Source organism: Hemibagrus wyckioides, linkage group LG13, assembly GCF_019097595.1.
Source record: "Hemibagrus wyckioides isolate EC202008001 linkage group LG13, SWU_Hwy_1.0, whole genome shotgun sequence".
NCBI classification, from domain to species: Eukaryota; Metazoa; Chordata; class Actinopteri; order Siluriformes; family Bagridae; genus Hemibagrus; species Hemibagrus wyckioides.
In genome coordinates this window covers 18681532-18789590 of record NC_080722.1, presented here as the reverse complement: position 1 = coordinate 18789590, position 108059 = coordinate 18681532, and the positions used below count along the sequence as shown (strand labels likewise).

At 38.9% G+C, this 108059-nt stretch overlaps 6 protein-coding genes across 17 annotated transcripts; 4 read left to right on the top strand and 2 right to left on the bottom strand.

Annotated features, from left to right (window-relative positions):
- Window positions 1–6370: 6370 nt before the first annotated feature.
- On the bottom strand, window positions 6371–8782 carry LOC131363952 (gastrin/cholecystokinin type B receptor). The gene has a single exon (XM_058406954.1). The coding sequence runs from the start codon at window positions 8311–8313 to the stop codon at window positions 7024–7026; it is 1290 nt and encodes a 429-aa protein (XP_058262937.1). The 5' UTR covers window positions 8314–8782; the 3' UTR covers window positions 6371–7023.
- Window positions 8783–17056: 8274 nt separating this feature from the next.
- Window positions 17057–29246, top strand: tubgcp2 (tubulin gamma complex component 2). Of its 2 annotated transcripts, XM_058407206.1 has the most exons (18): window positions 17057–17167; window positions 17634–17804; window positions 18768–18896; window positions 19246–19422; window positions 20104–20263; window positions 21406–21613; window positions 21709–21908; window positions 22825–23014; window positions 23125–23270; window positions 23372–23552; window positions 24175–24355; window positions 24590–24762; window positions 24858–24986; window positions 25202–25322; window positions 25448–25591; window positions 26902–27030; window positions 27504–27667; window positions 27857–29246. In XM_058407206.1, the coding sequence occupies exons 2-18, from the start codon at window positions 17655–17657 to the stop codon at window positions 27930–27932; spliced, it is 2658 nt and encodes an 885-aa protein (XP_058263189.1). In that variant the 5' UTR covers window positions 17057–17167; window positions 17634–17654; the 3' UTR covers window positions 27933–29246. The 2 variants fall into 2 exon arrangements, with proteins under 2 accessions (XP_058263189.1, XP_058263188.1); XM_058407205.1 differs by lacking the exon at window positions 17057–17167 and having other exon boundaries at window positions 17309–17804.
- Window positions 29247–29532: 286 nt separating this feature from the next.
- myof (myoferlin) lies at window positions 29533–63940 on the top strand. 4 transcript variants are annotated; one of them, XM_058406253.1, is made up of 55 exons: window positions 29533–29747; window positions 33539–33594; window positions 33811–33902; window positions 40781–40889; window positions 40980–41073; window positions 44123–44250; window positions 44403–44531; window positions 44666–44728; window positions 44976–45026; window positions 45113–45143; window positions 45248–45363; window positions 45527–45653; window positions 46583–46686; window positions 46774–46842; window positions 46938–46981; window positions 47335–47417; window positions 47571–47606; window positions 48322–48446; window positions 48703–48816; window positions 48925–49102; window positions 50077–50201; window positions 50341–50450; window positions 50572–50764; window positions 50930–51085; window positions 51425–51556; window positions 51657–51820; window positions 51935–52049; window positions 52176–52278; window positions 52407–52546; window positions 52688–52858; window positions 52988–53087; window positions 53208–53285; window positions 53406–53587; window positions 54999–55157; window positions 55248–55349; window positions 55544–55705; window positions 55799–55964; window positions 56079–56149; window positions 56266–56322; window positions 56691–56699; window positions 56812–56910; window positions 57337–57465; window positions 57588–57743; window positions 57840–57931; window positions 58023–58193; window positions 59638–59786; window positions 59884–60023; window positions 61115–61203; window positions 61286–61381; window positions 61497–61638; window positions 62432–62531; window positions 62619–62809; window positions 62909–63018; window positions 63103–63250; window positions 63366–63940. In XM_058406253.1, exons 1-55 carry the CDS (start codon window positions 29660–29662, stop codon window positions 63402–63404), a joined length of 6183 nt encoding a protein of 2060 aa, XP_058262236.1. In that variant the 5' UTR covers window positions 29533–29659; the 3' UTR covers window positions 63405–63940. The 4 variants fall into 4 exon arrangements, with proteins under 4 accessions (XP_058262236.1, XP_058262238.1, XP_058262235.1 ...); XM_058406255.1 differs by having other exon boundaries at window positions 44120–44250; XM_058406251.1 differs by lacking the exon at window positions 56266–56322 and having other exon boundaries at window positions 29534–29747.
- Window positions 63941–68487: 4547 nt separating this feature from the next.
- On the top strand, window positions 68488–96378 carry sun1a (Sad1 and UNC84 domain containing 1a). Of its 8 annotated transcripts, none has more exons than XM_058406015.1 (24): window positions 68488–68791; window positions 69342–69490; window positions 76384–76572; window positions 78792–78991; window positions 79085–79111; window positions 80354–80638; window positions 80989–81108; window positions 82076–82207; window positions 82794–82874; window positions 83432–83539; window positions 83687–83785; window positions 84565–84658; window positions 85185–85243; window positions 85353–85522; window positions 85600–85869; window positions 85981–86079; window positions 86164–86207; window positions 86913–87057; window positions 87195–87458; window positions 87559–87643; window positions 89353–89468; window positions 89591–89758; window positions 91751–91843; window positions 95631–96378. In XM_058406015.1, the coding sequence occupies exons 2-24, from the start codon at window positions 69414–69416 to the stop codon at window positions 95745–95747; spliced, it is 3042 nt and encodes a 1013-aa protein (XP_058261998.1). In that variant the 5' UTR covers window positions 68488–68791; window positions 69342–69413; the 3' UTR covers window positions 95748–96378. The 8 variants fall into 8 exon arrangements, with proteins under 8 accessions (XP_058261998.1, XP_058261996.1, XP_058262000.1 ...); XM_058406013.1 differs by having other exon boundaries at window positions 80965–81108; XM_058406014.1 differs by having other exon boundaries at window positions 68489–68791; window positions 80965–81108; window positions 85603–85869.
- Window positions 96379–97606: 1228 nt separating this feature from the next.
- Window positions 97607–103302, top strand: rac1a (Rac family small GTPase 1a). Its single transcript, XM_058405973.1, has 6 exons — window positions 97607–97839; window positions 99823–99894; window positions 100057–100174; window positions 100539–100601; window positions 101659–101818; window positions 102049–103302. The coding sequence occupies exons 1-6, from the start codon at window positions 97805–97807 to the stop codon at window positions 102177–102179; spliced, it is 579 nt and encodes a 192-aa protein (XP_058261956.1). The 5' UTR covers window positions 97607–97804; the 3' UTR covers window positions 102180–103302.
- On the bottom strand, window positions 103075–107381 carry crym (crystallin, mu). Its single transcript, XM_058405972.1, has 8 exons — window positions 107098–107381; window positions 106870–107020; window positions 105349–105411; window positions 105161–105262; window positions 104390–104573; window positions 104170–104291; window positions 103824–103908; window positions 103075–103445 (listed from the first exon to the last, which is right to left on the bottom strand). The coding sequence occupies exons 1-8, from the start codon at window positions 107262–107264 to the stop codon at window positions 103381–103383; spliced, it is 939 nt and encodes a 312-aa protein (XP_058261955.1). The 5' UTR covers window positions 107265–107381; the 3' UTR covers window positions 103075–103380.
- Window positions 107382–108059: the final 678 nt, after the last annotated feature.

Genomic DNA, 108059 nt, shown 5'->3' with positions numbered 1-108059 from the left:
CGAACAAGAGAGTCAAGAGACATGTACAACATGGTAGTTCTATTGAATGTACTGAGTTTATCGGAAATGCTTTTTATATGTTTCCCCATGTAAATTTCCCTAAAGTAGTGTGTCATTTTGCCAACAAGCGTTTTGCCTATGTGGAATCTTTAATATGACTTGGCTTCTTCATGAAAGAAACGCAAAGCTTCATAGGTCATGGGTCATGGGGATGTTTTGCTGCATAATTTCCAAATAAATAATATGAACTTCACAAATGAATAAAACATACTATTTGGCCAAAAGTATATGACCCGCTGACTGTCATACTCGTCCTAGGTCAAAGTCATGGGCATTGATTATTACCTTTTTGCTCTTAAAGCTGCTTCCAGTCTTCAGGTAAGGCTGTCAACTAGATTTTGGACTGTGTCTGTGGTGATTTGAAGAGTATTAGTAAGATCAGGCACTGATGTTAGGAGAGGAGGATTAGAGGATGAGGATGCAGTAGACATTCAAGTTCTTCCACTCTTCCAACATTGGCAAAGCATGTCATGGTGCTCGCTTTGTGCACAGGGTCATTATGCTGGTTTTAACTTTTAAGTCCCAGTGTGGAGTCTTAATGCTACATAATGCAGACAAGACACCCTATAGAACTGTGTACTGAAAGATTTGTGGCTGGATTTTGAGGAAGGAACCCAAAGGGACCAAAATTGTACCCTTGGGCAGATTCTTAAACACCTTTTTAAACCCCCATTGAGTCAAACAATTTACTTTCATAAGACAATTAGCATAGTAGATTATGTAAATTTGTGCAGTGTCACAGTTGCTATCTTTCTAAATAGCTTATTATGAAAATGGTATCTCTGTAGATTACAGGTTTCAGTTATTTTGTCCTCTTGTACATATACAAGCAAAAGCATTAAATAGAAAGCCATCTGCTCTGCTGATGGGACCTCATGAGTCAAGAGAAGGTGAAGTGACACTTGGCTGTAATTGAAATGTAATTGAAATGTAAGATCGTCATGCACTGAGTAAGTGTAATGAGAATATTTTTGTCCCATGCACTAGATCCTCTCTAACCCTAATAAACTGGGGGGACTGTCACAGTTCAGTGGAAGTGTGCTCATCTTCATTTCCTGTAATAGGGTTTATCTCTTTACTGTCATTCATAATTACTGAATTACAAGGAGTTACACCGAAGAGCAAATATCTTAAAGGTCATTTCAATGCTCTTTTAAATCGATTCTGAGTTTTGCTTTGCATAATGGCTTGAATTATGATGCCTGAAATCTCGTGGCATGTTGGCACCAATTCTGTCTCAAAGCGATTGGAAAGATATTATTGTAAAATATTACATGTTACATCTGAGGCATGAGCATATTTATACACAATGTCACTGCTAAACCTTTTACAGCGTGCTAGTCACTGGCTTTTATCCCAAACAATAATTTTTCACATTTTTTTTTTTTTTAGATTTATATCCTTATTTGGGTTTTAATAATATTAAATAGATTTGAACTGCTTTTAAACCACACTCATTTAATAGCCATTGGAAAACGCTGGCACTTAACGGAAAGGAGGAAAAAAGAAGGAAGTCTGGAAGCATTTGTACAATGACACAGTTTTTGGAGTCTAGTATTTTACCGAAAGCAACTGAACAATTTCAATACCATTCCAAACTATAATGGCTTTCAGTTCCCGTTTTCTCCTGCTGTTGTAGGCTTTTACTCTGTCTTCATTTCTTCAGACAGTAAAATGTAGCTCAGCGGAGATCAGTTTATGTGACAGTTTAAATGACTGGATCAGTCAAAGGCAATTTTTCCTTGTAGCTTGAAAAACTCCTTGCATGCAATCATAAAATGTTTGTGGTTATTGCCTTGCTGCAAGGTGAAGCTCAATCCACTGGCGTAGCATCCATGCCTATGGCATTGCACACAGATGAACAGGTATGTTTTTTGTCAATATAGATACGCTATATGGCCAAATGTTTCTAGACACGTGACCATTATACTTCTATGTGCTTGTTGTTGAACATCTCATTCCAGATTTGGTCTGCCTTTTGCTGTAATAACCTTCAGTCTTCTGGGATGGCTTTCCACAGTGGAGATTTGTGATGATTCATTGGTGATGTCTGGGGTGCAATTGGTGTTCCAGTTCATCCTAAAGGTGTTGAGTGCTCTGTTCAGGACAGTCAATTTCTTCCACTCCAACTTTTCTCAAACCATGTACAATTTTGATATCCTAGAATATGTGGTAGCAGTAGGGGAAGGCTCACTTTGGATGTGATTAGCAAGTTGCCACATATGTTTGTCCATATAGTGAATATATGCAAAAAAAGGTGTAAAAAAAAAAAAATATATATATATATATGCGCTATCCACATTATTAGGAACACCAAATAAAGACATTCATCCAGTTATCCAATCTACCAATCATGTGGCAACAGCACAAAACATAAATTTGGCATAAAAGTGCCCACTGTGACTTTGATTGTGGCATGGATATTGGTACCAGATGGGCAGTATTTCAGAAACTGAAATCGCTGATCCTTTTGTGATTTCTCCTGGGATTCTCTCTCTCTCCCTCTCTCTCTCTTTCTCTGTACATACTATACTGATACACCACTAAGACATGCTTTTCAGTTATTCTTATCACCTGAAAAGCAAAAGCATAGTACCACCTGGACAGCATAAAGATACATGTGACTGTGAATGGTGCCACATATCCCTAAGACTGCAGTTGTGACAAAAGTCTCCATCACTGAACAGCTGATAACAAAACAGACTTTCAAATTAAAACTATAATAATTTCCGAAATTACTCTGAATCTCATATTCATAAGTAGTTCATAGGCTCATAAATTCCTGGTAACACAATTGCATGTTTGACTATATATATATATACATAGTAATAGAAATTATTTATAATTGCATCTGGTGTCAATCAGATGAGTCTAGATTCTAGTTTGGTTCTTCTCAAGGTTTCTTACACATATTCCCTTGCCTTCTTCCCCTCTAAATTTCTAAATTTCATTTAATATTTCTACATAATCTGTAAAACTGGTTTGTGACGATGTCTGTTGCTTTGAATTGAATTGAATTGAATTGAATTGGGATTTTCATGCAAAATAGTTTACACAGAATGGTGTAAAAAAAACAAAAACACTGAGTGAGCAACAGTTCTGTGGGAGGAAAGAGATGATAAGAGAGGTCAGAGGAAAATAGCCTGATGGGATCGAGCCACCAAGAAGGATACAGTAACTCAAATAATCCCTCTTTACAACTGTAGAGAGCAGAAAAACATCTTAGCATGCACAAAAGAGGGTGGATGAGCTACAGCAGCAGTGGACCACATCAGGTTGCTCGCCTGCCAGAGAGGAACAGGAACATGAAGCTACTGACTTCCTGTCATTTTCTTCTGAACTTACTCATCAAGTTGTTTCAGCTTGCAGACCTTCCACACACAGGATGTTTGGGTTTTTTTTTGTTTTTTCGCTTCATTCTGTGTAATCTCTGGAGGTTTTGTGTGAAAATCCCAGGAAATCAGTAGTTCCTGAAATATTCAAACCAGAGATCTCATATCAACAACCATGCCACAGTTAAAGTCACAGAGATCAGACTTTTTCTTCATTCTGATGTTTGAATGCCGAAGCTCTTGACCGGTATCTGCATGAATTTATGTGTTGTACTTCTGCCACATGATTGGCTGATTGGATTAGTGAGCCAGAGAGCAGGTTTTCCGGTGTTTGTGTTAAAGTAGATGGTGAGTACAGTTAAAAAATCATTTTAATGTTATTTTTAGGTGATTTATGTTCAATACATTTGCACATTCAGTATGTTCTGTTCAGATAAATCCTAATTGTTGTTTTATTAGTCAGTAAAATTCTTTTGGTTTAAATTCATCTTCCACTGATTTAAGTGTGATGTGGTCCAAAGCATACAACACATTAGCTTTACAAAAACCCTTGCTTTAGTTCATGAGCTGATGCTCAGTATGTTTCCTTCCTGCATTCTGTTTATATCGACCCATGACATTTTCTGACACCATACTTCTGTTTGTGCAACATCCTACAATAATCTTAGTTTGTTCAACAGTTATTCCAGACTTCCAGTAAAGTAAGAAATCTATTTGGTGAAATTGCTAATGCAAACACTGGCATGTATTAGTGCTGTATCCTTGAGACAACAAATGCATGATAGGAAATGTTCACAATGTCAAAACCATCAATATTTTTGTTGCTTAACTAACTGAACACGTATAATAATGTAATAAAAGTAAAAAAAGAGCAAATGTTATCCATTCACTCTTCATTCTAACCTCTCCAGCTCTGTCAGGAAAAGTTACCTTGTACCCATAGATCACTGGTGACACTGACAGATAAGTACTCACACAGAGACAGAGAACAGAGACATGTGACTCTGGTACCCTTTTACCTTCTATTTCTACCTCCTAATTTTCTCATGATCTGTACTTTTCCATCCCATAGAGTAGTCAGGAAAGTTTTCTGAATTGCAGGTTTGACAGAGATGGAAAGGAGAGAAAATTGGTGCTGATGTGCAACAGTGGGAGATTTATTTGTACTGAGCGACTCACATTTCTGCCACTGAGGAATTGGTGGGCAGCAGCATTAAACCACACATCACAACTGACGTGCCCTCAGCAGCAACGTTAATCCCCGTCTTCACCACTATCTTCTCTGCCAGCTGGCTTCAGGTTTTCTGACCATTTTGCTCCAGATATGCCAGCGAATGTAGAGTTTACTATCCCAGCTTCATTTAATGTGATCAAAACCATTTGATAGAGAAATCATTTGAATTTCAACCAAAAACTATTTTTCTGCACACAAAACTAGTGTCTTTTTTAGAATTTACCCTTAAACGGATGTACAGGTGTTACTGGTTTAACTGGTTTGCATGCGTTCCCAGGTTTGTAGCTTCTGCATTAACAGTTAGATGAGTTGGATACTGGCATAAAAGAGCATACACGGCCAAAGGCATAAAATGTATGCATAAAACCATGGAAAGCACTCAACCATGTAACACAATCTTAATTAATAAAAAAATGTTTACTGCTTGGTTGAAAATCCTTTCTGATAAACGACTAGCTGGGTTATAAAAGTCACATACTGGGTAATTTTTCTTTATGATTATCTACCTCTAGCCTCCATTTTTTTTTTGTCTTAGCATCAGTTTTAACATTTCTGTTAACATATACTTAAATGCATTAGTTAAAATGAACAAAGACTGAAATCCAGAAGCCAAAAAGTGAATTTCCTGTTGTTTTGGGTTTTTAATTTCTTTGTTCTGTCACACTCTAAAGTGGTAGTTAATGGCTCACATGAAAGCAGGCACTCAGGGCTTTAAGAATTTGCAGTTTTTACCTAACCTCCTAGGGGGCAGTAAATGGTGATATCAAACCAATTTCTGATCTCTGAAATGCTCCTAGTGCTTGTTCATAAGTATCTAAAATCTTCTAAAAAAAATTCTGTGTACGGTTATTTAAACCGAGGTAAAAAAAATAAAAATAAAAAATGTCTCACTCCAAATGCCAACAGTGTCCTGACTAATTTTCTATCAGACTTGTGGTGATGAAATAATGAATTTGTTTTATACTGATTGAAAATCAGGTTCTGTCATTTTAATTACATGATATATTAATCAATTGATTATAAATAATAAATATCTGACGACAACAACAACAACAACAAACATCAATATCGCAAGTGTTGGGAACTTTCTAAACATTATTTATGGTTTATTAATGCTGTAGTTTATGTTTTTTGTTTTTTTAATATTAAATAACATTAGATCAGGGAGGCTTGGCATATGTAAAGCATTACCGTCTCGCAGATCAGTATGTATATCTGGAACAGCCGGTCAAGAACAATTTACTTGGTAGAGAAGAAAAACTCCATAGCTGCTTTAGTAGATGCAGTCTAAACAGTATGTGATATAAGATACAAGTCAATGGCAATTCAACTTAATACAGTTTTGAAGAAGACAGCGTCCTCGATGATGCACGTTTTACTGCAGAATAGATAGTGGAAGGCATTCAATATGATATCTTTCTTTTTTCTTTTGTATATTGTTAGGACTGTAGGACTGTTCAGAAGCTGGAGCCACAGTGTGGCATACATCTGGTGGTCTTCATGATTATAGCCGCGTGTCCCTAGAAACTGCTTGGCTTATACAAAGTATTTCAATTTAATATGCATGTTTACTTCTACCTTGAGTATGCAGATGTCTGTGTGCGGTTTTGAAGATTGGCTATTCTCTGTGAGTAATTCATAATTGGAAGATCCATAAAGAATTCATTTTGCTGTGTACAATGCAGTCATTTCGTGTTCTGTACAGTAATGAATTTTAATGAACATTCATAGATAATCACCAGTAGCTAAAATGAATTCATGAATGTGCCTTAAACAACCTTTGAGTCACGCTATTCAAGCTGAAAAAAATGTAGAAAGATGAGAAAACAACCGAAGGACTGAAAAGCTGCTTTTCACAGCCACAATATTCAAGCCAGTAGCAATTTACAATCCATTTAGGTACACAGTTACATCTGTTTCACGACAAAACAACAAAAAAAAGCATTGACACTGATACAATTTTTTTCTTTTTTCTATTATGTTATCCTATATGCACCATCCTGTGTGTTTATTGTATTGTTTGTACTCAGCTCACAGTGTCATAAATTTGCACTTTGTGTAATGAAGTCCTGGTTTCTGTGCCACTGTGTTGCATCACGTTCTTCAGGAACATTCTGTCCTGATGTATATACACCTTATAGAGACATGACAATAAAATTCACAAGACTTGATTTGACTCCCTTACAACTTAACATGAACAGCAACATTTCAAAATTGCATGATATTTTTTATATTAATCAAATGAATTGCAGTTCGTTACAGTGCTCATTCATACACTTCTGAAAAAACAACACTGCCGTAACAGTTAAAGAAAGTTCAGTGCTCTAAAACTGAATTCAATACTGAGAGTCTTATTTGAACACTGCAGGCTTTGTTGTGTATTCATGTGCATATCCATCAACCAAATACAGTCTCGCACACACTCATGGTAGACATGCTCCGGCTTCTGTTTAATCTGTTACTGAAAATGTAGCATCCTGTCCAGCTCTGCTTTCCTGTGCTGTATTTAGTGGATGATGTACAAGACTGAAGTGTGAGGGCAGAGTTCACAGAGGATGACTGTCTCTGAGACGTATTAAAAACAGACGCCATTTTTTCTCTGTAGCTCTTCCTGAACCTTTTTGCAGACCTGTACAAGTCACCCACAAAGCAATAGCAAAGAGGGTTGAGTGCGGAGTTGGTGAGGCCAAGCCACTGCGCGAAAGGTCGGCTCTGCAACACCCAACTGTGCTCTACGTGGCCGGGAACTTCTCTGTCCAGAGAGCCTGGCATGTTGAAGTCGATCCAGATATCCACTACATAGAGAGGAAGCCAGGAGAGGGTAAAAAGCACCACCAGGGCTAGCACCATCTTGGCTATTTTCTTGCGTGACTTCAGCCGCGCTGCTGACCGCGTTGAGCTTGACATGGCAACTGCACTAAACTGGTCATCTACACTCCACAATTTCCAGGTAGTTAGAAAACATATGATGAGGTTGAAGAGAACTGGAAAGCCATACAGGGAGCAGAAAAGTAAAAAGTTGTAGCCTAGGCGCAGTCGTGCTTTAGACCAGGCTTCGACACAGACTGTTATCACGTGTGAGCCATCCATTGTCAAGGAAAGCATCTTGGTCTCGTTCATAAAGACCAACGGGGCACACAGGCCGGACGACACCATCCACACCATGGCTATCATCGCACCAATCTTCCTTCCGGTGAAGAAGGATCGTGCACGTAGAGGGTTGTGAACATTGTAGTATCGGTTCAAGCTTATAACAGCAAGGCTTAAGACACTCGCAGACACAGACACGGCCTGAACGAACGGCACGGCACGACACAACAAGTCCCCAAACACCCAAGCATTGTATACCTGGTGACCCAAATTCACAGGCATGCACACACACACCACCATCATGTCACACACAGCCAAGTTTATCAGCAGCTTTCTGGTAGTGGAGGCACCAGCTAGCCTGTTCCTTCTTCGAGTCAGGACCAAGAGTGCCATAATGTTTCCCACAAATCCTGTCAGAAAGGACACCATATAAACGAGCATCAGGACAATTGTGCCAGGTTCGTGTCCTGCAAAAAGAAAGTCTGCAGCAAAAGGCACTGTATCATGAATGATAGTCCCATTATGGTCCTGCCTTAGGAAAGAAAAGTTGGTCGGCAGAAGGTGTCCAAATTTGGCGTAAATGCTTGAAAAATTCATGATTTGTCTATTTTTGTTCTAATTTGCTCATCGTCTCGTCGCGAAAATTCCGCACGCGTCAAAGAAAATGCCTGATCTCAATGAAACATTCAGGTGATCAGGACGCTTCTCTCAGCCAAACAAATAAAAACGCGAGATGTCATTTCATCATCATGCAAAACACAAGCGCGTAATTAATAATCAATGATTACAAGGTATCGCCGATCGCCATCATACGGAGCTCCAGCTGCACCAGTAAAAAGCGCTGGCAAAGAAAAATAAACGCGCGGCGCCTCGCGCCTTCACTGATGATGCCCCCAAAGTTGATCAGTCCTTATATCCACAGCCGGAATGTCTGCCTGCATTGGGAATAAAAGTTAGACCTGGGGGAGAAACAGGTGACTGTTCGCTGTCATCAAACTGCCGCTGTCAAAAAAGGTGAGAAAAAGTTGGCGCACGCGGAGAGGAGGCGTGCGCACGCGCTGACAATCCCTCTGGCACTGCGTAGGCTATACGCTGCACATCTGCGCACGTGAAACCTTGCTGATGCTGATGATAATGATGCTGATGATGTTCCTAAAGACTAACCTGTGAAGTCCTTTCGCTTCAATTAAAAGCAGAAAGCTTTTCTTTTTTTTAAAGCCTCTGTTCTCAGTTAAAATGCCATGTGACTCACACTCAATTAAAAATTATTTAAAAAAAATATTTATCTCAATCTATCAAACTGTTCTGTCGTCTTTTTGTGCTATTTTTATCCTGTTTTGTCTAATTTACTACTGTGATCTGCTCAGAAAATGTCTGTAATGGAAACAGTTTGATGGTGCAGATGATTTATCCACTAATTGTCCACTTTATTAGGAAAACCTGTGTACCTGCACATGCGTCATCATGACTGATGTGAGCATCAGATGAACCCAAGCTCTTGATCTGTATCTGCAAAATTATTTGCATATCTTGTTATTGCATTATTATGTTTTCTAGATACTTTTCCCCTTCGCTTATACAGATAATTCTATTTCTATTATTTATTGTAACTATTTATTACATTTTTAATTCTATTTAATTCTACTTCTATGTCGCCAAAAGACATTTCACTAGACACTGTGTATAGTTAAGTATGTGAGAAATAAAATTTGATATGTATATATAGTTATATACGTACACTGTATACATAGTGGGCATGCACATGTATGTGAAATAATCAAATGGAAGCTCTACTTACATTCATATATTCACATTGTATTTGCAGTAATACATGCACATGCAGCAAAAGCTGATTTTTAAAACCCCAGTAGTCCAGGGGCTTTACATAGTTTATATCTGCTTATTTTGAGAAAAGCTGGACTGGTTTCACACCACAGATGTTTTGAAATCATGATAAGTTGTCTAACTGTGCTGTCTGGTCCAGAATGGAATTATTATTTATATAGATATTTATATATCCAGTGTTTTCACCTTTTTTAGCCTATCACTGAAACAGCTACTAAGATATTTTTTTCTATTCTGCAAAGGCTCACGCGAGGCTATAACAAGAAGATTACGTCAAACATGAGTCAAACAATGAGTCCCTGTGTCTGAGATGTGTAAAGACAAGGCGCTCAGGATGAAGACCATCTGCTCAGCTCCTTTAAGGTGAATTAAGATAGAGGAAAGCACCTGGTGTTCTTGACCTCTCAAGCTTTAAAAAAGCGCCAAACTTGCTAGATACAAAACCCTGCTGTCAGCTCCAGGAAGAAAAAAGAAATGAAAAGAGATTTAATGCTGACTGAACGTTTAGAAGTAGATGACAAATTATACTATGAAATTCTACTCAGAAAATAACAGATCCTCCAGAAAAAAGAGTGTGAATTTGAACTGATGGGGCCTTTTTACATACAACCACTCCAGAAAATCAGTGCAGATCATCTGAGCACCAAAAGGAAGTGAGGTGAATGTCACAGAATTCAATAGAAATCTAAACCAGCCATGTAAACCAAGTGAACTTTTTAATAACAAAATACCTGCACTCTAAATGTACACCTATGAAGACACTGACATTTCGGTGAAACCTTATCACTAGTGAAAATAAGTGCATTTGCATGCCCTGACTTAATGTCTGGAGGTGCAACTATTCATCTAAAAAAGGCAGTTCAAATTTTCCTTTCACAAGGCAAAAAAAATGGATTTAATGCACCAGACACATAGAGGAAAACTTAGCAGCTGTTTAGTTACAGTCAACTTGGGAATTATTGGCATCCTTTTAAAAAATGAGCAAAAATTAATAAATTAAACGAATAATATATTCACAGATTGACATTCTAGATTAAACCGGTCTCTTTTTTGTTGAAAGCTGTTTAGTTTTCCACATAAAGATGATAATGAGAGTTTTATAAGGTATGTATAAAAGGATGAAAATCTATTTGTATTTATTTTTAAACATCAATTTTGAGAAAAGATATCGTTATTTTTAGTATTTATCTTTTTTTTTCTTTGAAGAAAGCTAACTTACTTTTTATGTTTAAATAAATACTATGTAATACTATCATTTTTTTTTCTATTTTCTTGAAGGTGTATATAATTCTAGAGCCCAGACTCTATGGATTTCCTGCTGCAGCTAGTTTTTCAATAACATTTTCAACTACACCTCTAGACTCTCCCACTAGACAACTCTCTCTCTCTCTTATTTTCCTACAGAGAGAAAAAAACACAATCTTTCCAAATGAAGATGGATTGTGAGCTTGATGGATTTCCTCTACATGGGACCAGAAAAGAATCCCTCAGAAAGGAAACTCCGTTGAGACTAGAACTCCTGTTAACTCTTGTTAACACTAAAACACTTCTGTTCGAATTCTAAATATTATTCTTAGATAGGAAGTTTTAACATCTTTCTCGTGAACCTCTTTACTGAATTAACAGAGAAAAACCTTCTGAACAATTTACTTAACTTACTGTTTATTATATCCACACTGTTTCTCTGACTGATTGATGACATTTTTTTGTCACTGCTTCATGCACACTTGAAGAGATCCAGCTGTTCATTTCTTCTTTCTACCATCCAACCTTCTTTCCATCCAAGGTACCGACATGACATTAGGGTTTTTCAATGGACACTCAGGTACTAAGACTGTAAGGACTGCCATTGTATACTCTATTTCTACACTGACTGTGACTTGTGTTGCAAAGATGTGTTCATTTCTGGACAATGTTTTCACATTCAGTATTAGCAATGAAAAATAAATCACTTCCTCCAGAGAACTAAATATGAGAACTATAGAAGTCATTGGCATGGCCTGGGAGAATTCCTTTGGTGCTCACTTATCATCCTACTAATTAAATATTGGCTGAAATTTACCTCCAGCGTGACAAAGAGAGCGCTTTCCTTTTTAACAATCCTTCACCAATCTTGAACGGATGGGACAAATACGTGAGAGACATACTCATCAGGAGTGAAATTAATGAGCTGCCAAATAATATTTAATAGTGCTGTTAACAACAACATGTGCTACATACAAACCCTCAGGCATCCATTTTTATTACTTCACACTCCTCTGAGCTGTTTATTGCGTCTCCTGCGCGAAAGAGAAAGCAATTATGTGCATTAGTGAAATTATTAACAACAATAGATGTTAATTTGCAACAGTTGTTGCTATGGCAGTAAAGAAATCAAGAAAGTTTGAGATAAAGAAGTCATCTGCATACTCTTGAAAGCCATGTAATGTTATACTTTAATAAAACATCAGCTGGTTTCACCTTCTAGATTTTTATTTCACATTTTACTACTTCCCTCCTATCTATCTGGAGTATAATATGTACATATAGACATAAAATACTCTATAGTATCAGTAACATTTCACAACAGAACATGACTAATCCTGCACTAATACTTGAATTAATGCTTATTTAACTACAAACTAATGATTTTATGGCCTGTATTCATTTATGTTGTTTTCGCATACGATGAAACTTTTTCTCTTATATCTTTCATTGTTTTCATGTGTAGCCCAATCATGTAGCACTTATACACTATATTGCCAAAAGTATTCGCTCACCCATCCAAATAATCAGAATCAGGTGTTCCAATCACTTCCATGGTCACAGGTGTATAAAATCAAGCACCTAGGCATGCAGACTGTTTTTACAAACATTTGTGAAAGAATGGGTCGCTCTCAGGAGCTCAGTGAATTCCAGCGTGGAACTGTGATAGGATGCCACCTGTACAACAAATCCAGTCGTGAAATTTCCTCTCTCCTAAATATTCCACATTCAGCTGTCAGCTGTATTATAAGAACGTGGAAGTGTTTGGGAACGACAGCAACTCAGCCACGAAGTGGTAGGCCACGTAAACTGACGGAGCGGGGTCAGCGTATGCTGAGGCGCATAGTGCGAAGAGGTCGCCAACTTTCTGCAGAGTCAATCGCTACAGACCTCCAAACTTCATGTGGCCTTCAGATTAGCTCAAGAACAGTGCGCAGAGAGCTTCATGGAATGGGTTTCCATGGCCGAGCAGCTGCATCCAAGCCATACATCACCAAGTGCAATGCAAAGCGTCGGATGCAGTGGTGTAAAGCACGCCGCCACTGGACTCTAGAGCAGTGGAGACGCGTTCTCTGGAGTGACGAATCACGCTTCTCCATCTGGCAATCTGATGGACGAGTCTGGGTTTGGCGGTTGCCAGGAGAACGGTACTTGTCTGACTGCATTGTGCCAAGTGTAAAGTTTGGTGGAGGGGGGATTATGGTGTGGGGTTGTTTTTCAGGAGCTGGGCTTGGCCCCTTAGTTCCAGTGAAAGGAACTCTGAATGCTTCAGCATACCAAGACATTTTGGACAATTCCATGCTCCCAACATTGTGGGAACAGTTTGGAGCTGGCCCCTTCCTCTTCCAACATGACTGTGCACCAGTGGACAAAGCAAGGTCCATAAAGACATGGATGACAGAGTCTGGTGTGGATGAACTTGACTGGCCTGCACAGAGTCCTGACCTCAACCCGATAGAACACCTTTGGGATGAATTAGAGCGGAGACTGAGAGCCAGGCCTTCTCGTCCAACATCAGTGTGTGACCTCACAAATGCGCTTCTGGAAGAATGGTCAAAAATTCCCATAAACACACTCCTAAACCTTGTGGACAGCCTTCCCAGAAGAGTTGAAGCTGTTATAGCTGCAAAGGGTGGACCGACGTCATATTGAACCCCATGGATTAGGAATGGGATGTCACTTAAGTTCATATGCGAGTCAAGGCAGGTGAGCGAATACTTTTGGCAATATAGTGTATGTATATCTTATGTTCCTTATCAGTGTCTAAGCTCAAATGCATACTATAATAACATGTTACAATAACAGTACATTAATAGTCACGCACTAATCCCTGGATTTATTCTGACTCAATCATGAGCTACGACGTGAGTCTTATGAATTCAACCTCCTTGAGTTCATGTGAAATAAATATAGCCATATGGAGCTGCGCATACAAACATGACTGGATTACTTTCATAATTCCTCCTTATAGAATAAAGACGCACTAATAATAAACACCAGTCATTTCATCTCAATCTGTTTTGCGTCATTCTCCGTCCATTTCTCTTCCAATCCCATTTAATCCCACTCTCGCTTTTTATGAAAAAAAATGGCCATAGCAGGATAGGTAAAAACATAAAAAAAATTAGTGTTAATGTTAATTCAGGGATTAGTGCATGAATATTGATACTGTTATTGTAAAGTGTTATCAAAGTACGATCTTGAGTGCTACATATGAGTTTAGACACTGATGAGGAACATTTTAGCTCTAATTTCTTATCATTCATAACGTTCCCCATAAATGCTTCACAAAAACCTCGGGGAATGTTACAGGAACTTGGTGCAGGAAGGAAGCACTAAATTACCTAGCATGAACAGGTTCAGGACCTATGAAAAGAAAAACATCCCACATCATATGCTATATAAAATGTTCAACAAGATATAATACTGTATAAGGCAAATATTAAAGTCAGTCTGAACGTAAGGATATCAGAGGCAGCAAATATAGGAAGCATTAGTGTTATCAGTTTACATATGATCGGCCAACATCACATTTACATGCAACTGACAGTCCCTCTACGATTTTGTGATTTTTGCAAACACAAAATCAAGCAAACTCAACGATATTCTGAGGATCTTGGAATTATTAAGAAGTCAGAAAGAACTTTATTACCAAGTATGTTTATATACACAAGGAATTTGACTTGGTGACAGGAGCTCCAGTGCAGAAGAAAGTAGGGACCTAGTGCAAACATACATGGGTGGAATATAACACAAATATAAGAAAAATTAAATAATGCACTATATACAGAAGTAGAAATATACATTGCTTAAATGAATGTACAGATCAGTTATTTACAAGTGTGTAGTTTACAAATGTAAAATTTAAGGAATTCTATGTATAAATGAGTCATTTGAGATGGACAGTGTATAGTTATGAATGTTTTTATTGTTCGGGCTCAATATAGTCTGTGGGGAAAAAACTGTTCTTGTGCCTGGCTGTTCTGGTGGTCGGTGCCCTGCAGCCCCAACCAGAAGGCAACAGTTCGAAGAGAGAGTGGGCTGGGTGTGTGAAGTGGGGCAGCAGTCCTCTCAGCAGTCCTGACAGTTATGGATGGACACAGGACAGACTTTCAACACAAATTTCCTGTAGATTTGGGGCAACACATATTGTGTGCCATCACCACAACACACATTCAGCCAAATCCCTCTTGGTTCCACATGCACTGATATAGACAATTCACAGTGGCGTCTGAGAAGATGATCACATTTGCTGGAGTCACATGGGATCTGGACTGAATCTGTGACATGACACTTCATTTTCTTCTCGTTGACTGTGAGTCATTAATCCAGGAATAAGGTGTTTCTCTGGTGGCAGCTGGAAAGAGATATTATAATATATTCTACTCGCAGCCTACTGAGCAGAGCTTATACACCCTCAGCAAACTTAACACATTTAATCGTTTTTTTTTGTGTGTGTGTGAGAGAGAGAGAGAACTTCCCAAATCCCATGTGAGATTTGAAGACAACCAGGTTTTTATCTAGCGTCTTGATTATGATAAATCAGTGTCTTTAAATCACGCACTGGATTTCCATTCATCCATCTAGGTCAGATTACCCAGATGTTACACTAATACATTAATACATCTGGCTTTGTTTTTGACGGATGTGTGATCAGAATTCCAGGTTTAAATTTTCACAGAAAGAGTTTAAAGCATTTTTATTTGTCCCACCATATTCAACTCATCACCAACAAACCCTTACCTAGTGCATAAAAATCAGATCTAGATAGCTTTTATTTTGTTTTTTGTACTAATGGGCTGCAATTTAAATGAAATAAATATGAATTGTAAAGGTAGCCAAAATGACATTTTAATAACTCCTTACTCCTTTTTAAATCAGATTTTGTTCTACTTCTTGAGCCCCAGGGTTCTACCCACACTATAATGGTTATACTGTATGTTTTGAAACTGAATTTGACCCTGAGCCACTAGAGGGCCTTTAATAAGCATAGATTTGATTAGACTGTTATGCTGTTACACAACATGATACACCAGCTAATGGAGAAACTCACAGAATCTAAGAGAAATTTGTAAAAGTTATTGGTGTCTAAATTTGTAATTAGTGAGCGGTCAGTTAGGTCCTAGTTGTTTTTAAGAGGAGTTGGATATGTAGATTAAAAATAATCCCACAGATAACTATAAACTCTTACTAAGTGGATTTAAAAAAGAAAAGGGAATTTTTTTAAAAAAGGAACGAGAAGCCAATTAAAATAGAGAAGCCAGCGGTTGGGCTCGGCCCCTTAGTTCCAGTGAAAGGAACTGCTTCAGCATACCAAGACATTTTGGACAATTTCATGCTCCCAACTTTGTGTGAACAGTTTGGAGATGACCCCTTCCTGTTCCAACATGACTGCACACCAGGGCACAAAGCAAGTTTCATAAAGACATGGATGAGTGTATTGTTCCTGTCTTGTGGAGAGTGAGGTTTATTAAGTTCCTGCTCAGGGGTAGAGGATTGACCAGTCAATTCCTGACTTGACCAACATCTGTATGGTGACAAAAAAATCTTTGAGAGTAAAACAATACAAAAAAAAAAACAATGCAAAGAATATTCCAAGCAATAAGTCCTCGATTGGTCCATTGGATTGAAGTAAAACTTTTCATCAATATTGTTTGGAAAGACTTTGTTTCTCTCCGTGACATCCTCCTTCACAGTCTTCAGCACTTCAGCACAGGTCAGCAGAAACTGGTGTTGTTTTCCATCTGAATAAAAGAAACATCAGATGATAAATAAAGCACCATGAACACAAATCATCTTCTGTTCAGCAGCACGCTATTATCACACACTGATGGTAGATAAATCACCATCCCAAATATATCATCACCAATTTGTAGACTTTAAGTGAAGATGTGTATGACTGATAAAGCTCAGCATCATTAATCTTAATGCAACTGAATGTTGCTGATAAAATAAGCACGTTTCTTTTTCTGATTTGTGTAAATATTACAAGGACGCTTTATTCACTTACTGTCACTTTTGAAAGGAAATATTATGAGAAATATTGGGGGGGCTTTGATTATGTAGTATACGACTTAATTACATTACCGCTGAACTGCAAATGTAATTATTTAACTATTTTTATATCCTCATTTCTTCCTGGTTTTTTCTCTCTCTTTTTTCTTGTTTCTCGTCATTTTCCCCGGCTATATTGGACAGAATTTCTTTTGTTTATTAGCACGCGAATGAAGTTGAACTTTTATTTTGTAACGCTGGTTATTTTGGCGGGTCCGTCTGAAAAAGAAGAAAAAAATCGACCTGTTTGTTTCTAACTTCACATTAGCTACGTTAATAAATTAGCCGGAAAACGCCTGCTATTGTGGTAACGTTACTTTGGCGTATTTTTAACTGTATATTTTTGCTAAAAAATGACAAACTGCTAGAGTGCCCGTGTTATAGCATAGACCTGCTTTAGTTTACTGTTGGTGGTTGGTGGCCATGAAACACTGCTGGGTTGCGATCAATTCCAAATGCATGTCTAATGGATATAGAGTGCACTAGATAGGATGTAGGCGCTATGCTTGTGTAGTGCACAAACAAAGGGAGGAGGGAGCCGTTTAGATACAGCCTCCCTAACGTTCGAACTGGCTAGCGGGGTATATTCCCCAATGTAGGCTAGCTTGCTGATGTGGGGGGAAAATTAGTATATTAAATTTGATTGATCCTGTAGTTTACTGTTTACTGATGTTCTAATGTAGTTCATGTGTTCATTCGACTATCCAGCGAGCTAGCCACCTATAGTTTCTGAAAACAGAAGGCGGATCTTGTTTATTTTTGTGTCACTCCAGGATAAAGGATAAAGTGAAGCCATGAGCGAGTTCAGGATACACCACGATGTGAACGAGCTGCTCAGCCTCCTTCATGTCAGAGGAGTTGATGGGGCCGAGGTGTACATCGACTTACTGCAGAAGAACAGGACTCCTCATGTTACCACAACAGTGTCTGCACACAGTGCTAAGGTAGGCACTGGGGGTAACATGTCTCTCTGCGGTGGGGGGTTTCCTCTGGGTACTCCAGTTTCTTCCTCCAAATGCTTTATAGGCATAAATTGTCCTGTGTGTGTGTGTGTGTGTGTGTGATAGTACCCTGTAATGGTTTGGCATCCCATCCAGGGTGTCTTCTGCCTTGTGCCCCAAGTGCCCTGGGCAGGGCCCCATGTTACCTGTGACCCTGTGTAGAATAAGAGGTGCAGAAGATGAAGTGCAACATGTTCTGTTTTTCTAGATCAAAACTTAAAGGAGCTTAATGGCACCTTGGATACTCATTCATTATTTCTTTAATAAGTTTTATCCAGAGTGGATCCAGAGTAAATCCTGGGAATACCGGGCACGAGCTAGGAAACCATACACACACACACGCACGAACACACACTAGATCTCCTGACAGCATGTTTTTTGACCTGAGCTCAGGATCGGACCACGGACCCTGGAACTTCAAGATTGGCAACTCTACCTGCCGTGACTTTTAGTTTGACTTCTTTCTCCTCTGTTTTCACTCAGATTTTCTACATTACCGACAACGACATTTGACCACCTGCTGAATCACTGAGTCTGGGTTGTAGCTCGATTCACTGTTGAAGATTGTAGATACTCTTCAGAAGATATACCCCAATGTGCGCACTAATATCTATACTGGATTTCTTTTTGGTTTTTAGGAGCCAACATTGAAGCCTGACTGTTTGAGATCTGTTTAAGATCTCACTAAAGATGGCACATAACCATTCCTTCTCAGGAGAATAATAAACTTACAATATTGGCCAACAAATTAGGACCCCGATTGCTATAAGCAGCACCAATATTCAGTGTGTTTCAGGGTGACGTTTCATGTGTTTAAGTCCTCAAGTGTGATTGGTTTTCTGACTGTGATGAGCAGTTTAACTCTGCCACACATAGTGGAACTACTAAACCAACACATTTTTGCAGGTGAAGCTTACAGAGCACTCTAAAACCCCTGAGGACTTCTTGAGGAAATATGAAGAGCTGAAGTCCAAAAATGCACGCAACTTGGATCCTCTGGTTTATCTCCTCTCAAAGCTCACTGAAGATAAAGAGGTATGTTTGAAGGCTGATCTGATCAGACAAATCCTGTTGAGCAGCACTGCAATGTGATGCATTTTCTAAACAATTACAAACCCATTTGTTGCTTTATAGTTTTTACTCCATCTCTATTCCATCCGTCAGAGGACTATTTCTAACCCAGTGATGACACTGATCAGATAATGTGAGTCTAAAAGTCTACAGCATCATTGCTAGGGTGAGAACAGTCCACCAACCATCCAGTGGCAGTACTGTGGTTAGAAATGGACTGTTGCTGACAGGATGAGGATGGATAACACAGACCCTGGACTAAATGAGTTATAATCAATAAACTGCTCTAATAAATTTGGTTGTTTTTCCCCAGACTCTCAAATTTCTGCAGCAGAATGCTAAAGAGAGATCAGACATGTCAGCGAACACGACATCGAGTAGTACAACGTCCTTCAGTATTCCCCCAACCAGTAGCAAGATGTCAATGCAGGAGCTGGAGGAACTGCGCAAAAAGCTCGGGAATGTCACAGCCAGCTCCAACGTTCCACAGGTGTGACCTTATTTATTTCTGGAAAGTTTATTTGATAAATATGAATGTTTCAGTTTCTAAACACTGAAAAAACTGACATCATTTGTTAGGGATATGCCAATAATCATTTTCACGGTTTACTGTGATATTCAACTCTGTTTATTTTGATATATAAGGTAGATCTACACTATATGGCCAAAAGTTTTTGGACACCAGGTGACCAATGAAAATTACATTTTATCTTCCCTTTGCTCTTATTATAAGCTCCACTCTTGTGGGAAGGCTTTCCAGTAGATTTCAGAGAGTGGCTGTGGAGATTTGTGTTCATTCAGGTGATAGATGTGGTTCAGTCAGTGTTCCAGTTCATCCTAAAGGTGTTTAGTGGGGTTGAGGTCAGGGCTCAGTTCTGGACACTTGAGGTCTTCTCTCCAACCTTTCTTTGTCTAACTTTATGGTAATAGTTTGTAGAAGCTAAGCATACTGTATACACATGATGATCAGGTGTCCACAAAGTTCTGGCCATGTAGTGTGATATGAGGATATAACAGACACCTGTCTATCAATGATTATTTGCCACAGTCTTGATATAACATGATAATTCAGTTTTTCTTTGTGCTTCTAATGAACAGACAGTCTTGTTTATTGCTGATTAAAAAGTCTTGAAGTTAAGGTGATGTGAAAAATGAAATATTCTATGTGCAGTCTGCTGAGGCCACCCGCAAGCTACTAAGAGACAGACACAACAAGAAGAACCCCACACAACCTATTCCCGTCTTCCCAAACTGGGTGTATGACAGACCTTCGCTGATCGGAGATTTCATCACTAGTTCTGCACCAACAGGAGATCCAGTCGTGGCTATCGGTAAGAATTGTTATCTCCTAAAGCTCTCCTTGAAAGATCTATGCTACATTTTACAGCCAGGGTTACAAAGTCTGATTGTACAGATTCTCTGAAATGCAACACTAAATGCAGGATTTTCTGTGTTTTGTTTTCCTTGAGATTATTGCAAGGTACAAGAAAGCGCCAGTCAGAATACTTTTTCCTTCTGAGACAGATTAGTGAAAAAATCTGTCCTTTGCTGTTCAACAGGAATGCAAGATCTAACTTTAGATTATTTCAGCATTTCCCAGCAGCAGTGTCAGTCAGCAGAGTTGATGGAGGCCTTTATCTCCATTCATTACCTTTTGCTGGGTTCAGATGAACACTGCCTATCAAAAATGTTGCCTCTGGTTTGAAACTATGTATGCCTTCCTTGGGGGTCTGCTTTTAGGGAAGAGTCAAGCAGCTTTTATATGGCACATACACCAATCATAACATTATGACCACCTGTCTAATATTGTGTTGCTGCCAAAACAGCCCTGACCTGTGATGCACTGTGTATTCTGACACCTTTCTATCTGAACCAGCATTAACTTCTTCAGTAATGTAAGCAACAGTAGCCCATCTGTTGGATCAGACGACACGGTACAGCCTTAACTCCCTAAGTTCATCAATTAGCCTTGGCCACTCATGACCCTGTCGCCGGTTCACCACTGTTCCTTCCTTGGACCACTTTTGATAGACACTGACCACTGCAGACCGGGAACACCCCACAAGAGCTGCAGTTTTGGAGATGCTCTGATCCAGTCGTCTAGCCATCACAATTTCGTCCTTGTCAAGCTACCTCAAATCCTTACGCTTGTCCATTTTTCCTGCTTCTAACACATCAACTTTGAGGACAAAATGTTTACTTGCTGCCTAATATATCCCACCCACTAACAGGTGCCATGATGAGGAGATACAGCCCCCTTGAGTAAAGGGGGTTAAGGGCATTTCTCAAGGGCCAAACAATGGCAGGTTGGCAGTGCTGGGTGGCCGAATACATAGTACAGATCTTACTCTCTGACATTCCTAAGCTTTAAACTTATAACCTTCTAGTCACTGACTCTCAGAGTTATCATTGCATTGTTTTTACTGACTGTGTTATATGAATGTGTAAATGTGCTGTCTTCATGTGTTTCCAGGTACAATGCCGCTGACTGTGCAGGAGCAAGCTCTGGTTGAGGATCTGCTGTATGTACTGATTGGAGTGGATGGGAGAGACATCACAGCACAGCCTGTGCTCGGCAGACAGAGTCGTTCTTTTATAGTAGACCCTTCTCTAGACATGTCCATTAAAGAGCTTGTGAACCGAATATTACCAGTGGCATCCTGTTACTCTACTGTCACACGGTGAGTGAAAATATCAGTCTAACTCATGAAACAGTTTGGGTTATAATAACTTGATCTGCACTGTGTCTGACTGAATTCTTTGGATGGCCCTGCAGCTTCACAGAGGAGAAGTGTTCCTTTGAGTATGGTCAGGTGAACCACGCACTTACTGCAGCCATGAGGACACTAATGAAGGAGTACCTCATCCTGGTGACCCAGCTAGAGCATCTTCACAGGCAGGGCATGCTCTCGCTACAGAAACTCTGGTTCTACATCCAGCCCACCATGCGCACCATCGAGGTTCTGGCCTCCATCGGTAAAGATGTGGTTGAGTTTTTCAATGTTTCTAAAATGTAAATGTGATTCTAATTAACTTGGCTAAAATGTTATTTACAACTCTGAGACCTTAGTCCTGGACATGTATCTCAAATACAGCACTTTTTAGTTCCATTTCAAGATGAAAAATGTGTAGAAATTATAGTCAATATGGCTTTTATCATAGTGTTATTTTTAAGCTACCATCTGGTGACTATAATTATTAGATTTCGTCTCTGAAAACACATTTTAATCTCCGTTGTTTTCATGCTGTCTTCTTAATGGGGTGGACTTTTTCAGCAGCACAAAAAATGTTGCACAGAAATACTGCCTGCTCAGCAAGCTACCTCTCAAATATAATGTTTATTATTACAATATCTGCATGCTGAGTTTTGTGTAAATACCAGGGTGTCAGTATCCATAAAAAGCACCCTGCTGGTTGTATCTTCATCAGTGGATCTTTGTGGACGTTCAGTTCTCAGTTGGTCATCAACACTTCCAGTCTTTTTTAATTTGTGAAGATTTGGCAACAGAGTCGTGTATGATGTGCTTTCTATGGTTCCTTTTAAAGACCATTATAACATTATGATCCCAATCCAGCTATGTATGAAAACATTTTGTTAAAAAATTTTAATTTCTACTTTTGGGACATCCTGAAGTATTATTATTATTATTATTATTATTATTATTATTATTATTATTATTATTATTATTATTGTTACAACTACATGTTCAGGTCCAACACATTCAGTAGTCATGTGGATGAATGCCTAGATTAGCTCTGAAGCATGATGGCCATACTATTAGACTTGCATTGGTTTATAATACTTGACTAATTACTGCTTGTGTGAAAGCTGATGTGTGTCTAGAGAGTCAGCTAAAAGCTACTATTTCTTTTTTTGTGTGTGTGTGTGCAGCCACCTCAGTGGACAAAGGAGAGTGTATGGGTGGCTCAACGTTAAGTCTGCTTCATGACCGCACCTTCAACTATACTGGGGACAGCCAGGCTCAAGAGTTGTGTCTCTATCTGACCAAAGCAGCCAGTGTCCCCTACTTTGAGATGCTGGAGAAATGGATCTACCGGGGAATCATCAAGGATCCATACGGGTACAGAAATTAAGAACAGTGGATCACTGTTTTTGATCCAGTATTGCTAATCATGGACAGTTTAAAGTAGTATTTGATTGAGTACTAAACCTGATATGATGTTTTGAAAGTGAGTTCATGGTTGAGGAACACGAGCTTCAGAAAGAGAAGATCCAAGAGGACTATAACGACAAATATTGGGATCAGCGATACACCATTGTGCAGCACAAAATCCCATCTTTCCTTCAAAAAATGGCAGATAAAATACTAAGTACAGGTGAGAGACATCACTGTATGTTTAATTACACAACATATAGACGCTGAGACGTTGATCACCTCATTATTAACATGGTCTTCTTTTCCCGTCTCTTCTCTCAGGGAAGTACCTGAACGTGGTGAGGGAGTGTGGGCGAGACGTGACCTGTCCAGATGCAAAGGAAGTTCTCTACACTCTAAAAGAGAGAGCATATGTGGAACAAATTGAAAAAGCCTACAACTATGCCAGTAAGGTTCTCCTGGACTTTCTTATGGAGGAGAAGGAGCTGGTGTCACGGCTGAGGTAAACATTCAGTGTGTTGCTGAGCTTTATATATTTTAATTATGTTTCAGTTTAGTTCAAAAAGCAGATGTGAACATATAGTGCTAAGTCTATAAGTAACTCAGAAACTACACTGACCTATTAGTTCCCAAACAGCTCTTGGTTGTTGTTGTAGAAAGGACATTATCAGCAGTTACATTATTTACTGTCCAGTTTCACCCAAATGAGGAAGAGGTTCTCTTCTGAGCCTGGTTCCTCTCAAGGTTTCTTACTCTCATCATCTCAGGGAGTTTTTCCTTCCCAACATCACCTCAGGCTTGCTCATTAGGGATAAATTTTGGGGATAAATTGTAACTTTGCATTGTTAAAAGTACTATACAAATAAATGAAATTGAACATGCTCTTTTATTTATGTGATAATTTCAGCTACTGTGGTTTAAGAGAAGTAAAACACTACAGATCATGTGGAAGATGATCAACTCCAGGCTGTGAACACATTGTGTTTAGAAATATTATTATATTGTATTATGTAGTATATTTTTAAATTATATTATATTATTATAAAATTTGAACTTGTAGCTGTGACGTTATGATGCTATGAAAAAGGACTAAATCAACATAACAAATTTGTGTGTGTGTTTAGGTCCATCAAGCACTACTTTCTGATGGACAAGGGAGACTTCTTTGTGCACTTCATGGACCTTACTGAAGAGGAGCTGAAGAAACCTGTTGATGACATTATCCCTTCTCGCTTAGAAGCACTGCTGGAGCTGGCTCTGAGAACGAGCACGGCCAACACGGATCCCTTCAAAGATGATCTAAAGGTCTTTTATTTAAGAATATTTATCACTGCCTAAAGCTCTACCTAAACCCAATTTAAGTAATTTAATATTCTTCGCAATAGCATTAACTATTAGACATCAACATGACTGCAGGGCTTTTATATACCATGGAAACAGTGTGTGAAATTCACAAACTGTCAGGTTAATTGGCCATTTTCCTACCTGTATGGAGTTATAATGGATTAAAATGTTCATGTGCTTCCTGTTGTTTTCCAGATTGACCTGATGCCCCATGATGTCATTACTCAGCTACTGCGCGTCCTGGCCATAGAAACCAAGCAGGAAAAAGCCATCATCAACGCTGACCCCACTGAGGTGGCTCTCAGTGGCCTCGAGGCGTTCTCTTTCGACTACATTGTCAAATGGCCGCTGTCACTTATAATCAACCGGTAAACAGCTCCGTGTATGACATGTGATGTGTAGTCTTGTGGTATTTGCTATGATCTGGAGCAGCGAGGAACCAACACTCTATTTGATCTTGCAGGAAAGCACTGACAAGATATCAGATGCTGTTCAGACATATGTTTTATTGCAAGCATGTCGAGAGGCTCCTCTGCAACGTTTGGATCACCAACAAGTCGGCCAAGCAGTACTCCCTACACTCTGCTAAATGGTGAGATTAAAACCTGCTGACTTTTTTTCGTTTCTATTTCAAGCACCAAGACATTTAGTGCATTTTTTTTTTATAAATGATAAATGTCAAAAAGAATGTTCATCTCGAATACACAATAAATGTAGAGTTTTTAAAATGTTCATTCGTGATTATATTATAAAACTAATTAAACTTTGTAATCTCAAAAAGAATCTTTTGCTGTCCTCGAACTCTAGGTTTGCTGGAGCATTTGCTCTCAGGCAGCGCATGCTAAACTTTGTACAGAACATCCAGTACTACATGATGTTTGAGGTCATGGAGCCCACATGGCACATCATGGAGAACAACCTGAAATCGGTGATGAGAAGACGTTTCAATTTTTATCGAAGGAGCACTGTGACCTTTTTTTTTTTTCTGCAATATTGTTCTGAAATATACCCTAGAGACTAAAGCCATTCATCTACCTTTCTTTGTCTTTGCAGGCGTCTAATATCGACGACGTTCTCTGCCATCATACCAGTTTCTTGGATAACTGTCTGAAAGACTGCATGCTGACCAACCCTGAACTGCTGAGGATCTTCTCCAAGCTTATGTCTGTGTGCGTCATGTACACCAACTGCATGCAGGTACAAAGCACAGAATACACAGTGACAGTTTTAGGAATGTTAAGATGTTATAATAGTTTAATACTAGAGTCAAGTTTTGTTCTTGTTATTGTGGCATTCATCTTTGAGCTTAGTCATTCAGTAGCATAGTAATTTATGGTAGTGTTTTTGGTTGACTAAATAAGTGATAAACTGGAGATTTGTGTCATTTTGAAGTAACAAGTTAAGTTAACTTAATACAAAAAGTTAATACAAATAAATTGACATGTTTATTCAAGCCATAACTAAAATGATCAAACATTTTTTGTAAATGCTCCTAACTTTAAGAAACTCAGCTTCAGTTCAGAGTTTTGCCCCTTAAAAACCATAAAGGTGTTTATTAAAATGTTTATTAAAGTAGAATTTTAATACTTCTTAGCAGCGGTGTGAAGATTTATTCAGTTGTTTTTAATTTTATTCAGAAGGTTTATTCAGTTATATTTTTGGCTAATTTGATAGTTAAATTTGTTAAAGTTACTGTGTATTGATGCTAAAGTTCATGGTTTATTCATGTTTACTGATGTATTAAATAATTTAATTTAAAGGAGCCATAATGTAAGTGATAATAGAAACAAGGGCTACAAATAGATAATATAAATCCAGCTTATGAATAACAATTACACTCTACAATTTTTAAGATAGCTTTAAAGATAAGCTCTAGAGATAGCTCTGTCATTGTAACAAAGTGATTATGCCCTAATGTAATTACGCTGAAGGTTGTCCCATGTCCGGTGCACATGGTAAGCAAATGCCTTTCTTTTGGATTCTGAACAAATCTTAGATTGAACCTAGTAGTAGGTGCATTAATCAACTGCATAAGATCTAAAGAGTCACATAATTCCTTAAACCAGTCAGATGCAAAAGAGCGTGAATTATTAGAAAGACAGAATAGGGAGGTAGAAATCAGCCACATAACACTCAAGTACACCAAGGATCAATACATCCAGGCTGTACTCAACTGTACATGCTGAAGACCCCTCCAGCTCACATGGAGCCAGCAGTGATAACGTCACCCACTTTTGGAATGACCTGTTTAAGAGCGGTGCATAGTGGATTATCCAGTTGTTCAATATTTCAAATGTTTACTTGGGTACAAATCAACATCTGTTGTTTTTATTTTTTTCCTAAGTGAATGACTTTGTGTGTTTCTCTGAAGAGAGAGCTCCCTCAATAATAGTCATGCTTAAATCGATCTCACGGTAATTAGTGATTTTAGTACTTGGTAAAAGACATAGCCAAGTGCAGGTTGTGTCATTTGTCATGTCTGACCCCAGGCAATCATTCTGTTCTAGCGATTCACCCAGAGCTTGAGGATGGACAGTGAGATAAACCGATTAAGCCTGGAACATGGCACCATGGAGGGTCCTCCAACACCGAGTGAGCGCACTGAGGAGGCTGAGAAGAAAAGACTGGCCTCCAAGGTAACAGAATTTTAATGCTGTGTACAGTGTTGTCTATAGGGTTTATAATCACTTAATCATATTAAATATTGTTTTTTCTGGGGGGCGGGGTTAACGTGTTTTTTTTTTTTTTTTTTACATTTTGTTGTGTAGTGTAGGCATTTATTGATATTCCACTCATATTTCAATATTTCCATCAGTTCCTTAAATCATTGGTTATTTCTGACTGCCATCCAGTCTGTCTTTAACACACTTTTCTGACTATAACTGGAAAATAAAACTCTCTCCTCTTCGGTCCAAATTATGTTATCTGTCACCATTTGATTTTTTTTCCTCCTGCAGTTATAGAAACTACAAAAACATGGGATTTCTGTAACTGCGTCTTTTCACACTGAACACTGCAACAAAGCACTGATGACTCTGCTTCAGAGCAGGGCTTCATAACCCCAGCTACAAAAAAAGCACTGCTCACTCCTCTTTCTGTCCATTTGCAGTTTTTAGCTGAGCATGTCGATTCCCTGCAGTCAGACTCAGGCTTTGAAGGCACCATCAGTAAGTTTGACAGTAACTTTAGCACGCTGTTGTTGGACCTGTTGGACAAGCTGAGCATTTACAGCACCAATGACTGTGAACACAGCATGATCAACATCATCTACAGGTGAGTGATCAATATCATCTACTGGTAAGAGTGATGGATATGATCTATAGGTCAGTTACAGCGGCTTGGGAAAACCTGGGATATGGCAAAAGATGAAAAATCAGGCTATTGTATTTATTTAACTCTAGGTTGAGATGTATGCAAAGGAGAAATGTAGTTCATGACGTTTTTTTTTTTGCTTTCATGCAGGCTCGACTTTAATGGGTTCTATACCGAGCGTCTGGAGAAAATGGCCATCGAGAGGGGTCAGAAGGCTGCCACGTAACACTCTGCTACACAAGGACCTTTATAAAGTCCACATCAGGCAGCAATAAGGGGCTTAATGGCATGTTCTGCCCCTTGTTTTAAAACGAACACACTGTACCCATCACATCAACTTAATAGTCTATTCAGAAGAGTTGTACTTTTCAATAACAGCTCAGCCAGGGCTGACCAGTGGTGTGTCTTTATTCTTCCACAGGACATGTAGCAGTGTTGTGCTATAATATAAGCAATTCTTTTAAGAAATACTGGATTCTAACATAATGAGCAGTGTTTGTGGTGTTTGTATTTATATCTGATTTCTTTTTCTTCCCTTTTAACTCTCAGCCCAATAAACTCCAGTGTTAGTGTTATCATGTCCATACACTTATGGTTCATCTGATGGCAACGTTTGCACACTTTATTGCTAGAAATGTTGCTGTGACCCTAAGCTTTATTTTTGAAGAAATGTTCTCAAAGTATGGCTTGCTAAAGTAAGACAGGGCCTGTGATTTACAGTGTAAGGTTTACAGTGTAAAAACACAATCATTTATTACCTGATGCTCAAACTGAATAAAACCTAGGGTTAAAATAGGTACAGTAAAAAAATTATAATGAAATAAATACAATAGAACGATATAATTACAAAACTATGTGGCATATAAATTCTATTAGAGAAAGTGTGCCGATAAGCCTGAGGTTCGGTCAGTGTTACAGTTCATCCCAAAGGTGTTCAGTGGGGTTGAGGTCAGGGTTCTGTGGAGTTCTTCTACTCTGTCCTTGGCAAACCAAGGCTTCATAGAGTTGGCTTTGTACCCTTGGGCATCGTCATGTTGGAACAGGTTTGGGCCTCTTAATTCCAGGGAAGGGAAATTGTAAAGCTACAGCATACAAAGACATCCTGTACGATTGTGTGCTTCCAACTTTCAGAAGAACCATGTATGGGTGTGATGATCATGTATCTAAAATCGTTTGATCTTGTAGTGTTTTAATGCAATAGACATACTCAATAGCATGAAGAAAGAAATAGATGTGTGTTAATAATAAACTCTCAACTTAGGGCAAATCTTTAAATGAATTCATTTTCTGCTTGTTGTAAATTATTAATAAGATTCAGGAGGGGGAAATGCAGCAACCAGGAAACAGGTTCGAAGTACGCTAGATCTCGTGTTATTTACATGCACAGCTCTGGGTGGTGTTTAACCTATGTCATGTATATTTCTTTCCCTTATTCCGAATGACAAAAAAATGTATTGTATTGTACATGTTACCTATTTTTGGAAAACGACCTTTATCTGTAAAGGATGGTGTTCAATAAAGCTGTTTGTATTGACCTTGATCATGGTATGTGAGAGATGATGTTCATGATGTTCACCACTAGGAGGCTACAGAGAGCCGTTCACTGGTTAAGTCGCCTTTATAAACGTGATGCTCGTGGAGGTTTTCTTCACCTTCTTCTAGTTTAAACGTTTTGTTAAAAACCAGCAGATTAAGCTCATAAAAAGAAAAACAACTAAGTGCTTTTACCATTCCCTGATCAGGTTTCCTCCTCAGGTTCATTATAAGAGCAGGCAGGTATGGTGTTGGGTTTGAGTAAATCCACACCCTCCTCCCTGTGTCCAGCCCTTACAGATCATTTGCTTTAACTTCAGTAAAGAAACCAAACTGAGGACTACAGCTAAAACTCTCAGGCATCATGACAAGATAAAAAAAAAAACATTTTTTGGGATTGTTTTTTGACGTGTATCAGTCATGTTGCGTGTTGTGGTTGAGTCTGCTTCGGGTCTTCCTAAAAAGAAGCTCGGCAGCCCGGACCCCATCGCATCTGTGGTGTTTAAAGGTAAATACTCATGGACCAGAGTGTGTGAACTTTTCACACAGGACAAAATCTGGGAAATACTAACTGCTCAATAATATATCTGAAGGATAAAAGCTTGTGTGGAGCTGGATGTGATTGTTATACTTGGAAGCAGTCTGTTTATTCAGTTTTGTCTGCTCTTGAATGTAATAAAATGCAGACAGTTAAAGGAGCAGTGTCCAGATAACTCTCTCAGTCTTCATTATCTTCACAGGTTACTTTTACTTTTAGTATTAAACCAACTCCTGCACTCCAATCTGCTCTAAGAACGCTTGCATGTTTACGTTTTTGCTATTAGAGCTGTGTTTAATGAAAATCTAAGCTAAATTAACTCTTCATTGTTTTAACTGCTTAATGAGTACTTCCAGGGTTAAATGAACTTGTAGTATTGGATTAACATCTGCAATTGTTTAAAGACTTATCTCTAACTACATAAAGACCATCTGCAGAGTTACATTACCTTGTAGCATTGAACTGAGTCTTTAACCACCTAAATACTGCTTACAGAGTTAAATTAACTTTCAGTATTGAAATAACTAAATATAACTTATAAAATATACTAATAAAATAAATCCTAGCATTGAATTGCCGTTAACTGCTTAATGAACTGCTTAACTACTTCCAGGGTTAAATGAACTTGTAGTATTGGATTAACATCTGCAATTGTTTAAAGACTTATCTCTAACTACATTAAGACCATCTGCAGAGTTACATTACCTTGTAGCATTGAATTAAGTCTTTACCCAACTAAATACTGCTTACGGAGTTAAATTAACTTTCAGTATTAAAATAACTCTGAAATAAATTAACTTATAGCGTTGAATTGTCTTTAACTGCTTAGTGAATACTTAGTGTTAAATTGTGTAACTTCTAGTATTGAATATTATAACTGTTGTCTGTAATTGTTTAAAGACTGCAGAGTAAAATTAATTTTAGTGTTGAGTCATTTCTAACTGCATTAGTTTGTATTTCTAATTCTGAGTATTGAGCCTTTAACCACTTAAATATTGCTTACTGTTATCAGTATTGAAATAACTCTTTAAACACCTAAACGCTCAAATGAACTTGAGCATTGAATTGTTTTTAACTGCTTGATGAATACTTACAGAGTTTTTGTTGTCTGTAATTGTTTAAAGACCGCCTGCAGAGTTTATTTTTAGTGTTGAATTATCTCTAACTGCATAAAGCCCATCTGCAGAGTTCAATCACCTTTTAGTACTGAAATGAGTCTTTAACTGCTCACCTCCAAAGTTCAGTTAACCTTCAGTACTGAATAAACTGCTTAAAAACATCTACACGGTGAAATGAACTTTTAGTACTGAACAAACTCCTAAGGGATTACACCTTAGCTGCTTAAAGAATTCAATTAAGCTTTAGTATTGAATTGAATTCATCTTGAGCTTGTATACATGACTAAATGAAATTTTAGTATTGAATTAACCCTTTAACTGCTTAAAGAACACCTATAGAATGAAACTTACTCTTATTGACAAATAAATTCCTGAAGTGTTTAACTGATACTTGCAGGCCTACATTAGTTCTTAGACGTTAATTTATTCTTGAAGTGTTTAATGAATACATAAAGGGTTAAATTAGCTGTTATTGTTGAACCAGGTTTTTAAAGAATTAACGTTTGATCTGATTTATAAACACCAACAGTCCTGAGTTCTTAATATCTACAGTGTTAAAAGAACTCATGGTCAGCACTTCTGTTGAATTAATTTTTTGCTGTTTAATGAACACTTACAGAATAAAATGAACTGCTAGAGCTTAAATAATTCTTTAAATGTCCTTATGAGCCCTTACAGAGCTAAATTGAAACCTCTTTATGTGATTCATAGAGACCCACTGTACTGAACTGTCCTGCATGTTTAATACTTGGAGTGTTATTAACTCTTACAGCTCTGTGTTGAAATAACTCGTACAGTGTTCAGCAGTACATAGCGATGTGTAAACACTACGGTTGTTGTGTCAGCACTGGGGTTTAGCTGTGTGATGTCACAACATGCTTTTCTTATACACACCTTTGTAAAATGTGACAGATTTAGTACAACAACTGATGGCCTTCATCATCATCATCATCGTTGTCATCAGACAGATCTTGGGAAAAGTTTTACACACCACTATGTATTCTTTGAAAGTCTTGTCTTGTGTTGTTTATCTTAGGACTAGAGGAGCAGTAGTATGTTAAGAAAATGACAGTTTTTGGTGTGTCCCTGTTATAGGGTTTTAGTTATGGATTCTGTTGGATTAGTGTTAATACAGATTTGAGAATTCCATTCCAACATTTAAGCAAAACTGTGTAGAAATAGTGATGCTAAGAACAAATGAATTTGCTAAAGAGTGTTTGTGCATGGTGCCCTGTGATGGACCATCCAAGGTGTATTTCTAACCCAGGATAGGTTCCAGATCTACCACCACCTTGACCAGGATGAAGAGCATCTAAAAATATCAAGAAATAAATGAATAACTTGACCAGTCTCATAAATGTCATTAGAACACCACCATTTTGAGTCACATTATCGAACACAAGTCCATGTCCCGTTGTGGTCATCTTTAGTCTGTCCACCAATGTCCTGTGTTTATCTTCTTATTCTGATGCCTTGTTTTGTTTTGTTTGTTTTTTGTATTGTTGGCTAGACATCCTAATAATACCTAACAACGTACTACTCCTTGATATTTGCAATAGTAAAAAGATGATCATTTTTCTCACTTGTTGCTAATGTCCCAAAACTTTGACATCTCAGATACAATTAAATAGTTGGATAATATGGTCTCCTTTTCTCAAAAGGCTATTAAGCAGTAAATCATTGGATGTTTCACTATATATAATTCATTATTGATTGATTGATTTTCACCTCTTTGGTTAGACTGGTCCTGTTTTTTCTTGGCTTATGTAAGTTTGAGAAAACAGGTCTTTCAGGGATAGGTGTGATTTATTTTAACTCTTTATACCAGAAGCCAAAAAATGGAATTTGTGCCTGTATTGTTGTGTTAAATGTTTTTGTTCATGTCACACTACACAGTGATGGTTAGTGGCTCATAGGACAATGAGACAATGACTTATGAGTTTTTAATAAGTAATTTTGTTTATATCTAGCTGACTAGGGGCAATATAATCATAGAAAAGATCCAAAAAAGACCCCAAAATAGTTCATTTGTTTGTTTTTCATACACGATTTACACAAAGAAATTATAAATCATTATGAACAAGTGCTTGGTTATAAGCTTCTAAAATGTGAAGGTGTTTTCTTCAACCCCTGAAAGTCTGTGTAAGGTTATCCAACAGAGGGAAAAACAAAGGTCTCACATTGAAAGCCAGCAGTGTCCTGATTCATTTTATATCAGACTCACAGCCATAAAATAACTCATTTGTTAATACTGATCAAATATGTCCCATAAGTCGATTTCCATTCCACCTACAAAATGAAATACCAGCGTATTAGTAACAAGGGTTAAAAAGTGTGCTGCATTCTGGGAACACAATGATTTAGAACTTTCTGTTCCTATAATTATTAGTTATATTATTAGAATAATGACATGGTACTGTTTCTTCATCAAAGCTTGTTGTGGACATTAGAAGACCATTCCCCGCCCTACTATAATAAATACTGTTTCTATTTTAACTTTGTGCCAGAACCTTCTTACGCATTTCACGTTTTTTTGCTCAATAAAATACTTAAATACAAAAGACCTGCATACGCACTGCATACACATAATTTGGTATTTACACTTTTTTTTATTGAACAACTTCATTGTTCTTTTATTTTCAGGTGAAACAAAGAAAACTCGGTCCATCAGCAATGAAATTAATCCTGTCTGGAAAGAGGTAAGGCTTCACTGATGCACGCTTTAAAACATTAGGCTCCAACACCAATAATGTATAATAGATTATTAATTATTTTAAACCTTCATTTGGTTTCTCAGTGAGATTTATCTGCAGCTTTGTGTATTAACTTAAAATACTAAACACTTCTTTCTCTATAGATGAATAAACACAATTCAGACTGAACTGCAGATGCGCTCTTTTCTTTTATTCTTTCAGACACTCGAGTTTGATTTAAAAGGTTCTCCACTTGATTCCTCCTCCTTCATTGATGTGATTGTAAAAGATTTTGAGACCCTTGGAAAGGACAAGTAAGTCGTCTACTTCACTGGACACGCATTTAGTTTTTGTAACTAGTTTACTTTTTTAAAGATGTTATAATTTAGTTGCCTTTTTATACACAAATCCATGTACCTTTAGATTTTTATTTCACACCTCCAGCGTCCTGGGTTCGAGTCTCACTCCCGCTCACTGTGTGTGTGGAGTTTGCATGTTCTCCCCGTGCTTGGTGGGTTTCTTCCGGGTGCTCCGGTTTCCTCCCACAGTCCAAAGACATGCTTCTAGGCTGATTGGAGTCTCTAAATTGCCCATAGTGTGTGATTGCATGAGTGAATGAGTGTGTGTGTGTGCCCTGCGATGGGTTGGCACTCCGTCCAGGGTGTATCCTGCCTTGATGGAAAAAATTGAAATGAATTGAAGCAACATTCATTCATTCATTCATTGTCTATACCCGCTTATTCCTAGGACTCCTAGGGTCACGGGGGTCTGCTGGAGCCTATCCCAGCGCACATAGGGCGAAAGGCAGGGGTACACCCTGGACAGGTCTTGAAGCAACATAAACCTCCTAAACTTGTCATTATCAACTATTACCAAAAAAGGACAGACAACCAGTGTGTAAAAATAATTCATATTCATTTTTATACCTATACTGATGTGTAGGCTAGCAGTGTGATTTGCCTGTAACTTCATTATCGTCATTTGCATTTATGTTACATCGATCGAGGCTATTACATCAAATTGTATCATACTGTAACAGAATCAGTGGTATTGTCACATATTGCCTTAAGAGTCAAAATAATATGTATTTGGAGCCTGAGGTGTGCACCCCAACACCGTTACACCGTTAATATCCTCCTTTTATCTCCTGAGTGACCATTGCTCCAGTGAAACGTTGCAAATATGACTGGACTTGATTTGGTTTTGAACCATTTTCACACAGAGATGCAGCCAAACTTCAAGGGACGTTAGCGAATAAACACTCAGGGGCAACAGTTTAAGTTGTGATTCTTGAAGCTCTAGAAGCAGGAAAAATGGGCAAGCATAAGGATTTGAGCGAGTTTGTGGTCTGCAGTGGTCAGTATCTATCAAAAGTGGTCCAAGGAAAGAACAGTGGTGACCGGTGACATGGGCGGCCAAGGCTCATTGATGCACGTGGGGAGTGAAGGCTGGCCCGTGTGATCCGATCCAACAGACGAGCTACTGTTGCTCAAATTTCTGAAGAAGTTAATGTTGGTTCTGATAGAAAGGTGTCAGAATACACAGTGCATCACAGTTCAGGGCCGTTTTGGCAGCAAAAGGGGGACCGACACAATGTTAGGCAGGTGGTCATAATCTTATGCCTGATCAGTGTACCTTTAAATAGTAAAAGGGCAAATTTGCTAGCCCTTCTGGTGGTCCAGCGCTCACATTGCCGTGGCCCGGGTTCGATTCCCAGTAGGGAAACTACTGAAGAGTTTAACTCTCTGTGCCGGTCCCAAGCCTGAACACAAATGGGAGGGTCACTTCAGGAAGGACATCCGGTGAAAAACCTGTGCCAAATCGAAACATGTGGACCAAATGATCTGCTGTGGCGACCCCGAACAGGGAGCAGCTGAAAGAACAACAACAACAACAGTAAAAGGGCAAATTTTCCACATAAGATTCAGTAACCTTTGCTACATTGCATTCATATTTTTTCCCTAGATTTTATTTTATAAATATGCATTAAAAAAACTTTTTACACTGACTGTATAATGTGATTCTTTACAAGATATTACTGTAAAGATTATTACAGTAAGAATGACAAGAGTAGCTTCATGATAGGAGGCGAAGACGGATTTAGGTGAAGACTTTTATTGTGCACTGTGCAAAAAGACAACCATACTGTGAGAAGAAACAAAACAGTGTAAACAGGTTACGAGCAAGACTAACGGCAAACACGGCAATTATGCAAACTCTGCATCAACAGAAGCTTGAGAATAAGATGCTGAAACACAGAAACTTATCAGGAGCAGGACACAGATTGACTTATCAGGAACAGGACACAGAGACTGATCGGGACATGTGATGTGTAGTTTATCATAAACTACTGTATACTGGAATCTTTTTCACATACGTCTATGCACATTTGATTTACACTGTGTGTGTGTGTGTGTGTGAGTGGGTGTGTGTGTGTCTGTAAAATTTACTCAGAACAGCAGAATATTAGAACATTAAGGGATTATCCATTTGTCTCTGTGTCTCAGATATGTCTCAAGACCACATTGTTGGTTGCCACACCCACAGAGCCAGGTTGAGGCTTGTTGTGTAATGCCGTTAGACAGGGGGGGGGGCATTCAGGATTTAGGATTTCAATGATTCAGAAATATAGAGACTAAGATATATGAGAATTCACTACATCTGTGAAGCCTCATATTCATGAATCCTCATATATCTTAATCTCTATATTCCTAAATCATCCTATGCAAGGATTAAGATATACAGAGCTTTAGGAATATGAGGATTCGGGAATATAGAGATTAAGATATACAAGGCTTCAGGAATAGGATTCAGGAATTTGATGATTCAGGAATATGATGATTCAGGAATATAAGGATTCAGGAATATGATGATTCAAGTATGTAAGGATTCAGGAATATGAGACCTCTGGAATATGATGATTCAGGAATATAAGGATTCAGGAATATGAGTCTTTGGGAATATTAGGTTTCAGGAATATTAAGATTCGTGAACATAAGGATTCCTTAATATGATGATTCAGGAATATAAGTATTCTGGAATATGATGAATTAGGAATATGGTGATTCAGGAATATGATGATTCAAGAATGTAAGTATTCAGGAATATAAGGATACAGGAATATGAGTATTCATGTATTTGATGATTAAAGATCAAATACAGAAAAACAACACAGAGCTAGGACCAAAGGAATATGATGATTCGGGAATATAAGGATTCTGGAATATGATGAATTTGGAATATAAGGATTATGGAATTTGATTCAGGAATATTAGGATTTAGGAATATGATTCGATGCATTCACTTTAGTTTTGTGATCCTGTTGATTTTGCAGTTGCAGTTGCATTTTTTTACTCACACCTCCAGGGTTGGGAGTTTTCATACATGTCTCCACCCTGTGTACATGCAATTTGCAAGTTCTCCTTGTGCTTCAGTGGTCTCCTCTGGGTACTCTGGTTTCCTTCCCCAGTCAAAAGACATGCCTTGTAGGCTGATTAGCCTCTAAATTGTCTGTCTGTGTCCCCCACCTTGTCCCCTGAGTCACTTGGGATAGGTTCCCTAATCAGTACAGGAAATGGAGGGAGTCTTGCTTTCTATACCTGAATGGATAAGAGCTTGATTTAAATCATTATTCGGTGCTTAATGAAATTTTTAGCTGGTAGTCAGGATTAAAACTGCTGCTATGTTGAATTTAAAGTGTATATACTTATAAGAGTGTTACATTATGAGCGCTTGTTTCTTTGTGCAGTGCGTGTTAAATATCTAGGACGTTTTTTGTTTGCTTTGTGCTCTGTTGAAATAAGATTAGTCACATACAGCGCAGTGTGTAGTCTCAGGGTGGAACAGAGTCATATAAAGTATACAAGAGTGAGAGAGGAAGAGGAGAGAGTCTGCACTGTGCTGATTGTCCAACCAAATGAGATAGAGAGAGAGAGAGAGAGAGAGAGAGAGAGATAATATGGTGTCTAGGTTCCCTGCGCAGTTTATGTATAATAGTAATGCTGTTATGAGGAATTAATTGTTGGAGAACACTGTGCCTGTTTGTAACCCACTGGGAAGAGCTTCCTACATTCTTCATAATGCGCTTCATTATTGTCGGCTGTCCAGTTAGCTGCGTCAGATTCGCAAACAGAAAGAGCTGTTGGAGTCGTAAGCTAGCGAGACTCTCAACAACAGCTCCTCCTACATGCCCAAACATTTCAATCGTTCCTGCAGCTGTAACTGTTTCCCTGCTGTACTGAACCACACTGACTGTGTTAAGGAATAAAACACAACAGGATATGCTGTTACTGGAAAATAATCAGTGACTGGCTGCCTGAAGTTGATTATACTCTTATAACAGCAAGTGCTGAAACAATACCACAGCAATTTTGGGGGTTGTGTATTTTTTTAAATAATTAAAAGATACTTTTTCATCAGTTTAATGTGGAACATTCAAAAACAAGTCCCTGTATTCACCCATCCCCTCACCAGCCTTACTTCTTTCTCTCTTTAAGCAAAAAATGCAGCTGATTATGGTGCAGAAAAATAATTGAAAGCTTATTTACTGTTACAAAGTTCTGACACTGGAGACTCCTTCTATTCATCCAGACATATTCTACACTACTCATCCTACACAGGATTGATCCTAGGAGTCTCGGGAAACAAGACTGGGGGACACCCTGGATAGGTTGCCAGCTCATCACTAGGGAAAAATCACTCACACTCTCACACACACTATTAAGAAATGCCAATCAGCCTAGAGTGTATGTCTTTCGAGTAAACTGGAATACCCAGAGGAAATCACAGGGAGAACATGCACGATTTGTGTACTCACGGGATGGAGACGGCAATCGAACCCCCATCCCCCCGAGACTCCTTTCATGAATATTACATAAGTATTTCCTTACAAAAAGCTTTGCAATATATAAATATATATCAATGCTTACACCTTTTTATTGGTTAATTAATATAATTAATGCTAACACTTTTGAAGATGTTGAGGTTCTCTTTGGGAGTGACACGGTTGGACAGGATTAGGAACGAGTACATCAGAGGGACAGCCCATGTTGGGCGTTTTGGGGGACAAAGTTATGGAGGCCAGATTAAGATGGTTTGGACATGTTCAGAGGAGGGAGAGTGAGTATATCGGTGGGAGAATGTTGGATATGGAGCTGCCAGGCAGGAGGCAAAGAGGAAGGCCAAAGAGGAGGTATATGGATGTAATAAATGAGGATATGAAGCTAGTGGGTGCAAGTGTTGAGGATGCAGAAGATAGGGATAGGTGGAAAGAGATGATTCGCTGTGGAGACCCCTGAAGGGAAAAGCCGAAAGAAGAAGAAGAAGAATGCTAACACCTTTGGTCTTAAATTGTGTGGGGTGTCAAATCTACCATACAAGTCCATGTAAATGAACTGTTGCTATAGCGATAATAAAGTAGTACTATACAGCACAAGAATGAATTTAAAGCTGTTATTTGCTGTATAGATGGCACTATTGGGTGCTGCTGTTACTGAAAATGAAACAACACTTTCTGGTAAAAAATCAGAATCAATACTGTGGTGTAAACATGTTACATTACTGTGTTAGAATAATCGAGATGAACAGGTCGACAGAGCAAGCGAGCAGGAATTGCCTCAGGATCAGCGAGTGAATCATGAGCATGCGACCAGGAAATTAGAGTGATATGGAGTGTTTGTGTTTGAGGGTGCAGTCATGACTTTTGCGTACACTGACATGGAAAAAAGTGCTTGCAGAAGTTTAGACTAGGAGTACGGCAAACTATATGCTTGATTGACCATAATTGTGTGTTTATACCACATTAAAGATCACACTTCTTTTGTACACATGTTTTGTGGGGGTCATTCATTTTGTTTGTACAGTTTGTCTCCACTTGTACCATTAGAGTGAATCAGTACATTGTTGTTCTGATCGATAAGTTTTAACCTGCAGTGAAATGTTTTAATGTGGGAGTGGTCTCTTTCAGGACGACTCCACCCCCAACCACCTCCACAGTGATCATATACTTAGTGAAAATTATATACTATGCCTTTCACAATCACTAGGACTCAACCCAACTGAAGAAACCTACGTGAGATGTTAAAGTGACGCCATCCTCAATACACCATCTGAGGGAATTTCTTTTGAGAGAACAGTATTTGTTACTCCAGTACAGTTTCAGAGACGTGTAAAGTCTCTGCCACGGGAGCTGAAGCTGTTCTGGTGTCTGGTGGTGGCCCAACCTCATAGACGAGACTTCCTTTACATTGCCATGTGTATATTTTTACTTTGACGTATTGCATTGAATTATTTTTTACGATAAATGTTATATAATAATAACATTAGTATTCCAAGAAAAAAAAAATCCAATTTTTTTAAAAAACACTGGAAATGATATTACATTAATGTTACATGTGCTCTAAACATAACATTAAACATGTCAAGTTTCACACGCCAATGAAAGTTTATAAATATTAGCTAAAGCAAGACTAACAATTAATTAAAATGTGTGCTTAAGGCAGGCTATCATGTTAACATCCTCATCACACATGTTTAGAATAAGTCAGTGTTTGTAGATGAAGCACTCCCAGTATGCACATAATAGTCCACTGCAAACATTCTCTGGCCACAGCAAAAACTGGTCGAGCTTCGAAATGCATGTGATGATGGGTTGGCAAAAGCCTGTATGTCTTTAGTGAGCTAGATGAGTGTTTGCATTGGGAGGAGGTTTCCTCTTTGCTGGTCACAAAGCACACAAAGGGTGTTTTTTATTTTTTATTTGAAAGCCAGGCTTCAGGTCAGCTCTGCTTTGCGCTTGTGAAAGTTGTCCTCTACTGCAATTCCTGATTTTTATGGTGTGCAGAGAGTGCAAATCTCAGTTTCCCCGTGTCCGGAGCTTTCAGCAGAATGCTAGGCGTTTCCTCTTCACATCATTATCACAGTGTCTTGGCTCGGACATGGCCTGGTTTTATCCAGCAGTGCAGCCCCAAATTACGAGGATCAAGTCAAATGAAAACCTTAAAACTGTGACAGATTTGAGAAACAAAAATGTTTCTTTAATAAAAATGAATTAATTAGTCGTAAAAGTAAAATATATAAAATGAAGGTTTTCATTTGTCTCACCATCATATCAAAGGTTGTGTATTTTCTGGCTTGATTTTGTTAGTTAGTTTGTTAATCGCTGCAAAATCTGACTCTTGACCCTTTGTTACAGGTTTATTGGCTCTGCAAAAGTCAACTTGACAGACCTTGCAAGTGGTCAAGCGAAGTCTCTTTCTTCGAAAAATTTAGCTTTGGTCAATGACAGTGGGCAAAGTATTGGAGTAAGTGGTCTAATTTATTCATTGATTTAAAAAAATTGTTTAAAACTGTTACGGTTTATCTGACTGATTAACGGTTTATCTGAACTATAGGCCACGATCGATCTGGTAATTGGTTATGAGCCACCTGCTAACTCTCCACCAAACCCAAATGATCAACAAGATGGCGCCGTGGCAGGAAACACAGGTATGTGTTACTGAATACTGAATACGCAGTTATGGGTTACCGAATACTGAATATTCAGGTATGTGTTGCTGAATACTGACTAAGAAGGTATGTGTTACTGAATACTGAATACGCAGGTATGTGTTACTGAATACACCGATATGTGTTACTGAATACTGACTAAGAAGGTATGTGTTACTGAATACTGAATATTCAGGTGTGTGTTACTGAATACTGAATATGCAGGTATGTGTTACTGAATACTGAATACGCAGTTATGGGTTACCGAATACTAAATATGCAGGTATGTGTTTCTGAATACTGACTAAGAAGGTATGTGTTACTGAATACTGAATACGCAGGTATGTGTTACTGAATACTGAATACACCGATATGTGTTACTGAATACTGACTAAGAAGGTATGTGTTACTGAATACTGAATATTCAGGTGTGTGTTACTGAATACTGAATATGCAGGTATGTGTTACTGAATACTGAATATTCAGGTATGTGTTACTGAATACTGAATAGTCTACAGAAGTATCCCATCTTCATGTTTAATGAAATCTTCGCAAGAAGAATTTGGTCTATTGGGAACATTCACACAGGAAACCTCACGATTCCTCACGTGTACACAAATCATCTTTCCCTTATTTCAGCAGTTATTTCACTACAAAAACATGTAGATTACAGATTTTCTTCTCGAATGAAGCAGGCATGACTTTTTTCAACTAAATTTTTGAAAGATTATCGCAAATTACTGACCTGCAACTAATGAGATCAAGGTCAAATGATCCTCAAATGACCCCACGATGGGGTGACTTCCGAATTATAAAAAAAGTGTCTCTTGCTTTGTAATCTTCTCAAGCAGTACACCTTCGTCAGGATTAACATTCGCATTACAGGGAAGTTCCTTAAGCCTGGATTAACTGATAATCCAAAATCCATCCCAGATTTCAGCAACAAGGTGGTTATGAGTTACATTTCCTGTGTAAAGTCAGTGTTAGCGAAGCCTGTTTTGATGAATAGTAAGATATGCTGCTAATGTCACGCAGATTAACAGAAAGATTTTATGTCTATGCAGCGATAATAAAAATCAGCTGAAAAAATAACAAATCTATAAACACTGATTGCTTATACAGATACTTTCTATCCCGCTAATTTCTATAGAAAATGCAGAACTGAAATAAAATGAACATTTCCGTCCATTTATGAATTGCTTCTGGAACACCCAACAGCATCAAAAATGATCCAAGGAAAGAGTAGAATGATGCTGGATCACCTTTTCTTCCAAAGCAGCTTTTATTCTCTGTGGAATGCTGTTGAACTTGTTGTCATACATTTTAGTGATATCATCTATTCACTGGATCAAACCGAATATCAAATTACCTGCATGGGGTTTACTAAGGTCAACATTTTATATTCTGGTCAGTGAAGTGCAGGTACCAATATTAGCTCATGACCCTCATGTGTTTTAGTGACCGTGTAAAATTTAAACTGAATTTAAGTAGATAAGAAATAGAACTTTTTTATCAACACATTGAGGCACTATTTATCTTATTTATGTCCTCATCTAAGGGAGCAGATGTTAAACTATTGTTTTTGCCTCTCAGCTTTTTCTTGTGTAAAAAAAATCAGTTTTTTATTGTTGTTTATATGATTTTTTATGTAACTTTCTCACATACAGCTTAGTTACCTACAGCTTTCTTTCACCTTTTCCACTCAATTCAATTTTATTTGTATAGTGCCTTTAACAACTGACGTCTCAAAGCAGCTTTACAGGAATATAAAAATTCTGAATAAAATTCTGAAGGTTAAATATATATTCCAAATGACCAAGCCAGATGCAGTGATAAGGAAAAACTTCCTGAGGCGATATGAGGAAGAAAACTTGAGAGAAACCAGACTCAAAGGAGAAACCATAGTCCTCTTCTACAGCTGTATATAGTCAAGCAGAATTGTGTAACCAGGAGCTTTTGAGACACTCAAGTACTTTTTTTCATTTTGATACGTGAAAGAAAACAATGGGTGTCCAGTATAAAAATGCACAGGCATAAATCATGCTCATTGGTTAAACAGGGCAGCGGTAGCTCAAGTAGTTAAAGCTCTGGGTTGTTGACCAGAAGCTTGGGGTTCAAGCCCTAGCACCGCCAAGCTGCCACTGTTGGGCCCTTGACCAGGGCCCCTAACCCACCCTGCTCCAGGGGCCCTTCATCATGGCTGAGCCTGTGCTCTGACCCCAAGGATGAGTTATGTGAAGAAAGAATTTCACCGTGCAATAATGTATATATGTGACAAAGACAACTTAACTTTAAACAGTAATTTGTTTAGAACATTTTTAGCAAATCTTGTATTAAAGATATTTTAATATACTGTAAAAAAAAAATGCCTTAAGTGCAAGGGCACACTACAAAAAATTATAATAAAATACATTATGAATACAAACAAGAACAAGCTACTGCAGAGTAAACAGAGGCTGTATACACAGGCTGTGTGTACGCTAAACAGAAAACAGGTGATCTGGTAAATTAAGTCCGTGTGAGTCGAGTTGTGGGAAGGCGGAACGTTGGACACACGCCACTTAGCCCGTGAGTGTCCCAGTAGCGTCACCCAGGCCTCAGTCTGCTGAACGAGTTTTCATTACTTCTGTATCAGCTGATATTATGGAGTTGACATCAGTGCCATGTTGGATTCAGTAGTGCATAGTAGTTTGGATTGTGGTTTGATAAGGTGATGATTAAATGTATCCCGAAGTGTAAAAACATATTCAGTTCAATTCAATTTTATTTGTATAGCTCAATTTTATTTGTATTGTCTCAAAGCAGCTTTACAGAACAAAAAACATAGTGTAAAAAAAGTCCTAGATGTTAAATCACATCACATGATTATGTATATTATAAAATATGATGTGACACAATGAAACTATATTGTGCCAACAATTTCATTTTTTCAGTGTTTGTTTGAGAAGTAACTTGTCATGTGTCCTTCCCTGAGATTGAGGGTATATATAATTCCTGTGTTTAACCTTAAAGTAATGTACAGTATACATGTGTTTTTGCTCTTGAGCAGGTGGGGCTGATGGAGATGAAGATGCCACAGACACGGGGGGTTCACCATCTTCTGCTCAGCCAGGCCAGAAACCTAAGTGGAGGGCCAAAAAACAGCGGCCTTTATCCAACAAACCGCAGGACTTCCAGGTACAGTGGCTTCTACACCATGCCTAAGAAAGGATTTCTAAATTAGTCCCATTTAACATTAGTGTTGCTTCAGTTCAGTTTTTCCAAGGCTGAAATCAAAAGGAACAAGACATGAGATTCGTAAGTGATCTGATTTTGCTTCCATTATCAAGATCCGGGTCCGGATCATCGAGGGTCGCCAGTTGCCTGGAAACAACATAAAGCCTGTTGTGAAAATACATGTTTGTGGAGAAACTCACAGAACTCGCATCAAAAGAGGAAATAACCCTTTCTTCGATGAGGTATGAACATAAATTTTTATTTTAAATGAGGACTGATGTTGCTAGGATGGATATAAACACTCGAGTAAACTTTTCTCCTTTTCAGTGTGCTGGATAAATGAAATAATGTTGTTTTTTATTCTAATTTGTTGCAGATGTTCTTCTACAATGTCCACATGCTGCCATCAGACCTTTTTGATCAGCATGTCAGCATTCGGGTTAGTACAAGCGATTCAGATAGGGATGTGCTGACATGAGAATATCATAACAGGTTTATTGGATGTTTTGTTGTGTTGTTTTTATAACAACGTTTATATATATAGGATATATATGTATATTGTCACAAATTCTGCCATGTTTATGATATTTTTTTGGAACAGAATGTAATTTCTTGACGGTAAGAGCCTAAACATTATTAAAATTATTTGAAGTATTTATTTAGACTAGATTAAACTCTTTCTGCAGGTGTATAACTCTTCATCGCTGAGAGCTGACAGTCTTATGGGAGAATTTAAGGTACACACTATGTCTCTCTCTCTCTCTCTCTCTCATTTGTGTTACACTACAGAGTTAATTGTTCTTATTCTGTTATTATGTCTCAGATTGATGTTGGCTACATTTATGATGAACCAGGTATGTTACTAAAATTCCCCACTGCAGCTTGATTTACGCATTACTACTCATGTTCACGTTAATGAAACAGTGCCATTGTTTGTGCTTTTTCCTGTCAACTGTAGCTCACTGTGTCATGAGGAAATGGCTGCTCCTAAATGACCCTGATGACTCGAGCTCTGGAGCAAAAGGCTACCTGAAAGTCAGCATGTTCATCGTGGGGACTGGGGACGATCCTCCGGTACTTACTTTGTCTGGTTATGTCTGCATATTGTCACTGTTGTTTTAAAGAATAACACAATAATTGATCAAATTATGAAGGAAGCAAATGTAGGTGCATTCCATGATGCTCAGTAGGCCTCCTGAGTGAGTTAAAATGACAGTATTCCTGCCTAATTGGACAGGTGGAGAAGAGGGAGCAGGACAGTGATAATGATGATATTGAGAGTAACCTCCTTCTGCCAGCTGGAATCGCACTGAGATGGGTTACGCTGCAGCTTAAGGTGTTTCGTGGCGAGGATATACCCCAAAGTAAGCCAGAATCTCACAGCATACCATCTCACACCACACCATTTTAAACCAATAACCTTCAATTAGAAAAAAAAGGTTCACTGGGGTTCTACAAGATTTTATTCACCCAGGACACTGGATATTTTTCCACTGAATGTATGTCTTGAAAATGAGTACAAGGCCATCAAGTTCTACACAAACTGACTGAAGTGCCGTTGCCATCAGCCAAACCCCAAACCCCCTATTCCCCACCAATACCCCCAGTCATTCCCCAGTCTTTTATAGCTGTTAAGGACTAAGGACCACTTTACACTAAGCATACTCTTTGCTGCTATACACACTACAGTACACTTTGTATACACTACAGTTCACTTTGTTACTTTATACAATATTCACCATGTTTCTAATGGTTTTATACTATATGCATCACATATTTTTCACTGTGCAATATATACATATCAATATTCATTTTAATAATCAACCTACATGTAGCATACACTTATCTTGTATATTTCATCTTTATAGTATACTCGTATACTTAGTATACTTAGAGTATTATATTTAAAGGTCTCCGTTGCAATATTGTATACAATGACAATAAAATACCCTACCTTACCTACAGAACCCTAGGGTTCTTTACTTAGCTCCAAAGATTGACCAAAAAGTTCTATTGTGACAACAAAGAACCCTTTTGGCACAAAGTGTACTACATGCATGCATTTACATTATTCTGTTAAATTTTCTAATAGTCGTTTATGCTGTTTGGTTGCATTGTGCATATATTGCAATCAATATTTTTTGCTTGGTTATTATTACTATAATTATAACAACAATATACTGTGTATCTTGCGGTGTATAAGAACCGAACCACATTCTTTCCCTCATATCAGTCCTATCAGTGTTTCATAACATCCCTCACACAGTTTACTGATAATCTTCTACGCTTTCAGTGGATGACTCCATTTCTCAGTCATTGAAAGAGGCATTTGGAGGAGAAAGCAATAAAAAGAATCTAGTAGACCCCTTCATGGAGGCATGGTTCGCTGGGAAGAAGGTACAGCATCAGATATTGTACTCTTAAAATGAGAAATCTTTGGGTGTAATGTTTTGGGGGTTTTTTTTTTGTTGTTTTTCTCCATAGTTGTGCACAAAAGTAATTGAGCAGAATGCAAACCCTGAATGGAACCAGCTGCTAAATCTTCAGGTTAAGGTAATAATAATAGGTGGCATTGTGATCTCTGGATATGTAGGATTTTTTGTTTCATATAAATAGCCCAATGTAAATATTTTTTCCCCCTTTTGTAGTTTCCGTCTATGTGTGAACGGATCAAACTGACCATATTCGACTGGTGAGTTCTTTTACTGCATGCTTGCCTTGATTTCTGTGTGCCAAAGCTGTAGAGGAGACGAGTAAATGAAGCATGCTTGTGATGTTGCCTTGGGAGACTGTCGTAAACTAAATACTCCAGGACTCTGTAATGGGAGATTGTGAAAGCTGGGTGGATCCCGGCAGACTGTATGAGTCAGTGCGGTGCTTCCCCTCCTTCTCCCACAGTGCATTCCTCTGCTAAAGCCCACTGATGGGACTGTGGAAAATCTGAGGAGGTCCAGTGCTAGGCTGTGACTGCCACGCATTTCAATTCACATGACATGCTAGCTCACTTTAACTGACTGCGTCTCTCAATCCCTACCCCCTCTTTAGGGATCGCCTCACAAGAAATGATGCCATAGGCACCACGTACTTGAACCTGACCTCAATAGCGTCCTCTGGTGGTGAAGTTGAAGGTATGGCATTTAGGTTGCATCTCAGTGCTACAGCAAAATTCAGCACACAGTGTATGAACTCAGTTGGAGTATTGTAGTGTAATGAATTGGGTTGGTCTGGGGTTTCCTTTTTAAATCTCTTTCCTATTTTTTTTTTTTGCTCTGCTGTACTAGAGGAGGATCCAGGAAATGGGTTTCCAGGATATGCAGGTTAAATAGGTTTACCGCCCGTCAGCTTTTCCATAGCTCCGTGCATGCTGTTCATAATAATCCCACACACAGAGAGGAAAAAAAAGAAAACATATTTATCAGTTTCTTGTTGCTTGCTTGTTTTGTATTTGTCAGTTATGTTTTGTAACTCTGCCAAATAGTGATCTATATAATATTACATCATATAACCTGAAGAAAGGTTTGCAGTTATATTACATATTACTTGCTTATTTATTAAGCAAGTTCCCTGCAGTGCATGGACTCATGTATTTAAACCTGCTTTTTTACTTTATGTTGCTTGTAGTCTTGGAATGTTCTGTTTATTTGGACACACCGTACTATACTCCTTTCGTTGCTTTTCTTCTTCTATAATTCATCTTGATGGATACACAATATCCATGAAGGAGTTGTGAAAATACTGTTATTTACAGTATACGACATTTAAGTAGCTCTGTTTGATATTGTCCATCTAGACACGTCGTCCATAAGCTTTATACACACCTCATTCAACTAACACATCTAACTCTTAAACACCTCTGGGATGGCTTTGGCATTAACAATTTTCTTAAACTTTGTTATACCTACAACAGCATCGTCATCTGTCTAACACCTCAAACCCGACACCCTTCTCTGGAATGCAATAACTCAGCTAACCCTGCATCTGCCATCATTTGAAGAAAGCCATGGATAAATAACAGAGCTGTCATTCTTACAGGAGAAAGTGGAGAAACTGAGGTTGGCTTTCTACCCGCATTTGGCCCAAGCTACATAAACCTTTATGGCAGCCCAAGGGAGTTTACAAGTTTAATAGATCCTTATGAAGACCTTAATTATGGAAAGGCAAGTATGAAGTGGCTGTTAATATTCTCAGCTTTTCAATTTTACAGTTACTATACTCAGTATGACTGGACATTGTGAAATAAATCATTTTGAATGATTTAAAGTTTATGATAATTGTTCAAAAGTTTTTCTATTATTCCTGTTATATTTCTGGAAAGAACTGCTTTGTGATAACCTCCATAAATGTCATGTCAACAAAATTAAATTGAATTGAATTGAGTTTTCACTTAACAACATTCTCAAATGTTTCTCAAAGGGTGAAGGTGCAGCCTATAGAGGACGGATACTTGTTGAACTTTCCACTAAGCTTGAAGGAAAGGCAGAGAAGGACGTGGAGGCCATATCAAACGACGACATCTTGGTTACTCAGGTAGTGACCTCAGTTAAGCCTGACCTTTGGTTTTGCATGTCACATTTGCATGTCATATTTATTTATTCTTTATTTGTGGCTTGTTTGTTTGTTTGTTTTGTTTTACAGAAATACCAGCGAAGGAGGAAGTACTGCCTGTGTGCTGTGTTCCACAGTGCCACCATGATACAAGAGCCTGGAGAGCCTATTCAGTTTGAAGTTAGCATTGGGAACTATGGCAATAAGCTGGACACTACGTGCAAGCCTCTTGCTTCAACCACTCAGTACAGCTGTCCCATGTTTGATGGTAAGGACAGGATAAATCAGAGTATATGGCAGGATCAGGGTGGATTCTGAGTATCCTAAAACGTACTGTGGAATTAAAATGTTTTCTAATATGATATTAACATACTTCATCATGCTTTTGGAGAGCACTGAGATCATTCACTGGCATCAGAGTCATTTCATTTTATACTGAGAGTATACTGTGAATTAAAAGTGAGATACTGAGAGTATACAGTGGAGTCATGGCACATTTGCAGTATAGTGTAGTATATTGGTTTCATAGTGTATAGGGAGCTTACTTTGAAATCACTCTGGTTTCAGAGCAAACTAAGAGCTTACTGTGGAGTCAGTTTGGATTCAGAGTATATTAAGAATATACTTTGGAATCAGCATTGTTTTGGGGGAGTATTTGTGAGTATAGAATGAAATCAAGGCTGTTTTGGGGGTACACTGAGAGCATAGTTTTTAATCTGTTTGTTTTTTAGAGCATATTCTGAGTATACTGTGAAATTAGTTGGGTTTCAGAGTATACTGAGAGTATACTGTGCATTCAGGGTTCTTTTGGAGCCTACTGAGAGTATACTGTGGAAATAGTTTGCTTTTTAGAGTATACTGTGAGTGTAATGTGGAATCAGGGTAGTTTTGGAGTATAGCAAGAGTATACTCTGAATCTGTTTGGTTTTTAGAGTATAGTGAGAGTATACTCTGGAAACCTGGATGTTCTGGGGTCTACTGAGAGCGTACTGTAGAATCATTTTGGTATCAGCGTATTTTGTGAGTATGCAATGTAATCAAGGATGTTTGGGGATATACTGAGATATACTGAGATATATTGAGAGTATACTGTAGAATCAGTTTGGTTTCAGTGTTTGTTGAGAGTATACTGTGCAACCAGGGAGCACAGCGAGTCTACATCAGAATCAGGGTGGTTTTTGGACTATATTATAAAATCAGGTTGGCTCCAGCTTATTCATTCTCTCCATTCTGGCTTTATAGGTAATCATTACTACTACTTGCCCTGGGCTAACACGAAGCCGGTTGTTGCCGTGATGTCATTTTGGGAGGATATCAGTCATCGCTTAGATGCTGTTAACATTATTCTCCACATCACAAACCGTTTGGTATGTACAGTATATTGTTGACTGGTAACACACATTTAAACAATTAATTCTGCACTCTAAAATGTAGGGTAACTTCATTTGCTCTATGGCATTAACTGGAATTGTAAACTGTTCGCCATAACCTGCTCACTAATTTCAGCAAGATAATATTACCGAGCTGAAAACTGCAGTACTGGCTAAAGTCTCTGACACAAAACTGTTCGAGATTTGGACCAAGCTTTTAAGCCAAGTCATGGAGGACATCAGGAGGTGAGGTTAATTACACAACATTACACATTAAGTATTGGGGTTTATTTTTATTTCAGCGTGATATTGATATCAACAAGTTTGCCTTCAGTGTTTTATCAGTGTCCTAAATCAATCCCCTTAGCTTTAAACTGCCGGACCTTGAGGGTAAAGCTAACCTCACAGCCCTGGACATCCAGATCAAGAAGCTAAGAGACAGCACCTTACAGAGCATCCTGACCGCAGCTGAGTACTTGTTACAGGAGGGAGCTAACAGTACAGACACCATCGGCATCGTTGACGGCTGGCTGGAGAAACTTAAACAACTGGCTGAGGAGGTGGTTATTTTTTCAGAATTTGTTAAAAATCTTTAACTTTCTTTTTGTTATGTTACATGTTAGCTTCAGACTACTCACTCCACTGCTCTAATTCTACACGATGTTTAGAATGTGAATTGTATTTTGGTGTTCATATAAATGATGAGTTTTATATGTTCTCTTCAGCCCCAGAACAGCATGCCTGATGTGATTATTTGGATGTTGAGAGGAGAGAAACGGGTGGCTTACAGTCGCATTCCAGCTCATCAAGTTCTCTATTCAGTGTACAGCGAGCAGGCATGTGGACAGTACTGTGGAAAAACCCAGACCATCTTTTTAAAGGTATCATTATACTATTAAATCACTACTGCTAAAGTAATAATGTTGAACATTTGTGCTACTCCTTGCACTATTTATTTTAATTTATTACAAAAATCTCGTTCAAACAAGCTAGATATAGAACGTCAAACAAAGTTCAGAATAACAAGCTACTTACACTTGAAGACAAAGTTGGCTGAGATTCATCTACCATTTTTTTCAAGCTGAGAGGCTCATGAGAGAGACAGCCCTTAAAATAGTCGACTCCCTGATCAGTGCCCTGACTACTGAACTAGGCAGCTGATTGAGACGCACCCTCAGTATATCACTGTGTCCTGTAATGAGAACTGTCTTCTTCTGCAGTACCCAATGGATAAAAACAAAGGTTCCAAGATCCCTGCCCAAATACGGGTGAATATGTGGCTGGGATTAGTCGCAGTCGAGAAAAAGTTTAATGCTTATGCCGAGGGAACGTTTAACGTCTTTGCAGAACTGGTAAATCCATTTATGTTTCTTTTAAATGTATACTTATAGTCACGTACACTTTTCACTGAGGCTGCCTGAGAAATGACAGAAGCATCTTTCTACTCAACAGTATGAGAACCAGGCGAAAATTTTGGGCAAGTGGGGTACTTCGGGTCTGCTGAATCGCCCTAAGTTCTCTGACGTGACTGGAAAAATGAAACTAAAGCAGGAGTATTTTATGCCCCCTCAAGGCTGGCAGTGGGAAAATGACTGGTTTGTGGATCCAGAGAAAAGGTACATAGATTAGTATGATGGTTTGCTAAATTTTAAGGGTACAGTGTATTATACGATATTTAGTGGATTTAATATCCGAACTGTACAGTAATTGTATTGTGATATGTGTGATAGTTTGCTGACGGAGGCTGATGCAGGACACAGTGAGTTTGTGGATGAGGTTTTTGAGAATCAGACCCGTTATCCTGGAGGAGAGTGGGCAGCAGCGTCAGTGCCGTATACAGATGTGGTAAGAACTTAGTCATTGATAGTTTTTAAAATGTGTGCCGAAAGTTTTCAATGGATTGCTTTGATTTAGAAATAACTATAAATGCCCTGACAAGGTTTTTTGAGAATTCTTAGTACATGCTTACAGAATGGAGAGAAGGCTAATCCGCCAGAGGAGACAGAGTGTCCACGTGGATGGGAGTGGATGGATGATTGGACCTTTGATGACAAAAGGGCAGTAGATGAAAGAGGTCCGGCTCCTTACATATAAAGTTGCACTAGTGCTTAACGAAATTAATTATGTTAGACAACTGTCTGGTTTGTCTGTATTGAGATGGTGTTTTTGGATGAGTTAATGAGTGTGAATATTTGGTTGAAGGTTGGGAATATGGAGTCACCATTCCTCCTGATGATAAGCCTAAGTCATGGGTGGCAGCGGAGAAAATGTATCATATCCACCGCCGTAGAAGAAAAATCAGACGGCGCAAAAAAAAGGCCGGTGGTGCCTCAGCCACTGAGGTATGAAATATCAACTATTTAGTAAAATATAATTAAATCAGGTGTTTAATCACATCATCGCAATTATATATTAAATATTGAAATTAAATGTGACATTTTGAGCTCACCTAATCCTTTCTGCATTGCGCCTTTCCATACTAGAAAAAAGACATAGGTGATCCAGAAGGTTGGGAGTTTTCTTCTCTCATTGGATGGAAATTCCACCAAATGGAGCGCTCCTCTGATTCGTTCCGCAGACGCCGCTGGAGAAGGAAGATGGAACCTTCAGACAGCATCGGGGCGTCAGCCATCTTTAAATTAGAAGGAGCACTGGTGAGTAAATTTAGTGAAGCTGTCAGCATTCATTTACAGTGGGTAAGTTCCTGAAATAAATACGTAAATTTAATTCATTGGTATTAAATATTCTATGGCTTAGGGGTTTGCATTTAATTCTTTTTACAGGGAATTGATATGGAAAGAAAGGGGGACGAAAAGGGTTCAAAATCAGACGCTACTAACCTGTTTGGAGCCAATACACCCAATGTGTCATGTACTTTTGAGCGTAAGTATGATGTCATTAAAGGATTACTTTTACTGAAAAAGACTCTTTTAAAAATGAAATTTTTCCACTTTGTATCCACTCTTTGTATTTTAAACTATTTCCATTATTTCTTCTATCCAGGATATTATGAATACCACCTGCGGGTCTATGTGTACCAGGCCAGAAACCTGCTTGCCTTGGACAATGATAGTTTCTCAGGTTAGTGAACCACTTCTTGAATTTTCTTGATGTATTTTCTTGGTTTTATTTTTAAGTCTTAAATATTAAGTCATTTTTTTATAATGGGTCCTTGATATTTTTTTATTGGTTTCATTACAGATCCATATGTGCATGTGTCATTCTTACACATGAGCCAGACCACAGAAACAGTCAAGTCTTCCCTGAACCCAACCTGGGATCAAACGCTTATCTTCAACAAAGTGAACATTTATGGGGATCCCCAAACCGTTGCTCGCAACCCTCCTCAAGTTGTGTTGGAAATATTCGACAATGACCAAGTGGTTTGTCCATATTTTTCTAAACTATTTTAGAAAGTTCTAGGTGACCCAGCATTCAAAAAAGCACATAGTAACGAATAAGTGAGAAGCAGAATTATTCAATACTGCATTAAAAATGTTTTATTTCTCTTATACCCCAGCAGTTTGTAAAGGATTACATTTTTAATTGATTACCAACAGACACGGACATAGACAGGATCCTTCAAGTCATACCAACATTTCTCTCTCTCTCTCTCTCTCTCTCTCTCTCTCTTATTATGTTAATAAGTCAAAAAAGTACAGATTAGCACGGAGGACTATCTGTGACTGAAAATATAATGGAGCACTGACAGTTACATTACAGTTAAAACTAAACCATTAACCAACCATTTTTAATCTATTTCTGTCAAGCATCTGACATACAGGTGTCTGTGTAATTTGTTATTCCACTAACGATATTAGTTGATGATGTCAGAGTTGCTATTTGTACTTTCTGACCAATAAGATTCAAGAATTGAACAGCTTTGAGGTATAAAACGTATGGTTTAATATAATCTTACTGAAAAATACTAAGGGAATTGCAGATACAGATTGCATTCTAATATACTGTATGTGGTATATTTGTGGTGTATATTCTTTGGACATAATGTTCCCTGTATTAGTAGTCACCCTTTAACTTTTCACTGTGCTACATTTCTTGGAAACCCAACACTGCTCATGAGCTCAAGAGCAACATGAGATAGTGAAGCATGGTGTTGGTAGAATAATGTTAATAATGTTACTCATGGCCTAAAGGTTCTTTCTCTGACTGCCCCCTTTACACTGTCACTTGTGGGGCAGCTTCCTTGAGGCAGAATCATGGCTGTATCTTATTCTATACTTTTTAAAAAGTAATTGATTTAATTGTGCTCTGTGGAAGGTTCTATGTTTGAGATATTCTTTACTAACCCAACTCTCAGTGATACTTTAAACAGGACTTGTTTTGATAGCCCCTTCTTTAGGTCTGTTCTCCAACAAACTGTCTATCTTTTGAGGACGTTTATGCATTGACAATTAGCTTGACAATTACCTGACATTAATCCCATGACAAATAAAATGTTTTCAACTGAGTATATGACTTATTTTACATTGCTTATAAATTTTGACTAATTTAGGGGTTTAACAGCTACAGTGTGAAAAGTTGCTTGACAAAATTTGGAAATAAATAAATTCAAATGCTCGTTAAAGGTATTATACTGTAATGTAACACTGACATTATTTGGACATACTTTATTAATGGGGCTGGTGGTAGCTCAGATGGTTAAAGCTCTGGGTTGTTGATTGACCAAGCTGCCGCTGTTGGGCCCTTGAGCAAGGCCCTCAATCCCCCTGCTCCTGCTCTCCAAGGATGGAATAAAGGCTATTTTACAATTAAGATCATGCATATTTGTTCCAGGGCAAGGACGAGCTCCTGGGCAGGAGTAGCTTCCTGCCATTAGTGAAACTCAATCCAGCCATGGACACGTCTCCTAAGCTTCTCTGGTGTCCCGTCATGCACAAGGAAAAGCCTGCTGGACAAATACTGGTTTCTGCAGAACTTATTATAAGGAACAAGGTGCCAATATCTATTTCCTGTGTCAATGACCACGCACTGATTGTAAATCTGTGTAGTAGTAATGTGTGATATTTCTGTTATTTTCTTCAGGGAAGTGAGACTGAACTTCCACTAGTCCCGCCAAAGAGAGGAGACGTACTCTACATGGTTCCTCAGGGGGTTCGTCCTGTAGTGCAGCTCACAATGATAGAGGTATGCTAAATATTCTAAATCCTTTTGAACACAGATATGCAGCAATAGTTGTTAGTATTAGGAAAGATGGTCTTCTTTAATCACTTGGAATCATTTGTAACCACATCTGGATCTGCAGCATGTATTTGATTATGAAAAACGTAATGGTAATTAATAGTCATGTTTTTTTTAATTGCTTGATTTGGTTTGTATAGATTCTGGCATGGGGTTTGCGCAACATGAAGACCTACCAGTTGGCACCTGTGACCTCGCCCAGCTTGGTGGTGGAGTGTGGAGGTGAGAGAGTTCAGTCTGCAGTCATTAAAAACATGAAAAAGAGCCCCAACTTCCCTGGAAATGTTCTTCAGCTGAAAGTGGTAAGATGCTATAAACTGTTGTTTTTTTTTTTTTTTGAGAACAAACCTGTTTGACTGAATAGCATCTAAAGCATCTGTTATCTGATCCTGAAGCTCTTGCCCAAAGAGGAGATGTACACACCTCCAATTGTGTTGAAAGTTATTGATCATAGGCCATTTGGGAGGAAGCCTGTAGTAGGCCAGTGCACCATTGACTCACTGGAAGAATACAGATGTGACCCGTATAGCACCGTGGCTGAAGTGGCAATGGCATCTAAAGGTACAGTCTTGTATAATCAAATCAATTAAACGTCACATAAAGTCTCTATAGGATGTAGTATTGTAAAGAGAAAGTTTCTTTTCTGTGAAGTTATCGCGTACCTTTTTCCTGCAGTGGCTCTGATGGCAGCCGCCCCTCGAGAGCTCCGCATAAACATGGAGGAAAGGCCTCTTCTCGAAACACAGGTGCAGTATTTGACACTTATTACTTGACACTTATTTTGATCTTATTACTTAACATGGATTGTTTTTAGGGCTTGCACTTGTGAGTTTGTTTTCACTGACAGCATTGTGACTTTCAGTTTATGCACGGCCTCTCAACAGCGTTTGACAAAATGGCTCCATCTTTTCCACGCCGTGTATGTATGGAATAAATGATGTAAACAAGTTGGAAGATTAATTGTTTTGGGCTTGAGCTTCAGATGACCACTGTTCAACCCCTCACGGGAATCGAAAAATCACTTAATTTTTCTTCTTTCCAAATTTGAATGCTCTGATCATTTGGAAGTTGGGGAGCAGTCACTAAATCCACTCATTAGCATTAAGTCTGTATCCTTTTGCTCACAGCTCACCTTCCTGTGATTTAGAGCTATGCAGGGTGATTTAGTTTAAACCTGACTAACACTGAGTATCTGCTTTCAACATTATTGCTATTGTTATATATTTTTGTCTTATTTAATATTTAACATTATTTCTTTTTTTCTGTTCTTGGGATCAAACCTGACAGCAAGAGAAGGTGATTTTTTTTGTTGTTGGTGTTAGAACATAATTTTTTTATATATATATATATTAGGTTTTAGAAGAATACTCAGTATTGCAAGTTTTTTTCCCCCCACATTGTATTACAGGAGACAGAAACGATTGATTGGTGGAGTAAGTTTTATGCTTCAGTTGGAGACCATGAGAAATGTGGCCCATACCTCCAGAAAGGATATGACACCCTGAAGGTAAAATTTAACCTTTAGATACTGTGCGTTAAATATTTATCTTTTTCAAATGAATGAAGGCCAGATATTTTATCTAAGTTGGAATTCTTTAGGTGGTGTGTGAAGGTGTTTTACATGCAGCTCAGATGTATAGATACAGTCACTTCCCACTTTACTTAAATAAATATTTGGTTAAAAAATCAAGCTCAGATTAGGGGCATGGTAGTGACTTCGTTGTTTGCCTCTGGGGCTTCCTCCAGGATCTCAACATTCCTTGTAGGCTGATTGACGTCTCTGTATTGTCTGTTGTGTGTGTCCAGTGTGTCTTCTGCCTTGGTATAGACTTCCAGCTCCCTGTGATCTGTGTAGGATAAGCATTAATGGATGAAAATGGATGGATAGATTAAGCACAGATACATAGTTGAAAATGTTGCTGTATTGTTACAGGTGCTCAGCTGCGAACTGGAAAATGTGGATGATTATAAGGGGCTGACTGATTTCTGTAACACCTTCAAACTCTACCGTGGAAAGAGCGACACCGGTGAAGATGATCCTTCTGTAGTAGGAGAATTTAAGGTAAAAAAAAAAAACAAAAAACAAAATATGTGTTGTGTGGAAGATAATCAAATGTATTAAATAGGAAGAATCTTTACCTTTTTTTAAAACGACTATGTGTTTGTACGGCTGTTTGTTTTCAGGGATCCTTCAAGCTCTACCCTCTTTCAGACGATCCGGCCGTACCCTCACCACCACAGCAGTTCAGAGAGCTTCCTGACAGCGGTCCTCAGGAGTGTATCGTCAGGATTTATGTGGTCAGAGCAGTTGACCTGCAACCCAAAGACAACAACGGTTTAGTAAGTGCCATGCTCCTTAACAGATCATTTCATCTTTTTAACAATTTTCCCTTCCATTTTATCTATTTTAAATGTTACGTTCGTTTTTTTATTTAGTGTGATCCGTACATTAAGATCTCTTTGGGAAAGAAGACCATAGATGACAGAGACAATTACATCCCGAATACCACAAACCCAGTGTTTGGAAGGTAGTGTGATGTGTAAAAATTATTACAGTCATTCATGTCTTTATTCGCCATGCCAATATAGTTAACCACATTTTCATTTTCTCCTCGATAGAATGTTCGAGATGTCATGCTTCCTCCCTCAAGATAAAGACCTGAAGATCTCTGTTTATGACTTCGATCTGCTTACCCGTGATGAGAAAGTTGGAGAGACTGTGATTGACCTGGAGAACCGCTTACTTTCTCGTTTCGGGTCCTATTGCGGTCTGCCGCAGACTTACTGCATGTGAGAAACCATCAACTTAAACCTTTAAGTTATTTCAAATAGGGCTGCAGCAATATTGCTAAAAATCAATAAGAAAATCAGTGGCAACAAATTTCATTATGGATTAGTTGGTCCACGTTATAAAGCACACTGTTACATATCACTTAGTGTATACTTTTTTTGTTGTTGTTGTTGATAAGCACGCCTACATTTATGTCAGTTGGAGGTCATAAGTTTACATACGCCTTGAAGATTCTGCGAAATGTTACTAATTAGAAAACATATATAACAGGGATCATTGTTCTGTATTTCGTTCTGCCCTGAATAATTAGTAATTTCACACAACAGATGTTTACATCTAATAAACAAGACACGCTCCTAACTACTGAACTTTTCACAAATGAACCGGTTCAAAAGTTTACACACCCTTGAGTCTTGTTACCTGTTACCTGGATGAGCAATGACTGTTTTTATGGGACTGCTTTTTTTCAGGAATCCCTTATTTGTCCTGAACAGTTAAACTGTCTGTTGTTCTTCACATTCTTTACTTTTTTAGCATCTTCTGCATATCTGACACCTTTCTATCAGAGGCTATATGATTTTGAGATCCATCTGTTCACACCGAGGATACAGGCAACAGAATACATTAAGAGAAAGTCTTGATCAGTCTAAATTATTATTATTATTATTTTGTCCATTGGAATCCATAGAAATATTTTCTGTAGCTTTTGAAGACTAGAAGAATAATATCTTTAAACAAAATAATAACAATTTACAGAGATAATCTTGTTCAGAAGTTTACACCCCCCCGGCTCTTAATGTATCATGTTGCCTACCTGAGCATCAGTGAATGTTTAAACATTTTGTAATAGCTGTGTCACATACAGATTCTGCAAGGCGTATGTAATCATACTAACTGTATTTTGTGTACAGCCTGCATCCTGCTCAAGTTAATTCACCATCCTACTTTTAGTTCAGATCGAAGGTGCTTGGAGTCAGCGTCAAACATGAAGTGATTCACTGACCCCATGTTCTGAAAACTAAGAGTCAATTCCAGAGAATCAGAGTCGATTCAACTCATCAAAAATGATTCAGTTTGTAAAGGCAGATACAGATTTGTCTTATAGATACCTTTTAATTTGAATAGTCAGAAATGAACATATGAAGGTCTGAAATACAGGTACTGTAAAACCTGAGTTAAAAAAGTACACAGAACCACCATTAAACATGTGTTTAATACAGTGACCTGTCTGATTTGAAAACATAAGCATTTAATAATATTCTCATACCATGTCTGATAAATGTAATTGTATATTTTATTGTAATTCATGACCCACTATTTAACTGAGTCTAGTGAAGTGTTTTATTGTAATAATGTTAAAGGATTAATATGCTGGAAAATATTTTTTTTAGAAAAAGGTTTTGAATGAGTTTCTGACCTGCAGTGTTATTTCTGAGAGAACAGATCTGGGCCAAATCAGTGGCGAGATCAGCTGAAGCCGTCGCAGATTCTTCAGCACCATGCGCGTCTGAAGGGATTGTCTCCTCCTACATCTGAGGACAACGGGAACACCTTAAGTTTCAACGGCCGGGAATATCTGCTCTCTGACTTTGGTGACTTTTTCTTTCTTAACTGGTGTGCTAACCTTTCAAAGTACTCAGTTCTCATATACATTTTAATTCATTATGATTTTTCCTTATGTATCTGTAGAGGCTAACAAAGAAATTCACCAGCACCTGGGTCCACCGAGTGAGAGGATCGCACTGCATGTTCTCAGGACACAAGGCCTCGTTCCAGAGCACGTGGAAACTAGAACACTCTACAGCACCTACCAACCCACTCTGTCTCAGGTTTTTACTGCATTATCTTCCCTTAATGCACAACTTTACACTCAATACACCAGGAACAGATCTTGGGATGTTAGTATATAAAGAATAAACCATGACATTGTTTGATGAGATTGAACTGAGGGTAAGATGCCTTTATTATCACCACACATACATTATAGCATAGTGGAATTCTTTTCTTCACTTATCCCAGCTGAGGAAGTTGGGGTCAGAGCACAGGGGCAGCCATGATACAGCGCCCCTGGAGCACAGAGGGTTAAGGGCTTTGCTCAATTGCCAAGCAGTGGAGCTGGGGCTTGAACCCTGATCCTCCGATCAACAACCCAGGGCCTTAACCACTTGATCCACCATTGTATAGGACATACATTTATAAGAAAATTATCAGTGAAGGGGTGGAGTGATGTAGTCTGTTACTACAAGTTGACTTTTTTCCAATATAGACACATCCTCAAGTGTTTCTTTCTTTTATTCCACAATGATGTGTCAAAGATTACAATACTGAATTTATTAATGAACAGCATGTCGTTTAATGTGGTGAAATGTCTGTAAGTCAAATTAGTTCATGTTATAGCCTACGTTATAGCAGATATAAACAGTTGTTCCCTCCCCAGCCTCTTTTTTTCTCTCCATTGAAATTAATAACATGAATAAACATATTTTATTTTAGAGAAAAACCTGAAATTCAAAGGGAATGCTTTAATTCCACAGTTTGTCTTTGTTTAATTGGTTTATTATTAGTTTTAGATTATGTAGTATTAACTCTCATACATGTCCCTGTGAGTGGAGTGTTACTGTACACAGATAATCACATATTAGTGTCAAATAAAGTGTCAAATAAATACATCCTGATCCTGGTTCACTAGGTCATAGACTCGGAATACCATCATTTTAAAAAGCTCTGTTGAGGAGTCACGTAGATTCTATCTTACCAGTAGAGAATAAATTCAAGACCAATTTAAAGCACAGTAATTAATACAAACCTGCTGTTTGAATGACAGCGGGCTCTATTGTCAGAGTTTCTGACCAGTAAGATTTCAGATAAATAAAATACTGAGAATGCAATCCCTAATTTGTATTTGTACTGTCTGTTGTAGGGAAGTCTTCAAATGTGGGTTGATGTTTATCCCAAAAGCCTTGGACTTCCTGGACCTCCTTTTGATATCAGCCCACGCAAGCCTAAAAAGTAAGGAAGTTACCCCTAAGCACTCATTACTTAAAACTCATAACATTTAATAACTAGTTAGTCTTCTATTTATTTCCACCAGGCACATGTTGCGCGTCATCATCTGGAACACCACTAATGTTATTTTGGATGAAACCAGCATCACTGGAGAGAGTATGAGTGACATCTATGTGAAGGGGTACATACAAAAACCTCACATTGCTCAACAGATCCTCAACAGATTATCTATCATGCTTTTTTTTTTAATTCAGAGAAACAGCATGTTATGTTGTTTGACTGTGTAATATTCACAGCTGGATGGCAGGAAAGGAGGAGGACAAGCAAAAGACTGATGTCCATTACAGATCTCTTGATGGGGATGGAAATTTCAACTGGAGATTCGTCTATGAGTTTGATTACCTGCCTGCTGAGCAACTGTGCCTGGTTTCCAAAAAGGTAATGCAGCAACCTACAAGAAAAGGTGACAAGTAGAATAGTGATATGACTACTAAATAAGCCTTATAATCAGAGTACATTTATATTTACAGCATTTAGCAGAAGCCCTTTTCCAGAGAGTGATACTAGCAGAAAGATGGAGATAGTAGTAGTAGTAGAAAGACAGAAGAGATGAGAATGAGAGAGACCGATATTAGATTAGTAAATTAATAGAAATAAATATGGAGAGAGAGAGAGAGAGAGAGAGAGAGAGAGAGAGAGAGAGAGAGATACAGTTGGAGTTCAACAAGGTTCTGAACATTCCATCAGTATAAGTCAAAGGGAATTTTTTGGGATAGTACAATTACCGGTAGTCAAATACAGTAAAATACAGCATAATAAGACAAAACAACCTGAAGTGCCGTGCTACAGTTGGAGAATGTATCTTGAAAGATTTAGAAGTTACACATTTTCTAATGGAAGTCAGTGTTTTAGCCACTTTCAGGAAAGCCGTAATTCCGAACAGTTAGAAAAGTCATAACATAGAGGCTGAAGGTGTGTGTTGAGTTTGGTGCATGTAGCTTGAAAGCTCTTGGATATAGAGTTGGAGATAGAGTTTAGAAAATTATTAATAATAAAATGAATTGAAATAAAATTATTATTATTATTCATAAGAAGAAGAAGAAGAATTGAATGTTGAACTACAGAATGTTGGCTTTTTCAAGCCCACATAAAAATGCACACAAAAGTTAACATATGAAAATGAATTCCAGGAAGTTCTGTAAAAATGCTTAAAGGTCTTTTGTCTTAACAGGAACACTTCTGGAGCCTTGACAAAACAGAATTCCGAATCCCACCTCAGCTGATCATTCAGATATGGGACAATGATAAATTCTCACTGGATGATTACCTCGGTAAGATATCTTATCTTTTCTTTGTATGAGACATCTGAAATTCTCCTACTTGTGTGATAGATGGTGCTAATTTGCCATGTTTACCAGGCACCGTTGAGTTGAATCTACACAATCTCATTCCCCCTGCTAAAACACCTGAGAAATGCAGCCTGCACATGCTGGACAATGTGACTAAAGCACATCAGAAATTTGACCATTCCAAGTCCCTGTTCGCTCAGAAGTCGGTCAGAGGATGGTGGCCCTGCTACATTGAAAAAGATGGAAAAAAGGAGCTTGGGGTATGTATAATTTACGCAATGCCTTATCAATATGATATTTATTAATTTGTTTACTTGTAATTCCATAATTCATCTTAAAAATGATACTCACTTCTTTAGGGGAAAGTGGAGATGACACTGGAGATAGTGAATGAGAAGGAGGCAGATGAGAGGCCAGCAGGAAAAGGCAGAGATGAACCTAACATGAATCCAAAGCTCAACCCACCCAAGTAATCCCTAACAGCCATCACAAAGTATTTATAGTTGAATATAACACTGACGTTTGATAACATATAATTTCTGGATTTGTTTAGCCGACCCGAAACGTCCTTCTTCTGGTTCACCAACCCATGCAAGACCATGAAGTTCATTGTGTGGCGGAGATTCAAGTGGCTGTTTATTGGCTTGATTTTATTGCTATTACTGCTGCTGTTCCTTGGAATACTTGTTTATTCATTACCGGTAAGGACCAGCCTGAATTGAGCTATTAAAGCACTGATAGTGTGTCAGTAGTGAAGACAATGTCTTATATCCCTGATATAGCATTGCATTGATGATTTGTATTTTGCTCTTGCAGAACTACATATCAATGAAAATTGTGAAGCCAGTTAAATGAGATGGACCTCTGCTGTGGAGACACAGGAGCGACATCCTGCAAGAACACACATGATAAACTAACTGTATTAACTCATCCTGAGTATTTTTAAGAGGTGATGCTGGAATACAGAGTTTTACTGTCCTCAATGCAGGTTATTTTATAGGATTTTATATATTTTCATATTGTTTCCCCATGGGATTGATGTGCCTGTGACACCATCATGCTCACAATAATGAGGTGTTTTAGTAGCAGCCATATTCAAATCAACTCTGGCACCTTTTTTTGCAGTCACATAATCTGTGTTATTGATTAAGAGCATTCAAAAGCTGATATGTAAAATGCATAATAAAGAACATGTTAAATAAGCTTTGAACCAATGGTGTGTTCTTAGTCCCCTGATTATGGAGATGAACAGTAATATTATCTGAATTTTAAGGTAAGAAATGGCAGTTTTGGTAGTATCAATCTGTCTATTTGTCTAATGATTTTTTTTTAAATGGCACCTTTATCATCCCGTTATTAAAAACTGTACTAATAAAAATGTCTGCACTCAACTGAAAGTGTAAATTGCACTCTGTCTCCAATGCAGTCTACCACATTACCCAAAATGTCACTTTTTCTGTCCTTTCCAATGACAGTTTTTCTTCCACATTGTGCTTTATAATTCAGAACCAAAAGTCTCATGCTGACCTGCATTACATTACATTACATTAATATCAGATTATTAGTAATTTCTGAAAATATTGATTTTTTTGTTGGGTTTCTGTTAGATTTCATACTGAAACAAAATTTCATTATATATTTTACATAATTTTTACAATATTATTTATATGAAAAAGTAGGTGGTGTTTTCCTAATTAAGAATACACCGATCAGACATAACATTATGACCACCTGCCTAGTATTGTATTGGTCCCCCTTTTGCTGTCAAAACAGCCCTGACCCGTTGAGACCGCACTAGATCCCTGAAGGTGTGCTGTGGTGTCTGGCACCAAGATGTTATCAGCAGATCCTTTATGTCCTGTAAGTTGCGAGTTGGAGCCTCCATTGATCGGACTTGTTCGTCCAGAACATCCCACATATGCTCGATTGGATTTAGATCTGGAGAATTTGGAGGCCAAATCAACACCTCAAACTCGTGGTTGTACTCATCAAAACAATTCCTGAACCACTTTGCCCAAGAACCCAAGGTTTCCCAGCAGAACATTGCCCAAAGCATGACACTGCCTCTGCCGGTTTTGCCTTCTGCCCATATTACATCCTGGTGCCATGTGTTTACCAGGTAAGTGACACACGCACCCGACCATCCACGTGATGTAAAAGAAAATGTGATTCATCAGACCAGGCCACCTTCTTCCATTGCTCCGTGGTCCAGTTCTGATGCTCACATGCTCATTGTTGGCACTTTCGGCAATGCACTGGTGTCAGCATGTGCACGTTGACTGGTCTGCAGCTATGCAGCCCCATACTCAACAAACTGTGATGCACTGTGTATTCTGACACCTTTCTACCAGAACCAGCATTAACTTCTTCAGCAATTTAAGCAACAGTAGCTTGCCTGTTTGGATCAGATCACACGGGCCAGCCTTCACTCCCCACGTACATCAACGAACCTTGGCCGCCCAAGATACTTTTGATAGATACTGACCACTGCAGACCGGGAACACCCCACAAGAGCTGCAGTTTTGGAGATGCTCTGATCCAGTCATCTAGCCATCACAATTTGGCCCTTCACTCAAATCCTTACCCTTGTCCATTTTTCCTGCTTCTAACACATCAACTTTGAGGACAAAATGTTCACTTGCTGCCTAATATATCCCACCCACTAACAGGTGCCATGATGAGGAGATCATCAGTCTTATTCACTTCACCTCTCAGTGGTCATAATGTTATGTATGAGTGATCAAATTCACGATTTTAACGGTGACTAATTTTATGATATCTTAATGATGTTATATCCTTAAGTTAATTCATAAAGCCGTTTAACTCCAGCGTGACGCATCTGATGACGTCAGGAATCAAAGGCAGATGGGTGATAAAGTGGAGATCGAGGTATCTCTGTGAACATTACCACATAATCTCCCCGAATATTTTCCCACTTTCTCTCTCTTTTATTTTTGATTATTCGATTTAGTGCTTGGATTTTTATTCTTATTATTTATATTAGTCTCAACGCAGCTGACGTTTTTGTGGGGTGAAGGTAAGTGTATATCAGGAGCACTGAGTAAAGAAACGGACTAGCATGAAAACAAAAACAAAATAAACCTGCAGCCTTTTAAATGAATGAACAAGTCTAAAGAAAACTAACAGCCTGGCTTATATATGTTAGATAATGTTTTTTGATGGTGTTATTATAAATATTATGTTGTTTTGAGAGCACTTGGACTCAGTTGTATTGTTTCTGCTTTTTTTTCTACCTGGCTAAGTCACCATTTATCACTAGCTAACTAAACTAACTAACCTGTGATTAAGTGGAGCTGATCCTGCCTTAGTTTTAGTTTTCTGCCTTTTTACATATTGTTTTGGATGGAAAGAATAAATCTGATAAAATAATAAACTAGGAAGTCAAACACAACCTGCACAAAGAGACAAAAACAAGGGGTAATGCTTGAGTAAACAAGGTCAGGGTTAACCTGTGGACCTCTGATGCAAGTTTTTTTAAAAAATGTAAGGAATTTCTGTGACATTTTGTCTAGACGTTCATGTCTTGCGTTATATTTAATCTTTAAGGGCAAACTCACTAATCTAATGTCATCCTGCCATGAATTGCTATAGCAGCAAGCCCAGTCGTGTTTTATTCCTTACTTAACAGATGCCTTAAGCTAAACTATTTTAGATTGTGTGGAACCACGCCAACAGCACCAGCAGTAAAAGAAATTCCTCAAGTGGTATAGGGCTGATTTTGTTTTTAACCCAGACTGTAAATCCATGCAGTCTGTCAGCAAGAGTCACCTGTAACTGCTTCATTTAAGCTGATATTTCGACACCGCTTCAGCGACACAGACAAAGCCAGGATTGAGACAGCTTATGTGTCATTTTACCATGTTTGGTATCCGGAGGAAACATGGCATGGACCCAGTAGCATCTCAGACTGGTTATATTGCCAAAGGTTTGGGGGCACCCCTCCAAATCACTGAATTCAGGTGTTGGGCTTGGCCTCTTGGTTCCAGTGAAAGGAACTCTTAATGCTTCAGCATAACAAGACATTTTGGACAATTTCATGCTCCCAATTTTGTGGGAAAAGTTTGGTGATGACCCCTTCCTGTTCCAACATGACTGTACACCAGTGCACAAAGCAAGGTCCATAAAGACATGGATGAATGTAATATGGAGTTGGCCCATCCTTTGCAGCTATAACAACTCTTCTGGGAAGGCTTTCCACAAGGTTTAGGAGTGTGTTTATGGGAATTTTTTATCATTCCACTAGAAGTGCATTTGTGAGGCCAGGCACTGATGCTGGACGAGAAGGTCTGGCTCACAGTCTCCGCTCTAATTCACCCCAAAGGTGTTCTATCAGGTTGAGGTCAGGACTCTGTGAAGTTCCTCCACACCAAACTCGCTCATCCATGTCTTTATGGACCTTGCTTTGTGCACTGGTGTGCAGTCATGTTGGAACAGGAAGGGGTCATCTCCAAACTGTTCCCATAAAGTTGGAAGCATGAAACTGTCCAAAATGTCTTGGTATGCTGAAGCATTAAGAGTTCCTTTCACTGGAACCAAGTGGCCAAGTCCAACCCCTGAATTCAATGATTTGGAGGAGTGTCCCAAAACTTTTGGCAATATAGTGTATCTTTATTTATTTTTTTGCTCTACACTTTAACACATCACACAAAAAAAATACAATAATGGTACAATATGTTTCATGGTGACAATAAACTGTTGTTGTATTTTCTATATAAACTAGGAAGGGTTGACAAATTCTGTGACATGTTTGGCTTTTGTTTCCTAAATAATATCAGCTTTTCTAAAGGACCGGAACTTCTGATAGCCACAGACTTGGTAGTGTGATGGTTGTGTCAGTGTTTACAAGATGGTCTGTCGATAAATATACATTTTTGCTTCACATTATAATCATTTTGCCATCAGTGATAGTTTGTGATCAAATGCAGTTCAAGTTGATGGATATTAGTCTTTGGTCCTCATGCCCATGTATCACTGCTTAACAAGCAGAGAGATGCTTTGCCTGCATGCTGTTCAAGCTGTTTTCACACAAAATGCATGCTGATAGATTTATGATACCAGTCTACATACTTATTAATTGTGTGGGGTTTTTTTTAAAATGGTGCTCATAGTGATATTGGGAATGTGGTCAGACATTGATGTTGATGGACAGGAAGCCTAGGGTTCAAATGGTGTTGAGGTCAGGACTCTAGGACTTCTTGTAATGCAGACATTGGCAAATCATAGTTGTGTCCCAAATTACATACTATTTACTATGCACTAAGAATAGTGCATAAGTATGCAATTTGGGATGAACCTCATGTCTTCATGGATCTCACTCTGTCATGCTGGAAGGGAAACCTTAAAGCTACAGCATGCAAAAACCTTCCCTATAACTGAGTGTAATTGTAATGGTCAAGTGTCCACACACTTCTGGCCATAAATTGTGTAAACTGGTCTCTGGAATCCTGTTATTGTCAAAAATATATATTTATTTTAATCACAAATCCTGTAGTGTGGTTTTAGTCTCCAGCTTTGATAGCATGTGTGTGTGTCATGTCTATTGTGATGAGTAGTGGTGTGATATGTGGGTTATTGTGTGTGTGTGTGTGTGTGTGTGTGTGTGTGTACAGGTTATAATTTTTTTAACTATTTATTTTATCACTAATCCTGCAGTGTGGTGTGTTTGGTCTCCAGCCCTGATAGCAGGTGTGTGTGTGTGTGTGTTTTGAGTAGTGGTGGACACTGAAATGTCATCTGCAGGTGTGTGTGTGTGTGTGTGTGTCATGTCTGTTGGGATGAGTAGTGGTGGACACAGAAATGTGATCTGCGGGTTATTCTGGTTATGTGTGTGTGCGCGCGCAAGTGTGAGAGGGAGAGTGTGTGCTCTGTCTATTTAAGAGCCGGGGCAGGATTCAGTGCTCCTCCTCCTCCTCGTTCTCCTGAACACAGAGGCCATATTGGTGTTGTGTTAGGAATCAGGCGCGTAGCGAGCGGCTAGTTTTTCCCCCCTCACACAGGGTTTGTTCGTTTTATTCACGCCCACAGCGACACACCTAAACGTCGTGTGTGTGTGTACGTGTGTGTGTGTCTTGTGTGTGTGTCGCACACTTCACACAGGTGTCTTCGAGCTGCAGGACGCGCGTTTTCTCCGATTCGGTGCCGCGTTATTATTTGCTGAGAATTACATAATATTGTCGGCGCAGCGGCGCTCATGGCACTGCAGTGAGTCGCGCTATACAAAGGTACGTGTTTCTACACGCCGCATTTATATACATTTATAATCCAGAACAATGCAGATCTTTTAAACCTCTCGGCTTTTATAAGCTGAGTGATCAATAATGTGGTGGGTATTTTTATTTATTTATTTATTTATTTGCTATCGGAATGGAAATGCACTCAGTCCCATCTGCTTGACCTTGTATCGCATCGTTTTTGTTTTATTTGTAATCTCCTTTTCATATGAAAAGATCTCAGTTTGTGGGAAATGCTCGGGATAACCTTTCTGATTTTGTTCCCTCATATTGTTTCGATTTGATTTGGTTCACATTGGTTTAATCTAAGCGTCCTGGCCGGCTCTTCAGGACAGCTTTGGGATTGTAGGGCAGAGCTGAGTTAAGTTGAGCTGCTGGGAGTGTCTTGGCCTCATTCCATGGCTCAGTTCCACATTATCCACATTATCCTGCATGCCAGCTCTTACTACAGAACACATGAAGGCAGTGTAGACGTGTGTTAAGGTGTTATGGTGTAGTGAAGCGAGTTTGCTGAAGGGGCTGTGTTACGCTCTCTGTGCAGAAACACTGCGCTTTGTGCTGAGAGTAAAACTCCACTGCCCTGACTCCTGCAGTCTGAGCTGGACAGGAGACCATGGTGTACTCTAAAGTGCAGACACGCACTGCTCAACAGCAGGATGCAGACAACACCGGCTATACCTACTCTCTCAGGTGAGCGCTTGCTTCGAGCATGCTTTATTTTTGCTATTTTCAATTTCTTTCCCAGTCAAGTCAAGAAGCTTTTATCGCCACTTCAACCACATATAGCCGACGCAGTACATCAGTGAAATTAGTGACAGCATTTTTTTCTGCACGACCCTGGTGCCACATAAGCTTCAGAAATAAAACTACATAGAGCTAAGGACAGAAAGTTTAGAAAGTCCTAGCTACATAAAGTGCAACCAGGTGCAAAAACAACCCACAACCGTACAAAAATGTGCAAATAAGCTAAGTCACTGTTGCAAGACTGAATTGAGATGACTGGAGAATGTCGACCGGTCTAATAAAACTACTTATACTTACGTAGAATTAATATTCCTGCTATAATATTGTTTGTTTTGGACCAAAAAATCTGACCAAATTAGAATGATTTGTTTCTCCTGGACTGAAACAGCTTATGTCCTTTATTATGGCTATTATTTTTATTATTATTATTTCAGATATTAGATTCTCAAATAACACAAATACAACACAATTATTGCGAGTAGTTTCCGTTCATTTCTGTTCCCAGCTTCAGCTCATCATCATGGAAGTGAATTGATTGTGATACTTTATTATTATTATTATTATTATTATTATTCATGGCTTTGTTTACTAACAATGCTTAAGGTGTTTGTAATATATATATTTTTAAAGTAGAATCCATCTAAAATTTTGTTCTAAAAGTTTATTCCTGACTTTTACATGTTGAATTATTTTAATCCACTTTATTATTAGTAACACTGCATATAGCAGTTGCACACTTTGTCTAACTCTAATTAAAAAATTCAGACCTAAAATGTTAACATAAAATTCTTCGAACAATAAAAAAGTTTTTGTCCAAATTTTGAGTGCATCAATAATATTCTCATAATTCATGATTTTTTTATTATTATTTATTTATTTATTTATTTATTTATTTATTTATTTTAAGCTTGGAATTGCTTAAAATTCTGTTTTATTTTGTTATACGTTTTTTTCTGATTTTTTTTTTTGGGCAAGCATTTTTTGTTTAATTCATTCACCAGTTTAACCATGTTTTTTATTTTATTATTTTTTTATTTTATCTTTTGGTTTTGTTTTGATTTTGTTTTATTTTGCCTTTATTCAGTCATGGTGTGAAGGGTTTTTGTTTTCGGTTGGTTGGTTTTGCCGCTTACTCTCATTTCATCTTGATTTACTGCCAACCGCAGGCTTGCACACAGACTCAGTTCTGTATTTGGTTTTCATGTGGTTTTTATACCAGCCAGCATTACAGCACGCCTAATTTGAGTTGCATGTATTCAGCCAGCCTGACCTGTTTTTTTGTTTGTTTGTTTGTTTGTTTGTTTGTTTGTTTTTTCCCTTATTCTTCTTCAAATATCTTGTCTCGGGGGTTAAACCCTGCGGCCAGTGCGGTATCACCCTCCCGATCCCACGCTTGCATGTTGCACAGACCTGACCCTGTGTAATTACAGGGTGTGCTTTCTCTTATGTTGCTTCACTTTCCATGTTTCAGAGCCACTTCACCAGGTGCATGAACAGGCATGGCGGTGTGACTATGGTATTTGTGGCATTCGTTTTAAAAAATCTGAATTTTGGGTGTGGCCCAAGTAAATGGCTTGAAGGTCTGAACAGTTTCTTTTTGTACAGGTATTTTAATAGCCCCCAAAAACCCAGACTGGGGTAGTTAAAGTGTTGGACACTGAGAGTCGAAGAAGTGAAATGAAGAAATGAGCTACACATGTTCTGAAATTGTTCTCTCTAGGGGTGTGTTCTTGTTTCAGGAAGTTATGGAAATAGACTTTGGTGTGTTCTTATGAGTGTGTGTGCGGGGCACTGTTGCTTAGTGAACCGCTGTAGCACGTGTTTGTGACCAGTTGTCCTACTGAAATACATTTTCACGGCCATCTCCGCTTCATTCAGAAGGGCACTAGTATGAAACGCGTTCAAAATAAATCCATTCAAACGCATTATAAATATCGAAAATGAGAACATTTCATTGGAATTGGCTCACACATAGTAAAGTGTGGGTGTGAGAGAAAATAAAACTGGATGATTGACACCGGCTAGGTCTGTCTTGTTCTTCAGGTCTGAGGAATGACCTTTTTATTTTTTTTTTTTCCCTGTTGCATGTTGCACACCCCAACTGTATTAATTTCTTCTCCAGTGAGTCGGAATAGCCTGCAGGCTTCTTGTCTGCTTAAATAACACCAACATTTTTCTTCATGGTATTTTTAGCCTGCTAATGTTTTTGCTGCAGGAGAACAAAACAGCTAAGGGATGCTATTGGTGTGTCCCAAATCATATGCTTTTCTAGTCATACCACTTCGTAGTCTGAATAATGAGTACTGTGTTCACACTAAAACGTTCAATTAGAAGAAGTGCACTTCAAGCACCGGGATGATTCGCAGTTTTTCTTACGCACAGGAAGAGGGTGGGGCTACCAGGCGCTGATGCTATAAATCCAACATGGAAGACTGCACCTTAGTCTTTTAAATTAGCCCACGGCGTGTGATATTTATTTATCAACTCACTGTATTCTGATAGAGCCAACGGCATTCGGTTACGTCAAGCACACCTCATTGTCCGTCAAATGGCTTATACTTTCACTTAAACACAGTTAGTGCTCCATTTGATATTACCCCTTTTATAAAATTCATGCACTAGACACTATGAAGTGTGGAGTGTGTGACACAGCTTTTGCTTTCGGCATCATAAACACCACAGCCTATAAAGAGAATCCTGAACGCAGGATCTTTAGTAACTGCTCACGCTACAGAAGGCTTAAATCTTTATATCATCCCCCTCATCATTATTGCCTTGCCGTTTTGCTTTGTCATTTAAAGCCTGGCTGCGTTCCTCAAGTGCAGCCTGTTAGTGCTGACGTACATTTTTGCTGATTAGGATTTCTGGATTGGGTTGGACGATCTGCTGCTCCACTATCGGCCTGTGGCATATTTGGTCCACACCCATCCTCCAGCATGCACTCTGTCCAAAGCTTTCTCAGTGCTGTGCTCTTCTAATGTGAAGCCCGATCCAGAAATATAGCAGCGTTACACTGATTGATTAGAAACTCACTGCTCACAAAGATTTCTTTTAAAATAAATACACATCACTACACGGTCACTATTCTCTGGTACCTTGCCTTTTGGTTTTCTCTATATAGCTAAACATTTGTGCACCTCTGACCCTCAAACCCGTATATGGTTCCAAAAGGAGTGATGTTTAATACAGCACAAGGGTTTTATTGCAGTCTCACCTGGTATAGAGTTAGGTCTAAATTATATTTTTCCGTGGTTGAAATAATTAATAAGGCCATACTCCGAAATCTTTCCCAATCTTTAAAACTGACTGCTTGAGAGAGCCAGCTTAACTCTGTGACTCCAACCGCCATTTTTAGAAACTTGACCCAGATAGCAAGCAAGCCTGCATGGAGCTTAGCATCAGTCTGATAGCTTTAGGTGTCCCTCAAAAGGTGACTTCAGAGTCTTGTTTTCTGTCTAGCTAACTGTGTTGTGTATGTTATACTGTGTAAGATGGATAACAGATGGGTAACATTTTCAAGTACCAGCAAATCCTCTCTGGTCTTTCCAGCTGTCAGTGATTTTGAAATGGAAAAACCTTTGGCCCAGTCATTTCATCCGTTGTGTTTATATCAAGAACTGGATTGTAGTTGTAGGTTCACTCGGCTCTGAACGTCCTGATCCTGAGCAGCTTCGTGTGTGGAATTTGTTTTAGTTGATCATTACCTAGACGTTTCCTCCCCCCCCCCCCCCCCCCCTTCCATAGCCTGTTTTCCATTGATAACAGTCAGGATGTAAAGGCAGTTAGTCAGAAGGTTGTTTTGTTTTGGTTTTTTAAAGAGAGAACATTTCTTGCAGCAGCTGTGATGTTTTACGAAAACTTGTAAACTTGAAAACTCGGAAAACAACCCTTCAGATCTGAATTCCTCACGCGTGTGATGTAACATGAACTCGGCGTACCAAACAAAGTAGCCCTTCTTTCCATTTTAAATGACTTGTTATATATATATAGTTATATATAGTTATATATAGTTATATGTATATATATATATATATGTATATATATATATGTGTATATATATATATATATATATATATATATATATATATATATATATTTATATATATATATATATATATATATATACACAAGAATTTTGCTTCATAGCAATCGGCAGACAGACGCATTCACTTGTTAAGAGTGTAGCCTTGATTAAATAGGTCGCTGTTTTGAAGAGCAAGATCAACCTCACTCCTCGCAGTCAGCTGGATAGACACACACACACACACTGTGTAGTTTGAACACACAAAGTTCTGAGTTTCAGATTGCCACTAGGGTTAGCAATATATTAGATTAACAAAAGAAAAGTCAGTAGAAGGAGTGTAAAGGAGTACTCTGTGTTGCCTAAGCTGTGGTGTTACACTCTGAGGTTTTTTTGTATAATTTTATGTGTAGATTGTTGTCTAGAAGCAGCTTCAGTTTAGCTTTTAGTGATCAATGGTTCCCTGTATATAGTTTATACTCTGGAAGCACCCAAGTACTTTTTTCCCCTTTGTTCGTAACCAGAATGCAAATTTTATTTGAAATTCTGTTATGGCCTGGGGCAAAGGGGGAAGGACTAAGAGAGAGAGAGAGAGACAGGGAGAGGGAGAGAAAGACAAAGAGAGGGAGAAAGAGAGAATAAAAGAGACGGAGGGAGAGAGAAAGGGAGGGACAGACAGACAGAGACAGTGCGGAAGAGAGAGAATAAAAGAGACGGAGGGAGAGAGGGAGGGAGGGAGAGAGAGAGAGAGAGAGAGTGATACAGCAGAGCAACACTTACACAACAGAAACTCCTCCTGTGACACAGCAGAAAGCTTGAATCCCAACATTTTATGAGTCCAAGAGATCAGTTGTTCTCTCTGAGTGGGAGGGATGCAGTCCTGTCAATCAGCACACTTCTGGCCAATCGTGGACTTCTGTGAGTTTGCTATCTGGAAGACAGTAGATTTCCTCTGATTGTGTGCCATTGCCCTGTGATGCAGCCTGGGAAGCATGTTGAAAAGATTCACTGGTTATTTACAAATGATCAAACTGAGTGAAGATTCAAGGGGAGAAAGCTTGCTCCAGCTTCTCCTCCTCTTCTAATTGTATTCTCAATACTAGTTTGGTTGCAAGGTTATAAGGTTGAAATTCATATTTAAAAAGAAAAATGACTAGAGCTCAGAGAAACACACCCAATAACAACTAGAATCAAGTTAATTACATCTCGTCCACAACCGGTTCCTCCTCTCGGGTTACTCCGAAACCTGTGGGAAACACTTGTATGGATTAGCATTTTTGAATTAGCCTAATTTTTGCATGTTGTCCACTATGCAGTCGAAATGATTTTCATATGACGGCTGCTGCGAGGCTGCTCTGTAGCTCTGTAATGGATGGAAACTTTGGTGAAAATGGGTAAAAACTCCCCTTATTTTAATAGACTTTAAATAATATCGGTTTATCATTCTGAGCACTTTGAATGTTTTATATGACCCTTAGAGCTGATCGATTTTCTTTTTCTTTTTAGAATAAAAATATTACTGAGTGGTTGGAAAGACAGTTCAGTGAATATAATGTGAACTAATGCTTGAGGAGGATTGTCTGCATCCGGAAAATCTAGCTCCATGTTGTTCAGTCTAGTGCAGTGTGAGATCTTGTATTTTTAGAAACGAAGGGGCAAAGTGCCGCTGAGCAATAAAGGACCGCAGAAACGCAGCGCTCTGGATGGAGGGAGGGGATATAGCGTGAGTCATTGAGTGGCTTTAGTGCTTCCAGCAGGAAGTGGAGTAAACCATGATGTCCCTCCCACAGAGTTCACCCCTGATCTGCTGACCCGCTGTACGTTTTGTGCGTGTGAGAGTCCGTGAAGGTGGTAAACGTGTGTCCCCAGGGATTTTTCCATGGCATGAGCGTGAACGACAGGTGCGAGCTGGGGCTGGACTGTGCTGTGTGTATCGCCTTGCTTTCAATTTGTTTCAACTCTCTTCCTCCTTCTCTTTTTAGGGTAATGCGAACTATGTGCGTTTGAGTTCTCCGTTAGCTCCGAGCTTTTGTGTTGCACAACAAAAGACCTCCGAGACAGTGCTAGTCCCGGCGTTAAGGTCATTGCCGCAGCGTTAAGTGAAGTTCATATCAGTGCATGCCAGCTGCCTGGGTTTCAGCTGTCTAGGCAAACGGCACGGGTCTGTTGTAATCAGAACAGCTCCAAAGTTCAGGAGCATGAACGCTGGAATTGTTCCCAGAGAAATGGCAGTTGGTGGTTTATAGATTTTTTTTATTTTTTTTTCTTCTCCCTCTCTGCGTTGGAAACATTTAGTCGACTAGAAGTCGTGGTCAGGCACAGAATGTGGAAACTTCCCACCTCTCTTTTTTTTTTCTTCTGTGTGGCTGAGAGCTGAGATTTGTTTTCGTTCAGTTGTTCGGGTAGGCGGTGCTTCCTTCTGTGTTTAGCGGCCAGTATATTCCCTTGCTGTTTGGTCTTCCTGTGCTTTTTGTTGTCAGTTATTTTGCCCCATGCAACGCTGATCCTGTGCTGGAATACAACCGTAACCTCTTAACCTTTTATTTTAGAGAGGTTTAGTTATTTTTAGCTGCCCACTCCTCATTCCAGTGTTCATGTGTACACATGGCATGGTTCGAATTAATCTGAGGAAGGAAAGTACAATATTTACTATTTCTTCATTCTGTACGAAGAACGAAAAAGGCCGGGACTACAGATAATAACCAGCTAGACCTGGTTTATAGCTTAAACTACTGTCTGATCAGAAGGATTGTATTAAATTGGAAAATCAATAATAATAATAATAATAATAATAATAACGTCCCTGTGTGTCACTCAGCTCCAGCTACTCCTCATCTGCTCTGGAATACGAGAGGGAGCACAAACTCGCTCCGGTGTTCGAGTCGCCCAGGATGACGCGACGCAGCCTACGCCTGCAAACCAACTCCACTCACTATGGAGACAGCCTGCTGGACTCCTCGGTCAATCGCTCCTACACCACTGAAAGCAGGGTTCACCGGGAGAGCAAGTGAGACGGCTTTACTACTAATGAGGATAATCTGTATTTATATCGGCACTGACTGGAGACTAATCAGTTCCAACATGCTGAGACAAATCGAATTTTTTGGTTGTTTTTTTTAATGTGAATATAAAGATTTGAGGTCATAATATGTCGGTTAATACAATAAATAAGAAGTATCTAATTCTGTTAATTGTAACTTGATGGTGGTCTAAGGCCCATACTTTAGTTTTATACACACAGATTAGAATGTTTTTGGTCATTGTTTTTGTATATAAGATTGTAATCCTGAAGGAAATTATAGGAAAAATATAGCGACAGCCTGACGGACCCAGTTTGGATGTTATGGCCCATTTTTATACTGAACTTGGTGATGCAGGCTATATCAGTTTGTGATATGATTTGATACATGAAAATCCTGCTTTTGCACCATACTACAGTCTAAAAATATCACAAAGGTTTATTGATTTTCATTTAATATTTGCTCTTGGTTTTAAAAAAAATGAATCATAAGCTCACTTCTGCTGTGAGAGACAATAATAAATGCAGTTTATAATTTTTATTTTTAAAAATATTTTTTTTAGATTTTTTTAAAAACAGGTGTGTACTGAGTGTGTAATAGTCTCTTATTATAAATTCTCAATATTCTATTATCTCAATTTTATTTCCCTTATTTTATTTCTGACATTTATTTATGTCAGAATTCTGACTTATTTAATATATATTTTTTGTTATAATTCTATCTCAAAAGTTTAACATCATCTCAAACGCATCTTTTGTTATTTAATTTTCCTGGCATCTAAACAATTTGACTTATCTTTAAAAAAAAATTCTGATTTACCTTAAAAATATTATCTAATAATTATTGCACATTAGGTTAAAATGTTTGGATTATTTTTGCATTTCTATTTGGTTAAAAGGAGTTAGCTCCTCTTATATAGAGATTGTATTGAAAATAGTGAACGCTGTTAAGCATACATCATTTGAGCTGCTATTTATTTGGCTTTCAAATGTGCCTACCTATAAAGCTGGCTAATTAGGTTATCTTGTTAAACAGCTTTGAGCTGGGCAGTAGATAAGATTCTCGCTAATTGCAAAGCCCTATTATTAAATGTCAAAATGTTTACGATTAAAATTTGGGGATGGTCAGAACCGTCCGAATTTCTGCTGCTTAAACAAATAAAGAAAACCAAATGTTATGCAATTTTTTTTTTTTAACTTTTCCCTGACAGCTTAAGCTTGAGAATCAGCACATTTGCTGCGTTCCCTCCGCTAGCTTTCTCTAGCTGCCCACATCACATTGATGCACACACTGATGCTTGCCTACAAAGCCAAAAATGGACCAGTGTCCACCTACCTCCAGACACTTCTCACTCCCCACGCTGCACCACGCTCCCTCTGAGCCTCTAGCACAGCTCCACTGAACCCATCATCCCTTAGGGTGCAAGGATGCCTTGCATTAATACCCTCCCTTGTCCTGGTACCCCGGTGGTGGGATGAACTGCCCATGTCTGTCCAAATAGCCAAGACGCCATCGGTTTTCAAACAAAGACTTGAAGATGCGTCATCATGCGCTTACATGAATGACTTGTCACTACTGTTTAAGATACCATCACCATCAAAATAATGAACTGTTTGCATGCTATATAACTGCAGGTCCGACATATTCTCTAAGCTTTAAGTATAAAAATGAGCGATCAAACTATTAGCCTCATTAGAAATACTTCCCAGTAGTTCATTCATGTCGCATGTTGCTTGTCCGACGTTCCTAGTTTCTACACTCTAGACTGACAATAGTTAAGATCTTATGTATGATGAGACCGAGAAATACAAACGTATCGGATGCAGTAGTTTGCTCTTTACACAGCTTTGCCACTGTATCTTCAGCAACTGTTTTATTCTGCAGGATCACTTCAGCCAAAAATTATTTGTGAATGAATTTAGTGAGGGGAAAATGTCTCTAGTAGATACAGACCTAAATAATAAGGCTAATGGACAAAAACATGAACAAGGACCAGACACACACAGTATGAGTAGGCAATAATCACATGGAAAATGAAAAATAAATGAATAAATTCTACAGTCTCCCCCTTCGGATTAGTCTAAAATCACCCATTAAACCAAACCAAAATATTATGCAGATATGTTGCCTTTAGTCACAATTACCTTTAATTGTGACTTTATTCTTTCTTAATGTTTGTTTTTTTTCCCCCAATTCTTTGTTTTAGGACCGTTAAGAGCAGGAGGTCTCAACGCGGTGTATCCGGATCAAGTTCGCTGTACCAGACTCCGGTGAAGAACCAGTCCTTGGCACAGCAGGCCCACAACAGCAGCATGCACAGCTGTGCTGCGAGCGACGCCTCACTCCTGTCCTCCATGCTGGACGAGTCGAGCATCCAGGAGCGCACACTCGTCGACAGCTTCTGGGGTCGGTGCAAATTACAGGATGGTCTTATGATCAGATCAGCTATTCTGGGTTGTGATTACTAAAATATTGTTTTGTTGTTCTGTTCTGATTTAGGATTGGATAAGGATGGAGATCTCAAAGGTATGACTATCTCTTATTAAGTATGAATTGTGTTAAAGCTTTTGTTGTGTACAGTATGGATTGACTGGAAATAAGTGTATGAGTGTTCCTTAAGAATAAACAGTGTGTTTATATAATATCAATATTTCTTTGTCTTTGTTTGCCGACTGTCAGGGAATCGTGGCAATGTGTGTCGAGTCATTCCGGTTTTCCGAGGCAGCAATCGCTTTTCATTTGTATAAAGCGGTCATAATTTTTCAGTGTAATAATTAAAACTGGGATGAAAAAATACTGGGTAATGAGATTGTTGAGTCTCCTAGATAATCTTGTAATAGCAGTTCAGTCAGCGCAGTGTCACAGGGGTTTGGACACTCTTGTGCTTGTGCGACAAAATCAAACACTACCTCGGGCAACGTTAGTTCAAGGTCTGACTACACAAAGACAGGTGAGACGTGGCATGAGCACTGAGGGGGAGAGAGATTATATAACAGCTAGGAGGAAAATTGCTTGATTGCATTTTACCTTTGTCTTGCTGTTGAGGCATTTATTTGTCTTTTGTAAATATTAATGATGGTTATCTGACTGATCCTGATTGTAGAATTTGCTTCTGAAGAGATGAAGATTGCTTTATAATGCATTTTGTGCACTAGTGCTCCATGATTTCAGTGACTAGCGCTGGCTATTTTATCTTTATAATATTTCTGTAATACAACACGAGCTGAGTCCCAAACTGCATATTGCTGTGTATTATACTGAGCATCCTACTGTGGTGTTACTATTCAGGCATAGCACAATTAGTGCTCAGTATGTGGTTTGGAACACAGGTCTGATTTGCCAGCTATGAAATTAAAGGTGGAGATCAGCACAGCAAAACCAGTATAGCAACAAGCTGGGATTTTTTTTTGCCCCCATCCCACAAGTACCTTTTCTACCACAGTGGGGGAGCCATATGCTGAATTTGCACAAAAGATTTTGGATGATGGCCCAATTTCCATTAATTGTTTTCTACAAAAGCTAGAGAAGCAAATATCAGAAAGTTCGTGCCAGTATGGTGGTGATGTGGTCGCTTAAGGCATTGGACTACTGATTTAGAAGGTTTACGAATTCCAGTCCACCAAGCTATGGGCCCCTGAGCAAGGCCCTTAACGGTCAATTGCTCAGTTGTATAAAATGTGATAAATTGTAAGTTGCTCTGGATATGTGCGTCCAGAAATGTAAATTTTTTTTTTTTTAATTGTATGTCTTTCTGGATGCTTCCTTTAGATCAGACTCTCCACTCAGACCACAGCTTCTCTCTGAACAACAGCGGCACGCACATGGCTCAGACTCAGACCTCCACCCTACACGGTGGCTACATCTGCAGTAACTGCGTGGCCAGCCACTCTGACAGGAGAGACGCTCTCCAAGCCTACTCCTCATCCAAACCCTGCTCCTCCTCCTCCTGTTCTTACTCCTCAGCTGCTCTGCACAGCACCGCGGTGGACAGAGCCTTCTCCTCTCCCCACACTACAGTGTACAGCCGTGAGAGGAGCCGCCGACACAGAGCCGGTGAGAGATCTCGCTGTTCTCTTTATCGTTCTGCCAAGGTGTGGGAGTGTGTTATGTGGTTTGAGCATTTTAGATTTCCTTTTTTTCCTCAACAGAAGCTGCACGTTGAATCCTGCAGGTTTAATCTAACAATGGAAAAAGGATATGCTCATTTATTTTCTCTTGGTTTCTAGTCAGTGACTTGTATGTGTCAGGTCATCGTAATCCTATGTGTGAACTCATGCTAATCTTTGCATTTGGTAATATTTGACTTTCATATCTCAAAGCCACTTTTATAAATGTGTTCTTGGATGGTATTTAATATTTACAGGTTATTGTGATTTCAGTATCTGGGTGTGGTTTGTCTGTAGGTGTGCTCGGAGCGGTCTCCGAGACCTTCCTGCATTACGGCAGGAGTGTGTGCGCCTCTGTTGTGTGTGTATTTACCATACTCATGCAGAACGTTCTCAAGACCTGCCAGCTAGGCAAAGGTACCCATCATCTATCTGCCCCTGAACTAAATTCCTACGCCGTCTTCGTGTTTTTACCAGTACACTCTGTAGATAGCTGCACGTTTCTTTTCACTGGACCTTCTTACCTTGTGCATGATATTTTCTCTGATCATTTCACCTTCTTTCACCATCTTTTGGCTCTTCAGTGGCCAGATTAGCGTGTTTTAACGGCAGCACGTTTGTTAAAGGAAAATGTTTTGATAGCGTGTAAGCAGATTAGAAATTCACCATGACTGTGAGCGTAAACACTGGTTTTGGCTGGGAGCTTTATTTATGCTACGAGATAAAGTTTAACATGAGTATAAATTTGGGAGGAAGCTAGAGAATCCACTTCTTCTCTATCCTAATAGAGACAGCCTGAAAAACTACCATAACCCTTCATTTAAATATGAGTCAGCAAACACAGTACAGATTTGTATTGTTAAGGCTGGTGTGAGTGTCCCTGATGTAGTAAAATAAGTGATTCATGTTGCTGGGCAAGCAAGGGAGGGACTTTCAGAGGAAACACCAACACCTTGACCGTTAATTTCTGATATCAGGACATTTTGTGTACTGCAGAAGAAATCTACGTCTCATCTTGTCGTAACAAGTGAATGTCCTTTCACGTCAAAACGCAACGTGTGTATTTGACGCAACTAACTCACTGGAATGTCTTCTGTCCTGTCGGCTCTTCAGCCTAGGATTCACACTGAGATTCGCACTGCATGCAAATCAGCATCCACACAGCTACCCTGCTAATACTCTGAGACTCACAGCCTCCTTTAACCTCTGTCCCTCTGTCAAATTCACTGAATTTTTTTCCATCAAGAAATTTTTTCTCCTGCTGTCCACGCTCCTGTTTCTGTGTATTGATTTGATGAAGTAAAAAGGTTATCAGTTGTATTTCTGTTAATGTTTTGCATGTGCGTGTGTGTGTGTGTGTGTGTTAACCACAATCTCTCTGCAGTCCAGCTGTGCTCACTGACAGACCGGTGTGTGAGGGTGTGCAGGAGAGCAGGCGCCTCCTCAGTTGCAGCCCTCACACTGCCAGCTCAGTATATTGGGCTGAGGAAGACCAGGAGTGGCAATGCTAACGGAGGTAATAATGGAGGCTTGAGCACTGCTGTCTCTAACCACTCGAATTCATTGTATAAATGACAACACCCCAGTCCTAAGTCTTTTTGGATTCTTGAGCCCTGAATCAGTACCATGATTTCTGATTTTATTTTTCCTCCTACTGTTCTTGCTAATTCCTGTTATTTTCCGGTCTCAGCGTCTCCTGTGGCACTTGTCTGGCATGTTCGCTACCTTGACATATCTTTCATTTTTGGTCTTGATGTTATACTGGTTTCAGAATCACTGAATGATTTTTGTACCAATTACTGATTCAGATTCTTTCTTTCTGTTATGATCTTCTGACATCTACACTGTTCACCCATCAGCCACTTCTCCACCACCTCCAATGCCATTTAACCCTTCCGGCAGATTGCCGAGCTCTACGTAACTCACGTAAACAAATGGCTTTCTCTCTCCTGTGGGCATTACCTTGGTTACATGCAAATCTTGCCTGTCTACATCCACCCCTGTACGTCCTGGGCTCTGATCAGAGGGAGAAAGGCAAAGGCTGCAGGCAGAACTGCGAGCCTAGAATGATTTTTTTGTTTTGTTGTGCTGGTTTTCTGTAGGTCATGCTAGTTACTGTGGAACCATGAATATAAATGAAAAGGTGACACAAAAGGACCCGCATACTCTTAACGGCCCTCTGTGTAAGTACAGCTCTACATTACACTTATTTTGTCTCGCTGTCTCTCTCTTTAACACACACACACACACACACACATTCTAGAAAGAAGACCTGCCATAGGTACATACTCTGCAAGAATGGATTTGGTTATATGCCACACACACACCACTGAAAACTGCTTTCTGTTAATTTTAGGCGGGCATTTTCTTTTGGTGTATTGTTCGAGGAATGTATTTATTCCACTTCCTGTGGCATAGGAACCGTTGTAGGTGTGCTTATTAGTTTGCCCAGTGTAATGCTCAACAGGAGATGAATCATGATCTCGTGCAACAGCAAACAAAACCTACATGATTCACCAAAATGCCTGACAGCAGCACTTAAACAGACTTTGCATTTGTTCACAAAGACGTATCAATTCTATTTATCTATGGCAGACCACAAAATGATTCGCTTCTGGCTTTCATTCATAATGGTTTACTTTTGGTTTTACCTAATCTCGCATGCATGATTGTGTTTTATTATTATTATTATTATTATTTTTGGTAATCTTATTTGCCGTACATGTTGAACCCCTAACAGGCGACGACTGCAAAGAGAAACAGACTTCGAAGACAATCACAGTCTCCACAGGGTCTTCCAGAGCCCCGTGGCTAGTAGAGGCTCTGTGGGTCCTTGTAACCTTTGCAGGTTTTGTACTCACTGGTTCTTAACTTGCTTTATAGTCTGTTCCAGTTTTGATTCATGTGCTGAGTAAGCATTCATGTGTATTGGGACTGAAACTGTGTTCGGTAAAGCATAAATAACTTTGCTTCTCCCCCCGTTGATGGTGTCCAGGCAGCAGTACGGTAAAGGCGGGCCAGGACGTTCTTTCGGCAGCCTGGTTTATCGCGAGGAAGAGTCTTTCTGTTCTCTATTTGGCTGCAGTGTCTCCAGGTCATTATGACGGGATTTTCAGCTTCTTACAAAATCCCTGCATGAGATGTTGTATCCAGTGGCAAAACACCTGGGCATTATCTGTTTTTCCCTCTAACCCCTTTCTAATCCTGTTTCAAATACGATACGCTTTGTCCCTTTTGTTGTGTGCAGTCTCTCAGTAACATCATGCCTCTGTGTCAGCACGAAGGCAAATCATTCTAGCCTTCACGAGCATGAACTGTTAGTCATCAGTGAAAACTTTCAAGGCAGGTTACCTTGACTTGGCAAAGGAACCGTATTTAGCTTATGTGAAAGAGAGCCGTTGCTGTGTAGCCGTTTAGTTAAAGCCACAATAGGGCAATTCAGAACCGTGGTAGTAGTAGTCATGACCCCGAACCTTCTAACACGCTGGGCTGAATAACAAGCAGCGTCCGCAGGAGTGGAAACACCCTGTGATTTAACTTTAAAACTCCTCATTGGATTATTTGAGTAGCTGAATTGACCTCCAGTTGTGGCTATAACTAATAATCAGACTTCAAACATTGTGTACTTTTTCCACAAAGCAGTACACATCAGAGCTAAATCTCAGCTGTAGTGTTTTACGGTGACCGGGTTTCGCTCCCTAACACCTTGACTAACACAGTGAAGGCGTGGCTACCTTCTCCTCCTCTCAGCTGATTACCTACTCTAATCTCTGTGGTCGCAGCCCCTGCAAACTCCCTAACCCATTGTGCTTATCTTCTCTGTGGCCTGATTTACGGCTGACCGTGTGTGTGTGTGTGTGTTTATACATGTAGGCAGTGCAGCTTCAGGAGCTTTACAGTGGTTGGGAACTGCATGGTACCAGATGATCACGCTAATGTCTCTGCTCAACGTCTTTTTCTTGACTAGGTGAGTTTTCATGCAGAGATTTGTATCTGTGCATGCAGTAACCTGTCTCATTCCCTTTCAGATTCGGACTTGAATTTCATCACTACGTTTCGCTGTGTATTTCAAAACAAAGATAAATTCATACCGTCACAAACAACACGATGGTGATGTACTATTCCTTTTTGTTGTATGATTGCAGACGGGCAATTTCATTTTAGTGCACCATGTGCTTTACTGAACACCACTGGAGCACCACCGTAATATCTCTTTTTATGTAATATCTCTTTTGCTTAGAGTTGATCTGTTCCATAATTTAAAGACTTGTAAAAATGATCATGCATATATATTAAAGAGCTCTTTTCCTGCTGAATAACACTGGTCTTTTGGCTAAAATTCTTAAAAGACTTTTTATTAGGTTACTAAACTTTAGCCCCTATATATTTGATTTATCAATTTGTCTGCCTTCACACCTCATAAAGACTGTGATCATTCAGAGTGGCATTAGTTTTGAGACATGTTTTAACACACGGTGTATCTCTTTCTGCAGGATTCTGCCTATCATTCAGAAACTTTTCCTGATTATTCTTCCCTTTGTCCTTTCCCTTGGTGAGTCATGTCAGAGGCCCTCATATTTATTTTTTTTTAGATCCTCTGATGATTACCTGAGAACCTCATCTATCACTTTCATCTCCACCACTTGTTTTCTGCTATTTAGCCATCCTGTGGTACTGGGGAATGTTGAGCTTCTCCACCCTTTGGCCTATAGTGAACGTAACTGGAGACTCGTCCATAAATAAAGCCGTTGGTGTTCAACCTGGTATCTCACTACCAGGTGCACCCATTGAGGTTGAACCTGAAATCACCAAAACGGGCACAAGCTCTCAGGTAAATAAATAGATCACGTATGTAACTTCTGCCTATAAAGTTTAAGCACTGCAGAATTAAAGTTCCTGTGGCCTCAGCAGAAGCCGACGGTTGTATTTGAACCCGATTCCGAACGCCTGGCACGGATAGAGCAAAGCCTGGAGATGCTGTGGAATAAGGTGGCAGCGTCAGGGGGCAAACAGGAGGAGCGACATGCTGAGGTACTCGGTCTGTGCAGCTCGCTGAAAGAAGAGCTGCGTACAAACACGGATAAAGACACCATGGGCCAGTGGGTGGGCACCCTTCTAGAGCAGAAATTAAGCCTGCTGAGAGCAGAGATGGAGAAACAGACTGAGGGCTCGCAGCAGGTACGTCTGTGACGAAACAAATCCCATCTTTCCAGTCCATTACAGAGGATTAAATGGTTTTATGACAGAATGATTAGTAGAGAGCATTTTCCTCTTGTCTTATTCCTCCAGCCTCAGGAAGAGCCTGATGTCGAAGAAACCAGGGAATCTCAAGAGTCCCGGTTAGCCAAGATTGAGGCTCTTCTTAAGGAGCTAGCACAAAGAACAGAGGTACTATAATTCACCACCTGATCCTAATCACGTCTTATTATTACTGTATGGCTTGTATAACTGAATGTGTGTGTTTATTTGAAGGACTTACAAACAAGACCAGAGCCTGAGACACCGCCTGTTGTCAGGTCTGTTGATTGCTATATTATTGTTTCATCTCAGAGCTATATTAACTTCTTTAATTACTTAACATTTAATATTTAGGTAGAATTTAAGTGGTAATCGTCCTAACATAAATGCATAGCATAGCACTACCGTACTACAATATACTATATCATGGAAACTAGCTGTTCTCAAACTGAGGGAAAAGTTTTAGCCTACTTGGTTACATGCGTGTTTAAAAACAGGCGTTATTATAACTATATATCACAAAATAAGTCAAACCTGTGGCCACTTAATAAGCTGTAATATAACCAGAAATGTGACATGTTCAGGTTAGTGTGCCAAGTCCAGGTTAGTGACAGCTGTAGAGAACATTTTAGCAAGATTCTATTAGCAAGTAAGGGTACTCTTATCAAATAAAAGTAATGATGGAGGGAAAAAATCCAGAGTAAGAATGCAGTTCCTCTGTGATGCTGTTTGCATGAAAGGGACTAAAAAGTTCAAGAGCTGCTGTATTTTACACTCTTTAAGCAAACTGGGATCCAGTAAAAATTTATTTTATACATTCTGTTATATCTACTTGGTTCTATGTGCTTTGTCATTCATTGAGAACAGGGTTCTTGGAAAATGCAGGTTGTTTTTTCTTTTGCTATTAAATGTGTAAAACAAAGTTATAATGGTATAAGGTCCAGCTGCAAAGCGTGTTATTTACTCATCAATTTTCTCTATAGTGGGGAAATAGATCGTACTGCTCACGCATCTCTGCTCGCACAAGTGCGCAAGCTGGAGGAGTCTCTGAGCAGCATCAGGGCAGACCTCCGGGGCGTGTCGGGCTGCAAAGGAAGGTGCGAACAGCTGGATTCTCTTCATGACACGGTAAGTCACATGCTGGTTATTGCTTGCACCTTTACTGTGTTTATTTCATGACCCCTGATGGTATCTGCTGTAATATCTTTTTTTTTTTTTTTTTTCCTGATGTATGATGCATTGATGTCAGTTATTTTTCCTTCCAGATTTCTGCGCAGGTCAGGAAAGAGCTTCAGGTTCTTCTGTACGGCAGTGAGCAGGAGGACATGAAGCTGCCAGGTTCTTTGATGCAGTGGCTTTCCACTCAGTTTGTGAGCAACTCTGATCTGCTGGCCTCACTCGGTGCCCTCGAGAAGAGAATTCTGGGCAACTTGTCACTTCAGATAGAGGAGATGCAACTAAAACCAAGCGAAGAGACAATCACACAGAGTGTCCGGCAAGCCACCGAGCAGTCCGGCTTATCAGAAGAGGTAAAAGTGTCACAAATGGAGCTGCACGAATTCAATTTCTTTTTGTTTAGATAATTCCTCAACACCTTCACTTTACTCTTTGCTTTATCTTTCTCACCAGGACGTCCAGATGATTGTGCAGAATGCTCTGAAGCTCTACTCTGAGGACCGCATTGGCCTTGTGGATTACGCTCTAGAGTCTGGAGGTACAGTATCGAAACCAAATGCAGTAGTGATGGTTTGAGTGAAAGCCCTGACTAAGCGGGCTGGTTTTTGTTATGAATTAATGTTTGCAGTTACGAAAGTGCTGATCGATCACTTTGTCTTCATGGCCGCACAAATGCAGTAGTGTTTGCACTGAGTGGTATTTTCTTCAAGTCTCAGTGTGCATTACAGAGGAACAGGTTCTGCATGGAGTGGAATACAGCCTCCCGTTTTAGATCTAAAACATCAGCTAGAATTCCCAGGAACCAGGAAACCTGAAATGGACTAATACAAATGCCTGATTTAATATTAAAATATCAGGAATATTTCTCTCCTTAAAATGAAGAAAAAAAGAAAAAAAAAAGCAATAAAATGAGTACAGATAGTTGTTTAAAGCACAACTAATTTTATGTACTTATTTATTTTTCAGAATATAGCAAATTTCCCCAAACCATCTTTAACTGAATAATTAAGATTTTTTTAATTAAAGATATTACTTTCTCCTAAGAATGCTTTTCTCATAAAGTTAGAGATTTCTTAAAGCTCTGCACACACTCTCTCTCTCACACACACACACACACACACACACACAATTAAAAGAGCATTAGGTACGATTAGTAAGATTGCCTCTCTGACCGTTGGCTGGGTTTTCTTCTTCGCTGGATTCAACATATGAATATTTTTTTCCCCCTTAAACACCTCGAGTCTGCCCTGGCTTCCTCCCATGTTCACAAAGCTCCGCCCCCAAGACCTGTACTGACCTGTAGAGTACACTACAGGTACCAAGTTCAGCTATTAGATTAAGGGTTAGTTTCTTCATTAGGTTTTCCAGAATAATAAGTATCTGTGAAGTTCTGTTTATACAAGACATGTCTGTAATTATAGCTTTTGTTTCTAGATTTTACCCAGCACACACTTCTTATCTACAGTTTTTTGTTGAAGCCGATAACTTGCTCTGTTCCTTAGCCTCTAGCCTAGCTCTTAGGTTAGCATCTTCCCTCCATGTGCACTAATTATAGTGTTTGGTGTTTAGTGCTAATTATTTTTCACTTATCTTGAGTGACGTCTACTCAAGTACTTTCGCTATGTCTCAATCTGCCTACAGTCAGTCGTGGATAGTATCTGAGATCAGATTTCTTGTGTCCCAAATCGTAGTATGATGGAATACGTTTCCCAGAGGTACTTGGGTGGTCTACTATGCCTGGTAGATTTAACGATTTGGCTCTGTTGACACTTATTCAGCTGATATTACCCACAATTCTTTGCATGTGGGTGGAGGAGTTTCGTGACTGTTTCAGTGCAACCATTTGTGATGCAGCTTCAGTGTGTTAAGAGAGGTGTAAATAAAATGTGAAATGAAAAGTAAATAAAGGGGAATTAAATGATATGGTATAATGATTGAAGAAAAGCTGAAATGCAGTGAGTGTTCATGGTGACAGTGACGAGTAACTAATAATAGTATAAGTAGATGAATTGCAGTGCATTGTCTGCTTTAGTGGAAAACTATGATCATGTTTTAGCATTTGCCCACTCAAGTGACTGAAACCTGAGGACTGTGGTAGTATGTTTAGAGTGAAGGGCCTTTCTTTAATAGAGATTTTTCAAGATTCAAGATAGATTCAAAGAACTTTATTAATCCCAGGGAGAAAAAGCTGCTGTTTTGAGTAAGTGAATGTTAAAGTCTAAGCTGCATGATTTTGTTTGCGTTTAGGTGGCAGCATCCTGAGCACGCGTTGTTCTGAGACGTACGAGACCAAGACTGCATTGATGAGTCTGTTCGGTTTTCCTCTCTGGTATTTCTCCCAGTCTCCCCGTGCTGTCATACAGGTAAGCTCCATTCTGTGCTTGTATTACACACACATTGCATTCCAATGTGGAAATCTTCATTCCATTTTCCTCCTTTTTCTTTTTCTGCCTCCTCTTCCCCCACCCCCCCTTGCCTACATCAGCCAGATGTACATCCCGGTAACTGCTGGGCATTTAAGGGTTCCACTGGCTATCTGGTGATTCGTCTGTGTGTGAAGATCGTTCCTACGGCCTTTTCCCTGGAACACATCCCCAAAGCTCTCTCGCCTACAGGCAACATCAGCAGCGCTCCACGCAACTTCACAGTTTATGTAAGCCACACTTGCCGTTTTTTTATTATTATTATTATTATTATTATTATTATTATTGGATGTGGGGATATGTTTTTATTGATGTGGGAGGGGTTATATTAGCCAGTCTAGCCAGCCTTGCACGTGGGTAGCGAAGGCTGGCCCGTGTGATCTAACAGACGAGCTACTGTTGCTCAAATTGCTGAAGAAGTTAATGCTGGTTCTGATGGAAAGGTGTCAGAATACACAGTGCTGGGTTGTATTGGCAGCAAAAGGGGGACCAACACAAGACTATGCAGGTGGTCGTAATGTTATGCCTGGTCAGTGTATCTAATAGTGCACATGACACAAACACCATAAAAGCTTCAAACATCAAACGCAAAATTAGAGTTATTGTAATTTTATTATTTTTCACAATATATTAGAATATGAATAGAACACGTTGACATTTGTGTCTAGGGATGAGTCTCAATCAGCTCTCTAGTGGTGAATCGGTGTACTGCGTATTCAGGCACTAATAAGGACCCTTGCTCACTACACATTGGGACACTGACAGTTTCCTCATCCGTCACTGTAAAAACCCAGACATATCAAATAGGGCAGTTTTGTATGTCATTTTTGTTAGCTTAATTACATGTTTCAAGCAGAATCGTAGGCTAGATAGTAGATTTTTTTTTTATTCATTAAAAGTTGTTAGACTTAAACCGTATATAGAATCTCTAATATAAGTAATCATTTGAGAGCTATGACAATGATAAAAAAAAAAAAATTATTTACATTTGGCTGAGTTTGTTCGCCCCCCCCCCTTTTTTTTTCTTTTTTTTTTTTAAATGCTGAGAGCTGAAAACGTGTCCTCATTTCCCGTAAGAAAACATGGTGTGCATCGATGCTCCCTGGTTTTTGCAGTGCATTATGGGATTTTTTAGGGAGCTGTCATTCCAGTGCACTGGAAGGATTTAGTGTTTGAGAGAGAGAGAGCTTTTAAAATGTCTGACTCTCTGATCAGTGCCCTAATAACTGAACTGGAGAGCTGATTGAGATGCACCCTGAGTATTTCATGTTGGTCTTGCCATTTATTAAGACAGGACTTTCGAAGAGTTGCGGTCTGACTAATGTTATGAACGGAGCGTAAAAAATCGGTCTATTATAATCATTAGAAATAATAATATAGTGATAGTAGTAGTAGTAGTTAGTAGTAGTAAAAATACTACTACTAATAATAATAATATGATATAGGAAAAATACTACTACTAATAATAATATAGTGATGATGCTAATAATAATAATAGGATGATGATGATGATGATGAATAATAGTAGTAGTAGTAAAAATACTACTACTAATAATGATATAGTGATGATGCTAATAATAATAATAGTAAGATGATGATGATGATGATGATGATGAATAATAGTAGTAGTAGTAAAAATACTACTACTAATAATGATATAGGAAAAATACTACTACTAATAATAATAATAATATAGTGATAATGCTAATAATAATAATATGGTGATTAATAATAGTAGTAGTAGTAGTAGTAGTAGTAGTAGTAGTAGTAGTAGTAATAATATAGGAAAAATACTACTAATAATAATTTATTATAATAATAATAATATAGTGATGATAATTATTACTATGATTACTCCAATCACTATATTATGATTATTATTAATGTTTTTTTTTCCATAAACGTTTTTTTTTTTTTTTAACTAGATGCAACCTCTGAATTGTGTTATGCAAATATTCATATTCTTGTTAAGTATCATTTTGCTTTGATGGGTTGAGTTCAGTTTGGCAATATTTTTTTCTCTATATAGTTACACTTTGGGTATTGAAAGAATAGTAGAGATAGAATTAAAGATGTGAAAGCTTTGCTGAATAGCATAATGCATGGATTTTATTCTCATTTGTGCGTCTCATTAAGTCAATAGCATGGTATTTTACAATTCAGATTTACACCCTGATGCAAGTGAATTCTGTACAATTGATACGTTCTGCCATTCTATGAAGGGTCTGGAGGATGAACAGCAGGAGGAGGGGCAGCTGCTCGGGGAGTACGTCTACCAAGAGGACGGAGAGGCTCTACAGACCTACCCAGTCACGGTGAGGGAAATGCACTGCATGCTTAATAGGTTCTGGAGAAGCGTCCTTGTATGTTTTGTTGTCTGTGTTATTGTCCGTTCCTTGTTGAAGAAAATACCATGCTGGTTTTTACACCAAACTCGATGTCCCTCTGATCGTTTTAGTCTGATCTGTCTTATCTGTGATTTTATTTTTATATTTTTTCTTTCTGGATGTTGCCTCACACTGGAAAAATGTTTGATGCTGCTACTTGCCATATCTTGTCTCATAGAGTGTTTATCACTAACCCTCCTCAGATGTTTATCACTCCCAGAATCACAAAATGAAAAATCAGTGCTTTAGAAGAAGCACTCTGTAATATACCGTGTCTGGGTGATCAAAGCCTCGATTACGCACACTAACTGGGAAAGCATTTTAAGAAGGAAGAAGAATAGGGAACTGTTATTGTGGTGTAAAGTGTTAACTTTATATTCAGATGTGCGTAATATCATAAATGTTTAGTTTATAAATGTTTGTTTAGTATGAGCAGTAAGAGGTGAAGTGAATAACACTGATGATCTCCTCATCATGGCACCTGTTAGTGGGTGGGATATATTAGGCAGCAAGTGAACATTTTGTCCTCAAAGTTGATGTGTTAGAAGCAGGAAAAATGGACAAGTGTTAGGATTTGAGCGAGTTTTACAAAGGGCCAGATTGTGATGGCAAGACCACTGGATCAGAGCATCTCCAAAACTGCAGCTCTTGTGGGGTGTTCCCAGTCTGCAGTGGTCAGTATCTATGAAAAGTGGTCCAAGGAAGGAACAGTGGTGAACCGATGACAGGGTCATGGGCGGCCAAGGCTCATTGATGCACGTGGGGAGTGAAGGCTGGACCGTGTGATCCGATCCAACAGACGAGCTACTGTTGCTCAGAATGCTGAAGAAGTTAATGCTGGTTCTGATAGAAAGTTATTAGAACACACAGTGCATGACGGGTCAGGGGTTTTAGCAGCAAAAGGGGGACCAACACAATATTACACAGGTGGTCATAATGTTATGCCTGGTCAGTGCATCTAATAATGCACATGACACAAATACCATACCCAAGAACCTCACTCCTCCTGTGGTAATTTTTTTTTGCTGTCTAGATGTCAGGGCATTTAGCACTTCAGTTCAATTCAGTTTCATTTATACAGCACCTTTAACAATGGACAACGGACAAACCAGCTTTACAGGAATGTATATAAATTAAAGGATAAACTCCTTGAGACAAAGAGAAAGAAAGAAAGAAAGAAACCTTGAGAGGAACCAGACTCTAAAGAGGAACTCATCCTCATCTGGGTGACACCAGAGAGTGTGATGATAAATCATTTCCCTTCTATAGCAGTGTACTACGTGATGCCAGTATGCAATTGCGTAACGAGGGAATTCGCTCTAGTTTACGTCAATTTTATTTTATTGAAATGGAGACGTGAGTGCAAAACTGTTGGTAGCAACCGCTGGCCTACAAATGTCTGAGCAATTGAGGAGGCATGTTTAAAAAACATTGATCACCCCGATTAAATGAATCCCATCTGAATAGCGCTTTAGATGACCGATGGTTTTGTTTATACTTTAAATCTGCCTGGCATTTTGTTCTACCTAGATTTTCTACATCTTTGTGTGTTTTTGTCTGTCTGAATGATAAAATTTTCCCTGATGTAATGGTTAAAACCAACTGGTGTTCTCCTTCTCCAGCTCTTCGAAAAGCTTTTTTTCTGCCCCCGTCGATTCATAACATTTCTGCTCTCAGCCCTGTCCTTACGACTCGCATCCTGTTTATTAACTCTTACGTAACAGACGAAAAGCTGACAGTAAACATGTGTTGCCTGTTTAGGTTATTAGACTCAGTACGGCTCATTTTCAATACGTTTTCTATCCCAGGAGTATTTCTAAACAGTTGTGAGTGTCCATCTATTGAGAATTATTGGTTTGCAAACTCTTTCCTGACCTGTGTTCAGGTAAATAGTTTATCTAAAGCATGTGACTGCTGTATGTAAGCCCACAGATGACCTTGGTTAGATCAGTAGGGTTGAAACTTTTAACTTCTTGTTACTGACTTGATTAATGGAATATTTAACTAATGTTGTAATGGGGGTTTAATAGAAAAACACTAAATCGTGATAATGGTCTTAAATGAAATAAAGAATGTTTACTTAATGTAAATAAAGTGTAGAGGGAGGGTATAAAAATGAACTGTAGTGCACAAGGTTTCCAGAAAAACAGGACGTTCTTCACTCATGTACGCAAAGTATTTTGCTGATTTGTATATAACTGTATAACTTTAGCACATCCCTGTGTGTAATGTGTTTTATTACAGTTTTTATTTTACTGTATGACAAAAATAAAGGTCCCCTTTATTTGTTGGAGATATTTACTCAGCATTTGTTAATGTACTGGTTATGAATATATGGTTATATTGGAGAACGAGATTTGTTTTCCTGGTCTATATAACTGCTATCCACATCTCTAACAGGATCCATTGTAGAGCAGTGTGTTCCTATAGACATATCGAAATCTCTCCAGGATTTCATTGAGGGTTTTTTTTTGTGATTGCTGTGGCTTTTTTTGTGGAAAACTACTCAAATTGGTGAACACAGGATACATGTACACCATATGTGATCACTTTCTATGATGGCAGTACTCATGTTCCATGCACAGATATTGAAGACCGCTTTGGCGTCTTGATGCGTGTTTTGATGTCACATAACTCGCCTTGGCCCAAATCTGCGGAAAGTTTCAAAAAATTGCTAGCTCATTCAAATATCGTGGCCTTTGTGTAAATTTCTGCAATCTTGTTTGACTGTATGGTAGGTACACTTATATTGCCAAATGTCACCCCTCCAAATCACTGAATTCAGGTGTAGTTTTTCCTTTCCAGTGAAAGGAACTCTTAATGCTTCAGCATACCAAGACATTTTGGACAGGTTTATGCTCCCAACTTTGTGGGAACAGTTTGGGGATGACCCCTTCCTGTTCCAACATGACTGCACACCAGTGCACAAAGCAAGGTCCATAAAGACATGGATGAGTGAGTTTGGTGTGGAGGAACTTCACAGAGTCCTGACCTCAATCTGATAGAACACTTTTGGGATGAATTAGAGCTAGACCAAAACTGGGATATCTGACTTTACATTAATATGAATGTAATATGGAGTTGGCCCACGTTTCGCAACTATAACAGCTTCAACTCTTCTGGGAAGGCTTTCCACAAGAGTGGTTTTTAAGGAAATTTTTGACCCTTCCTCTAGAAGTGCATTTGTGAGGTCAGGCACTGATGCTGGACGAGAAAGTCTGGATCACAGTCTCCGCTCTAATTCATCTCAAAGATGTTTCTATCAGGTTGAGGTCAGGACTCTGTGAAGTTCTTCCACACCAAACTCTCTCATCCATATCTGTATGGACCTTGCTTTGTGCACTGGTGTGCAGTCATGTTGGAACAGGAAGGGGTCATCCCCAAACTGTTCCCACAAAGTTGGGAGCATGAAATTGTCCAAAATGTCTTGGTATGCTGAAGCATCAAGAGTTCCTTTCACTGGAACTAAGGGGCCGAGCCCGACTCCTGAACAACAACACCTGAATTCAATGATTTAGGGGAGTGTCCCAAAACTTTTGGCAATATAGTGCATGTTAAACGTGAGGCTGATGATCACAAGTTTTACTAGAAATGACACAGAAATGGTGTTGTATTGCCATCCAGTGGGTGTATACAGGCGAGACATCAGGACAGTGATTTGTCAGTTTATCATCTATTGTCGATCTTGTTGACGTTATCATTTCATGCTTTCCAGGAAACCAACACGGAAGCCTTCCAGATCATCGAGCTGCGAGTGCTGAGCAACTGGGGCCACCCCGAGTACACGTGTCTGTACCGCTTCCGGGTGCATGGCGAGCCGGTACAGCAGTGATCTAACACTAACCTGGATGTGGAGTTTCACAGAGGAGATACCATGCCACTCTGCCCCAGTGCAGAAACACATATGATTGCTTGCTTTAACCATCAGAGCTTTGTCTCTGTGCTTTGCACTCCTGGATCTGGCTCAGACAATAAGAGTTCATCTCCATCTGGAACTTTCCCCATCTATTTTTTATTTTATTTTTTTATTATTTTTCCCTCCCTCCTCTGTGTAATTTTTACTCCGGCATGCGACACGGACACAGAGCAGCGAAGTCTGCGTGGTCTGAACTGCACTGAAGAACACTCAGTATGTTTAATCGAAACAAAATGGACTTACAGTGTATTTTAAACAGCATGTTGTAAATATTGTTCATAGTTTGTCTGCTTTACGTGTGTCTAATAATTTTGCATTTTCCTATATAGTGTAATGATTTTCAAGTGCCCAGCTAAGAGAGACTGTTATTAATCACTATTTATTTTTTTATGTATTTGTGTTGATCTTAGTAAGACTTTATATTGTGTATTTTTGTAAATGCTTTTCAAATCATTTTGTAATTATTGAGGGACCACAGGTTGGCTTTTTTGCAATGAAGTTATATTTTGTTTGTGTGGGATGTTCTAATAAAGAGTAATTTTTTAGATGCTTTGTGTAAAATTAGTTATTTGTGATTGTAGTATGTTTTTTAGAAACAGAAACAGGAAAGAAAAGTCATGAACACGCCTACAATAATGACTTTTTCTGTTACAAATGTAGGACAGAAAAAATATCGTCAGACCCCGGAAAGTATATGATGCAAGTGGGGAAACTACCCAGAAAGTATTTCTGGTAAACCAGTGATGCACTAATACACTATCTGACAAAAGGTTATTGGATATGTGATCACACCCTTGTGTTCCTTCCCCAAACTGATGCCAAAAAATTGGAAGCACACAATTGTTCAGGATGTTTTTGTATGCTGTAACCTTACGGTTTTCCTTTACTGGAACTAAAAAGACCAAACGTTTTCCAGCAAGACAATGTACCTGTGCACAAATTGACGGCCATGAAGGCACGGTCTGCCAAGGATCTGGTGGAAGAGCTCGAGTGTTCTTCACGTAATCCTGACCTCAACCCCGGACATCCTCACCTCACATCGGTGTCTGATCTTATTAATGTTCTTGTTCATGAATGATCACAAATCCCCATAACCATGCTCCAACATCTAGTGAAAAGCTTTCCCTGAAGAGCAAAGGATATTCTAAGCGAAAGGAGGAATACATCTGGAATGGGATGTTGAACAAGCACATGGGTGTGATGATCTATTGGACCTGATCTATGTATTGCGCATTGATCCTCGATGAGCAAGCCTGAGATGACTGTGCCAAAAATAAATAAATAAAGTAAATTCCCAAAAGTCTGAAACTAGGGAGGATCCAAACACAAAAGGAAACCCTTCCTCATCCGGGTGATGACGATGATGAGGATTATTATTATTATTATTATTATTATTATTATTATTATTATTACTTGGCCGGTGCAGGGGAAGTTCAATCTTCAGAGTATTCTTCTACCAAAAATAAAATAAAACGCCCATATATGAATAATAATTCCAGTCAAAAGAAACAAAAACACACTAACCCCAGTGGATGGCGGTAGAGCATCAAAACTATCCTGCTTTACTTTTTTTCCCACTTCTATTCCGAACAAGCCCCGCCTTCTGATTCAAGGATTGGCTAGAAACATATGCGCGCAGTAAATTCGTCCAATCAGCGAGCTGTGCGTACTTTTAGCCAATCACGGTACGAGGAAGGTGACCGTCGTAATACGGTTGGCAAAAAAAATATCACAGGGAGAGGGTTTATATGGCAAAGGAGCGAGAAGAAGAGGGCGTTAAAAGAGCTGTGATTTTATTAGGAGTGTGTGTGTGTGTGTTTCTGGGTGGTGGCTGCTGTTTGTTTAACTGGAATATCTCTCGGTGGCTGAAGGCTTTGGAGTAGCTCAGTTAGTATAGGAAGTTTTTTGAAAAGTTTGTTGTAGAGATTTATTTATTTATTTATTTATTTTATTTATTTTTGAGCAGCAGTGAAATGCAAGCCATAAAGTGTGTGGTGGTCGGAGACGGGTGAGTGTGTGTTTTATATGTATATTCATATATATGTATGTGTGTTGGTTTACCTGTTCTATAGTTGGTCGTCTCGCGCACACATTGTTAAATACAAGTAGTTGATCGTCTCGCGCACACACGCGCATTGCATTGCTGTGTTAATCTGAAGCTTTGGCGCGAGACCCTGACGCAGTGTTAGTGTTAATGTTAGCGGTGTAGTTGTGGTAAATACTTTTATACTTTTATCTCTATCTATCTATCTCTCTCTCTCTCTCTCCCCCCCCCCCCCCCTCTCTCTCTCTCTTTAGCTCCCGGGCTATCAGTTTCATAAGCTCCGGTAGTGTTCCGCATTCCTGTAGAGCTCGTGCTCATGTAAATGAAAGTCAAATCCTGTGCTGTTATAAAGCTTAACGATGAATAATATGTTTATAAATCGTATTTATTATGTTATAACACGTTTATAACAGCCAGTACAGGGCGTCAAAACCCATCCGTTTAGCCACTTATTAAACATGTAGTTTTGTCGTGTTTGTTAAGGATGCTTAAATCCCCCAAATAGCGTTGTGGTTGTGTGAGACAACACAATTATCACTTAGAAAAAGGTTTTAAATCATAAATAAAGTCGCGTATAGTTGTTAACATTTGTAAATAAATGTTTAATAATAGTATAACAGTCAGAGGTGAGTCATTTAGTGTGTGTGTGAGATAAGCTGTTTCTCAATGTAGAGACGGGGGTAAATGTTATTGTTGTAACTAACTGGACAAACCTTTACATGTCATGTTATATAAACATAAATCAGAAAGGGATGAGATAACCTCATCATAAATAAAACAGAATGTAAAAATAATTCAGAGATCAGTTAAACACTTCGGCTTATACAGGTCTGTCTTGACTTTTTAATAGTTGTGAGAGTTATTGTTGTCATATGCCCATGTCTGTGTGTGTGTGTATCTATGGATATATCAGGCATAACATTATGAGCACTAAAAGGAGAAGTGAATAACACTGATGATCTCCTCATCAGGGCACCTGTTAGTGGGTGGGATATATTAGGCAGCAAGTCAACATTTTGTTCTCAAAGTTGATGTGTTAGAAGCAGGAAAAATGGACAAGCGTAAGTGGATTTGAGAGAGTTTGACAAAGGGCCAGATTGTGATGGCTAGACCACTGGATCAGAGCATCTCCAAAACTGCAGCTCTTGTGGGGTGTTCCCGGTCTGCAGTGGTCAGTATCTATCAAAAGTGGTCCAAGGAAGGAACAGTGGTGAACCGGTGACAGGGTCATGGGCGGCCAAGGCTCACTGATACACGTGGGGAGCAAAGGCTGACCCATGTGATCCGATCCAACAGACGAGAATCTTTTTCTCAGATTGCTGAAGAAGTTAATGCTGGTGCTGATAGAAAGGCGTCAGAATACACAGTGCACAATGGATCACGGCTGTTTTGGCAGCAAAAAGGGGACCAACAGAATATTAGGTGGGTGGTCATAATGTTATGCCTGGTCAGTATAGATGGATAGATAGATAGATAGATAGATAGATAGATAGATAGATAGATAGAGAGAGAGAGATATTGGTAGATGGATATATTATACGGTGCTGTACCATTTATGTATAGGTGAGGTAGGTGTGTGTGTAAGTATATGTGTGTGTATACAAGTTATAATATAAGTTGATATGTGACCATACAACTTTTCCTTTATTGGCTAAACATCTTCAAATCACATAAAATATTGAGTCACGTTAAATAATAAACAGTCTAGGTGTTATTATAGCATTTTAAAGCAGAAGAGTTGATTTACTTAATTAGAATGGACTCCGGACTTTTTCCATAAAACTAGGAAGTTCTGTGTTTTTAAAAATCTTGTATTATCTCTGCATTTGAAAATGTTTTACACTGCAGTGTTATTTAAAATTTGGTATAATGGTACTCCAGCACTAATATACACTTATTCATATTAATGTTAATATACATTTATTCTATGCTTTTTTTAAACTACAGGGCAGTGGGAAAAACATGCCTTCTGATCAGCTATACCACTAATGCCTTCCCGGGAGAGTACATCCCCACAGTGTGAGTAACATTACACACTTCTCTGTTAAAGTCCAGGAATCACCGTGAACAGCCTCTAGCTGTGTCTCCAAACATTTCTCAACTTCACTGTGCTCAGTAGAAGTATTTGTCCTGTCTTGTCATGTACACACAAACAAATTCTCTCTCTCTCTCTCTCTTTAGGTTTGACAATTATTCTGCAAACGTGATGGTAGATGGGAAGCCAGTAAACCTGGGGTTGTGGGACACAGCAGGACAGGAGGACTACGACAGACTCAGGCCACTCTCCTACCCTCAAACGGTACAGCGTTGTGAATATTAACACTCCATCTCATTTCAACCCTGATTATTGTCCTTATTTTATTTTTTTCATGTGAGCCTGTCGTGCCAGCGCCAGTTGTTATGAAAACTCTGTGCTATTTGTTTCACTATGGATAAAGTATCCTTTTGTGTCCTAACCACTACTTATTCTTCTAAATGAAACTCAATGCCTCCTCTGTTTGCACACTCTTTTCCATTTGAAGATCTCGCTGCTTCTATTTTCACGGCAGTTCCACACGGCAGTGCTGATTCGAGAAAGGGAGCGGAAATGATTTTGCCTATTCTACACTTCTGATGAAGTTCCATTTCATATTTGAGTTTTTTATTTTTTCTTGTTTCTACAGGACGTGTTTTTAATTTGCTTCTCGCTGGTGAGCCCCGCCTCGTTCGAGAACGTCCGTGCCAAAGTAAGCAACTTCCTATCGAAACCTGCGTGGCTAAGAAAGTAAAATGAAATTAATTGTTAGAGAAGTTCAGAAAAGCATCTGGAGGGCAAGGAAAGAGGAAGAGCCCAGAATAATGTGTCTAGTCTGGAGTATTGCGTAAAGCAGTTCCAGTATTTTGTTTGCTCACGCTCTTGTGGCTGTAATATAATTCTGTTGTGAAGCTCATAGACCTCAACGTTGACTCATCCCAACACCTCAGAGATACAGTATTAGGGACTGGGTTTGTAGGCGAGTTATCACTGTGACGTGTGAGTAAGAGAATAAACAAAGAGTCGCTGTATTAAACTGGATGAAGCTGAATGTCGGTTCAGCACAAGATGGATTTAGTACGGCGTGGGGCAGCAGTTGCTCACAGTTTTCCATTATAGCATCATCCCACTATTTGGAAAATCTGGGTCATCTTATTTATTTACAGCTCGTTTATTTTCATCTTATTTATTTGGAGCTTTGGAAGCTTGTAATTCCTGAAGCATCCTCCCAGTTCCACTATGTGAAACTGCACAATGTAGATTTTAAATGTAGATTATGTTTTACAGTAATGGCACTTCCTGTAAGAGACACACTATCATAGCATGACTGATGATGTATGTTTGACTACATCGGAGTACTAATTAACTTGTTACTGGAAATAAACAGATAAATACTGCATGAAGCATCCATGGCAAGATATACCACTACATTTGATCTTTTTACAAATTGAAAGACGGATTTCATGCATCCAGTAAAATTGTCATTTCAAGGCAAGCGGGCTGAAATGGCATTTCAACCATTAGTCACTCCCTACATGTCAAGATTTATTCTCCTCCTCAGTTTGTTTACTTGTAAACTTGTAATCAACCTCTAAATCTCATATGCTTAGTTTAATCTCACATTAGATAATGCTTTTGCCAGTAAACTGCATAAACCGTATAATACTATACATTCCGGATAAACAAGATTAATTATTAAGTCCGTATGCATCTATATTTATATTTTTATATGTGAAATCTGAGTGACTCGTCTCCTCCTTACCCCACAGTGGTATCCTGAGGTCAGACATCACTGCCCCAACACTCCAATCATTCTTGTTGGGACCAAGATCGACTTAAGGGAAGACAAGGACACTATTGAGAAGCTGAAAGAAAAGAAACTCACTCCTATTACTTACCCACAAGGCCTTGCTATGGCTAAAGAAATAGGTTAGTAGTAATGTTAATAATAAAGCCTCTTGGAAAATCTCCCAGTAGTAGTTTGCTCCGGTTTTCACATGCATGTAACCTAATTTACATTACTAGCTAGTTATTATTTAGATTGTGCCTGTAATTTTACAACCTTGTGTTTTCTTGTGTCTATCGTCCATCTCGTATATGTTGTAACCTCCCATGAACCGGATACTGGATAACATATTTAATACGTTTCTAATGTACAGGTTCTGTGAAATATCTGGAATGCTCAGCTTTAACTCAGCGCGGCCTAAAGACCGTGTTCGATGAAGCCATCCGCGCAGTCCTGTGCCCACCACCGGTCAAAAAACCAAAGCCAAAGTGCCATATCTTCTGAACGAACCGTCCACAAAGAGCCGTCTGCACTCATCTGAGGAGAGGCGTCGGGAACAGTGGGGAAGGAGGATGTTAGGAATAAGAGGGATGACACTATGAACCACATACGTCTCTCTTACTTGCATATTGTAATTATAATTAGATCAAGTCAGTTTTAGGAGTGTTTTCTTTTCTTGAGGAAATGGGGATGATTTTTCCTCATTATATCCCTTCACATTAAGTAATTCCTGCTGCCTTTTAACACCAAAACCAAATGATCCTTTCTTTATTTTATCCGTGAGAGCCTATATATTTTGTTTACACACTGCGTTTTTATTTTTAAAGAAAATGTAAAGTTGCCAGAAATGCAAACCTACCTTTAATAGCCTTTGCTTATTCTATAAACACTATTTTTTTTTTTGTGATTCAGAAATTGCATACTGCTTAAATCATATATATAGATGTACTTTATTGATCCCTGAGAGGGGGACAGTTGGGAATCAATTTTTTTAGGATTTTATTCATTTTTATTAGTTCGTGTACATATTGGGGTCAAATATTTGGTACATAAATGTTACACTAGAAATCGCACGTGTTCACTGACCGGTTATATCACCAGAGCTTTCTAAATTACTACACGGAATTCGGCTCTAGGATTATTCATACGTGCTGCATTTACTCATGCAGTCGTAGGGAAAGAGGATGTGTTTATTCCAGCCCAGTATTGTATAAAGCCTGTTGTTTATCTGATGTATAGATTATAGATCGATGTTCTGCTAGCTTATACAGTGAGAATGAGAATTGTCTGTCCAGAAAATCTGCTGTCAGGATGGAATGATGCTCCTGAGAGACGTGCAAGTGTAACTGAAATCCCTTTTAACGGGAAGGCACACTGAGAAGACACATACGAGAACGAGTTGAGAACAGATGATTTATTTTTCTCATGCAAGGTTTCAGTCATGTCAGATGTTTTATTTTTACCGCACTCCTGCTACACTTCCAATGTATTAACAATATTCTGTAGAACTGAATGAGAGTCTTCATGCTTCAGTGATTTCATAAAACAAGTGTTAATCAGTTAGTTCATCTGAAATCACTTTCCACTGTCATGATTATGTCTGTTAAATAGAGATTTACTTCATGTGCCTTCGTGTTCTGTTTTATAAATTAGAGTTGTTGTAATTGTGCCAAACGCCGGCTGGTGACTCTCCACATCACGTCCTTCACTGGCTGCTCTTCCACTTGTCAAACACGAGCTTAGCAGCAACTGCATCTTGTATCCCCATTCCTGCATTGCAAAAGAGAAGCTATACTTAATCCATTTCCGTTTACACCCAGCAACTGATGTTTAGATCAGCACTTGACTCACTTCAAGCATGGATGGCTAAAGCAAAGAGAAACAAATCTTAGTGAATATATTTTGCTACACATCATTTCTTGATTTAAGTCCTAGAACTGAATCATCACTAGCTGGAAACAACTTTAAATAGAAGCAAAAGAAGTCCCTTTATTGTCTCGGGGGAAACAAAAGTCGGTTATCAAAAAGCAAACACTGGTGAGACTTAGCAGTTCACATTTTCTTATCAGTCTGTCTGCTTGTGAGAGAAGCTGCCCGAATTCTTCCTCTAGTCTAATGTTGCCTGTACTTAACGGAAAAAAGTTTTACCCAGCGACTTAAACACTGTCGTCTTGTTGCGCAAGGCAGGCCGAGTTCCATTTAAAACTTCCCCGACTTCAGCAAACACCTCTGCCTGGAAGAACACCAAAATTAGATTCAGATTAACCCTGGAAGTTAATACATCATTTATTTTCTTATATGTACAGTACGTTCTCTGAGCACACCCGGCGTGCTTAAAGGTTTAAAGTTAAGCGAGTACTCAATCCCAAGTAGCTCAGAGATCATTGCTGTGATTCAATAGAGGAAATGATAAGTGATGGTTATGAATGTCTTGCATGTGTCCTGAATTGAGTCACTGGATATAAATCATCAGCAAAATAAAGTGCAGGCTCACTCCAGACAGAATGATGTCTCCTGACTCCACTGCAGCTCCCTCTCTGGTGTCCACGTAAATCACGGCGTCTCTCATCAGCACGTCGTCGAGTTCTCTCCAGTCTGGCCGACAAGCTCCGACCGCTAACGTTTACACAGAAACACGTTACACAACCCGGTGTCCTCTGGTTACACTACACCTGTATGAAATCATATATAATGAATGTGAAGACATTTCTAACCTGCAACATGAGCACCGGGTTTAACCCACTCCCCAAACAGCACCGGTTCACTAGAATTAGTGACTGTAATGATGAGGTCCGCTCCATGCACTGCCTCTTCGGCAGAAGTAAATACTTTCATGGGACCCTGGACCCTCGCTGCAAACCGCTCAGCTGTCTCCAGTGTCCGGCTGCACACACGCACCTAAATACAACACAGTGGCACGGTACTACACATATAAAGAAAAATAATAATAATTAATAAATACCCTTTAATGAGTTATTTTACTATGTTCTTATACTATATTAATTGTCTTTAAATGGTTTATCATTATACAGAAATTAAACATTTTAAGAAGTCAGTCCAGTTGACCAGAGAGATGGGACGAATCAGCGGCTGCCTTCAAAAGCCTATTTTAAGGTGTCTGGAATAAGCATGTGTGTTAAATATGTAAGGAATAACACACAATGGGGTGTGGTGTTACAGGAAATTAATTATTATTATGGATTGTTATGATCTGGTTCCGCTTATACCACTGTAATTTCCCAACAATTACATTTTTACACGTCCATTGACGTAAGCACCACACAAAGCACTTGTATCCGTTTATAGCTGTCCTTGAAATGAGTTAATCAGTGATAAAGTGGTGTAAAGTGATATGTTTATATTCGCCAAACATTCCTATTCTGAACGCTGAGGTGAGGCTATGCAGCATGCCGAAGTGAAACAGAACAGATTGGACGAGGCGTCTATTTCTGACCGATGGACCTTTTCACCTTTGAGTTGTTTACCTCTTTAAAGGAAAAAAGCCGCGTGAAGATTTCGTAATGGCTGACAGCCTGGTGGCCGCAGCCGAGGATGCACAAGACGTCTGACTGAGCTGGCATCAGCAGCTAGTGGAAGAAAGTCAGTGTTTAATGTCGTTGCTGTGTCATACTGTGACAGGACCTGAAATCCAATAACTTAATAAGGGTCTTACTTTAGCAGAAATGGCTGACACAGCTGCTGTCCTTTTATGGGTGATATCGAGACCATCCATAACCTGTCCGAGAGCAAAAAATAACCATGAACGTCAGAAACTACAGTATGTTTCCTTGGCTATTCTATGCGAATGGTTACAGTGCCTTGGATAAGTATTCAACCCTCATAAACTTCTCCACTTGCAGTGTTACAATCAAACTAGGATTATTTGTCATACACTGACCAGGCATAACATTATGACCACCTGCCTAATATTTTGCTGCCAAAACAGCCCTGACCCGTCAAGCACTGTGTATTCTGACACCTTTCTATCAGAAACCTAATCTGCAAAAATGTCTGAACCTGCCATCACATAAATACTCTTCACCTGTATTTACAATTCTCAAAATAAACATACATTTTCCCGAACACACCCTAGAGTTTGGTAGAAAACATACTTAACAGTAACCATGAACTCAAAGGAGGTAATCAAGACATGCCCAGGATAAATGATCAGTCACTAGCAGGTCATTCACAAGGTCAGTAGGGCATTCAAAAGAAAAGCAACAGCCCAAAGATAACACTAAACATCATACTACCACCACCGTGCTTCAGTTTGCAGATGATGTTCTCAAGGAGAACTTTTGTCCCAAGCATAAAAAGCATAATAATAAAAAGTTCAGTGTCTGTCTTATATAATCTTACTTTCTTTTACTATTTGTATTGCTATTAGATTAGTTTATTATTATTTGTATTATCCTAAGTATTGTGCAATTTTTTTTTTTATTTTCTTTTATAATTTTTTACATAATTTCTTTTGTTTTAATATCTGTCTTTTTAAATTTCTTCCTGTCTTTAGGTTAAATACCTGCACGTTACTGTCTATTGCCTGCCTTTTAGCAAACTCCAAGTGGCGTTTCATTTATATACAATCCATCTTTGTGAAGACTTTCTTCAACTTATGTGGGGTGAATATTTTAATCAATCAACTGTAATACACACTATATTGGAAAAAGTTTTGGGACACCCCTCCAAATCATTGAATTCAGGTGTTGTTTTTCTGGGGTTGGGCTCGGCCCCTTAGTTCCAGTGAAAGGAACTCTTATTGCTTCAGCATACCAGGACATTCTGGACAATTTCATGCTCCCAACAAAGGGCAGACCAGCTCCATATAAAATTCATGTGCATGACGTCCCAGTTTTGGCCTGGCTCACAGTCTGCGCTCTAATTCATCCCAAAGGTGTTCTATCAGGTTAAGGGTTACTTTATGGACTTTGCTTTGTGCACTGGTGTACAGTCATGTTGGAACAGGAAGGGTTCATCACCAAACTGTTCCCACAAAGCTGGGAGCATGAAATTGTCCAAAATGTCTTGGTATACTGAAGCATTAAGAGTTCACTGGAACTCAGGGGACAAGCCCAACCCCTGAATTCAATTATTTGGAGGGGTGTCCCAAAACTTTTTCCAATATAGTGTGTATTACTGTACCTGATACTATAGTATTACTTATGAAAGTTTTAAAAGGCTTTCATGGACTCACCGCTCTGACATTGCCATATTCAGGGTTAAAGAGCAACACAGTGGCTTGAGTTGATGGTAAATTTAAGTTTCCTTCCCTTCTGTAGAAGGCCACCATCTTCGTGCACAAAATGTCCTCATGTGCAATATATGCAGGCATCAGCCCCAAATACCTGTTTACAGAACATCAGTGTTAGGAATCTGTTAGATGTCAGGTGTCAGATGTGATGTTAAAGGGTCATCTTCATACCCGTGGTGATTGTGTATGGGCATCACAGATCTCACGGGCTGCACCACCTCTGAACTGACCCCTCGGGAAAACTGACCCAGAACCTCTTCCAGTTTCGGGATCAACTCGTCGTAACTAAGAAAACGTGCAACGACGTCGTCACTTAGAAACACGGGCTGTTCAGCCATTTTCCTTTTCCAGATTTCCAGATTCTGTTCACCAAGGAGGAGACGCCTGCCACAGAGCGCACGAGCACATGACTTGGACTTTATCACAGTGTGTTATTCGCGTGCGCGTGTGAAGTCCACCAAGGCAGGGAGAGGCCACGCCCACGTGCTGCTCCGCGCCATCAAACCGGAACGACTTTTATTATTACTATTAATAGATTCATTAATTATTAACTGAGCAGAAATCATGTTGCAATTTTGAATTAACTAAAAAAAAAACATGTTGTCAATAATGTATTATTTCTGTGGCAATTTCTTTTAATACAATATAAAAGTTCATACACTGGCACTCAAAAAAAAAGAAAAGAAAAAGAAAAAACTTTACTTTGAGGCCCTTAAATAACATTGTGTATAATTTCCAATATTTATCTTCTTTTTAAGGGGTTACTACCACATGTTCCAGGGTACTCTGGTTTCCTCCCAACTCCCTAAAACAAGCCAGTGGGTGGACTGGCTATGATAAATGTGTGTGTGCGTGTGTGTGTGTGTGTGTGTGTGTGTGTGCGCGCATGGTGCCCTGTGAGGAACCGGTATCACACTCCAGATGTATTCCCACCTTGTGTACAGTTTTCCTAGGATATGCTCCACCACCATCTGATGAAAATAAAGTGGTTACCAAGATGAATGAATGAAGGTGTGCGTCTGTTTTTACCTCGTTAGCACACAATAGTATGAATACTGGTGTTAAATCCTTTTTATAAACAATAAATACACATTCTTAATCATTTAGTAGGTCTGCACTCATGGTGACTGTAC

Excerpts from the sequence above, each read along its gene's own strand:
- sun1a (XM_058406013.1), top strand. The coding sequence starts at position 69,414 with ATGGTGTACTCTAAAGTGCAGACACGCACTGCTCAACAGCAGGATGCA. Across the intron at positions 76,573-78,791 it reads AGGGTTCACCGGGAGAGCAA|GACCGTTAAGAGCAGGAGGT; the intron begins GTGAGACGGCTT and ends TCTTTGTTTTAG. Across the intron at positions 85,523-85,599 it reads AAACGGGCACAAGCTCTCAG|CAGAAGCCGACGGTTGTATT; the intron begins GTAAATAAATAG and ends CTGTGGCCTCAG.
- tubgcp2 (XM_058407206.1), top strand. The coding sequence starts at position 17,655 with ATGAGCGAGTTCAGGATACACCACGATGTGAACGAGCTGCTCAGCCTC. Across the intron at positions 17,805-18,767 it reads TGTCTGCACACAGTGCTAAG|GTGAAGCTTACAGAGCACTC; the intron begins GTAGGCACTGGG and ends ACATTTTTGCAG. Across the intron at positions 27,668-27,856 it reads ATGATCAACATCATCTACAG|GCTCGACTTTAATGGGTTCT; the intron begins GTGAGTGATCAA and ends GCTTTCATGCAG.
- rac1a (XM_058405973.1), top strand. The coding sequence starts at position 97,805 with ATGCAAGCCATAAAGTGTGTGGTGGTCGGAGACGG. Across the intron at positions 100,175-100,538 it reads CACTCTCCTACCCTCAAACG|GACGTGTTTTTAATTTGCTT; the intron begins GTACAGCGTTGT and ends TTGTTTCTACAG. Across the intron at positions 101,819-102,048 it reads TGCTATGGCTAAAGAAATAG|GTTCTGTGAAATATCTGGAA; the intron begins GTTAGTAGTAAT and ends TCTAATGTACAG.
- myof (XM_058406255.1), top strand. The coding sequence starts at position 29,660 with ATGTTGCGTGTTGTGGTTGAGTCTGCTTCGGGTCTTCCTAAAAAGAAG. Across the intron at positions 45,144-45,247 it reads CTACATTTATGATGAACCAG|CTCACTGTGTCATGAGGAAA; the intron begins GTATGTTACTAA and ends TGTCAACTGTAG. Across the intron at positions 48,817-48,924 it reads ACGACATCTTGGTTACTCAG|AAATACCAGCGAAGGAGGAA; the intron begins GTAGTGACCTCA and ends TTTGTTTTACAG.
- crym (XM_058405972.1), bottom strand. The coding sequence starts at position 107,264 with ATGGCTGAACAGCCCGTGTTTCTAAGTGACGACGTCGTTGCACGTTTT. Across the intron at positions 107,021-107,097 it reads CCCATACACAATCACCACGG|GTATTTGGGGCTGATGCCTG; the intron begins GTATGAAGATGA and ends TTCTGTAAACAG. Across the intron at positions 103,446-103,823 it reads GACAGTGTTTAAGTCGCTGG|GAATGGGGATACAAGATGCA; the intron begins GTAAAACTTTTT and ends TTTGCAATGCAG.
- LOC131363952 (XM_058406954.1), bottom strand. The coding sequence starts at position 8,313 with ATGAATTTTTCAAGCATTTACGCCAAATTTGGACACCTTCTGCCGACC.